Source organism: Rhamphochromis longiceps, linkage group LG23 (assembly GCF_057381845.1).
Source record: "Rhamphochromis longiceps isolate RC_006_pf linkage group LG23, R_longiceps_female_GT1.1, whole genome shotgun sequence".
Classification (NCBI taxonomy): Eukaryota; Metazoa; Chordata; class Actinopteri; order Cichliformes; family Cichlidae; genus Rhamphochromis; species Rhamphochromis longiceps.
The window spans coordinates 30,156,759-30,278,127 of NC_140578.1; the positions used below are offsets into that span (position 1 = coordinate 30,156,759).

The window sequence follows — 121,369 nt, forward strand, 5'->3', positions numbered from 1 at the left end:
TGGGATCTTTGGTTTTGTTGTCAGCCACCGGAGACCTTCTGATCAATTAATAAATGATTCAGTGAGGTCAAATTCCCTTCACAGCCCAAAGAAAACAGACGACACCATTGTAAGCATCTTGGTGAATTTTATATAGCTGGTTATCGCTCTCTTTATAAAAGATTTCTTGGGTGGTGCCACAGAATCATGCTGATAGAGCCCTTCTTCACATATTGATCTCTATTTAGTAATTCTGTGCTCACATGATGAAGAGGGGAAAGCAATGACTGGAATGTGGAGTTTGGTTGAGCAGATTCCGACACATAAAGCAAACTGCATGCAGGCACTTGCCAGCATGTGCCTGCATGCATGCGTGCGCATCTAATCCTTCAAAAGGCTGGCAGTGACTGGCCCAAAAATCGGATGTTTTCTCATTCGAGCGTTTCCCAGACACACCTCTCTTTGCCTCCTCCTCCTGCCTTTTCTCCACTTCTATATACCGTCTGTCTGCCTGACATCCCCATAATTTACTTTATAGTTGTCGGTAAAGGGGGAAAGTGGAAAAAAAGATTTCAGAATATAGAAAAAGATAAAAGCTCCTTCTGCTGTTCCTCTCTCCTTCTTCTCCTCCTCCTCCTCCTCCTGCTGCTCCGTGACACACATGCCCACAGCCTTGGGGCAGTATAGTTAAGGAGGTATGTAAAGTTTGTCTTTTTTTAGGACCTGTAAGGGACAAAACCAGAGTTGGTCAGGAAAAAAAAGTGAAAGCCAGAGTGAAGAAAAGGCAAAGATGGAACCTGAGAGGGGTAAAAAATGTCAGAAAAGGCTGTGAGCTGCAGGTGTGAGAGCTTCATATGTGCCTCTCACACACACAGACTAGTCCTGACAAAGAAATAGTGCTCATGGGGGTGAAGAGAAATCGACAGGAACTGGGGGCAGCTGAGATAAACCAGAGAGAGAGAGGCAGCAAAGGTATTAGGAGCTCATAAAAAGGCACTTAGAGCTGCAGTTAGGAAACTCACATTCATCACTCCCAGGTGAGCGAACATGCGCATTTTTTTCTTCCCCACCAGCAGCTGCTCCCGTTACCAGGAATTACAGAGACAGAATGACAAAAGATGTCACGATAACAACTGTGTGAGAAACAGAAGAGTGATGGGGAATGTGGGAGGATAATCTGATTTTAAAAAGTGACAGTTCAGCGTGTTATGTGTCTGAGAGAATCAAATTATAGAACCCACAGCAGCGGGGGGGAAACAGTCTGTCCAGTGAATTTAAATCTTAAAATAAAGAAGATGATGGCATCTGCTAAGGGAAAATGTGCCAGTGCCCAGGCGCTGCATAGCCTGCAATTTCTGGGCTGGGTGGCGGGGGTCAGTATAATCAGCTGTACAAACCATGTCTCTCAAATCCTTTACCCCGCCCATTAAATACAAGCCATTCTTGTTTGTCTCATTCACTCCAGCAGGACGCCTGCGAACAGGACGCATGTTCACTCTGTTTGGACTGGAACTTAAAACGACTGACTCTTTCCTTTCTTTTTTTTTCTCTTCTATTTTTTTTTTCAGGGCAGGATTTTAAATAAGCCACTTTCTATTGTTTCAACTCCCTTTGATGCTTTTCTAAGGATCACACACCCTGACAGAAAAGTTGGGACTGATTCAGAAAGCAGGAGGGGGGAAATCCAGAGAGACAGACAGACAGAGCTGTGCCCTGAAGCTTTCTGGGGAAGAAAGAGGAGACAGATAAAGAGTCAGAAATAATCTGAGGGAGAGAGAGAGAGAGAGAGAGAGAGAGGAGGGAGGGAAGAGCACAGCTGTTGTGCAAAGACGAGGAAAAAAATACAGATAAAAAAGGCGAGGAGGTACACAAGTGTGAAGGGCGAGGAAAGGAGACTGACAAGGACGACCAAGGCTGGAGAGAGGAAAAAGGGAGATAAATGCGAGAGTCAGCAAACAAAAAAGGGCCAGAGACCGAGGAGTAGGTCCAGGCCAAGGCCAAGAAAGATATAAAGAGGAGACAAAGTGAAGACAAAACTGAGACAAACAGCGACTAACAGACACCTGACATCACGGCCAACGGCAAGAATGGAAGAGCAGCGAGACGACAGGAGAGGCTAGAGAGAGAGAGCGTGCACGAGAACGAGCTGTGGTTTGACACGAGGAAGAGGAGTAGATTTCCTCATCATGATTTATTCAGCTGATTTCCCAAATTTAACCAACCTGTGCCAGAAGAGCAACTTCGTCCCAGGATAGAATGAAGAGAGGAGCTGAGAGATACCTATAAAATCTGCGGAAACCTCTTTCCTTATCCTCCACCTTCCTCTCCTCCTTCCTGGCTTTCTCTTTACATCAAGCTTTAAATCCGCCAACTTCCTCTTCCTCTGTCCTGACATCTCCTCTCCTTCCCCCCCTTCTCTCTATATCCTCACTATGTGGATACCAGCTGTGCTCCTATGGATGCTTAATATCAGCAATTTGTGCTCAGGACAAGACTATACAGACTATTACCAATCTGGAGACATGGGCACACAGGTAAGTATTTACACTTCACACCTCACAACATGATAATTATGTTAGTTTTTCTTACAATCGATTCCATAACGATGAACATTTTAGAGAAAAAGCTGAATGAACAAAGAATTGTAGATGCTTCCATGGATGGCACACAGATGTTATAGAAATAGTATTAAAGAACCATTAACCTATGTGCTTGATACGTAGACACAGACAGCAGATTGCCCAACTGTTGAGATTGTCCTCTGCACCGTCAGCACTGAAACATTATATGTGAGAATACGTTTTGTAAGGATTGCGTTATTTAAGCTGTATTTACTTAGGCAATCTCACAGATGTAATCTTTTTTACACAAGCAACATTTCCAACAATCACAGTGGTTTACACAATGGAGTCATCATAAAATCAATAAAATCCACATGGGGTATATAAACCTAACAACTTCCAGTTGTTCATTTTAAACTTGATTAAGCTTGATAGCATGTCCTTAATAAAAAATAAAAAATAAAAAAAAACACACAGCTAACCTGATGCCTTCCAACCAACAGTGACTTTTTGGGACATGTAACTTTTGCAGAACTTCAACTAGCTATTGTTGTAGCTGTCTCATATATGTCATCAAATTGTGAATATTAAATCTTCCAGCAATTGTTTTGCTCCTTCATGATGTGTTTTCACACTATAAGCTATTTAACAAAATGCAAGGAGCTCAGTGATGCCTTGCTTTAGCCTGAATTTTGTTATTGTGCAGAGTAGGAACATTACAGATAAGTAATGCAGTGAAAACCAAACATTTTGTCTAAATGGAGTTTGGAATAAGCTTTCAATAATGGCATCATGAGCATAACAATGGCCATTAAAATGTTCAACTGGAAAATAAATACAATTATGTTTTAGGGGAAAAACACAGTGTTCATTCTTGTGGTACACTGGCATACTTCAATAGCATAAAATACATACAGTCAAATGAAAAATAAAGTGCATAAGTGCTTTAAACCCAACATTCACACTAAAAAGGATATAGTGGGGCCACTTGGGGTTCAATATCTTGCCCAAAGATACTTTGACACGCAAGGATGCACACCTGAACCACCGGAGATTAAGCCACTGACCTTCTGAGATGAAAACCCACTCTACCTCTTGAGCCACAGTCATCCCATTAATAATAATTATGTTATGTTTGTCACTATGTCACAATCCTGGGACGTCACAGGAAATTCAACTTGAGCATGGTGGCGGAAGAGTTATGATTTGTGCTTATTTTGCAGACACAGGACCTGGATACCTTCCAGTCATTTAGTCAACCATGTATTCCTCTGTATACCAAAGTATTCTGCAGTTGAATGTGAATCTGTCCAACAGCCAAAGCTTGGTTTTAGTGGTCAAACAAACTGAATCATGTAAGACAGACCTTCCCAAAGTGTGGGGCCCGCCCCCTAAGGGGGGCGCAGAGCCATTGCAGGGGGGGGGGGGGGGGGGGGGGTGGTATGCCAGGGGGGGGGGACAATGCTCGGACACTGCTAGCACCACACAAACGCAAAGCAGGAGATAAAGCATAGCTGAATATGTTTCCAAACCAACTTCATTCTAAGCCAAAGACTAGAAAATATGGTGAAGCATATTTTTCCCTTTGGGTTCACCTGCACAAGTGCCAAGGTAGGTCTCTGCTGCATGATTGGTTTTCCCTTTTACCCTAACTCACAAACACTTGTTGTAATGATTAATTACTCCTGACATTTTGGAGATGTTAGCTCTTTATACAGTAAAGTTACAGTGGGATACAGATAATATGAGGCTGATCCTGCCACAATTTGTTCCCCCTGTCTAAATCACGGACAAACAGTATCCTACAGCTGTTTATGTTTTTAAACCCATTTTGCACAGAGAGGCATTTTTTGAAAAATGTATTGATAGTAATGTTGAATATTATTACACAGGAAAAAAACAACTGCATGTAAAATAATTACACCGTGATGCCTCTGCCTTTCTAAATAGAGGGACAGTAACTTCATGTGTAAAACCTGAAGATAGAAACAAAATACTGTTAATCTGACTATCTGCCATTCTGCAATTCATCTCATGTAAACAATAACGTGGCACAGCGTGATGTTGTGTGACAAACTCTGTATTGCTCGTCCACACGTAAACGCAAAAAGGGAGTTTTAAAAAATCTCAGTTTTCGGTGATTTGGAACGCCGTTTACGTGTGGACGAAACAGCTGCGTTTTCCAAAACACCCGTGTAGGTGTGGACGTAGCGTAAAAGAGTTAGTAGTGTATTTCCTTACTACCTGTAATTTATTGCAGATTACTCATATTTGCTTAATTGTTTACTAAACAAAGGGGGGCCAAGCAAAAAAAGTTTGGGAACCATTGATGTAAGAGGACAATGAGCCCAAATAGAGCAGTGACTATAATAAAATGGCTAAAAATAAATTAAAATAAAATAAAAACAATAAAATGCTTTAGTCCAGTTAAAGTCCAGGCCTCAACCTAAAAAAAATTGTGTGGGAGATGAAGCAAGTAGCGTAAAAACAAATGTCCACAAACCTCAATATATGGGGCACTATAAAGAGAATTCCTCCACAAAAATGCATGTGATTGATAGTCATAGAGAAAACAATTGCTTCCAGTTACTGCTGGCAAAGTTTCTTCTACAAGCTACTGAGGTTCGACTCCACTGAACGGCTACCCTGAGGTACCCCTGAGCAAGGTGCCGTCCCTACACGCTGCTCCCCGGGCGCTGCATTGGTGGCTGCCCACTGCTTCACTGGGTGAATGGGTTAAATGCAGAGGAACTATTTCCCTATGGGGACTAACACGCACACTTTACTTTACTTTACTTTACTGAGTCATGGAATATATTTAGTTTCCCACCAGATTGTATCATGTGAATCAAATTTGGTAGATTTATCAGAACCTAAAGAAAGTGGCATCATTTTTGTATACTATGTAAACAAAAAAAAGTGTAATGCACTTAAGATTAAAGAAAACACCATCTTCTTAGGTGCTTGAATGCAAATGCATACTCCAAAACTAACAGTAGTCAAGTGCAAACAGTTTTTCTTTCAGTGAAAACTTAAAACATGAAGATTCCTCACCATAGAGCTGGCTGCACACAAGATGGTATCATCCGCATAGAAGTGAACATTTGATGTTCCTTTGTAAAATGTTTAGATTGTGTGATATTATCAGATAATTTATATTGTATAACAATATAACTATTATATTTAATTAATAAGTTATATTGTAATATAACTTATTAATGTATAACATTAACAGCTGGGGGCCAAGTATTGATCCCTGTGGGACACCTAAATCCTTCAAAAGCTTAAAACACAAATTATAAGAAACTTTAAGAACCAGTTATAAGAAGAATCCTTGCAGCCTCTAGAAAGCAACTTATTAATAAATCATACAAATAGTATGATCACAGAAACATGGAGTAGATTTCTAAATATAGAGGTTATCATTTGCTTTTCATTACACAAAATTAGAAGATATGCATTTATATAATGCATTTGTTTTACACAACTTTTTTGTTTTGTTTTGTAAAGCAACTGCTTGTTTCTGTGATGTTATTAAGTTATGACTAAAGAAAGAAAAAAACAAAAGTCAGCATGGTTTTGAAAGTTTACCTGACAACAAAGGCTGTTTACGAGCCAGCCAGGAAATGGTTCGGTGTTTGGTTTCCTGCTCTAGGAAAGTAGACCTCATTTAGTGGAAGCTGCTCGGTGCATAAGTGAAAAACTTCAGACTTATCAAAAACATCTATGACAACAATGAGTCATAGTGCTTTTCACGCTTAAGATAGAGGACTTGTTTTTCTTCTGAGCACTTTTTCCATACGTGTATGTATCTTTTTTAAACTCTGTTTAAGTCACAATAACTTCAGACTTAATGTGGTTGTAATACTACTACTACTACTACTACTACTACTACTACTACAGCTACTAACAACAACAGCAATAATAATAAGAGTGAGAAATGAATGGGTGTGTGCACATGTGTGTGTCTATATGCCAGCAATGCCTGATGTTAGACACAATGGATGCAAGATCAGTCAATTATGACTTCACGGTCCCTTAGCGATTACCTCATGTTATGTGATCAACTAACAATGCAAGAGAGGAGGAAGAGCAGGAGAAAAAGGGCAAAATGAGAGAGAAGAGTCTGTCATCTGCTCTGTAATGAGAAGTACAGCGCTAAACAATTCTACAGTAAATATACCACAAACTTTTCTTTCTACTGGTTTTAAATAGCAACCTAGGTTGGTCAAAAGATTAATAGGAAATCAAAAGATCCTTGAATTAATTCCGTACAAACAGGGCAAGTATGTTCTTTTCTGTTCTGCTGAAGTTGATCAACTATATTTTTAGAAATGCACTCAGCTCTATTTTATAGTTTATAAATGTGCAAAATGGCTGTCAGATAGATTTATATCACCTGACAGCTATTTCCATCCAAAACAAAAGTTACACGTGTGGCACAGCTCAGGGGATGACGGAGTGCAAAGGAGTCTCATGTGTAAAAACAGCTGTCTACAGGCCTTTAGAGACTGGGGAGAAACACAGACAAACAACTGTCTGAAAGAACATTAAAAAAGTTGCTGGGATTAAAGGTTCTGGGTTCACTGAGGTGGAAACAAGACCAGTGTTGGTTCTTTTAACTTAGGTATCTCAAAAGCAGATATGGTCTAAAAACAGCATCTCTTATTTCCAGTAGTGGCACCATGAAGTTGTCATGGATCATCAAGCTGGAGCTTCGTGTATACAGATTTTTATGCAGTTTTGTTTTTACACTAAATTCAGAATTCCATATTTATAGTAACAGGTGGACATAAAAAACTGCTATGAAGGGGAGGTTAATAATGACAGTAAAGTATGTTGATATTTGTTAAGACGGATGGAGGGAAATGAAAAAGGAGGGGGGAGGCAGACAGAAAGAGATAAATGGAAATAGTGATAACACTGCAGAGATCCAGTTTCTGTTTAGGCAGTGCCAGCTGTGCCAGTCTGCTCTCTCTCAGCCTGGGAAATTAAACAACCCACCCATGTTCCCAGGAAGACTTCAAATGTGACACTCAAAGACCAACTCCCTGCTGACATTTAGTCAGATAATACAGCAGCGTCTATTAGTCCGTTAATCTCTCATCTTTCATCTACTCTATTAAAACAGAAGAGAGTCGTTTATCATGATGGCGGGAAAATCATTAAGGGAATGACTCACAGCTGGAAGGGTTTATAGAGTGATATCTGCTTTAAACTGATTTACTGTATGGATCTCATCCACCACATTGAATAATCTCCATTACGTTTGTCTATTTAAGGAGGCCCAGTGTTGTCCTAGAGTAAACTCCAAAAGCTCTTACATAGGAGGCTTCAATGGAAGCTGACCTGTTATGCTCATTTCCAGCTCTGTCTTTTGTTTTTAGATTATAGTAGAGTAACTCTGGATGATTCATACAGTACTACGCAAAACCATTGAGTCACCCCTCAATTCTTTATATTTTCCTTCTAAGCAGCCAGACTTTCTTGTAGTTTTTTTAAAGTGCCATTGAGCTATAGTTATCCAGGATTTCTGAAGTTCTTTCAAAGTTTTTCTTTGGACATTGGCTGCTTTTTCACTTATTGTCTGTGTACCTGCTAATTTTCAGATGAATGTTTTTTGTTTGTTAAGCCAGTTGAGACTGACCTATGAATCATTCAAGCATAAAAAGGCTCCTAACTGAAGGGATTAAGCAGTGTTTTGTCTGCACATAAAAGACAACTTAGCAAAGAACCACTTTTAAATTGTATCTTTAGGCACTTTATTACCAGCAGCTGTCACAAAAACACAAAACTTGTTCTCATTTTTGTAGCCAAATCTATGAAAAATGCCAAAGATGACACAGTTTGACAGGCATAAAATGGCTCTTTAGCACGATGTGCAATGTCTTGAAACAACTAGGGGAAACTATACAAGTGGAGGAAAAAAGAAGTGCCAGGCTTAAAACCTATCTACAGCAGATGAACCATATCTGAAAGTCATGTCCTTAAGAAATATGAAGGAAAGCAATCAAAGACCTGACACAGGACCTAAGAGATGCATCTGGACCTTCAGTTGATCCATCTTCTGTTCACTGAAGCTTCATCAGAAATAATCTCAGTGGAAGGGTGGCTGTCAAGAAGGCTTAAGGTGGAGAAACAGGGAGGAAAGGCTTAGGTATGCCACATTATACAAGAACTGGAGTGAAAACAGGGGGCAACACATGTGGTGGAGTGATGAATCCAAATGTTAAAGGTTTCATTCAAATCATAACTGATATGTTGGAGGTTAGGAGAGAGGTAGGACGGTGAGTGCCCATCTATAAAACACGGTGGAGCCTCTGTCATGGTTTTGCTGCATTTCAACCACTTGTTTTGGGGACTATCAAAATTGATGGAATCTTGTATGCAAAAAAAGTGCCATCAGATTTAGATCCACCATGCAATACCTTAATTTTTCAGCAAGACAATGAAAAACCCACTCCCAGTGCAGTAAAACCATACCTGGATACATAAAACACACAGTGGAACACTATCAGTTATGGATTGGCCTCCCCAGAGCCCGGACCTCAACACTGTTGAAGCAGTGTGGGATCATGTTGACAGAGAACAGAACAAAAGGCAGAAACATCCAAAGAAGAGCTTTGGATGTCTTTCAAGAAGCCAGGAGAACTATTCCTGAAGACTACTTATAGAAATTAGAAGAGTGTGCCTTTATTATTCAACACACTCTGAACTCTCTTAAGTTCAGACTGTGTTGAAGAATAAAGGTGGTCATACTAAATATTGACTTTCAAGCTTGTTAGAATTGCACAAACTCTGTTGTTATTTCAATAAATCGCTGCACCTATTTCCCAATTTCCTAGCAAAATACAAAGAAATGAAGGTGACTCAAGACTTTTACATAGTGCTATATATACTGTGTATTTATTTGTAGACTTATGTATACCCTATGTGTATTCTCAAATTAAGTTTTCCTGCTTTGGATTTTTTTTCTTTTTTTTTTTGTCATTAAAAAATAGCAGTGTGTGCAGGTGAAGAGAGGACATGCATGCTCTTAACTAACAGTAGCCAAAAACAACATGTTACAACACATTGGCAGCTGAGGTATTCACTGTTTACCCAGAACAAACCAGCAAACTCCATGCTGTAAATTCCACTGTATCAAACCATTTTTCACCAAAAATACACAACTAAATCGTTCTGAAGCCAAACTATAAAAAGAGTGTTTTTAAATAATTTCTATTTTATTACACAACCAAAACACCCTCTTAGCTGCAAGATTTGTGACGTTTGTTTATCATCTTTTAGGTTCATTTTCTGTCTACATAACTCTTTTTACTCTTTGTGCTGACTACATATGTAAAAAGTATAATTTCTCTATTCTTCTTTCCCCCCCATGCTCTGTTCCAGTCAAATGACCAGCTCAGTTTGGAGACAATAAAAAGTGTGGATGACCTTCTACAGTTCCTATACCCTGAATACAGTGTGATTCAGCAGTGCCTAAAGAAGAGGTCATGGCACAGCTCTTCATCCCCCTCTTCATCATCTTTATCCACATCTTCAATGAGCCCTTTACTCAACGCTAACAATCAGGACATGTGGGTTCCGATGAGGGAGGAGGCTCTTTACAAAGTTGATGACACTTGGCGAGGTAAACACTGATGGCTTGCACAGAGGTAGTCTGTTTATTATTATTTCTTCAGAATCATTAGATTTGTGGAAGTCAAGACAGTGTTATTGCTGCTAATGTCAGCCTTTCAATCACAGCAGTCTGAAATACTTGAACAGACTGGCAAAGTGGAAAAAATGTAGCAGTGACATAACCACACAATTGTGTTTTTTAAGGACTAACAGATGGATTTCATTGTACTGGAGACAGAAAAAGTAGCTGGTATTGCAGAGAATGAGCATTTCCTCTCCCTAAAACCTCTAATAAACAGAAAAACGAAGAAAGGGGGAAACAAACAGAATCTACCTATAAATTACCAGCATACAATGGAAATTACTGTTGTGTTCACTGAGCAGCTGTATGTCAAAAATGTGCTTCTGCAGAAACAAATTGTGGCGAGAATTATCCCAAATGTGGTTTCTGAATCCTCAGGTGGGTGTTTATACACTCATGTGGAAAAATATGTGAACAACAACACGGTAAATATTTCACTATCTCAAAAAAAAAAAAACCCACATGCAGAAGCAGTATGTAAAACCCTGAATACACCCTTACCGCTTCCATAAGAATTAAAAGGGGAAGTAGCAGCCAGGCACTGCTAATCAAGTGCACATGATTAACTGATCATCAGCAAGTGTGACCACCTCTAGAGAAAAGCTGAAATTTTGGAAGTTTGCTTATCTGCCGCATTCAGGTGTGTGTTCACACAATGCCAGGGAAGAAAGACATCAGCAATGATCTTTAGAGAGGCAATTGTTGCTACCCATCAGTCTGGAAAGGGATGCAAAGCCATTTCCAAACAATTTACAGTGAGAAAGATTACTCACCAGTGGAAAACATTCAAGACAGCCTCCACTCATCCAAAGAATTGATGCCTCAAGGTCAGACCATGCAATGCCTAGAGTGAAAAAAACACACCTCAGACTCTACAGGTCTCAGTTAGCATGTTCAATATTAAAGATAACGGCAGTACAATTATGTATGATGTGTTTGAAACTGTTTTAAGGAGAAGGCCTCTTCTCTCTGAAAAAACATGGCAGCATGGCTTAGGTTTGCAAAGTTGCATCTGAACAAATCAGAAGACTTCTGTGCTTTGGACAGACAAGACCAAAGTGATAGACAGAAAACCCAGCATATCAGCACAAACACCTCATACTGACTGTCAAGAACGGAGGTGGAGGTGTGATGGTTTAGGCTTGTTTTGCAGCCAAAGGACCTCGCACCCTGCAGTCACTGAGTCAACCATCAACTCCTCTGTAAAGTGTTCTAGAGTCAAATGTGAAGCCATTGTCCCACACCTAAAGCTTGGCCCAAACCAGATGATGTAAGGGGCAGTGATCCCCAAGCATAGCAGCAAGTCAACAACAGAATGACAGAGAAAGAAAATAATCAAGGCGTTGTAACGACCCAGTTAAAGTCCAGACCTCAGCTCCACTGAAATGCTGTGCTGGGAACTTAAGAGAGCTGAATTCCCGCAAACCTCAATGAAATGTAGCACCACTGTAAAGAAGCGTGGGTCCAAATTCCTCCATAATGATGTAACCGACTAATAAAGCCATACAGAATACCGTTGCTTGAAGTGAATGTTGCTAAAGGTGGATCTTTAAGCTATAAGCATCTCAGATTGTGTTTAAGTAATTTTAGAATTAAACTGAAGGTGTGGTTCAAAGATGTCTGGTGTGGCCTTCACAGAGGGGTGCAGTTCCTGTTGTCATGCATTGTTGGCTGTATTTTCAGTCATCCTGGAGGAGATCCAACGAACCTCGTGCCAGCCCAGAGAGGTGTGCATTGAAGTCGCTAAAGAATACCCAGAATCCACCAGTCAATTCTACCTCCCTCATTGTGTGGCACTGCATCGTTGCAGTGGATGCTGCAACAACGAAGCTTTTTACTGCACAAATACAAGTTACGCTCTTGTGAACAAGACGGTAAGCCATGCAAAGTCTCTATTTTACCTCCTTGTATCTAACATCTTGTTATGGTTGCCCTGAGAGGCCAAACAGACTGCAACTTAAGAAAACACCAGCAATAAGAAAAATGCTGCAAAAGCACACAAAACATAATGGAAATAGGAAAAACGACAACAGAAAAATAGGAAAAAACAAAACAGAAATAGGGAAAAACAACAAGGGAAATAGGAAAAAATATAAGGGAAGTGTTTCTGGGGGGACAATAACCATTGACGGACCAGTTCCAGGAACCCAAAACATGGTAGGCGTGTTTTATCATGATTCATATAATACTGATGACAGATTTTTGGGTTAATGGTTAGGTTAACACACTTACCTCTCATCTTTTCTTTCCTCACAAAACCGATAAATCCTCCACTTTTTTAAGTGTCTCCCAGCACAATACTTAACATATTTTGGTTCCTACAACTGGTCCGTCGGGTTATTGTCTCCCCAGAAACACTTCCTTTGTACTTTTGGAAATCAGCTTTTTTTTCCTATTTCTGTTTTAGTTTTTCCTATTTCCGTTGTCATTTTTCCTATTTTGTGTTTTGTGTGCTTTTGCAGCGTTTTTCTTATTGCTGGTGTTTTCTTAAGTTGCAGGCCGTTTGGCCTCTCAGGGCCACCGTATCTTGTACACTCTTCAGCGCTTGAATTATTTAACACTCTGCTCCAGATTTTATGCTCTTGCGCCACAAACTGCATCAGGAAAGAGGACAGAAACCAATCTGCCCATTTATGTAACCAGCTTGTCTGTATCACAACACACCCTTCTCCAGTGGGACAGCCTTTGGCTGCAAATGGACATGATGTTAAGACAATATACACAGTTGAGTCACGCACAGTTGCACAATCTTACAACAATTACATCAGCATCTAAACATCAGCAGTACTGCAGCAGAAGAACAGGAAAGAAAAGAACAAACACTAATTCCTTCCACAATGCAGATTTTTATGCACACATGCACGTCTAACTTTCTTCTTCCCACTCCTAGCTGATGGAACGATCCCAGTCCAGGTTGGATTACACTGCTGTCACGGTAACCTTCATCAACCACACTTCATGCGATTGCCTCCCCAAGCGGCCACTCCGCTCCATCATCAGACGAGCAGCAACAGATCGCCTGTGAGTTGGAGTGATAGGTGAAGAGTGACGTGTGGGTGCCTTTACAGCCATTCATGACTCACTCTTTTGTGTATCCATGCATTTATAATATAGCGTGAGTGCGTGTCTGTGTTTTGATAGGTGCTCTCCTCCTGAACGTGCCTGTGCCTCGGGCTTATGGGATCCAGCAAACTGTGTGTGCGTCTCTGCAGACACGATAAACTACCCTGAGAGAGAGGCAGGTAAGCATGCATGAGTCATGTTGGTCAAATTAGTCATTTTCTACTCATGCTGATGCATATTCAGTCTAGTCCATCAGTGGTTCTCAAGCATGTGGTTGACACCCACTATAGACAAAACTGACAATTACAGTTTTTCCACTGATGTGGCGCAGATGGCCAATCTAGAACTAGCTCCACCCTTTTGCACTGAAAAAAGACTAGCACCAGAGCCAAGGAGACCACTACCCCAACTTCTCCTAATGACGCAACATAATAATTGGTTCTGAATCCTCTTGAGCCCCTGGTACTCAAAAGGCACCAACACAGAATGGGATCTGCATTGGTACCAGAACTACAATGGTGGAAAAAGAGTCATAGAAGAGTAAACTTTTTGGCAAATGAAACCAAAGTGGTAAATCCAGTGAACAAGGCTGACTTATGTTCCAAATAAAGCCTTTAAATGAGGATGTCAAAGTTTGAGCGTCATTTTGATGACATGAAAAACAGAGATTAATTCATGGGTCAAAATCTCACTGCAGAGTTTGATATTTTTGTCTGACCCACCCTTTCTGCAGTACGGACTACGGAGCCCCGCAGGGGACATGGGAGGAAAAAAAATTAAGACGGACTTTTGCGAGATCTCGCAAAACTTTTGTGAGATCTCGCAAAACAAACTCGGGATCTCGCAAAACTTTTGTGAGATCTCGCAAAAGTTTTAGCCGCATTCTTCCCGTTAGCTCGAAGCTAACGGGAGGTCTAGACCTACTACAGCCGGGAGGAACACTGCTTTCCCGGCACATCGTGCCTCGACCTCCCGGTCGGCTTCGAGCCGGCGTCCGAAGAATGCGGCTAGTTTTGCGAGATCTCGCAAAAGTTTTGCGAGATCCCGAGATAGTTTTGCGAGATCTCGCAAAAGTCCGTCTCAATTTTTTTTCTCCCATGTCCCCTGTGGGGCTCCGTAATGGACAGCACGGACACTCCAACGTGTTAGAAATAGTGTTGTTTTTTTAAACTCAGGCATGTCCTTTAAACAAGACATGTCCTTTTAATTGGGTCACGGCTCTGAAGTGGAATGCACAATAGTACAAAAAACTTCCACTGAGCACGTTTTGGGATGTGAACCAAAAAAAAAAACTGAGTAACAACACCCAGATGATGATGATGATGGTGATGATGATGGCGTTTGGGTGGCAAATCTTTCCCTGAGGTACTGCCTATTCATTTGTAGCAGGAATGTTTTTGTGCCGTTTTACTTGTACAATCATGTAGTGAACTACAGTTCCTACCACTCTTTTTTACATTAAAGTAACCTCTCTTGACATATATTATTGTTTATCATTTTCATAGCTGTTCATCTGATCTATACTGAGAGGTCCGTCTTTGAACTATTGTTTCCACAGGCAACATTAGTATAAGTGTAAACCAAAAACTATTCTCTTCTTTGGATTTACCACAGGTATGTGTCCTAAGAAAAGAAAATGCCAGTCTCTCTGCAACTTAACCACAGTTCCTGTAGCTGCCTGCCAAACTGACGGCCATGAAAGCACTAAACTTTGGGAGGCTGCAAACATAATACTATCATGCTAACAGGCTGATGTTTAGCTGACATATCATGAAGTCAAATCTTAGTTCAAGGTACAGCTGCAGGGAATCTTTTGTACTGGACAGATTAAAATGTTGACCTGAATGTAATCAGGAGGCCATCAAAGGCATTAGATTTCATCCTCTGGGGAACTTGAACATCTAACCCTAACCCATATTTCATGACAATCCATCAAATGTCTGTATAGATGAGCTAGTTTTAGTTGCTCCCTTATTCGTAAGGGATCGCCACAGTGGGCAGTGCCAAACACCGGATGGCCTTCCTGAAACAACATTAAAGGAATCTGTTTCTCTTCCTGGGAAAATGCCAACCTCACAGTTACAGTGTTTCATCCTCTGGGGATCATGACTCTGCACAATATTTCATAAATCTGAAAAAGAAAAAAAACCCTGACAGAATACAATTTTTCACTTTTTTATGTTTTCCAGAAGTGCTGGACTCTGGCCTTCTGGCTCTCTGTGGGCCCAATCGGGTTCTGGAAGAGTCCACATGTGAATGCATCTGTCAAAATGGACTCACTGAAGCCAGCTGTGATCCAGGCTGGAAACTGGACCACAACACTTGTAAGCAAGGGTTTCATTTATTGTATTTAAATATGTTTTGGCTGCGTTGTGCAAAATGGTAATGTGCAGCTCTTGAGAATTAAGTTTTCCTCAAGCCTTTGGATTCACTGTGAGCAGTTTACAATAAATGCGCCATGAAGCCATCACTCTGACAGTAAATGAGCAAGCTCGAGAGACAAAAATACACAGATACAGGGAAGTTTGGGGAAGATAGCTTCATGCAAATGTCTTACAAGTAGAAACACGACCATCAAATACTTAGCCCGACAGTGCTGTCAGGCATGTGTGACACAATATATGATAAAGTTTCATTTTGATTCATAAAATCCTTCTCCCTCTTCGGTTTTCTCGGTGATCTTCTCTCAGGTGAATGCCAGTGCGAAGGTCAGGGCGAGGGGAAGTCATGCCCTGCTGGCCAGAGGTGGGATGATGATCTCTGCGGCTGTGTGTGCGCTGCAGAATGTCCCGGACATCAGCCTCTGAACCCAGATACTTGTCTGTGTCAGTGCAGAGAGAGTCATGAGTCGTGCATGCGGCAGGGCAAGAAGTTCAACCCAAACACCTGCAGGTAGGTGTAAAAAGCAGTCAGAAGTCCACTCCTGCTACTGGCTTTGAGCCAAAGTGGCTGTTTGGTTTGTTCATCTCAGGTATCCACACTGTGGGCGTCTGCCAACTAAACTCAAGAGAACCTTATCTGATCAAAGAAAATATTTAACCACAGACAAATTTAATTAAAGACATTAATTAGGTTTTTAATTATATCTGTTAATAGTTGATTGTTGTATTTAAAAAACCTGAATCCACCACTAATCACAGATGTCTTACACCTCCACTGGCATCAGACTACTTTCTGTTCTGTCACTGTCTCTATGTGACATAAAATACCCTCCTCTTGGTTTAAAATCACAATCCAACATGCAACCACCAATAAAGTGTACTTACGCACACTAAAAGCAGTATCCAAGTCTGGTTGCTATGCATGTGTCATCCAAACAATTCACTGGAATTAGTAATTCCTCTTCTTAGTTCCAATGTAAAAAGAAAAATCCCCAACTAAACACTTCCTCTGTATTATGTAAATGCACTGACTGACACATGTGGCTAAGAACACAAATCTCTGAAAGAGATTTAAAGGACACAAACATAAAACAATGAGGTGGGTTAAATAAACCAATCTGAGCCTTTAATGCCTGCTCCAAAAAAACAGAAATACACAAAGTTCAGTAAACTGGTTTAATCAATCTGATTGTTGTGTCAAAGTTGTTCCTGGATGCTGGTCCAGGATCAACATCAAAAGTGACCAGTCACAATATAGTTATGTTGTAGTTTTTAAACGTGGAAACGCTGTAACACCGCACACCAAATCGTAATCCTAACCCCATAACCCTAACCTAACCCTGTGGACTTTTTTCCAAGTTGCAAAACTATAACATGGCTGGTACATAACCAACACGAGGATATCAGACAGACCACACACACAGGGTTGATTAGTTACAGGTGAAAACAGCTGAACACAGGTGACAATAATAAAAGGAGGGAAAACAAATACTTGAAACACACAAAGAAGCCAACACACAGACAAAACAGAGAAGGACAAAGAAGTGAGGACAAAGGGGACAGTAACAAAGTGAACAGTATCAGCTAAATCCAAGCAGGGATCAGAAATCAAATTTAACCAGGAAATGGAGACCATGACAATATGTTTGTGCCAATGGAAATCATTTATCATTTATTCAAACCACAGCAGGAGGTGATCTCTTGGAGAGTGATTACAACAATCACTGAAAACATACAACTTGGCACTAACGACTGGTAAACTGGCTCAGTGTTTTAGAATTGCGGATATGGGAGTTTTATTTTGGAAAGAGTTTGCACACGGTGTAGATTTTCACTGTTGTGCTGCAATCTGAGTACAATATGTACACAGCCACTTCCATACTTGCTCCCTCAAACAGTGGCTTACACTGCGGGAGCTACTCCTGCACGTGATGCTTCCAATGGCTGGTGACCCACTGGGGTGCCATCACCCATGGAAAGAGTGAGAGCATTAAGAGAAACAACTCTCGATGGAGACGTCAAACATTCCACACAAACATCTCCCTCCATTTTCTTTTGCTCACATGTTTCCATGTGACCTTTTATGGACTTGAGGCATTCTAAATATTTGCGTGTGTTTTGCGTGCATGCCTCGGTTCCCACAGTTAGCATGCAAGGGATCAACCTTCCCCTGACCCGAGAGGCCTGCAGAGAGACAGAGAAGGAGACTGGGTGAACTTGATGACAGTGAGCAGAGCAACCATCAGAGCAGACAGAGACCAGCTCAGAGACAGATGGAGTGACAGGCACAAAGAAAACACAACCGCAGACCTCGGCTTTTACATTAGTGGCCTTCCATGTGGTAAAGTTCACGGATTTACGTGCAAGTGACCTTTAATGCCAGTTTTCTACATTTTCTGAGCTTAGGGGGGCTGAAATAAATTCACTCTTTGTGGAAAATTGTAGCCTCCATTTTAGCCACCTTTTGTCTATTCAGTCATTATTACTCATTTTTTTAATCTAAAATGATATGAAAGCATAAAATATCTATTCATCCATCCTGTTTATCTGGGTCCGGAACATGGGGGCAGCATAAGCAGAGACACCCATGACCTCCCTCAGCCTCCAGCTTTTCCGGGGAGGACACCAAGGCATTCCCAAGTCAGCCAAGAGATGTAATCTCCCCAGTGTATCCTGGTTCTGCCCCAGGGCCTCCTCTCAGGGGGCCATGCCCTGAATACCTCATTTAGGAGTTGCCTAGGAACTTAAAATTAAATTTAAAAAATTGTCTCTTCCTAGTTAAGTACACAGTAAATGTCTCCTGCAGAATCTCTAAAGTGTTTGCACACAAGTCAAATTAATTCAGATGCGCAAATAAAAACTAGAAGTTAAATTAACCAATCCTTAAGCTGCATTTAAGTTTTGGAATTTATTTTGCTGACATTTGCATTTTTTATGTTTGACAAAGGATAAGTAGTCATTTAGAACGGACTTTACAGGCATAGTTCACAAATAGCAAACTAATTCCACTTTTTTTTTGTAGTTTTTCTTTTCTTGCTCACTTTCTCACTTTCTTACTTACTTTTTTACTTAACCTTTAATGCCTAGTTTATCCTATTTCACATATGGGATTTTGAGACTTTACATCATTTTTCATCCCAGTATGTGGCACATCTTAAGCAATAACTTGCAGGAAAAACATGTCAGATGTAAATATAACAGAAATTAAAACTTAAACATACATACATAAATATTTTATTTAAAACATTTGCTATAAGGTCCAACAGACCCTCCATTTACCAAAAAGAAAAAAATAATTTTCTGGTAATTTCTTCATAGTTTGGGCTTTAAAAGGTTAAGTCTGATTTAACATCTGGTCGCAGGAGGTGGCTCACAAAGGACCGTACACCTACTGTGATTTTGAAGTGAGAGTTTTCAATCCCCCCCCCCCCCCCCCCCCTTCCCCCCGGAAAAGTACTCCCTCTTTTTTTCCTCACACACAGAGTCCTTTGATGCAAACAAAACTTGGATGAAGGTTTGCCCAAAAGGGATATGATGATCTGAATAATCAATAGTAAGCATGCCAAGACAAAAATAATCTCCTTTGTATTTCTCTTCTGTTCCTATCTTCCCACTCTCAACCTCACCCTTCTCAAAAATCTTTTTCTGGATGTTCTCATTTCATTTCCCCCTTTGTCTTCTTTTCCTGCTTTCATTTCTTTTCTTTATCTTATTTTCCTTTTCTATTATTTTTTACACTACCTCTTGATCCCCTCTGTTTCTCTTGATCTGTCCCTTCCTGTCTCTAGTTGTTACAGGTTGCCATGCAGAAACCCCAGACGCATGTGCCAGGATGGATTTTACTACAGCCGCCTAGTGTGTCAATGTATCCCCAACCACCTGAGGTCTGAGTGGAATTAAGAAACCAAAGGCAGGAGCAGGACTGCATACCTCCCATTTATTGGGCTGTTTAGTCTGGAAACAAAAGGTCAGAAAGGTGAGAATGTCTCTAGTCAAAAGGGCAGGAAGTGGACCTACATATTTACATGTGATGACTTACAACAGACTGCAAGTACCACTGCAAGAAGCAGTGTTGCTTCTCTATCAACAAAAGGAGGATTAGAGCGCTTCCCTGATCAAAAAGACCAAAGCAGCCGGCCACACAGAGTGAAAAGCAGTCAAAAGGAGCCCAATGTGGAGAGGCATCTGACTCTCTGGGACTGTTGTCTTCTTAACATTGTTTAGAACATGATCCCAGCTGGAAACAACCGATTAAACCCAGAGACTAGCTAAAAGTACAACAGTGAACATGGACCAATCAGACTGAGCCAGCATTCATCCTTGCGACGTGTTCGAGCAAGAAATCCAGCCACCAACCTGCAGTAGAGGCACCGCTCACACTTGCGTGAAATGGAAAGTGGAATAAGATAATAACAGAGTAGACTCTGTGCTTTTTGAAAAAATAAAAAAAGCTTCAGCCAACTTCAAACTTTGGCATCCCTGAGAGACGAGATACTTGAGGGGCTGAGGGAAATACTTGGGATGCGACTGAACGGTCCCTGGGGCCTTATAGTCATACTTTACTTTGAAGAAAGGGTTTTGTTTTTTTTAATTAGACTGATGATAAAACTGTATTTTATATGAAAAAAAGCTCTAGTGCTGTTTCAGTAGAGGTTACATACCAGACCCTGTTAAATCAAATGATAACTGAAACACTCCCAACTGTTATTATATTTACCAGTTAATACTTGCCTCTACTGCAGCGCTGCTTTTTGAAGATTTCTCTCATGCATGGTTGAATCCAGTCGTGACTGAAGTTAACATTTGGGTACAGTTCTGGGTGTTCTACTAATTTAACTTCACATGCTCCAAATAATGTTATTTGTACATATTTAAATTTTGTCATATTTAAAAAAGTGATTTGTAACATTCTGTATTTAAGTCACTCATAACTAAATATTGTTGTAGAACAAAACAATTTACATGTCTTTTTACTTTTTTCTACCCTGCAAAATATTCTTTCTAATAGGTTATTTTGACACATAGAATGCTCTTTTAAAAACAACATATATTTATTGCATTGTGGTAATTATTGCAGTTTTGAGCTATATAGATATAGAGAACTTTATCATGCTTTAATATTTAAAAGTAGTTCTGAAGTAGAGATTTAAAGCCCTGTCTGTCTAATATGTCTGTGCTGTAGATGTGCTAATTTAATCATTTTTTTGGTTTGCTTTTAAATTAAAACAAATTTTTCTAAAGCCAAGGAAATACAGTAGGTATAATATGTATTTTATTGCACAATGTTCTGCTACATTGCTTTCCATTTTCTGCATCTAAATATACATAAATATAATACATATATACTATAATAATTGACAAAATGAGTTGGAAGATTGTTACTGGTGCCTTTAAAAGCCATAATGCATGAAAAATGCATTATTTAGTTACACAGACACCTGTGGGGGAAATTTGACTATTTATGTGGTCTCTCATTTCTTCTTCTCCCTCCTCTTCAGCCTTCTCACTCTTACTATGTCTGGGTTAAAGACAACAAACAGTATTAAGTCATGGAAAACAAAGATATCGGCTTTCTGTCTGGCCTTCGTGACCGTCAGCCTCTTAAATGGGCTCAGGACTTGTGTGTCTGATTTCTCCATCTGTCTACATTATTATCTGATTGCGGTGATTAACAGTAGTTACTAACATTAAACACAGAAAGCCTCAGCTACATAAATGCAGGAATTTGTACAGTTTTCACAATTTTGAAAACTGGAAACCATGGACATCACTATCTAGTCCGTCTAGATATCTCTGACATGACCAATTCAATTCAATACATTTCACTTCATTTGAATTCAATTCAGTTTATTTAATGGCAAATCACAACATCAGTGGTCTAAAGGCACTTTGTACTATAAGGTAAAGACCCCACAATAATACAAAGAAAAACAACCCTCAACAGTCATATGACCTCTTATGAGGACTGCTTTGGCGACAGTGGGAAGGAAAAACTCCCTTGTAACATGAAGGAACCTCTGGCGGAACCAGACTCAGGGAGGGCGGCCATCAGCAATGAGTTGGGGAAAGACAGGACAAAGACATGCTGTGGAAGACAGCCAGAGATTAATAATAACTAATGACTAATTGCAGAGTGGTGTATAAACACATAGTGAACGAAAAGAAAAAAGTGAGTGAGGAAGAAACACTTAGTGCATCATGTGAAGCTCCCAGCAGTCTAGACCTACTACAGCACAACTAAGAGACTATTCAGGGTCACCTGATGCAGCTTCATTTTTCTTTTGTCCATCTGTTATCAAAGTTTATGAATGCTTTGACTCTTATGAACTCTTCTCTTCAGAGCTGGGTTGGATGATAACATGCCTACCTCCTTAATGCATTTTTTCTTTGATCATCACTGCCATAGTCTTTACTGGTAACATATATACCCTTAATCAAGGCTTTATTGCCCACTGACCCGCAGTGGAATAGAACACCCCCCCCCCCCGACTTACACACACAACATACCCTTAATGGTCCCATAATCTCGCAGATAGATTTTTGGTTTTGCATTGAGAGTCCTTTTGAATCCAAATTCCAACGCTGGGAGTCTTCTTGAGATGTTTGACTCCTTAATTGGCAAATTGCCACTTTATTAGGAGCAACTATCCAACTACTTGTTAACACAAACCTCTAAGTGGCCAGTCACAACAACTGAAAGCCATGTCGATGGTCAAGATGCCTGCTGAAAGATGAAAGGTGATTTAAAGGACAATGTGGCACTGTTGTTGGTGCCAGGCTGTTGTTGATGTAACGGTTATAGGCAATATTGTCTTGATACACTTTGAGACCCTGATTATTGCTGCTGACCATGTCCGTTCCTTTATGACCACAGTGTACCAATCTTCTGATGGCTGCTTATAAAAGGATAACACATCATGTTGTCATTATCATCTCAAACTGGTTTCGTGAACATGACATTGAGTTCACTGTATCCCTACAGTTAGTAGTTACCAACAGAGCACCTCTGAGGAGTAGTAGAACAGGTGATTTACATCATGGATGTATTGTGTAACTCCATCATGTCAATATGGACCAAAACCTTTGAGGAATGTTTCCAGCTTGTTGAATATGTGCCATGAAGAATTAGGACAAATCCGAAGGCAGAAGTTCAACCCACTACTAGAAGGTTGTTGGCCCTGCGACAGACTGGCGACCTGTCCAGGGTGTACCCCGCCTCTCGCCCTATGACAGCTGGGATAGACTCCAGCGCCCCCCGCAACCCTGAAAAGGATAAGCGGAAGCGAATGGATGTATATAATTATTGTAGATGAGGGTCATATCACTATAAGCCAATATCTTACTAGGCTGTTCTGACCATGACAGTCTGCAATATGATTTATTGCATAGCCATGTTACGTACCACTCTGTAGAAACACACCTTTGAAACACATGAAAATATTTGAAACTTTAATATTAACATGGGCTTAAAGGCATGCAAAAAGGTAAAAATGATACTATAATTCCATTCAGGACATAATGTAATATTTTCTTTACCGTCTGTGTCATATTTTTATCCAGAGCAGTAAAGTATTTCATTTCATAATTATGGAGGAAGCAGTTCTTTCCTCTAATTTAAAGGCAATATGTCTCGCATATATTAGACCAGCAGAATCAACACGATTTGAAATAAGTTTTATTTTTTTTCTTCAAGAACAAAATATAAACCCAGCTCCAATATCCCCTTATATAATTAGCCATTGAAACTCTTCAAATATTTACAAAAGATAGAAAATAAAACAAATAAATATAACCTGCTGCTGCTTGAGAAAAGACTGGTTTGGCCTCCCAGTAACACTTTAAACTGTTTATTCCTGCCGCTTCTGTTTCTCTCTGAATAAAGAAATCAAAAATGTCTCTGTGGTTTAAAAAAAAAAAAAAAAAAAAAAAAAAAAAAAAAAAAAAATTACGATTACATGATTAAATAGAAGCCAGAGGGTCAGTTCCTGAACTGTCAGGGAATTACAAACAAACTATGATAAAGAACCAAATCCAACAATAAATTAGTGGGATACTGGCAAATTTTGGTGGGTCTCAGTTATTGCTTGGTTCAGTTTTCCAGATATGATTGAAAATGAAGCAATTTCTTTATATCATACAGTGTTAAAGAACACGAGCAGCTTTTTATGTTGCAAAAAGAGCAAAGAATATTGAATTCACTGCCAAAAGAAAACCAAAACATAAAACTTTTAACTGATTAAGAGATTGGTGAGCACTGACTCCTACTGGTTGCTCATGGTAAGGTCAAGCAGCTTAGACCTAATCAACCACATTTTTTAATAAGAAATACAATTAGTATTTAAACAAGAAATATTCAATAAAAACTTCTCAAAGAGGACTTTGATACCACAATCTTACAACTTTAGAGATTAGACTCTGTCTAAATTAGCATGTTAAATCAGCATGAACTTGCAAAGGATTCTTTCACTGTATATTCCCACCATTACCAGTCAAGGGTGGGACAAATTAACTGAGAAATTTTATGAGAAGAGTGCAAAAAGCAAATAATATTTTATGGCTTACTGTGAAAAATATGTATCCTTATTACAGCAACAGCCTTGTCAGTTTATTTGTTTTTTCACAGCTTTCAACAGCTTTCATTGTCTTTAACCCACAATGCTTAGCGTCCAAACCAGGTATAACAGCTGGAAAACAGCATGGCAATTCCAGAGCAGGCACTTCAGTATCTCTCCTTCTCACAAACTGACTGGGATTCAGTTCAGTAGCTGTTTGCACTGATTGGCTATTAGATCAGGCTGCTCTCGGGCCTTACTCTTTAGAAACACCCCACAGCAGAAATCCGGTAAGCCTTTCAGTTCTTGCTGTGCATCTCCAGATGCACGAGTCTTTGCACAGAGTAACAAGCAAGCCATTCAGAGTGCACTAATCTGCTGAGGTACAATCCATCCTTGGGCTCCATGTAGGTCCACAGGTGTTGTATCCCAAGCCTCAGTTCTTTTCACTTCAATTAAACACGATGCCTTAAAGTTACAAAGAGGAGGAAAGAACAGGAGAGAGAAAATTATGTTAGAATCATAAAATAATGTTATCCTACAACATCCTGGCCTTACAATAACTACATAAAGCACCATGCAGCTCTTTATAAAAAAACAAACAAAAAAACCCCCTCACAAACTTAAATCAGCCTTGGGAAAAAAGCCACTTAAATAAATACATACATACATATTAGGGCTGCAACAATACTCGTATCGATATTGAACCGTTCGATACAGTGCTTTCGGTTGGCAACTGCCTCAACGCTACCCGAACCTCTCCCACCCTCATTCAGATCTGGCGTTTGGAACCATCTTAGTTTTCATGTGACGCATTACCCTGAAGGTAATGGCGTCATGGACAAAACTAAAACAGTATGTCGGATGTGCCACGCACGTGTTGACGCCGTCCAGCCCCACGCACGGGGGCGATCCGTGTTAACTCGTTAACGGAGATTTGCAGCGTTATGGCATTAATGTCATTTTAACGAGATTAACACTGACAGCACTTGTGGGAACACAACGAATATGACTGCACATTTACGCCGACATCATCTTAGTGCAAAGACAAATGGAAGCAGACAAAAACAACAAGCACGCATGCTACACGCTTTACCCCGAGTCATTTAAACAGCCGTTATGGGGACCTGATATGTTTAATATGCTGCTGAGAGTATACCCCAGAAAAAGCGTATAGTATAGCTTTTATTTTGGAAAGAGCCATTTCTCTGTAATAAACTCTCTTTTCCAAAGATTTTTTAAAATTATTTTGTTGTTTCAGCAACATTAAATTTAAAAACTGTACTACTGAGTTAAAATATATATTTATAATTTTAATAAATGACAAATTAAAAAGGCATGAATATTTTTTTGTATCGAAAAAAATATCGAACCGAACCGTGAATTTTAATAATACTAAACATACAGAGGGCTGTTAAAAAATAAAAATAAAGTTTACCCAGGTCATTTTTCTTTAAGTCAGTTTACTAAAAGTGAGTGATAGTGTCAGCTGAACGCAAGAAAAGTCTTACGGCTCTGTCACTCTAATATATATAAATAAATTCACATATTTGAACTTTGGCATCAATAAAACACAAGAAACATTATTAGAACACACCTCACACCCACAGCACCTCTTTTCAATTATACCATTTAGATAGACAAACTCATTTGTTCTACTCTTTAAACACTTGTCTGTATGTGCAGCAGACTGTTATGACTATGCACAGACTGTTTATAAACTTCTGCACTGAAAAGCATGTTTCTCTTTCACCATTTTTTACTGATTTGGACCACTATGTATTGCATAAAAACTTAAGAGTATGATTTCCATCAGTAGCCAAGACAGCTTACTCACCCTCGTCATCGGAGTCAAATCCAAAGAGGTCTGAGCATTTCTGCAGCTGGCGATGACTCTGCAGTTCCTCGACACTGTTGAACGTGGCAAAACAGTTGGCACATCGTTGTCTCTGCACGGCTGATGTCAAACAGGCCTGCTCTAAATCGTTGCTCATCTGAGACACCAGGACAGACAACGCATCCTTCCTTCGTTTTGGCATGGTGATGTACTTCTCATCCAGGTATGCTGTAGGCGGCAGACGCATGTACGGCTTTTTGCTGTACTCTGCAAGAGTGTTCTTGCACACAGAGGCCTTTGTGTCTTCAGCGTCACCTGACATCTGTCCATTTGTTATCACAGAGTATCCAGGTCCATTATTTGTAGCCTGTGCCGTTTCTGCAGAAGGTTTCTCTCCATCACCCACTGGGCTCCCATCAGTCATCGCTTTGGCCTCAGCAAGCGGTTGCACTTCAGATTTAGACTTTGCAGGCTTCTTAGATCCTGACTGAGCCGCATTGTCTTTGCGATGTTTCTTCACTGTCTTTGCGTCATCTTTCTGAACACGCTTTCGCTTCTTATCTGCTTTACTGGGGTCTAGGGCTTTCTTTCTCTGGGATTTTTCCTTATTTGTTACCTTCGGCTTGCTTCCTTCAGGCGCAGCAGGTAGACAAGTCTTTTCATGTAGGATGTCACAAGTAGCAGCAGGTGTGGAGGAAACTGAGCTGTCTAATGGTGCAACTGAGTCTTCTTGCTTTCCTTTTCCCTCCTCGTCAACAGGAGCAGATTCTGCCGAGTCACCCTTTTGCTGAATGCATTTTGACTTTGCCGTCTTTTTCTCTTTAGACATTTTGCTGCGATCTGCTTTGACAGACTTTTTGTTCCCTCTTTTGTTAATATTTTTGTGCTTCTTATTTACATTGCCTGAGTGTGAAGAAGCAGTTCGAGTAGTCTTCCCTTCTTTTGTTGCTATTGATTTCTTTGACCTTTTCTCCCTTTTTAGTTTCTGCACTTTCTGTGGTGTGGGTTGAACACCTGAGCCGTTAGCTGGCACAGAGTCACAGGAGCCATTGTGTGTCGCATCTGTGTTTTTCACCTTCACCTTTCCCTCATCAGCAGAACTTTCTGCTGCTCTGGCCTCAACGTGTGGGACTTCCGATTTAGACTCAACAGTTTGTATTAAGGCTGGTTCTCTAGTCTGGGAATCCCTCCTGACAGTCTCCGTGTTGACTTCATCATTTACCATCTTGTGCTTCTTTTCCTTGTTCGAGTCTGAGGAAGCAGTCCTTGTTTTTTTGTCTTCTTTTATAACAAGTGATTTCTTTGATTTTTCCTCTGTTTTTAACTTGCGTGCCTTCTCAGTGGTGGGAGGTACGTTTAAGCAGGGAGCTGGGACAGAAAGCTCTGAGTCACTAGTAACCTTTTTAGTCAAGTCTTTGTTTTCCACCTTTACTTTTACTTCATCATCAGCAAAACCTTTTACTGCGGCTCCTTTGGCCTCGACTTGTGGGACAGCAGATTTGGATGTGGCATGGCTTTTTAAGGCAGGTTTTGGGTTTTTCTTCAAAGTCTCATTGTTGTTACTGTTTGCAATCTTCTTTGTCTTCTTGAGATCTGAAGGTGCAGAATGATTTTTAATTTTAACCCATCTTCTTAGTGACCTGTATTTTTTAATTCCAGAGTTGGTGATGCCTGATGGTTTTGAACTGTTAAATGATGAAGACTTTAGTTGGACATAATTCCTTCTGATCTCCTTGCCCACCAATTTCTTCAATTTGCTGGTTGACATGGCTCTACGTTCGCCTCCATCTTGGACCTGCTGACTTTTCTCTTTGTTTAGCTTGTTACTCTCCATTGCACTGACAGCTTTCTCTCGAAGCTGGGCAGGGCTCTTCTGAGCCTTGGCCATTGCAGTTTTTTCTTTCACCATTTCACCCTTTTGACCAGCGTTAATCTTTTCATCATCCATTGCATTATTTAACTTGGGTGGTCGACCTCTTTTTTTAGGACCTTTTGTGTTTACTTTGATTTGTTTTTTCTGCTTCGGGTTATGCCTCACTTTGCTGCTGTGTTTTAACAATGATGATGAGATAACTTTGTGAATTTTGGGAGCCATCAGGGCTGTACTTGTTACTTGCCCTTTTCTCAAATTATGCCTTAATCTATTACTTGAATCAGTAGGCTGTGCAGAGGTTTCCTTGTTGGAAAGACTCTTCAATACATTTGAATTCTTGCTCTCGTTTTTCTTTTTCAACTTCTGTTTTATCAAAGATGATCTGCTGATGGAGAGAGGAGCAGCTTTATCTTGTATTCTTACCAACAACTCTTGACTTGCCTGTTCTGGTAACTTTAGTGCAGTCTTCACACTCTCTGTCTTCTTTGCAGCGGTGAGACTATCTGGCAAACTCTGCTGCTGCCTCCCAGCTGATGCATCATCAAGTTTGTCGCCTGTTTGTGCATTTGTGTTTTTGTCTGAATTAGTAGATTTTGAAGCATAGTGTTCTCTTTCATGAAGGTTCAGTGCCCAAAGACAAATAAATAAATGAGAGCATCCAGGGAGGCAGCACACTGCCTGCAGTGGACTGTGCTTCCTGGCATGGCGTCTCATTTCCATTCCGCTTTTGAACCTGGCAGTACAACCCTGATGAAGGCAAGGATGCCTTGGACTCCATCTGTGTCTTTCAACATGATGTTGAAAATGTTCGAAACTCCATAAAACCCTCATGCAAATACTACATTTATTGTTTCCGACATGGAACGCCAGTTCTAAAGGTTTCAGCTCACCGTAGTGATCATCGAGTGCATGGTATAGAAGTGCAACACGGTTCTTTGAAATGTCAGTAAAAAAAGAGCATCCATCTGCGGGACAGCTAATTTTCTCTTGGGGCTCTGTATTTTTTTCTGTAACAACTTTCCAAATTTGTTTTGTAGCTTTCACCTTTAATTTATCTTCTGTGGAACAGGCCAACTTTTTGTTTGCTGCAGAAGAGCCTATATTTGCATCTTGTTCAAGTATCTGCATAGCTTCCACATCCTTTTTCTGTCTGTTAAATTCCTTCTTTTTGTCGATATGCCCATTTACTTTGTGAACAGGACTTTTACTATTAAGGTGCTTAGACGTGTTATGTTTCTCTTGTGAAGATGAACCATCCACAGGCTTGTCATTGGATCTTAATTTTCTGCTTTCAGGTGGTGGGCTTACTGATGTAGGACAGGCAGTTGATTTCCTTGGTCTCCCCTTACTCTGACTCCCAGAAGATGTGTTTGCCATCTTAGCTTTGGGTTTAAGTGTTGAGACTTCTTTGGTGTCAGGCACCCCATTTTCTTCAGCTTTAATCCTCTTTAGCTTCTCTATATGATCAGACAGGTGCATCATGGCCTGGAGGTCATCCGTGAATACTTTTCCACAGAACATGCACTCATCTTTACGATAATGGAACATTGCATGTGCCACAACACGAGTTCCCTTGAAATCCTTTTTGCAGAAGGTACAACAGTACTCCAACTTGGATTCCTCCGATTCTTGTGGCGTTTCCATAAGTTCGCTGTTCTCCCATGTATCTAAACTGCCATCCTGAGTTTGCACTGTCCCATCAACTTCCAAGGCCTCCTGTTCTTGTAAAGAGCAGCTGGAGGTAGTCCGTATATTTTGAGGATTTTTAGGTTTACTTCCAACTCTAGAGTCTTTGGAGGCACTATTGGTTGGAGTTCGCTCTTTTTCATTCTCCAGGTCTTGAGTAAGGTGCCCAGGGGGAAGATCAGTCACCATCTCTGTTACTAGTGTTAGCGAAGATATGTCACTTATACTGTCATGGTCTGTACATGAAGCCTCAATTTTGGTTAACTTCCTTAGAGCGGCTTCATTTCTTCCCCAACTTGAGTCACTTTTACAAGGCACATGTCCTCTTGAATCTTTAGGTGAAACCGTTGTGAGATCTATCACAGAAACATCGCTTTTGCCTTCTTCACTCTCGGTCTGGAAAGAGTTAAGTTCTTGTTCTCTATCTTGACACTGTGACTGTGCACGATCAGCATTCCTAGACTTGGAAGCAATCCCTTTATTGGAAACTGGGTGGACTTTGTCAGTAACTTTCTTTTTCCCTGATATTAAAGTCTGAGAAACTTCAGTTTTTGAGACATCTTTTGCTGTTGGAGCTTTGCCTAAAACCGTGGATTTCGAGGCAATAGTAACTTTCATTTCAACAGTGGGCTCTTCACAGGCCTCTTCTGCTGAAGCAATGGTGGAAACTTCGCGGATTTCATCTAAACGTGGAATTTCTGTTGATGCTGAAGACGCTGTGGTATCTCCCATTTCAGAAGCTGACTTCTCAGAGAGCTCTCTTACTGAAGATATCTTTCCTGAGACAGAAGTCTGAATTTCTCCAACTGAGGACCCTCTATGTTTAACTGCTGCTGCTGGAAAGCCAATTGTATCCTTTGTCTCAGTGGCAGGTTCTCCACAAAGCGGATCTTTTGGAGGGCTACCGTGCACAGATGACCGTGTGATTGTGGATACTGAGCTGTGAATATTCAGCCCATTTCCTTTTCCTTTTTGCCGCCTTGCATAACAATGCAACTGCTGGACAAATATGGATGGATCCCGTGCTCTGAGAATCACCTTGTTACGATGCACAGTCTTGACGAGTGGTGATGTTGCAGGAAGCTTCACAGTAGGTTTGTAAAGAAGCACTTGTGGGAACCCTCTCTTTCGGTTGCAAACATCTTCATTAAACGCACCCACAAGTTCATTGTCTGGTAGCGAAAGTTCCAGAATTACTTGTGGAGGAGAATCTGGTTTAGAACAATCCAAAGAAAACCCTTTCTGGTATTTAATGTCTTCACTTTCATTTAACTGAAGGTTCACTGAAGATTTGTGTTTGGCATGGTTCCTGATACGACCAGTTTCTGATCTGAGAGATGATCGATGGTGCTTGTCATGTTTTAACCCATGTCTTTTGACCTTCAGGGGAACGTTCTCTTCAAGAGTTCCCGAGTCTTCTAGGAGCCACTTTGGTTTTCTAATTCTCCGTTTTGGGAGATTCTTTTCAGACAACCGTGTAATGCGTCTATGTTGTTCGTAAGCTTGGCCTACACTGTCCCGTATTCTGTCTAGCTGCCAAAATGAGCGCCTCAAAGGTTCAGCAGATCTTTCTTTCAAAGGTCTTGACCCCTGGTTGCCCTTCTTCTTTGCACTGTGATCAACATTTACTGGTGTTTTTCCTGTGCCCATCCTTAGTCTTTTTGATGCAGCATTCGTATCCTCTTTATGATGCCGCTTTTTAGCTTCTGCCTGAAGTACACTTTTACTTCCTTTCTGACATGCCAACACACTTGATCGGAAAGCAGAGTCTTTGGTGCAGTAGTTTGAAATCCATTTGTCCTCCATGATTTCTTCAAGAGCAGCACTAACCACTTTCTCATTCATCAGCTTCAAACAGTTGGTCCTCAAAGCAATGAGGTTCCAAAACTCTGGATCAAAATACAGATCCTTCTTCAAGACCTGAGAAGAGAACAAAAGAATGAAGTCTTTTAGCACCATTTCTACACACATGGATAATTTTCTAATTACTACATCTGACACTGTGATTTAGAACTTTGTAGACTTGTATTTTAACCACTTAGCTATTTGCAAGCCATTCAACTACTGGAAGACAAGGATTTCTTCTTATAGCTAGCTTTTATGACAATAAATAGAAGTAGGAAGAAGAAACAGAATAGTGCAAATTTATCAGATACAGGAATATATTTATTTCCACAAGTGAAATGTCTATACTACTAAGACTTTACTTTTCTTAAAATAAACTTCAGTCTGTTAATATATACACACAAAAAAAAGATGCCCAACCTGTAGCGTTTCAAAGCGAACATTATTTCCAATAGAGCTGTACTCTGCATCGTACTCTTGATCAGGATGCATGTAAAGAAGGTAGACCATCTTGTAGGACTCAACAGTGCGCTCCAAGAAGAAGACGAGAAGAGCACACGCCCGGCATACCTCCAGATCATTGTGTAGCAGGCCGGCAATGGTTTTGTAGATTAGTGATTTCGTGAGGGTATCACAGGGAAGACAAGACTTCAGTGCATTAGCACAGAGCTCCACACAAAGCTGGATACCATCGTCTCCAACCTAATGAGATATAAACAAAGGAGTTAAATATTCATCTCCATGAATATATATATAATATTATTATAGTTAACGTGTTATTATATGGTCTAACTTCTTGCAGTATGGATCTGATGAACGGGAAGATCGAGTTGACATTAGTGGCAGACAGCATCAGCTGGCGAGTCTCCTCTAGAAGAACTTGCTTGGATGTGTTCAACCGAGTATGAAGTTTAGTCCACAAGAACACAAGATCACTGCAAAGGGGGGGAGAAAGAAGTAAAATCTGTTCTTGATAATAAGATGTAGGGATGTAAACATTGCATTAAAAATAACTCGCCTGCTGTAATATTTGTAGAACAGCCCTCACTTAGAATAAATTTGAAAAAGTTATTTGTTTATAATACTGTTTACTTACCACAAATAGTACATATCTCCCCTCCAGAGCTGCTGGGACAGAAAGGCTGTGATGAGAGCTAACAGTAACTCATCCGTTTCTTCAAACTCCAAGTTACAGATGATGTGCACTGCATTTTTACCATTAAGATCCGCAACCTAAAAAACATTGGAAAATGACTTCTAGTTCAGGCAAGTCTTAGTAAAGACGTATATAATACAAGCATGTCCACAGAGTAACTTTACACGGAAGGAAAAAGTATTTTATTACTGCACTCTACCCACCTCTTTATGTAGACAGTCATGCTGTGAAGTTTTGTAAAGCCACGTGAGGTAGACCTGGAGGAAGAACAAGTGTTGTCCTGTGTTGGGATGCCGAGCACAACACTTAGCCAGGGCCATAGCCTCAGCAATACGCTCACAGGATAAAAGGTAGCGCACGCGAAGCTCAAAGAACACCGGCAGCTGAGAGCTGATGTATCCATCCACTGAAGGAAAGCCAAGTCAGAACAGAGTTTTACTTTGTATGAGAACAACCAGTGATAACACAGTTTTATGTTAGATAACCTGCAGACAGCATTAAGAATTTACAATGGCCTCTGGAGGAGCAGAAGCCTAACTTTCCTCCATTCAGCAAATGAAATGGTTGATTTCTGACAGAACATGAGAAATTATTATTAATTAAGAAAAAAAAAACAAAGTATGGTATTATAAATTTTTCTTTTAATTTTTAAAAGACAGCTGATTAAAATTTAAAGGTAGCTGGTGTGTTACAGTTACTCCAGTATTAGCATTTCTACAAATAATAACTACATCACTGACCGTCATTCTGAGGTAAACTGGACTCGCTGAGGATTGCCTGTACGGTCGGGTTGGCCCAAGGCCCGCCGCCCTGAACCAAACCCTCCACCTGAAGTAAGTGAACATTCTGGTGCTTTGCAAGAGCCAAATAACATTCCTGGAGGAGAATAAAGAAAAAACACAAAAGTGTCTTAATTGCGCTATCGTGCCACAGAGTACATAAAAGATGGGACCACAAAATAACTTTTTAGGTACAGCAGCAAAGGTCTAGCCCAAATGATGGAGTGCCCTGACAACAAAATATGCAGTGAAATGAATGATAATGAACATAATCAGATTTGACAAACATGCATTCACTGTTCTATTGGGAAGATAATAAGCTCTTTATTCTCACCTGGAATGTATCAGTAAAGTGTTTCAGTGGCTCCTGATAGAAGTCGTTCTGGTCAAAGAAAAGCAGCAACTCAAAAACACTCCTGTGGAGAAATCAAAGGAATAAATGCTCATTTCCAAGCTACTTTAAAACTTAAATCTGGATATTCCGAGTAAACTAGCTATCTGTGTGGCTCTAAGGAACTCTGTTATTGAGGGACGTGATGAACTATAAAGGGTTGATGGATATATTTAGTAGGGGTGCAACGATACACAAAATTCACGGTTCGGTTCGGTTCGATACTTTGGTGTCACGGTTCGATATTTTAGCTCGCTAGCTTCTATCTAAATACAATATAGCATGTCCTGACTGCGGGGTTTTGGAAACAAATTAAAACGTACAGCTCTGCTATCACTTCCAGCATAAATGAAGACAGCAGTGACGTTTGTAGGGTTACTGAAGTTGGGCTAGCTGGTATATAATGATGTGCTACGTGACCGCTAGCGACACAGCTATGTTAGCATAATATAAACAAGCTAACTTTTTTTCCACTCGATAAAAGTTAACGTGAGTGTTCTCGGTGGTCAGGAACAAATGTAATCGCATGGCAGGATGCTGTAAAAGGACCAAACTTTAGCCAGGAGAACAACTGAGATAATCCATCCACAATACGAGGTTAGTCATTCATATACTGCTGCATGGGCTGGGCTGCAGTTACATCCTAAGGTTTTAAAAACTGAGCTTAAATAAATGATTAGCGGTAATAAAAGCCGAGGGAGGTCAACAGGGATCACTGACTGTTTTAGGAGCTTTTTGAGATTAAATAGAAGAAAATACATAACATTAAACATGTTAACAACACAAAAGCCATATTAAATGCAGACTACTTTAGACCCGGAAGTAGGATTCGTCGCGTCATCACTGAACAACCGGATTGTAGGAAGGAAAAATATATGTCAATGCTTTTGCATTCTTTTGGAAATGTAGCTGGGTAATTATGTCATTGGCATCGGTGAGCCACTGTCAATATGTGACATATTGAAATCGCGTTTGAATTTGCGCTTGTTTTTTTGCTTTCACTTTGCAATCGCGCGAACTGTGTATAGAGAGCGACAGCACTGATCTGTGAGTGATGATAATTTGCGCACCAATTCCTCTGACATCGTCTTATTAATTGTTAGCTTACTATGCAAACATGACAAGTGAAATCTCACGCAGCTTAAACATGTGAGAGGTTGATCGCGCAGAGAATCGCTGAGCTTATGTGAGTGCGTGTGTAAAAGCAGCAAGATATATATTTGACTACGATGACCTTCACAGACAGATATATAATTTAGTTCTGCTGAGCCAAATAAGACAGGTCAGGGTGAAGAAGTGACAGCCAAAGAAAAGCTTACCACAAAACGGAGAAGTTATGACAAATCAGACTATAAGGCAAAAAGAAAGTGCAGCTTTATGGTTTCATGGACAAAAGAATTTCTGACAAGCTAAATAACCAGGGCTGCACATAAGTGGTCCGCAGGTGCGCATTCGCTGTCAAAATAAAAAACACGCACAAGGGTTAGGGTTAAATTTAAAAACTGTACTTTTGAGTTAAAATATATATTTATAATTTTAATAAATGACAAATTAAAAATGCATGAACATTTTTTTTGTATCGAAAAAATATCGAACTGTGACACCAAAGTATCGAACCGAACCGAACCGTGAATTTTGTGTATCGTTGCACCCCTAGTATTTATGTACCGTAAGTACCACAAACAGTATAGATATCACGTAGGGTTGTCAGATTAGAGTCATTTATTTACAACACTATTTATACCAACAGTGCCATCTTTGCCTCTTCCAAATGACAACTTCACACAGGATTGCTGCAAACTTCAGTGCTGTGCCATTTCACATCATCCCTAATAACACCTAGGAATGCCATATCGTATATTGCTATAGCAATATCATGAATTTATCGTCTCCGTTATGCATAACAACAACACTAGCCCAGGCACGTTTGAGAGCAAGAGCTGCATGTCAATCTCCGATCATAATTCCGTACCTGAAAATTGAGTTTCTTCAACAACCTCCAACAAAGCACAAGTTCGCAAAATATGCAAGAAAACTGTTTCTGTGAAAACAACATATGTATTTTGTAGGGGTGCAACAATACTCTTACTGATATTGAACCATTCGATAAAGTGCTTTGGGTTCTGTACGCATATGTATCAAACAATACAAATTTTTGTTTACTTTATCAACTTTTCTTCTGATGATGCTGTCTGTGTTGAGCGCTCAGTGGATCTGCGTTCGACTACTCCGCCTAGCCTGCACTGTCGAGTGCAGATCCACTGAGCGCAGCGCAAGCTAGCAAGACAGAAGCTAATAGGGCTGGGTATCGTCACTGATTTCTAGAATCAATTCGATCCACGATTCGATTCAATTCGATTTGATTCAATTTCATTCGATTTGAATCTGGGAAATTTTGACAGTCAGAAATATTATAATTCAGATCAATACATTTGCATATTTTTGTATCTATAAAAAGGAAGCTGACACACACAAGACTTTATCAAATGTGTAAGCATCATAGCAGATGCCTTTGTGTCAAAGTAGCTGAAGATAAAACACAGAAAAACATGAAGGTGATTTTCCTGGCCTGGGATTTTATAAAAATATTCTGCAGTACATCAAAAACGAGAGAAAATCATTAATCAACTTATGAACATTACCTCTGATGTTACAGCGGTTTTATGGCTAAGCGTTTTGCATAATTTTAAAAAGTTTAAATTTTTTCAGTATTGAACAGCAGAAATTAGGTTTTCTTTTCGGAAGTATGTAAAAGGAAAAAAAACAGTGGCCGACAGCCTGTAAACACCGGTAGACTTGTGCGTAACAAGCAAGTGAATAATGCAGAAAAAAGATTTTAGACGGGAAACTGTTCTTGAAGTACAGAGAGAGAGAAAGCGCTGCATGAAGTGTGATTTTTATTGTGGTGGAAGCAAAACAGTAAAAGTCAGAGTGAATTCATGACGGTGTTTATGTGAAGCGTAGTTTGGATCTTCTTTTGCTGCTGGTTCAGTCAATAATGTTTGGAGAGAGATAAAAACTAACAGCTTTAGAATAAGCACAAAAAGGGCGTAAACACAAAGCGCGGACCCGCCGACAGATCAGAATCAGCGACCTGTCGGCTCTTTCAGCCCCGACCGTGTCCGTCCCGTCGGGTGAGAAAGGCGACATCTCACTGATTCTGATCTGCGGTCCGCGCTTTGTGTTTACGTCTTTGTGTAGAATCCGTGTTCCTGCTCTCATTCACTGTTTTAGCTGTTTGGTGGTTGTTGACATTTTGTGGGGTTTCACCTGAGGTTCTGGCATTTCGGGCAAAATAAATTCATATTAAAAAAATCGATTCCAGAAGCCAGAATCGATTTTAATCGATAAATCGATTATAAAAACCCACCCCTAGAAGCTAAGCTCGTTGCAACATGGCAACTGCCTCAACGCTACCCGAAATAGAACCTTCCCCACCCTCATTCAGATCTGGCGTTAGGAACTATCTTGGTTTTCATGTGAAGCTTGAAAACCAAGATAAGCCGCGTTATGGACAAAAGTAAAACAGTATGTCGGAAGTGCCACGCAATACTCAAATGGTGGGAACTAGAGTGTTAGTACAGTTTGCTCATTAACGTGTTGACGCAGTCCAGCACCACACATGGGGCGATCCGCGGTAACTTGTTAAGAGAGATTTGCGGCGTTATGGTGTTAATGTCATTTTAATGAGGTAAACGCTGACAGCACTAGAGGGAACACAACGAATATGACGGCACATTTACGCCGACATCATCCTAAATGGCCTGTATTTGTATAGTGCTTTACTAGTCCCTAAGGACCCCAAAGCGCTTTACACATCCAGTCATCCACCCACACATTCACACACTGGTGATGGCAAGCTACATTGTAGCCACAGCCACCCTGGGGCGCACTGACAGAGGCGAGGCTGCCGGACACTGGCGCCACCAGGCCCTCTGACCACCACCAGTAGGCAACGGGTGAAGTGTCTTGCCCAAGGACAAAACGACCGAGACTGTCCAAGCCGGGGCTCGAACCAGCAATCTTCCGATTACAAGGTGACCTCCCAACTCTTGAGCCACGATCGCCCAAAGACAAGTGGAAGCAGACAAAAACAACAAGCACGCATGCTACAAACTTTACCCGAGTCATTTAAACAGCCGTTAGGACATGATTCTCCTTATGGGGACCTGATATGTTTAATATGCTGCTGAGAAATATAGCCCAGAAGAAGCGTCTAGTATAGCTTTTATTTTGGAAAGAGCCACTTCTCTGTAATAAACTCTCTTTTCCAAAGATGAGTGATTTCTTGATCAGATAGATTTTTTTTTTATTATTTTGTTGTTTCAGCAACATTAAATTTAAAAACTGTACTTTTGAGTTAAAATATACATTTGTAATTTTAATAAATGACAAATTAAAAAGGCATGAACTTTTTTTGTATCGAAAAAATATCGAACCGTGACACCAAAGTATCAAACCGAACCGTGAATTTTGTGTATCGTTGCACCCCTAGTATTTTGCCACTTGAAGCAAAAATCAATAGACACACTATCGACTACAATCAGACTACAAAGGAGAAGATACTAGCAGAAGGTATGACCCAATGTAAACAGCTGACTCCAGAGCATCACTTGAGCACATGCTAGTTGCACTACATATGACAGGAAGAGCAAATGGAAAATGGAAGTTACTGATGCCGCTACATGGTGGAAAAGCAGGGCTCTAAGCAGCTGAGTGTAAGTGTTAAGGAGTTATTTTTATGCTTTTACTTAAAAACACTACCCAGGCTACGTTGTAGCTTACATTTGACTTGTGCTACTGAGCTGTAATACTGCTGCTGTCACCAAGTGGCAATAGAGTCACACTTCAAATTAGGCAGTGTGTCAACAATGGCAAGCTCATTGGAAGAGAAGGATGGAAATGGCCCTTCATTTACTTACACTTAAAAATGCCACCGCCTGCAAGCTGAGAGTAGCAATAAAACAATTTTTATATATCAGCTTTTTTTTTTTTCTATATTTCAAGAAATATAATTATTCTAATAATTTTCTTGAAATACTAGAGCTGTGCGATATGACCAAAACCTCATATCCCGATATAAGATATTTATCCTCCCAACAACGTGGGGGAAAGCCTGTTTTAACGTTTGAGTCTAAGGTTTATTTTGAGCACCTGACGGCTCTTTTTTTGCTTCTCATCCATAAACTCTCTCCATACCTTTTCACATGATTCTTGCATAGGTGGTAGACGAGGTTTGTCGTGTTTGAGTCTGAGGTGCGGACCGGTTTCCTGCATAATTCGCATAGTACAGTTTTCTGCTCTGTGTCACACTTTTCATAACCAAACCATGTCCATGCTACAGTGGTAGCCCCTCATTTAGAAATAAGGTCTTCGATTTGTTTTGATTGGTCCTTTTGTTTCTCATTATTTCAGTTTATTTTGAAAAATCTCAAAAGGACCTTCAGCTTTATTGTGAAAGGTTTATGTGGAAAATAAACAAGCAGACGGCGGAGCTACACGCTGGCTTTACCGTTGTTGTTGCTAACAACAATGCGTAAAAACAGTCGTTTATCCGTCTGTAGTGTGGTTATTTTCAATATAAGAGAAAGAGAGAACTTTAAGAAATTAATAGAGCCACTACAGTGACCATCAAAAAGAGGAAAAAATATTGCCGTAAACAGCAATATTTACGGCACCACGACACCACGAAGCAAACGATAGCGTAATATGAAACGATAGACGTTTTCATATCGTCACTTAATGTATATCATTATATCAAAGTGCCCTATGAAATACCACGATAACATTTGAGGCTCTGTTTCACACCCTTACTAGACAGGCAGGCACACAGCCCCTTCCCCTCACTAGCAGCTGAACACTTGGAACAGCAAACTGATACCCTGGTCTTAATAGGAACTTTGTGAGGTCAGTAAGGCTCCTATTTCAACAATACTGAAGTATTAAACAGTTATCCTAAATGTTAATTTGGCCTGTACACACATTAACCTTTGATTTTTAACTATTAGCAATTACCCATATTATTTGTCTGCCAAGCTATCATTAAGGAACTGGCTTATGGCTAATAATAAAACAGTAATATTAATGCTATCAGCACTTCCCATCTTTAACATTAACAGTGGTTGTTTAACGAGATAACAATTATTTATGTCTAAAAATGTTTCTCTTAAACTAGAAACTGAGAAAAGTCTATAGCAGCCAGACAGAAATGGCAGCGGTCCACCATCAATATTTGATCACTAGGAGAATAGGAAATGAGCAGGGCTCCAGCTACATGTGCACAAACCAGTGCTCTTCTAATCATTATTTAAAAACAACTATGCCTCTTAATTTTGTCTCTTTTCCTTCATTTGAAGATGGCACTGAGTTAATTTATAAGCTATTTAAGCAGGAGAAGAAAATATAATCAGAAGGACTGACTACTCCAAAACTAAAAAGAATTAATTAAAAACCAGAGGAAACAATCAAAAGATGAGGCTAATATTTATTGTGTATTTTAGAGCCATTTCAAACCTTTGAGTATGAAAGGAAGTGATTAGATTATATTTTTAATGACTCATGATCATGTATGACAATTCGCACTGTGTGAAACACACACACAGTGAAATTAGTCTGTCAAGTGCAGCAAACACTGCACCAGCAGACCACACGCCTGTGCAAAATGTGGTCACACACTGCTCAGGTCAAGTGCTTATTATGTCAGTTTAAGCCAATACAGCTGAGATCCAATGACAAATTTCTAGATACAAGTCATGCAGAGCTGCATTAGCACAAGCTGCTGTTAGCTTTCTTACTTTCCATCTTGGTTGTACTGATAAGACCAAAATCATGTCGTTCTTATCCCCATAACAGTGTATATCACAACATAGTGTATTTTCCGTAAATCAAGTCACTGGTTTATTTAATCACCAAATTGAAAGTACTATTTCTTTATTTTTTTACATTCAAATTAAATAATCAAAAATTTAATAAATTACAAGGTGCTATCCCTTAGTGACACAAACTAAATGACCCCACGCAGTCACGCAAAAGCCTCCTGAGGCCCCCCGGCTATCATTACTGGTCTTGTATGATCGTCAGGAAACTAGCCTGTCTACGAACATCGACTGAAGAGTGTGCAGTCTTAAATGACGCGCTCCATTAAGCTCATACAAGGATGTGCTGTTCGGTTCATCCACATATCTGTTGGCGCAACGTGGTATGCTACGTTGCAAATTTCCTCCAATACTTTGGTCTGACGCGTAATATAAACGAGGCAACTCTACTTGTGAGAAGTGTTTTCAGCTGGGCGTAGTGTCCCTGGAGTCGAGTACTCTGACCAATGTGTGAAAACATATATTTGGCCGCTAGTATATTTATGAGTCTTTATTATATGGCGTACTGCAGAGAAAAGCCTGTTCTAGAGTTTGCGTATGAGGTTTATTTTGAGCACCTGGCAGATCTTTTTTTCTTCTCATTTGTAAATTCTCCGTACTCTTTTACATGATTGTTGCATAGGTGGTAGAAGGGGATTGTTTCTGTGGTAGGGACGGGTTTTCTGCTCCGTGTCAGACTTTTCATAACCGCACCATGCCCATGCTACAGAGGCAGCTGTGTCGTTAATAAACAATTCAACTTTGTGTCCAACTATGTGTGTCTGGCTTTGTCTACATTACAAGCAAAACTATCCAGAAAAGAGGGATGTTTGGGAAACAAAGGTGCTGCTTTCCTCTGACTTATATAGTGCAAGTACGAGCTACAACAGCACTTATAAATAATCCAGACTACTTATAAGATAAGAAAACTTCAGCCTGGAAACAACCAAAAATCACAGCAAATCTGTGAGAGGTATTTAGATCAGCAAAGACTGAAAGCAACCTTTTTAGGTAGGACTGGGTACTTACAAAGCCAGGCTACTGAGTGTGCGGAGCACGTGATCACAGTTTGACGTGAAGAAGGATGAGGCTTGCGCAAAATAGCAGAGAGCAATCTCAAGGATCCTGAGCTGAGGCAGGAGCACCTGCCAGCGAGAGGCGTACTCCTCCACCAGCTGCAAAGACAAAAACAACATCTAAACAAAAGTACAATACAAAGTGCAATTGCACAGCATCTCTATGGATATGGCATTTTTAAAGGTTTTGAGTGCAAACGCAAGTACACTGCTGATGCTTCTAATCGCACTCGATTACAAAGATCTGTTTATATCATGTTATACTTTAGATCTGTGTGTTTTGGACAGCTACCTAGATTATTTTTACTTGAACATGTACTACAGGCCCATCACGAAACAATATCTGTTTACAGTTGACCTATGACATCCTAATCCTTATGTTGCCCTCTAATGGTGGAAATCCAGCTCATCTGCAGTGGAACGCAGTGAAGTGTTAACCCTCAGCCAGTGTTTAGTTTGGCCACAGGTGTCAAACTCCAGACCTCGAGGGCCAGTGTCCTGCAGGTTTTAGATGTTTCCTTCATCCAACACAGCTGATATAAATTGCTAAATTGCCTCCTCAATATGTCTTGAAGTTCTCCAGAGGCCTGGTAATGAACTGATCACTTGATTCAGGTGTGTTGACCTAGGGTGATATCTACAACCTGCAGGACACCGGCCCTCGAGGCCTGGAGTTTGACACCCCTGGTTTAGGCCCTCATCCAACTGCAACAATTAGTTCCCTACTAAGCTAAATGTAACCATGTTAGCAAAGCATGACAGCCCGAGTCTGGCACCTTCTTTATGAACAACAAACTCAATACCATGTGTGATATCATTTTAAAATATGTGGTGCAATAATTACTTCTCATTTTGTTATACTCCCAAGCTCTAGCACCCCAACTTCAGCTCCAAAGAAATCAAGTCAAATTACATATGCCTATGCGTCACGCGTTTAATGCTTACTTTTAAAGTTTGGATGGCTTACAGCTGGGATTTGTCAACAGGAAGTAGTACGCCTGGCTATTTCTAGTGTCAGTAATTGGGCAAACATGATTTTATCTCTCTGTTGTTAACAGTGCAGGGTTATTAGTTACTGCCATTCCAATGCGCTTTTGCATAAGATGCAACCACTGTGAGACCATTTAGTGATGGCAGGAATTATTTTCCCACTGCTGTGAAAGGTGGGCTGTAAAACAAACGCCCGACAGCACAGGATAACAAATATTAACCCAATTTCAGCGTATTCGCTGCCAAAACGTAGTGTAATCGTGCAAAATCCTGACCAGCGGGTAGTTAGTAAACATTCAGCGTACAACCATGCTAACTTGCAAGAAAATTCTGGGCTAGCTGGCTCATACGATTAGCAAAGTCAGCCTGAAATCATGCACTGTCACTAAATCACTGCTTAAGTGGCTCGCATGTTTTGCTAAAATCGTGTGTATGCGGGCTCGGATTACTTGACACGCTGTTTGTCACGCAAATATGCTTGTTTTTAAAGCGACTACTGCTAGTTAGCTAAATGATAACGGGCTTAGCCGCTAATGCTAGCCGTGTGTAACTAGTAGTTCTGGGGGAGGGGAGTCGGCTAACATATATGCTTATCTTTGACAACAAGCACGCCGCTAACTTCAGCTACGGCTCCATACCTTGCAAAAGTCAAAGCAGAACGCTTCGCTGTCGCCTCGGAGTTCATCGCTTGAGTAGCGGCTAAACAAAGTCTGCAATTGTTTTTCTAGACCCTCTAACTCGTACACACTGCTCTCCTCCGCCATACTGCCTGTCTAGCCTCGCTCGTAGCAGCCAGCACACAACACATACATCGCCACAGTCAACGACTTGCATTGACAGCGCTGATTGGATACCGGGAGCGTGAAGTGACGCGCTCATTTACTAGACCAGCACGCGCCGATGGGAGGGCGGGATGCCTATGACAACTTATAGATGCCCAGTTACGCTATCTTCCCGGTAATTACGGTGCTACCAGAACACCATTACATGCGCCACAAACCACATGGCGAACACAAACATGACTTAACATTTGCGTTCACGTCCCATTTATAAGCTTGGAAAAAATTATTGTGCATTTGAACTGGTCTAACTTAAGTTTTGCTCATATACAATTTTTTACACGTCATAAGATAAGATAGCATTTATTAGTCCCATTACTACTATACAACAATAGAAAAAATGTAAAATATACAAAGTAAAATAATTATAATTTCAATATACAATGATACAATTTGACATTTTTTAAAGATTAGTCAGAGGCGTGTGTAGAAGGGGGGCGTGAGGTGGCACAACCCCCCCCCCCCCCCCCACCCGAAATATGATTATTTCAGTATTTCTACACACTCCAGATTTTTCAGATGCAATTACTGTACTTTAAATTCCATACTATTTATTTTGAAGCTTTGGTTTTGCACATCAGTTGCATTATTATCACCCTGCTGAGCATTATGTAAATATTTAAAGTCAACAATGTACGGTGGCTGGGAAGTGCAAATCGCAACAAATTAAAAAACCGCAACAAATAAAAAACAAACCACAACAAATTACAAAAAGCCCACAACAAATTACAAAAAGCCCACAACAAAATACAAAAAGCCCACAACAAATTACAAAAAGCCCACAACAAAATACAAAAAGCCCACAACAAAATACAAAAAGCCCCCAACAAATTACAAAAAGCCCACAACAAATTACAAAAAGCCCACAACAAATTACAAAAAGCCCACAACAAATTAAAAATCCTTGACGGAAAGGGATTGTCTGAAATACCGGAAGTGACACAAGCGTGATGTCACGAGAGGGGGCGTGGTCAGGGTTTTTGGTTGAGGCGCCACATTTCTGGGCCGAACAAAGCGCTAGCGAAAGAGCGAAAGTACACGGATAACACCAGCTATGGTTCGTACTTGCTGTGCGGTCGGTTGTAAAGTTAGATCGCACGACCGGCAAGGGAATAAGGTTGAAAATGGTTTATCTTTTCATTCTTTCCCCACCTGGAAGCAACATGAGGCAGCTCATGTATCGGATGTTACCAAACGAAGGCGTCTAGCCTGGATAGCAGCTGTGAGACGAGCTGATATCCAGTTCTCTTCCATCTCCAAATATCTGTTGGTGCTCCAGACATTTTCATTCCCGTAAGTTCTAAATATGTTCATATCTTTATAGCCTATTAGTTTTATTTTCGATGCACTCTGAGGTCATAGAAAATTAGAAAAAAACATCCTACTGAGTGATTTTGCAGAACTACCTTCTATTTATAGAGTTACTAATTATTTGGCATTATTGCAGCAAACCAGCCCATGAAATGGATGAAACATCGTGACTGAGTTCCAGCGCTACACAAGGGACCTGCTTCAAACATACCACCATGCCAATCAGATTACTTCTTCCATGTGAGGGTGAAGAGGTGACCCTTCTGGATAAGATGGTGAAGGTTTGCTGCCGTTTTGGTGAACAGTGTGGTAGTAAAACCAGGGGAAAATGAAACTTGCTCCTGTTAAATATTCTTTAGTCTTGTGCTGTATAAATAGCGGTAATTTTTCAGAACATAAATTGAAGTAATTGATAGTAAATAAAGTAACGTTAGTAGTGGGTGATATCGTGTAAATGCTGTCATGATTTTGTGTAAACATTTTGTCCTTTATAAACTATGACATGGATTCTACATTGTAACTGATGTGATGTTCTGTAAGGTGGTTTTAATAAAAAAAAAAAAAAGAGCAAAACTTAGTTTGTTTCTTTATTCAACTTTTGAACAGTGGTACTCAGTCAGTACATATTCAGTAAATGCAAATTATTTACACGGCAGTGCACTTCAGGCATAAATCTAGACCCTTATATAAAACATTATGGGTCATTCCCACAACCCACAGCTTTACTGTGTTCCAGCAAAGATTCCAATAGCAGTGACAACTCCTCCACAGTAGCAGGTGGGATTTTTCTTTTTTGAGGACGGCTCCTTTTACCTGTCACTACAGATGGTCTGTTTATGTTTTGATTGAGAGCAGTTTTTGGTCAGCTGAAGAGGAGAAGTCCATCTTATGGCCAACCTCTGGCTGTATCTTGGTCATATTACCCAGAAAACCCCAGTATGCAGGTTCATCTGTAACAGTCCTTGTGCCACAGATCTGCACTGTTGCTTCTACATTAAACAAGAGCAGCGCCATGGATGCAGGTCTCCAGGACTCCGGCCATACAGGTGCAGTGGGCGGCTTCAACCTTCCCTGTGATGCTCACAATGACCCAATGCTGGTTCATTCAGTCTTTGAGAGTGCAGTACCTGAAACATACAAAGTTAATTTAAAGACAAGGACTCTAATGAGCCAAGGCCGACATAAATTTGTTTTATCTACTTTCAAATCCATTTTATCATAAATGTAACAAAGTATTTAGAAAGTTAGCACATACATGTAATTTTCCATTTTTTTATGTATCCATCTATAGAACGCTGCATGTTATATTCCAAATCTGCCTGTTCTCTTTCAGAAACCTGCCTTCAGAAAATGAACCTAAAGTATGTAATGCAAGGATGTCATCACTTTCAAGATGGAGAAAGCATAAAGTTTGACTTTAGGTGACAATTATGGACACGTAATATGATAAGGAGATTCTGCAGGTCATTAATCAATGTATTATAGTAAAAAATTTATTTTTTGTGACACAGGACACAAACATGGAAGCAAGATATATAATTAGGATTATTTATAATAAATATGAATAAATAATTGCAATTTCTTTAACCATTGAGAATAACTAAATCCTTCAGGACAATGTCACATCAATGCACTGAACTCACTATGGCTACGTTCACACTGCAGGTCTTAATGCTCAATTCCGATTTTTTTTTTTTTTTTTTTATTTAAATCTGATTTTGTGTCTGCTTGTTCACACTACAAATAAAATGTGACAGCAAACGCAGTCCTTTGTGAACCCTCAAAGTGGCCCGCATGCGCAAAAGAAGACGTCACACACAACGCGCTCTGTTTAGACCAAACAGCATTGTTTGACTGATGGCCCTTAATATAAAGACTTGTTTCAGACTTTACGTTGTCCAATTTTGCTTTAAGTTATTTTGTTATTTACATATGGCCTAATAATGATCCTTATTGTTGTTTTAGAGAGGAGCGGTGCTTCAAAGGATAGTTGCAGATTTATGTCAGAATCTGCAGATTATACAGTACAAATAAAATGTTCACGTTATCTTCCCAACAGTTTCACTAACATCTGCACGGGATGCACACGAAGCGCTCATGTGTTCTCAATGTCTTCTCCAGCGCTGATAATTGGCATATGTTTTGTGTCAGTGAAATAAAAGACGGATTTAATGCGTCATGACCATTCAAACAGCAGTTGCTTCCTAAAACATCAGATATGTATCGGATTAAGTACCACATACGAAAGTGACCCAGATCGGATTTGAAAATATCGGATTTGTGCTGTTTTTACACCGTCATACCATGATTGGATATGGGTCGCATACGGTCAAAAAAGTCGGATTTGATGCGTTTTCGCGTGCAGTGTAAACGTAGCCAGAGCCTCCACGTGTTCTCACTCTAATTTGCACCTCATGAATGAATTTATGATTGCACTAATTTGAATGTTCGGGAGGAAATCAAACGCATTTTACTCACAGTGCCCTACAAACGTCACTGCTGTTTAGTTTTCTGTCTTCATTTATGTTGGAAGTGATAGCAGAGTTGTACGTTTGAATTTGTTTCCAAAATCCCTCATTTAGATGGAAGCTAGCGAGCTAACTTCCTGCTAATTTCTAACTCTGTTAAATGTCATATATTCCGTTTCGTTTTCATGGATGCCTGGATGTTAAACTCAATTGTTACACATGGTAGAGCAGAACGCTGATAATTTTATTACAGATGAAAGACTTTAGACAGTTTTTCAACTCTCAGTAATGCCACAGTGATCCTGTGATTTATGGACCTGCAGCAGCGTTTGAGCCCATGCTAGTGACGTCAGACTTAAAGACCGGATAAAGAGTGATATGAACATATCTATAACTTACGGGAATGAAAATGTCTGGAGCACCAACAGATATTTGGAGATGGAAGAGAACTGGATATCAGCTCGTCTCACAGCTGCTATCCAGGCTAGACGCCTTCGTTTGGTAACATCCGATACATGAGCTGCCTCATGTTGCTTCCAGGTGGGGAAAGAATGAAAAGATAAACCATTTTCAACCTTATTCCCTTGCCGGTCGTGCGATCTAACTTTACAACCGACCGCACAGCAAGTACGAACCATAGCTGGTGTTATCCGTGTACTTTCGCTCTTTCGCTAGCGCTTTGTTCGGCCCAGAAATGTGGCGCCTCAACCAAAAACCCTGACCACGCCCCCTCTCATGACATCACGCTTGTGTCACTTCCGGTATTTCAGACAATCCCTTTCCGTCAAGGATTTTTAATTTGTTGTGGGCTTTTTGTAATTTGTTGTGGGCTTTTTGTATTTTGTTGTGGGCTTTTTGTAATTTGTTGTGGGCTTTTTGTAATTTGTTGTGGGCTTTTTGTATTTTGTTGTGGTTTGTTTTTTATTTGTTGCGGTTTTTTAATTTGTTGCGATTTGCACTTCCCAGCCACCGTAACAATGGCTGCAACATTAAATAGATATATACACACGTCAATTAATTAATAATTAGAATCTAGTAATGCAATGCATATGATTGTGAATATTGTCATTGGTTGGTTTTGACAGTGTATGTAAAGACCACCTAACACTACTGAAAAAAATCACACTTATGGCCACTTCAATAGGTACACTTGTTTAACTGCTTGATAATCCAAATATCTATTCGGCCAATCAAATGGCAGCAACTCAACATGTTTCTGCATGAGTAAACGTGCCTTGTTGATATCAACAATTATAGGAGAACAGCCAGACAGCTTCCAGCTGATACGAAAGCAACAGTAACTCAAATAACCACTTGTTATATGCAGAAGACCATCTCTGAAGCAGCAGAAGACCACACTGAGGCTACATGTCACACAGGCTCTCTAGATCTGGACAATGGAAGATTGTAAAAACATTGACTGTTCTTGGCAGTCTCAAATTTGTGAAATTCAGATGAAAGTATCAGAATTTGGTGTAAATAACAAAAACAGATCCATCCTACTTTGTGTGAATGGTTCAACCTGCTGTTAAGTGGTATAATGTCAGGGTGTGATGCTTTTAGTGCACTTTTGGTTCCTTGGTACCAACAGACCACTGTTCAAACATCGTCACAAAGCTGAAGTCATCTAAAACTACTTTCTTGAATATGAAAATGAGTTCATTGTACTCAAACTGCCTCCACAGTGATCCAGATCTCCATCCAATAGAGCAACTTCTTTGTAAGGCCAAGGAGGATGCCTACAGAAGTGGTGACAGGGCCCTGTACAAGCAAGCCAGGAACACACTGACCAAGGAGATCAAAGCAGCTAAAAGCATCTACTCCCAGAAACTGGAAGAACGGCTCTCAGCCACCGACCCTGCGTCAGTGTGGAGGGGCCTGCAGGAAATCACCAGCTACAGACGCGGCGTCTGTACTGCCTTTGATGCTACATTCTTTAGAGCTATGCTTGTAGCATTCTGCCTGTTAGCTTAGCACAACAACAACAACGAAAAGGCGCTCTCTCACCCAGGAAACACACAGTCGCAGAAAGAGAGAGAGAGCGTCGCCCTGTAACCATGGCAACCGTAACGCTGCCGCCTGGAACGAAAGAACGTAGCTGTCAAACAAAACCCAAACAGTCCTGACCCGCGACAAAATGAAACAGGAAAGTACCGCAGTGTTTATTTCAACAAAGTAACTGTATTCTGAATACCACCTTTTTAAACGGTAACTGTAACGGAATACAGTTACTCATATTTTGTATTCTAAATACGTAACGGCGGTACATGTATTCCGTTACTCCCCAACACTGCAGACGCCCCCCCACCCACTATTGAAGCAAAAAAAAAACCTGGCCAACGAGTTAAACACTTTCTATTGCAGGTTTGAGACGGACAGACTCCCACGCCCCACCCTCCCCTCCCCAGGGACATTGCTTCAGACATTGACCCCCAACACACCTTCCACCTCTCCCCCCTTCACCCTGCCCCTCCCCAATCAAGACTCAACGACCACCCCACCCTCCCCAATCCAGACTCAACGACCACCACCACCCTCTCCAACCCAGACTCAACGACCTCCCTCCTGCTTCAAACGCTCCACCATCATCCCTGTTCCCAAGAAACCCACCATCACAGGACTGAATGACTACAGACCTGTCGCCTTGACGTCTGTGGTCATGAAATCCTTCGAACGACTGGTGTTAGCCCATCTGAAAGACATTACAGGCCACCAGCTGGACCCTCTGCAGTTTGCCTACCGGGCAAACAGGTCGGTGGATGATGCAGTGAACATGGGGCTGCATTACATCCTGCAACACCTTGACCGCCCGGGAACTTATGCCAGGGTCCTGTTTGTGGACTTTAGTTCGGCTTTTAACACCATTGTGCCTGAACTTCTTTCCTCCAAACTCTCCCAGCTCAGCGTGTCACCAGCTACCTGTCAGTGGATCACCAGCTTCCTGACAGACAGAATGCAACAAGTGAGGCTGGGGGAGATCACCTCTGAAACCCGGTCCCTCAGGATTGGTGCCCCTCAAGGATGTGTCCTCTCACCACTACTGTTCTCCCTCTACACTAACGACTGCACCTCCAAGAACTCGGCTGTCAAACTCCTAAAGTTTGCAGATGACACCACTGTCATTGGCCTCATTCAAGATGGTGATGAGTCTGCATACCGGCAGGAAGTTGAGCGGCTGGTACTCTGGTGCAGTCAGCACAATCTGGAGCTGAACACTCTTAAGACTGTAGAGATGACAGTGGACTTCAGGAGACATCCCTCAACTCTGCTCCCCCTCACCATATCAGACAGCCCTGTGTCAACTCTGAAGACCTTCAAGTTCCTGGGTACAACCATCTCCCAGGACCTGAAGTGGGAGACCAACATCAACTCCATCCTCAAAAAGACCCAGCAGAGGATGTACTTCCTGAGACAACTGGGGAAGTACAGTCTTCCACAGGAGCTGCTGATCCAGTTCTACACTGCGGTCATTAAGTCTGTCCTGTGCTCCTCCATCACAGTCTGGTATGGAGCAGCCACTAAACAGGACAGGAGCAGATTGCAGCGGACTGTACGGGCAGCAGAAAGGATCATCGGCATGCCCCTGCCCTCCATCCAGGATCTGTACCTCTCAAGAACCAGGAAACGGGCAGGGAAAATCATCACAGACCCCTCACACCCTGGACACAGACTTTTTGATCTGCTGCCCTCTGGCAGACGGTACAGAAGCCTGCAGACCAGGACCACCCGACACAGGAATAGTTTCTTTCCCCTCGCCATCTCCCTTCTTAACAGTTGACCTGTCACACTGCTCCCACTGCCAGACTGCAGCTGCACCTTATGTACATTTTGTAGTATTCATTCCACCTCATTCATTTCTGTATTTTATGTATATAAGTTTAGATTTGTTATTTATAGTTGGTTTACACAGCTTTGTGTATGTATGTGTAATGTGTATATATAGACACGTGTGTGTGTGTGTGTGTGTGTGTGTGAGATTTACATTGCTGTGCTTGAGAGCCACCATCTAGCGGAACCAAATTCCCTGTATGTGTCTGCACATATACTTGGCCAATAAACACGATTCTGATTCTGAACTTTGGGATGTGGTGGAACAAGAGAGTCCAGTCATGGATGTACAGGTGAAAAATCTGTAGCAACTGTGTGGTGTCATCATGTCAACATGAACCAAAATCTCTGAGGAAAGTTTCCAACACCTTGCTGAATCTATGCTGTGAAGAATTAAGGCAGTTCTGAAGGCAAAGTAGGTACAACCTACCTAACCTCATTCCTAAGTTTCCCTAAGCATCTTTTTGTTTCTGAATATTTTTTTCCTCAAATTGTGACAAAGGGAAAAAAGAAGCCACACTGCTACAGAGTGTAATTTTTATTTAGCCTTATACATCCATTAAGGAAAAATGATGTCATAGAAAAATATTTTCTCCTAGACACTGCAAAGATTAAGTAGTCCAGACTACTTTACACTTGAATAACACCATGATTATATTCAGATTTCACATTACCTGACATGGATTATTCTGTGTACACACAATCATGAAATCAGCATACAGCGAGCAATAATGAAAATATAATATGCATATTTTACACATACACACAGCAACTCCCATAATAAATGAATTGAATGTGACTTTTGTATTCCTGTCTGGTATACAAAGCCAAAGTGATGATGTAATCATTTACTTTCCTCGCAGCCTCTCTTCAAGTCCGATACAAAACAATAAAAGTCTACACACTGTAACAAAACTTATAAAAGATTCGAGCACTACAGGCTTGAGCAATAATAACAACCCCCATCATAAGCTGACAGTAGAACAAAGTATTCTGCTTATTACACTTCAAGACTCAAGGTCAAACATACAAAAATGATTCAAAAAGAGAGAAATAAGAGCCAAACTCAAACCAAAACTTCTAAAAAACTTTCTGCCATCTTTAAGACACTAAACTAAATGTCAATGTGTTTGTCATTCTAAAGTAAGAAATGTAAAGGCTTGTAGTGTCTTTGCTTTTAATTCAGCTCATCGGTGGATTCTGACATGGAGCGCTCCTGCCTCTTCCGGGCTGTGACGAAGTTGAGCAGGTCGACAGCTGTCACCACCCCGAAAACCATCTGCTTTTTGCTATGAGAGCCATCAGTCAAGTCTGGTGGAGGACAAGGAGTAGAAAAGATAGTATCAGAGCAATTATTAGTCTAAAGGTTTTAACTCAACTATCAAAGTGTTGCAGTGCTTCCACTAAAAACTTTAAAAAAAAACCCAATAACAACAATAATAATAATAATAATAATAATAATAATAATAATAATAATAATAATAATAATAATTCCTACAACTGTAATGTAGGACTCTGGCCACTAGGGGGCAGTGGAACAAGCCAAGTGGGCTCTTTAAACTTTTCAATATTCTGTTGGAGTTGTCTCTTTAGCTGCCAAATGGACAGTCATGTCCCTTAGCCATTTGATGCTGAGGATCCAGTATGCAGCATGGTCACATACTATGGTCAGTATACGAATGTAAATGAGACACATGCAGTATTCTAAATATGCACGTGATATGTCAGTTAGGTTCAACATCAGCAATATTACACTTACACATGTGTATCAGCTGACACGTAACAGTAGCTGCCACCTTTCTGGAGTTTATTTATTGCTGTCAGAGCTCCATTTTACCAGCAACAGGGAGTGCTCATGCCAGAATGTGCAGTATGGGGTGGGGGGGGGGGGGGGGGGGGGGTGGGGGGAAGGAGAATAAATAAATGTAGCTGATCACACCACATTGTGCGCCTTACTCGCCATCTAAAGCTGATTACGATCAGTGGCAGGTATACTGTATTTTACAGTTCAACCTTTTTAAATTAATGCCTACTTGGTCTGTGTAACCACTCCGACAGCCATATGGGGATGATAAAAGTTGCACAGTGCAAGTTTGATTGATAGGTCTGTTTGTCCATCTTTGATCAATTTAAAGATGCAGAATTGGTTTTATTATGAAGCTGCTGTGCAGGAGGAAAAGAGGAAGACCACAGAAAAGATTGCTTATCCTATTTCACTACACCCTTCAAAGGGTTGGTGTGACAAAGGAGGATGTTAGGTGTAGGGCCACTTTTAATGGGTGCAGCCAAAGGAAAAAGATAAAGATTGAAGATTCCTTCTCAGCCTGCACATTTTGGATTTCAATACTGAAGAAAAAAAAAAGCCTGCTTAAATGTAACCTTGACAAAGCTTGCTGTTTGCTAAATTGTCTCTACTTGGACGGTCAAGGTCATCTAAAGCCTGCCCCCAGATTCTCACACTGAGCTTGTGCATCTATACTCAAGCAAGGAGCAGCAGGAAGCGGATATACTGAGCTCACAGAGCTGTTAAAAATGTGGTTCTTGCAAATACACAAACTCAATGTTTTTACACATTGAATCACTAACCCCTGGTCATAGTTTAAACGCACAGATTGTCAAGACTTATATCCACAGACAACAGCAGCTCAACCAGCCACAGCACAAACTTCTGGCAGTGTGTGTGCATTGCTGTACTCACATTGGATCTGTTCGTGTACCACCAGTGCGAAGTGGTCAATCTCCAAAATCGAGGACAACTTTCCCAAGTTGTCAGTCAGTGTGATCTGAATTAAAATAAGAGGATGTGCTGAAGATATAAAGATACATAGAAATATATAGATATATACACAGCTGTCACAACATCTGTCACAGTAAAACTTTCTGTATACACAAAGAAATGGAACAGAACATAACACAAATTTGTCTTTTTAGCACTAAAAACAAGTCTTATTTCAAACCCCAATTTTCTAGTTCAGCAAGTTTACAATCCTTTTTTTTCTCCCTACCTGGAGATCATCCTCAGCCAATCAGAATCAAAAGAGTAGTCTTTAAAATCCATTAAATTTCCAATCAAACTAACCTGTTTGAACTGCTTGTAAAGCACTTTGCTGACAGGATCTGACAAGTTGATCTTCCCTGCAAGGATCGAAGATAGCATGTTGCCTAGAGTCACCATGCCCAGGATCAATCTACACACAAAAACATAAACAAGAAGTGAAGTTAAAGGTTAGTCAAGGATAAGGTTTTCAGGGTCTAAAACACAGCTTCCAGGAATGTGTGAAGATCTAATATTCTGTGCTTTTCTGTTGTAAAGCTAATCTTTCTACCTATAGCACACCCACCCTGTGTCATCGACCACCGGCGCCTGGTCGAAGCCATTATGCTTGAGGATCTGGATGGTCTTTTGGCAGCTAACGGTAGGCAGGACAGTGAGCGGGGCAGACATGTTCAGGCACTGCAGCTTCAAGTTCCACCACCTGTGAGAACACGGCATGTTTAATGAGCGTACATAGAGAGAGACTTAAAAACTGGAGATTTGGTCTTTTTAAATGACACGCACCATGGTTTCTTCACCATGAGGTCCTCCTCCCTCAAAAAGCCCTTCTGGACCATCCACTTATCACTCAGGAACTTTGACCTTGAGGGGGGTAAAGAAGAAAAGATAAAGAAAAGACTGATCTGTGTTTACACAAAGAAAGCAAACAAATTGTCTGCATATATCTGAAGGACCTCTAGCACAAACATATATGGAAACTCACATGTAGTTGCGGATGGAGTCCGGCAGGATCACCACACAGCGCTGGCCCTCTTTCAGCTCCTTGGCGGCATGCACAGCTGCTGCCATGGCCGTCCCCGAGCTGCCTCCTGTTACAGGAAAAAGCAAAATGGTAAATGGCCTGTATTTGTATAGCGCTTTACTAGTCCATAAGGACCCCAAAGCGCTTTACATTGTAGCCACAACCACCCTGGAGCACACTGACAGAGGCGAGGCTGCTGGACACTGGCGCCACCGGGCCCTCTGACCACCACCAGCAGGGTCAAGCGTCTTGCCCAAGGACACAACAGCCAAGACTATCCAAGCCGGGGCTCGAACTGGCAACCTTCCTATCACAAGGAGAACTTCCAAGTCTTGAGCCACGATCGCCGGTAGGTTAGTTTGCCTTAATTGGCACCCAGGTACCCACAACATCTTCCTCATGAAGCTTTTCCCTGGGAGCAAAAGTATTCCTGGAGGCTTTGTGCTTCTTCTGTTGTCTTGTATGCCAGTCAGTAACCATTCACACCCACGTCCCCTCAAATAGGATGAATTCTGCCGTTTGTTTATAAGGAGCACCTTCCTGTGGTGATCTACTGGGCTCTGGAGGAGTTTCAGAGCTTTAGAAACTAACCAGAGTGAAACTATGAAAAACATTTTAGTTCCACCTCCTGCCTGTCCTGGTTGAAGCAAAGTCTCTTGTGACCATCAGTGGTAGGATAAATCAAAAAATGAATGAATCGAACCAATCAGCATAAAGCTCCATATTGTTTTTCAAGGCCAATCACAAGTCACTACCTCAGAACAGGCCCTGAAATAAGTGCTGTGTGTTGGCCACTAAAAAAATAAAAAACTAATAAGTCCCGGGGTAGAAGAGCCTACCTAAATCAGGAACCACAAAGACTTACCGCACAGCAGGCCTTCCTCTCTGATCAGCAAACGAGACATGTTGAAGGACTCCTCATCGTTGGACTTGTACCACGTATCGACCACCTGGAAATGTTGACGGGGGAAGAAAAAAAAAAAAGTAATATTAAACATACGACATTACCATGCTCACTTAGGAGCATTCATGAAAAGGAGATGGGATTATAGACGCCGCTTGAACCAACCGATCTGTCGAGGACGGTGGGGATGAAGTCGTACCCGATGCCCTCCACCTCGTACTGGGTCTTATCGGTCTTGTTAAGCTCCTCTGGCTCAGCCAGGATTGAACCTTCAGGATCAACACCAACAATCTGCGCACAAAACACACCATTCATAAGCCACAAGTAGCTCAGCAGATATTTATCTGAAAAAAGAGGAGAAACATAATCTCAAGAAAGAGCTTACTTTGATATTTGGGCATCTTTCCTTCAGCTTGCGGGCGATGCCTGTGATCGTCCCTCCTGTGCCTGCACCAGCCACCAGCATGTCCACCTTACCTGTCAGCAGAAACACAGAACCTTGTTGACTTGATTTCCAGTGAACTTCTAAAGTGAGTTTTAAGGAAAAAGCAATAATGCCGTTGAAGAAGTTTCTGTAAATTTTACAGCTCAGGATGCTCGTACCTTCACACTGCTCCAGGATCTCCTCGGCTGTGGTGTCGTAGTGAGCCAGGGGATTGCTCGGGTTGCGGTACTGGTCCAGGATGTGCGAGTTGGGGATCTCGTTCTTAAGGCGCCAGGCCACGCCCACGTGAGACTCTGGCGAATCAAAACGGGCGCTGGTGGGCGTACGTACGATCTCTGCTCCGAGTGCTCTCAAGACATCCACCTGTCGAGAACATCTGACAAATATTAACACTTGTACACGATGGCCTGACTGCAGTGAGAAACACCGACAGGAATTTGTTCTTTAAAACATTCAAGATTCATTAGAATTAATAGATATGCAGTAAGCTTGAAGAACAGTAGTCTTTTTAAAAGGGTACTAATGTTTTTATTTTAATGTAATTTAATGAAAGCTACTGTGGAAAAACAGCTTGAAAAAAAAGAATAAATTAATAAAATAAATTCATTAAAAAAAGAAATTAAAAAGGAATACTGAGCTTGTTGTAATGTTCAAAAAATTGAACAAAAAAAAGGAACAAATAATCAGAAAATATTATTAAAATCCCTTTAGAAACAAAACATAAGATATATGATTATTTAAAAAAACAAAAAAAAAACAAAAAAACAAGATAAGATATAATATAGACCTCAAACAAAAACTTTGAACATTTTGTACAAATGTACACTAGATTTATATTTTTGCACAGCTTTTAAAGATTGCATCATATGATGCAACAGCAATGCTAAAGCGTGACCTCTGCCTCTATAACAGGCTGCGATTTGCATACTTAGTCGCAACATCTTCAGGAAAAGCCCCTCTGAACAGAAACCGCACTTTTCTATCAGGAAATCATACCCTTCAATTTAGCTGTAGCAGTCTAGACATGTTTTACTCTGACAGAAAAAAAAACCTGCCATGTTTCTGTGAGTTGTGGTTTCTATATGACAGGAAATTCACCTTCTCCATGCTCATCTTCTCTGGCATGACAATGATGCAACGGTAGCCTTTCACTGCAGCAGCCAGAGCGAGTCCGATACCTTAAGGAACAAAAGAAAGAAGCAGATTTGAGTGGCATTATCAGCACAGGCTTTCGTGTATTTTTTCACACCAGCACAGGCGCATGCAGGGGATTACCAGTGTTTCCAGAGGTGGGCTCTATGATGGTGTCTCCTGGCTTGAGGATCCCGGCTCTCTCAGCGTCCTCCACCATCCGCAGACTGATTCTGTCCTTGACACTGCCGCCCGCATTGAAGAACTCGCACTTGGCCACTACACCAAAAAAAGTGTCACAATAACATATTAAAAATCACAGGAGCCAAATGAAACAATTAAGATACAATTGTGATCTGAAGAAACGCTCACACCCCAACCAGCGCTCACAAGTTTGCACAGTAACCAGGCAGACGTAACCAACTTCTGAATGTGTCTCGGCTTGAATGTGGTGTGACTCACATATTTCACATTTGAGTCCAAAGGCTTTGGGGATGTTGTTGATGCGTACCATGGGAGTGTCACCGATTTTGTTCAGGATGTTGGGGAGAATGGCTGGTGCAACAGTCCTGAGAGGAGAAGGGGAAAAAAAGAAGAAGAAACCTCAGCGAGATGATAAACAGAAGCGCCACGTCTGGCTGTGCAGATAGACTGGACGGTAATCACTTCTTTATCAGGCTAAGACTGTCTTTTATTGCTATCACTAGTGTGAGATAATAGCACCCATTTCCACTCACTTCACTGGTCTGAGAAGTCTAAACAACAACAAAAATAACAGCCTCTTTTTCAGAGCTTTAAACAAATAGTGTAACGCCTTTACGACAGTTTTTTTATTTGTAACAGCAGATCAATACAACAGTGCTGAGATGCAAGAAGCAGTGGATATCTGACTGGCACGCTGACCTTGAAACTTGAGTGTGGGGGGAGTCGGATTTTGAGGCTTCTAGGCTCCACGTGCAGCGGCTGGGAAGGTCGGGCCGGATCCATTTCCTTTCGGGAGAAGAGTTCTTTGTTTTGATCTGAATGTTTCTGGCTGCCTCCTGCGACTCCTCCTCCGTCTTCAGGTTCTCTCCGTTGCTGAAGCCGTGCAGCTTGCCAGCGTGTGGGCACACAGGGCTGTTGACTGTGGTCTCTTTGGATGAGGGAACTGATGGCATTGCTTAACTTAAGGGGAAAAAAAACAAAAAAAAAAACAACTGTAAAGTTATCCAATTATGTAACACACTGTTCTTACAGCATGTTCTGATAAGTTTTCCTGCATCATCAGTGACTTGGCTGACAGCCAGGAAATTAAATACTTTCATAATGTTGTTTTTGACTGACACAAGCAGTAGTCTCCTTCTCTGCAACCTGCATCAAAGGCATGATGCATTTCTCTATTATTAACTAAATAGCTCCAGTTTCTACTGCTCATTTGGGCTCAAAATATTCAACCCTGTGAGTTTATACCAAGGAGATGGGCTCAATCCTTCAATCACTTTCTTTGTGTGACCTCGATTACTTTTTAGAAAAGTTATCACCAATAGTTTCGACAACTGAGGTGTATCTTACAGAAATAACTATTAAAGTGCAGTTTAAACCCTCTGAGCAATAAAATCCAATGTGTCATGTTTGTAAGTGGAACAATTTCCAAATGAAGGAAATCCGACCATCCAAGAACCGCATGAATGCATGGTAATGCTAAAATTTGGATGGGTTTCTTGTTGGATATTTGGACAAGTTTGATGCACGATTTTATGGCAACCCAACTTAAAGTTGAGATACTTCAGTCACAAGTGCTGGACTGATTATCCACAGCTGTGGAACCAGCTTTGGGAAGGACCCTCTCTAATTTTAAATTCTGCCAGAGCTTTCTTCCTGTTAAGGAAGGAGTTTTTCTTCACCACTGTCACAAATTACGTGATCACGGGGTGTGTCTGACTGTTAGGGTTTCTCTCTATTATTGTAGCATCTTTACCGTACAATATAAAAGGGCTATTTTTATTGTAAATAAGATAACCTGAAAAAAATTCCAAGAGATGACAAATGTGAGCTAAAGGACAATCTGTTAAAGCTTACATTCAACTTCACCAATCAGCAAACACAGTGCAAAGCAAACACTGAACCACTCCTTTCTTTTATTAATGCTGAGTGACATCTGCACTGCTAAAACAAATCCACAGCTCATCTCCATCTACCACCGCTTTTCAGTCTAGTCTAGTTTAGCCTAGTCATGACGAGTGGCCAAATTCTGCCCTTATCAAAGCTACGTGAGAAAGCAAAAGTGGGAGTAAGCAAGGGGGGGTGGGGCTGATAAAACTTCAGTTAATATTTCATCATTTCTTCTCCACAGGAAAAAACAAAAGCTTCTTTTTAGGGGGTTGGTAAGCAGTATTGTTTTTATAAATCATAAGACTGATTGCTGTTCCCACATATCAAGATTTAGACACACAACACCGACAGGCACGCATCCGTTTTGAGGATCTACAGAAAAGAAAATTACTGCTTTTCTCATTGTTTGTAAATGTAGTTAATCTAAACCATAAAAAGATTTTGTAATCAGTTATAACTGGTTATAAATGCTACTAATGGCTAACCAAATGTTAAGCATTACCTTAAATCTGAGTCGGGTGTTTAAGAGTCTGATGAGATCAAAGGGAAGCTTTAAATCCAGTCTTTGATCATTAATTTGACAAATAAGCTGGGTAATTAAGCACGAGGTGAAATACCTGACATGAACTTCAGCAATAACTTTCCAGGAAGAGAGCTAAACCACTGAGTGGCAGTTTGGCTAAACTGGCAGGAACAAAAGAAAGATTAGCTGGAAAACAAGTTACAATTTTAAAATTTCACTTGTAAATACAAGACAAACCTCAGTCACAGTCACAGCCTCTGCAACATGATAATTTGCCATTTCATGTGACGGTTATATGACTCCAAACACGAGAGCAGTACAACAAGAGCTTCTCAAACTTTCAGTACATTTTAATCTTACTACTTTCTGTCACTGTGATAACTTTTTAAGACTTTAAATCAATCAGTCAATGAGTTAAACAACAAAACTACAGAACAGAATAAAGTAAGGTAAGTACCAGTTGCTAAGACTGCCACAGATTTACAAGCCCAACTTTTTCCTCTTACTACATCCTGTTGTTTCCCTCCCATCCCCCAGCTGCAATGGTAGCACATGAGGCTTCACTAACACACAGAGCACACACCGACAGGGCCAGCTGTTACAACGGGGCCCCTGTCTTTGACTGCAGAATGAGTTCAGACAATGTCCACAGGAGTGGACTAAACACATTTTCTTAAGCCTGCAGCTCCCTGCTCTACACGGAGTGGAGCTGGCTTTCACGCGCTTTTGTGGAATGTTGCCGTTACGATGATACATGCATTTGATCTGCTATCAAAATTTAAACAGAAGCACAAACCACCTACCCTACCTTTTCCTTACAACCACTGCTAGGCACACTGCTAATTACAGTAACACTTGCAACATCGATGCTGGCAAATGTGTGTGGTATGTGTCGGCCTTACAGGGTTTAACAGGGAAATATGATCCTCCTGGTGGAGGACACACACACACAAAACAAGTCTGAGCCAGGCTTGCAGGGCAAGAAAGACTTGAAAGAGGATTTGCCCAGCTTAAACTTAAGTTTGGTTTAATACACCATACTTCAGCCAAGAGTCCAATCCCTAATTAAAGGTCCCAGGCTAAAGAAACATAAAAAATCAGAGTTTGGCAACATCGGTCCACTCTAATGAAAAATCCCCCCTCATACGTTTATCTGCTTTAAAAAGGAAAAAAAGAAAAGAAAAAGGAAAGCACCAATGGTATGTTCACCACTCTTGGGAGTCCAGTGGTGACTATGACTTGCAGCATCCCTTTATGGTTTGCAGCATTTAATTGCTCTGGCAGCAACAAACACAACCGAAGTATCTGCTTGTTGGCAATACAACAGCACACTATAGATATCCACTGAGCCATCACAAATGATGTGCCAATGCGAATAGCAGTAATGATGGCCATAGAAAGGCCGTATAAAGGTTCACCCACATGCATAACCTTTAATAGGACAGTGTAGGTCGCAGGAAAATAGTTGTTTTTGCCTCTTTTAATAAAACAATTTAACGATAACACTGAAGGCTATCGAAGTAAAAAAAAAAAAGAAAAAAAGGAAAAAGGTTGTCACAATTTTCTGGGAAAAAAAGATTTAAGACAAAAAAAGGGGAAAAATCTCACTTGGCTGCATTGCTCAAAACGAACCAGAGCACGGAAACAGCATGATAGAAATAAACGCTGCGTCATTTGAAAATAATAGATGATGTGGCGGGATACAAAGGAGACAAACTACAAAAGGTAACCAAAAGGGGGGGAAAGCAAAAAAGCGATTAATTGTAAAAAAAAAATAAAAACAAAACCCCCCAGTAATGCTTACATAATTTAATATAATAAATATAGGACACCGCAGTGTGTATGCGAACACCTGAATTATAACACATCGGCTGGAAAAGGTCCAACAAAAGCCTGAACTGCGCAGCTACAATGTTGCATCAGAACTGAGGAGCTGGAGGCAGCTTTCTATCAGCCCATGGGAAAATATAAATTAATTTAATTCGAAAAAAAAAAGTGTTTAAATACGTCGGCTTCTCCTCGTTTCCATTCTCTGTGTCAGGCGGCTTTATTTTCACTCACCTGGAGATTTATCTTGAAATCTGCGAGAAAACTGTACTCCGGTACGACGAGCAGACGACTGCACAGCCTAGGGATCAACTTCCGACAAAGCAAGCCTTTAACGTGCCGACGCACGTGGACTAAACTGTATGGAGCGCAGAATTTTTAGGGAGACGCTCTTATTGGCTGCGGTGGGGGCGTCTGTTTGTGGGCTGTACGGAGATTTCTTTAAAAGGGGTTGAGGGGGAAAAAAACGCTGAGGTAAAGTAGTCCGTGGCACCTGTTTACTTTTTACTGACCAAACACACCCCCGCGCACGTAGACACCGCGTGTAACAACTTGAAAGCTTCTCATGAACGTCTTTTTTTCGCTAACATTTGAATTCAAGTAAGCAAGGGTTTAATAATCTATTTTTTTGACAACGTAACTAGACTTATAAATTCTCTTAAAAAAATACAAATAAAATACTTTTCAACTCCCAAGCAGCATTTAAAAGTACAACACATGTACTGTATTTGCATAGAAGTTTGATGTATTTGTACTTTATTGTAGTATTTGTATCTTTATAACTCCAGACTATGCACATTAAACTTAAACCATCTTAAGTGGATCTTAACCCACCATCTTAATTGCTCAATCAATACTATGACAAAATAAGTTTAGATTTGAGATCTATCTGGAGATAATTTTTTCTTACTTAATTTAGAGGGGGTTTTTTTCCCCTTCTTAAACTACCAGAATATTTATCACATCAAATTTAAGCGAAGTGTCAAAAAAGGGAACTAGTAAAAGAACAGGCTGATTAGTTAGCATTGCATCAGCCATTTACCAGAAAAAAAATGCAGCAACAGTTGTCCGCTGTTAGTGACTGTGTGAAGGAAAGTTTACAGTCTGACAGACTACGAAGGAGCTTTAAAATTAGTCTCTGGTTAGCAGCTTTGGTATAAAAATATAGCAGAGTAATAATAAATCATAATAAAATCCTTCCTAGAATAGGATTGAGTCTTGAAGAAAAGCGGTGCAGATGCAGTTACAAATCTGTTTTTTATTGAGAAAGCGGCACAAGCTTGTCTTAAAAAAAAGGGAATAAGAGAAAGAACACTTCCAACAATTCACAAAAAAACAAAAAACAAAATAACTGTCATCACTGTTGGGCTTTAGGGGGAGAATTTTGGTGGGTCCATCTCGTCTACTTTCAGAATCTTCCGGAGCGTTCTCGATCCCTCGACCTCCGCCTCTCGCGGTCCCGCCGTCGATCCCTGGAGCGGGAACGTCGTTCCCGGGAGCGCGAGCGTGAGCGGTGTCTGGTAAAGAAGAGAGCAAAAGATATTTATTTTCAAATTTAAAAGCCATACACAAAAGCAGTTGTCTTGCTCTCGGGCTTTACAGGACCTTTTCCTGCGGCGGCCGTACAGCTCCCTCCTCAGTTCCCTTGATATTGGTTTCAGATGCATGAAGTTGCAGAAGCCACCTCGGGTGCACTCTCTGTAAGTAAGCAAGTGTGTGAAGTTTGATTTCTATTGCACCTTTCTACATAAACATCACAAAGTGCTTCAAACAAAACACCAGAATATAAATTATCAAGTTCCAGTCACAGATCTCTCAGAAGGAGAGTGTTCCAGAAGCCCAAAACTGTCTCCTTTAGTTTTCGTAAAGAAGATGAGTTCCCAAGACACTCAGCCAGCAGGCTCTGATCACATGAACTCAGGGATCTAAAAGTTTGCTCATGTAAGCTGATGTTTGCCTATGAAAAGCTCTAGAAGTCAAACCCAGAATCTTAAAATGGACCCTGGATTCATCAGGGAGCTGGATCAGCAACTGTGTGATGTGAGAGTACGCCATTCTAGAGTTTCTGCATAAACAAGTGAACGATAAAGCCAGATGTGATGTAATAAATGCATGAATAACAGTCACCGGTTTAGAGTGTGAAACAATGTGACTTAGCTTGGCAGTATGTAACACAGGAAAACAGGATGTGAAGGGTTAACGTTGCTGGCCTTGCATTTTGTAGATCTGTGCCACGAGGAAAAGTTGGCTCATAGTCGCACATTCTGAGGAGCCCTGCCAACCCACCAAGCAGAACACCTAATCTTTATCTGCCTCCAGAGTTGAGGGAGAGCAAACAACCCCGTTGATCCAATGGAAAAAAAAAAAAAAAAAAAAAAATCACAGAGGGACTTGTAAAGGAAAAGATCGCAAAGACCCTATCACTGACCAAGGACAGAGTGTAACTACATGTGCACGCTTCTCCTTTGCTCTGTGCCATCATCGTGTCAGCTGATGCTGTCCTTTTAGTTAAATGTGATTGTTTTACACTCAGGGAGACAGGCCCATTACAGTTGCTTCGAGTGCTGCATCCTGAGGCTAGCATCCTTGATTGGTAGACAAGCATTGGCTCCAGGGTGAACAGTGAGGCTCTGTCATCTATCCATCAGCGGCAGGATGACACTGTCTACATTATCTTGTAGACTGTCTAAGTAAATGGCCTGGCCTGTATTTGTATATGCGCCTTCAAAATAAAACAAGACGCACACCAGCTAAGAAGTTGCAACACGCGTTTGCGTACATAAGATTTTCTGGAGGAGGACAGATTTGTTTAGAACTCTTAAAGAAGTCAAAGAAGCAGGCTCCTTTAAGCAATTACTTTGGTGTTCCTCCACCTCCAAAGAAATGTCAGGAGTCCAAAGCGCAAAAGGAGTGCGTATTCTTGGAAAAGTGGTTGCAGGAGGTGAGCTGGCTTCAAACAAATGATGAACGCACAGCGATGTGGTGCAGAATATGCCGTGAAAATCCCACTCTAGTGGACAACTTCTTATCTAGTGCGCGTTTTTTATTTTGACAGCGCACCTGCAGACCACTTATGTGCACCCCTGTATATAACCTTTCAAGCATTAAAGAGGCCGATAGTGCCAGCATTAACAGCAAACTAATGTGACACTGTGAGCATACGATGTTACACATAGTACAAAGTGACAAAATTCTCTTAAATGCACATGCAGTATTTGTTTTAAGAAAGTTTAACCTCTACTCCTTTTTTTACTCACTACAGCCCCGCCCCTCCAGTTCTGCCAGAGGTTTCTTCCTGTTAAAAGGGAGTTTTCCCTCCCACGTTCACCAAATGCTTACTCATAGAGGTTGTCCAATTGTAGAGGTTTTCTTGTATTATCATAGGGTTTTTATCTTACAATATGAAGCATCTTGGGGCAACTGTTGTTGTGGTTTGGCTCTAGATAAAAAACTTTTTTTTCCCTTCCTATAGTCCAGCGGTCCCCAACCCCGGGGCCTCGGACCGGTACCGGTCCGTGAGTCGTTTGGTACCGGGCCGCGAGAGTTGAGGCTCAGGTGTGAAATGTTCAGGGTTTTTATCGGTTTTGAGCGTTATTTTGTTATCGTTTACTTGGTTTTCCTGGGTCTTTTCACATGTGTTATGAATACATTTTCTTTCTTTCGGTACCGGTACTAATTTTATTTTGTTGTAAAGGCCAGTCCGTGAAAATATTGTCGGGCATAAACCGGTCCGTGGCGCTAAAAAGGTTGGAGACCGCTGCTATAGTCTATTAGTCAGCTGGTTAATTAAATACAGTAAAATGCTTTCATTAAACACTAACACGTTTTCTCACAATACTCACCCCATTTCATACTGACGGCAGCAGGCTTCCCTGAAGTCAGTGACTGGGGAGAGTTCTGCGTGGATGGGCTGGCCATTGAACCAGCGGTTGTTAAGGTCCATAACGGCTTTCTCTGCATCCTCCTCGTGACGAAACTACACCCAAAAGACACACACATACTTAGGAAATTACTGGTTTAAGCTCATCATAACAATTCAACCCCGTTTAAATAAACCAAGATCCTAAAACAGACCTTAACATAGACATTGCCGACGAGGTGGTCGCCTAAGTTATCACAGACGTTCATCTCCTCCACTTCTCCATACTTCTCCTCCATCTCTGTGAACACCTCCTGTGTTGGATATTGGGGGGGGGGGGGCACAATCGAAACCTGTCAAACCAGTTCTATTCTTATATTGCACCTCTTATAACCAGGAAAACCTACCACACAAACTAACCAAAGTACAAAGCGGCGGTAATGTAAAAACTGTGTAGTAAATAATATGTAGTAGTAAGTAATGCTATTATTGTGGAGTCATGCTGAGTGGCTTTTAATCAGTGAGTAATAAGTTATATAACAACTAAGAAGGATTATTAACCTTTACAAACAATCATCTCTACAACACATATTATAAAAACTGTTTTTAAATCTCATATTCAAAACCTATGAACATGATAAACTCACAATCAGTTTTTATTGGGTTATTAGTTAGCCAAATACCAGCCCCTCTAAACCAATAAAAGATCCTTGCTTCATGAATACACTGTCAATAACACCTTGCCCCAGTTGCTCTTTTTGGCTGAAATATGCAGATAACACATTCATGACGTCCAACAGTGCCACACGTGGGACACAAAGGAGAAACAAAAGTTCACTCACCTCAAAGAACTCATCGTAGTGCTCCTGCATTTCCACATCGCTGACGGCACCTAAAAAACGCCCAAAAAGGGACAGTCATGTCAAAGCTAGACAGACACTGGTGGTTAAAAACTCAGACCATGTTAAGCAACATCAAATCTTGCTAAACCCTGTTAATAATATAAAGTAAAGATTCTGAAGGAGATGCTACACAAACTGTCTTTAACAAGAAAACCCTTTAGTCTTCTCCAGGTTGGTGGATTTACTTTAAAATGACTTTTCTTGCAGTGTTTTGCCACCTTTACAGAACTGTTCACTGAGTACACAGGGATCCTAACATTAAATATGCATTTTAATGACAAACCCCTGACTAAGTCGGGGGCATCACTAGTAGAAGCCAGCTTCAGTAATGCAGAAGCAATCACTGTGCACTCAGTATGAAAACATTAAGTGTAGAAAACCCAGAAACAGTACTTTAATTATAGCTTTTTGGTTTAATCACATCTTGAAAATGAAGGAAGTGAAAGAAAAGCTGCTCTTTGCACATCAGTGCATGACACTGACTGGGCTAATTGGAGTTTAGGCCTGGAAAACATGCAAAACAGCATGAGGCCCAAAAACTCTGTGTGTGTGTGTGTGTGTACAGAGGACACAATTCTATACTTGACCAAATTTGATGTGGGGAGGTGTGGTATAATGAATTAAGTGCAGTCAGTGCTGGAGGGTCCTGCGGATGAAGGGAGAACTTACAGTGTAAGCATCAGCAGACTGGGCAGTTTTCAAGGTTATGAAGGTAAATGTTCAAGAGGGAAATGGTCTGAAATACAAAACGTAAACTGCTGTGATATAAATCCAACCGAATACAGAGCTGGGGAGGAAAACAATGTTATTAGATAATTTCTGTTGTGAAATTGCTCCTGCTGATCATGTGATGGTTACACCCGTTTGCACAATCTCAAAAAAATAAATAAAAAAATAAAAAATAGACCACTCCGCTGTTTTTCCCCTTAATATAGCAGATCTGTGGTACAAGAAGGCAAGACTGCACAATCACGCTGTATAATGTAGCTTTTGAATATTTTAGCTCATCATGAAAAGGCTGTAATATTAATAAAGGTCTAAAAGAACACTGCTTGACTCAAAGTTTAATTTTGGAGGTAACAGATCATCAATCACACCTGTTTAGTCTCTTAAAGTGTTTCTGAGTTGATTCATTAGATGAAAACTCTGCTTAAAGATTCATTCATTCATTAAAGATTCACCTCAAAATAATGGATAATCTGAACTTGTTCTTTAAAACATTTATAGCCTCACTTGGATTTTTCTTTGAAGTGGATCTATTATTAAAATTAAATTTTATTTATATAGCCCCCAATCATTACAACAGATTGCTTCAAAGTGCTTTATATTGTAAGGTGAAGACCCTACAATAAAAAAAACAGAAAATAACCCCAACAATCATACGACCCCCTATGAGCAAGCACTTTGGCGACAGTGGGAAGGAAAAACTCCCTTTTAACAGGAAGAAACCTCCGGCAGAACCAGGCTCAGGGAGGGGCGGCAATCTGCTGCAACCGGTTGGGGATGAGCGAGTGAAGACGGGACAAAGACACGCTGTGGAAGAGAGCCAGAGATTAATAATAACTAATAATTAAATGCAGAGGTGTATAAACACATAGGGAGTGAAAAAAGAAGAAGAAGAAATACTCAATGCATCATGGGAATCCCCCAGCAGCCTAGACCTATTGCAGTATAACTCAGGAAGGATTCAGGGTCACCTGATCCAGCCCTAACCAAATGACTTATCAAAAAGGAAAGTAGAGATACTGTCTGTCACACGATTCCAAACTGGAAGCTGAAGGCTCTGCCTCCCATTCTACTTCTAAATCCACCACAAGTAAAGCTGGGCGATATGAGATTTTTTCATATCACGATATGTTTTTTTCATTTCAGGCGATAACGATATCTATCACGATATAAGCCAAATAACTATATTTGTAAGATTTAAATGTGCTGTTGCTCACAAGTAAAATGTGAAATAATCAGCAGCTTGTTTTTATTTAAATATTTATTTCCCATAATAAGTTCAACAGGGTAGATGTACTTAAGGAACATGAGACTTTTTCAGATAAATAAAGGCAAATATTGCAAACTACACAAAAGGCAGCCGCTAAAGCGTTTAAGTTTCAAAACAGAACAAACGAAACAGACTACTAAATTGTCAATTCCACTTAGAAACAAAATATTAATTCTAAAAATAAATCTTAGTTTGTTTTACAGAAGAACAGACAAAACTGACTAACTTTTGTCAATATCAAATAAACTGAGAACTAAAAGGAAATTCTCAATCTCTCCTTGTTGTATAGCTTAGCTTTTCAAACTGTTTTAACAGTTACTTTAGTCTGACAAAAGCCGAATGACGAATTAGCGCTTCCAGTCAGAGACTGAGGCTACGTCCACACGTACACGGGTATTTTTGAAAACGGAGATTTTCCGTTTTCGTTTTAAAAAAGAATCCCGTCCACACATAAAGGCAGAAATGAAGGAAAACGCTGCTATGAACATGCCAAAGCAGCAGGTGGCGCTAGATTCCTAACCGTGCAGAAATGTTGGCCAATCAGAAGTCTAGAAGCCTCGGTGGGAAAAAGTAAACAAAGCTGGGGCATAGAAGCAGAACCGAGTCGTATGTGTGGACGGACAGTAACTGTGTGTATATGTAAGCATTTAAACACTGCAGAGAGTAGAATTAACAGTATTGTAGAAATTCATTTCACCGAAACAATAACGTGGCGCACAGTGTGACGCATGCACCAGTTTATTGTATTTCCAGACTTGCTTTCGGCACAATTTACAGTGCACGCTACTCTGTTTTTTGTCAGACTTGAAATAGCCGAAGTACCTTCACACTACGGAACTTCTATGGCTCTTCCGTTCGACAATCTCTCTGGCGTTGGAACCATCATCTGTTTTCTCTTCGGTCACGCTCGGTTGATTTTTCTAGTCGGCACACTCTCCACTTCCTCCATTACGCGCTGGCTCCATTACCCGCTGGCTGCTTCCCAAACAAACACACGTGCGGCTTGGCACTTGTGCTGTACGTAACAAGTCACGCGACGTGACGCTACGGCTGTGATTGGTTCGGCTCTGCGCTACTTAATTTAGATTGGCTGACCTTTTTTTTTTTTATTTTTTTTTTTTTAAGAGGACAAGAGCGGCGAGGTCTATCGCGATAGCTTAATTTCTCTATCGAGTAAAAGTTATATCGCGATACATATCGTTATCATTCTATCGCCCAGCTCTAACCACAAGTACCCATTATGCTCACTTGAAGCTCCAAATTTTTAATTTTTGGTTCCTACTAGGGTAGTTCTGCGTGATTCATGCTTTGGCACAAAAGCCCATTTCACCATCTTTCTACATCTATCTGATTTGGCTCCTGTTGCCCTCTCTTTAAGCAAACTGTTCTGATCAGCTTCCTCTCATAACGAGAGCAGCAGGTGGGAGGCGTTTCTATACCCATCTCTCTATGACATCATACAGAACCAAGAGTATAAAAAAACTCTCAGAATCTGAGCATTCAGAGTAGTCTGAAGGCACACAGGCACTACTTGTCCATATGCTCACACGTTCACATTATCTGAAACTTTGGACAACATTTAAAAGTACATATATAACAGACTATAAGAAAAAGCATAATAGCTCCACTTCAAGTACTACAAATTTCTATTTGTTTTTTTAATTTATCAAGTACAGAGTAGCTGTGTATTAAAAGACAGTCTATCAACATTAAACCAAATACAGGCCTGTCAAAGCTAGCTGGATGTGTAGTTTGAACACAGAGCCCAAAGACAAATAGACAAGCTAATTCTCAATCCACAGGCAGCCTATGACTCCATTACCAACCTACCTGCATGAGAGGGTCTGCTTCAGCTCTGCCAGACTGGGCTCGACATATTTACTGATCTCATTTCTTCCATAATCAGCACAGTTTGTAAGCACTGTTTGCTTTAGTGTCACTGGTCAGACGGTTGTTTACTGCATTCTGAGTTACGTGAAAGCAGAGGCATCAGAAGCAGGTGTTCATGCTTTTTTGTTTGTTTGTATTAGGCGAGTGGTTCCCAAACTTTTTCTGCAGGGCCTCCATCAGTAGATAAAAACATTTTTCAAGGCCACCCCTCACATGCAATCTTATACACACTTTTTTCTCACAAACTCCAAACAGCTTTTTAGTGATCAATACAGAAATACAATTTAAGCATGTGAACCTAAAGAAAAATAACAAATAAGAAGCAACAAGTACTCAGGAAGCACAAACCTCCACCAAGGCAGCAATTTAAAAACTGCCTACGTAATTTAAAAAGTTTGAACTTGTTTTGACTGAACAACAAAGTGCAGACTTTTGTTATTCTCCCTGTTGAAACCCATTTTAATATACTGCACATTATTTTGAGTATAACCATGTTTATTTATTTTTTAATGTGGAATAATTTACTCGACTATATTTTTATGGTTTTCCATTAGGTGGTAGTGCCTGTTAGGAGGTACTTTTTTTTTTTTTTAAGTGGCAGACGTTGTTGTGTTTGAGATGGCTGATGACAGAATCCGTAGGGAGCTCGAGGTTTGCTTTGTGTCACGTGCAAACAACGTCATGGGAGTTTCGAGCCGCGTTACTAAAACGATGTCGATGTCTATGTCTATGTTAAGGTGGTCCTCAGTTTTAATGTAAAACAGCTGAAACCAAGTTCAGCAGGTGCTAGTGGAAAAGAGGCATAGCATTATACGACACAGTGGTCCATTTTCATTACACACTGTGGTGAAGCAGAGACTGAGATATGCCTCAGTATATTTTGTGGTCTTTTTGGCAGTTGTACTGTCCACGCTTTGCTTCAGAGACCCATGTGTCATTTTATTCAGCACTGCTGGACCATTACTCTCATAACTGTGCCTTCCTAGTTTGGGAACCACAGGGTTAGATATTACACATCAACTGTGTTGGGGTTCGTGGGAGATAATGGGGTCCGAACAAGTTCTCCAGTGAAGAAGGCTGAAGCAGTCCCTTGGATGTGCTTTTATATTGGACCAGTGCTTTTAGGAAACAGAGCAAGAAAACGTTGCTGATGAAAGTTTCACTTACAGCGAGAAGCGTCGGCTGTCTGCGCACTGTTCTGAGGATTGCGGTAGATGTTCTGAATCAAGATGGTCTGTGGAGAAAACAAGAAAAAGTGCATCTGGTGAGCCAGGAGTGTCAGGTTTTCAACCTTTTCTGGTAACAAAGACTTCAGTTTGAGCCTGTCAGTAATATCATGCTTTAGCACATTTAAAAGAAAAAGAAATGTGATAAGTGTGACATATTAGGGTCAATGTAAAACTACACTGGAATGTAGGCTGGCCGTGTGTTTGCGGCAAGTTTGCCATGTCTTCCCCACTCTCTACATTTTAGCCCACACTCACAGTAACCTCAGTTAACCTACCTCACGCAACTTCACATACTTCACATAACATAAAGCACCAACTTTTTCCCAATTTCAAAACACAGGTTACTGAATACCACACACACAAAAAAAAAAACAAATGAAAAAAAAAAAACCCCACACTGAAAATGATCAACAAGAAGTCAGTGACACATTAAGGCAAAGACAAACAAAGCACATGAGTTTGGAATAACATGAACAGGACAATGACCAGAACACTTTTCTCACATTTACACCCACCCACAGAATGAAAATCACTAGAACCAGGACAAGTTCTCTTGTAAAAGAGATCAAATATACTCACGCATGGGATACATTTAACAGGAAAATTCACAGACACTTTTTAGGGTAACAGACTCATTGCTTTATGCATGCAGACCAATTGTGCTTATGAGCGTAGCCACTTCTAAAGGCTCATTTTGAGCCAAGAAAAACCCTCACTTTTTACACACACCATGCAAACCTAACATAACTTTAAAACCACAAAGACTTTGAGCGCATATGAGCAATTTTATGCTCTTGTGTCTAAATCCTTCAGGGCCACGGCATGCAACTCATTAAGTCAAGAGGGCAAACTGCAGGTCTTAATGTTCAATTCCGATTTTTTGATCAAATCCGTTTTTTTTGTCTGCTATTCACACTACAAATAAAATGTGACAGCAAACGCGCTCTAGTGTGAACACTCAAAGCGGCCTACATGCGCAAAAGAAGACGTCACACACAACACGCTCTGTTTAGACCCAGACCAAACAGTGTTGTTCGACTGATGGCCCTTAATATAAACACTTGTTTCAGACTTTACGTTTCCCAGTTTTGCTTTAAGTTATAAAGTTATTTTGTTATTTACATATGGCCTGATAATTATCCTTATTGCTGTTTTAGAGAGGAGCAGTGCTTCAAAGTATAGTTGTCTGTCAGAATCTGCAGATTATACAGTACAAATAAAATGTTCACGTTTCTCCAACGTTGTCTTCCCAGCAGTTTCACTGGATGGCCAGGAAGCGTTCACGATGTCTTCTCGGGCACTGATAATTGGTGTCTGTCTTGTGTCAGTGACGTAAAAGACGGATTTAATGCGACATGACCATTCAAACAGCAGTCGCTTTCTAAAACATCAGATATGTATCGGATTCAGTACTACATACAAAAGTGACCCAGATCGGATTTGAAAATATCGGATTTGTGCTGTTAACACTGTCACACCATGATCGGATATGGGTCGCATAGGGTCAAAAAAGTCAGATTTGATGCGCTTTCGCCTGCAGTGTGAACATAGCCTAAGTGGGTCAGGAGGTACACTGGGTTATCAGTGTACTGCAGGGCTGAGGGTTCGTGGTCGACCTCATGCAATAAAGTCATCAATTTAAAAAGGTACTTTGCTGGGATACCCACCTGGCTGAAGGTTGGTTTGTTGTGCAATCTCGAACAGCGGTCTCCATGTCTGCAAGCTCCAATTTTAAAGTAGAAGGAACAATTGACCCTGAAAAAAGAAGAAAAATCATTATCACACATATTTAGAATCTGACCTTGGGTGTTGCTAAGGTGTACGAATGTTGACATATTAACAGAACTAATGAAAAAGCAGAATGCAACTACCCTGTTTGTTCTGAACCATCAGTGATGGGTCTTAAACCGTTTATAGACAAAACCTAATACGGAGCGTAGAGATATAACCTTTATAAGCAATAGACAATAACTGTTTTATTACAGATGCAACATACAATAACAGTAGCTGCACTACAGTAACACAACCACACCCATAACACTGCACAGAAACAGCACAATGCTGCACACTCCGACTGGTAAGATAACGAATGAAATGACTGTGATAAATACAAAGGTTTGGTTGAAGGTTTGTTAACATCTGAGGCTGGTTTTAAAGACCATAAAGCCAACAAAGTTAGAAAATGAGACTAACTACGCTTCACAACCCGATAACTTGTTGTAGATGCTCTAGTCCTGCAGGTGCTGTCGCTGCCAGACCAGGCCTGACGTCTGGCTAAGTCCACAAAACACAGACGCTTCCTTGCAAAACAGAAAGACCAGATTTACATAGCCTGTCTAAAATGGGAGGGAGGGGTGCATTACAGAATGAAATCCAAAAGTATCAGGGCCATGACCGTCAGGTCCTTGGGAGTCATAGTTATACAAGAAGTTGGAACTTCATCCACTCCCAGAGGAAGTCAGGGCAAAACCCAGTCAGGAAACGAAAGTCTGTGTCTGCTTCATTTAGGACATGTGAAATGTCAGAGTAGTGCAGACACCAGGTGCAGAGGTGTTATGCGTTTTACATTTAATACATACTCGAAAAGATGTGGGAAGAAAAAAAAGGTACCAAAAAACTTCCAAAACATATATTTTGCATTTCTTTTAACTATTAAAAAGCATTTTAATCAACTCATAGCTCTCTGTGAAATTGGTTGATTGTATACAAATGATAATCTTAATATAATGATGCAATATGGACTAAACTTACTATATAAACTGCTTAGGTTACCAGGGTTATCAACAACTATAATGAATTTGGGAATTATACTTTATGACCCATAAATCTGTTGAAATTATATATATATTATGTGTAGCAGCTTATGTCAAAACCAGCATCTACAATATGTGTACATTGTTGTTTGTAAATACAGTTTTCTAAACAATTTTCAGTTGTTGTTTTTTAATTATTTGGGACAAGTCACGCATTCCTGTAAATAAGAGATCATCAAACAGCAACACTAATAGTACCTGTAACGGATTACTTTGTCTTATACAATGAATGTGTAAGAAGAACAATAAATACATGTTACTCATTTGTTTGGTGTATAGGAACAACTTTTTTTCACCATCATTACCACCAAGTCACGTCTTTTTCATATAAGACTGAAGCAATGAAGCACTGCGGGGCTCACTACTAGTACTGAAAGACATCAGTCGCATAGTAGACCGTGTGAACATTACAGCTACGGCTGGCCTACTTACTGATCTTTCATTAACGCGATACTTGATCAAAGTTTGTCCGGGAATTAAATTACATTGATTCTAGCCTCTTAATACGCACAGTACAAATGGATGTACGTTTCTGGCTCTGCTTGGGTATCTCAACCACTGTTGTGTTTCACCCGTACGAAACCAAAGATCCTACTTGTGGAAATCATCACATCAGTACATAAACGTATAGCTAACTTAAAGCTACTTTTAAGACTTCAGCAGGCACATAGTGGAAGATGCTTTCTGCTGCACTCCACCGGTGGGGCGGAACAATACAAGCCAGACAGGTACTCTGCTAATCAGCTTCTTAACTGAGCGGGCCACGCGTTAGCGGTTTCTTCTTCTCTTTGAAAATTTCTTTAACATACACTTAACATACACTCCAGTTGTGCACGCACAAACTGGAAACATTTAAAACAACTGAATGTTTTGGCGCAAACTAACAGCACGCAAAGGCTGCAAAGTAGCCAGGGCATGAGTTTCATTCAAAGCGTTAGCTTAACGTTAGCTTCCTCCTGCTAAGGTTAGCTTGACTGGGACATGCAGCTGAGCTGTGGGTACAAAATAAGCCCCACCGCCGGCAAAATAGAACCACTGCAAGTACACTTTACATAAAAGCGATATCTTATACGAATTTAAGAACGAATAATATTTAAAACTGACTGAAAACTGTTCAAAACTTACTTGTCTTTCTCTGTACCGAAAATGGATGCCAGGTACTCCGCCATTTTCGGGTCGTCGGAAACGTCCTCGTTACGTCATTACGTAAAGAGTGGGCGCTTGCGTATGGTTTTCATCCTGTACTTAGCCGTACCGCCGGCTGACAGCGCTGTTGTTTCAGAAATTAGTTCCCTCCTCGGGTGAACAGCGCTGTGCCATTTTTTTAATTTTCTCGAATAGCATGAAAATTCCCCTTTGATTAAGTAGTTTTACGTTATTCCCCACCAAAATGAGGACTAGTTTCCAGATATAGAATTGGAAAAAATTAAGCAAATTTATTTCCAGTTGGGACGCAGCATTACAAAGTAGGCTATTAGAATTATACTTTTACTTATAAAACAGCCAGATTATTTTTTTTAAGTGGATAGCTACTTTTCCACATGCTGGTGGCCAAAGCTGAGAGATATGGGCAAAAGAAAAAAAGCTCAGTGTACTTTTAAGTATAGGTGAAGCTCCCAACCACAGTATATTTCTATTCAAAAGATAAAAAAGCAACCCTGACATCTTTGGGGTGATTTATATCTTCAGAAACCTCCCAGAGGACTCCATTAAAACCCAACTGAAGGTGATTGACTGACAGATAAGGGGTCCACGGGTTGATGGTCTTACCAAAACAGCAACCACACACACATGTCAACAGAGTGGGCATTAAAGCCACAAAGTCCCCATCTCCTCTTCAGAGCAATGTACACCCTCCGCTCAAACCACAGTGCTCTGCACAAGGTCGCACAAGTTTGCAGGAGAGGCAGACGGCAACTTAAAAGGAAAGGAGAGGGGAAAGGAAGTCAGCTTAAAGAAGGTAAACCACACACTCTACCCAGAAGTGATGATGAAGGTGCACAGGTTCACAGAGCGAAACAAGACTCTGAAATGAAAAGTGTGCGCGAGAGAGGGCTCATGTGGGAACCCCCTGTTTTTGAGATATTTCACTGAATTTGACTTGCAAGATTTGCAGAAGCAAGACCACCCACTGGTGTACACACCCCAGCTTCAATCACACAGAGGGTGGGAGAGAGACAGAGATAAGGGGAAAGGAGTGAGCAGAAAGAGGAAGGAGCAAGTTTCATATCAGTGTTTCTCTTTTGGGTTTATCACATAATAATGCGCTTGGAGGAACATTACTGCCTTGGGCTGGCTGTTACTGGACAATGACGGGAGCTTTTCTCAGCATCATGAGGGCTAATCGATGCTGGACCATCCTCCATGTGTCCATCTTGGTTGGGCTGCTCCTCACCTTAAATGCTCAGAGTAAGTTGATGTTTTTGTACAGATCGTGTTGTGCCGTCTCAGTATTTGTGGAATATTTGCTTTCTTCTCTTCTCAGGCAGTCAGGCTGAGAAGTAAAGTGTTTGCGATCGTACTGGAAATGATCTGATAAAAGCTGTTGGCCTGATATTTTTAAAGGTTGTGACCCGGAAAGTGCCACATCCACATATGATGTAACTTTTGAGTGAAAAGTGGCTGCCAGTCGTGCAGCTTTAAAAAAAGATCAGAGGCAGAATTCAGTTAGATCTCAAAATCTCAAACTCAAACTATCAGTGGTATCAGATATCGAAGGCAGATTCTGCCATAAATGGCACAGCCTGCCTTTAAACATCTGCAGAGCTTTCTGTTTCAGATGCTAAAACTTTTGCTTCTGTTCTCCCAGAGCAGCAGGGTTTCTTACGTGTGGGAGCTTGATGGAAATAATTTGCACAGGAGGAAAAGATCATATATATTAAAAAGAAATTCTCAGAGCTCAATTAATCGCCTACTTTATGTTCCTTGTGCTTTTTTATGTGTGTGATGGTTTGGATCAGGGGAGATACTAGCTCCGTGTAATTTCCTGTTTTTAATTTCTCATGGGAAACGTAAGATGCACGTGACTTTATTCACAGCCAGTATAGTGACATACGCAAATGAGCGCACTCCTTTAATATAACTAAAATATTAAAAGTGAAGTGTCAGGTATTTAATCTTGTGTGTGCCGTCATTAAAAAGAAACACAGTTGAAAATTAGGAAGCAAAAAGTATAACATCAGTGAATCAGACATAATAGAGCTGCTGTAATTTTTAGTTATGAATAAGGTTAAAAAGACTGTGTGGACTGGGAGAGGCTGTGTTTGTGGGTCTGTGTCAAAAGGAATTGACCACACAAGTAAGAAATGAAACTGTGCAACTTCCTAGAGAGGACACAAGATGTACAGCAGTGGTTTTAATGGAGTAGGAAGAGCAATGTTGTCCAAAACCAAAGGTCAACAATGGTCTAGACAAACAGAAAGACACACAACAAAAAGACTGGAGTGGGCGAGACATGAAGTGACAAATAAACTGCTCATAAAACACAAAATAGCTTCGCCCAACGCTGATAAAAAGAATGCTGATGAATGGCTTCAAAATCTTTAGTTAAATGAAATCAAAATATTTCTGTGGCTCAGATTAAATCTGTTGTGTTTTACGTGGATCTGGTCAGGCCCGCTACAGACACCGCACAGTGTGAGGCGTCAGAATGGGCAGATATCAGGCTTCGTAAGAATAAAGGGTGTGGTGTAGATAATTAAATACATTTGTTTACGTGGCAGTATTTCTTATAAAAATACTAAGAGACTCCTGTTCACAAGAATATTGCTCAGAGAGGGATTTTCCCTCATGACAATGATCACAAACATACTGTAGTAAATACACAAGAGGAGAAACAATGATAACACAGACATGGTCACCTGTTGCGATGATGCAATACTCGTCTGGGCCCAATGAAGCCTCACATCCCTGTAAAATTTCTGTTTCAAAAAATGTTTAAAAAGTATCAATGGTCTTAATCACATATTTAAAAAAATTGACAATCTAAATATCCCCTCACAGTAATGCTTATTAAAACACCTTTTTCTACAGATTACTTGCTATAGTCACTCTGGTCTACTACAAGGTGTCTTTAAATGTGGTCTAAAGGTGATACAGTTGTCAGTGCTAATATTAATAGTAATCATGAAGGTGGGACCTAAATATTTGTCTGCCATAATGCTGGACTCTGCCTAAACACACGCCTGCTAAAAGATTTTTTTATGGTGAATGTTAAACGACAGAAACACTGTGGGACAGCAGCAGCTAAAAGTAATGTTTTTATAAATTGCAATTACAGGTTTATATGGACTTCACTTAAAGCATAACTATTATTATCAAATTCTTGTCTCGGTAAAAATGTCTAATAATTAATTCAAAAAAATTCACAGGCATTCTTAAACTGCTCTGAAGCTTCTGGGTTCAAATTCTCCCTCTTAACATAATATTCTTTGGTAAAACTTGAAAAGCAAAATCATCTCTTAAAGGTTTTCTACAGGACAGTTATGATAGGTGCTGTCCTGAAAACTCAGAAGTTTAAACTTCCAGTTTTTCTGTCATATGATAAACAGCTCCGGGACACATGCTGGTGGATCTTGTAGTGAGACTGTGAGCTCAGTATTTAAGAGCAGTGGAATATCTGACAGTAAAAGGTATACATTAAATTAATACACGTGGCTTTAGGTTTCCCTTTGTGTTAGGACGGGTTCACTCACAGTTTGCTGAACTGCTGGAGTTCATGCAAATTACTTTTCCACTCATTATCAAATAAATGTCACTGAGTGATTTTTCTTTTTAATCTTTTTTTTTTTCATTCTTACTGTTTGTCATACCTCATGTTTACTTCTTTGATCTTATTGTTGCAATATGATGGATATGTTTATATATTTATTAGTCTTCAATTAAACAGTCTTTATATAAATGTATTGTCTAAACACCTTTGATCAGTCTCTTGTGTAATATATTGCTTTATGTTCTCAATTAAATTAAAATTAACATCAAACATTTCTTAATTTCTAATTGTTCTTCTTTATGTGTTTGGTATAATTTCTCTTCTGCAGGTGACTCTGACTGTTCTACAGAAATTAGAGTACGTCGCAACACAGTTTATAATGCATCAGCTGGACAACAACTTTGGATTAATTGCCCAGTATTTTTTTGCAATGATTCACCAACAACAGTCACCTGGTATAAAGTTGAGGAAGCTATTGTCCCCGTCAATGTCAGCGGTGACAGTCACATTAAAACAGATTTGAAACCTTTAAACAAATCAGTATGGATCTTCTATTTGATCTTCCAGAACATTCTCAGACATGACTCTGGTCAGTATCAGTGTCAAGGTGGAGGGAGTATGGGTCATGCCATCACTGTCAATGTCTATGGTGAGTGTGGATTTTTCACCAATTATAATTCTCTAAGAAACCTTCACTCAGACCTCAGACAGCTTCTCTGTTGTTTTTTTTTTTTACAGATCATGCTGAAATTACCACTATTACACAGAATAATCTCACAGGTAAGAAAGGTTTTATATAATGTGTGTTGTTGTAGCTTTATTGAATCCAAACTGACTGAAACCTGTTTTTCTTGCAGTCAGCACGACTGCTCCTGACAATACAGAAACCTTGTTGCCGTACGTGTACTCTGCTGCTGGGATCGCCACATTCGTCATCATAGTCATAATCATATCTGTCATATCAATGCGAGGCTGTAAAGGTGAGCTGTTCTCTCGCCTTTTCAAAATAAAACATCACCAGATGTACTGAATACTAAACATGTAAACTGTCCATCCTGCAGGGAAGCCAAAGAAAGACAGTCAAGCTGAAAATCAGGTAAGATATAAAATATTTCAAGCTTATCACATTTTTTCCATCAATAATTTTAACTCGAACATTTTTGGATGTTTCCAGTACATGCAGATCCCCATGGTGGAGCGACCTCTTCCTCAACCCAGCTTGGAGCCCTCACAGAGAGGAAGCCCCTATGCTGCACCATCTCGGAGATCTACCAAGAGGAAAACTCCACCAAGGCAGCCCAATGAGTTTAGATTATCAAGAGATAATGAGCAGGCTTATGGGCCGAGTCATGTGGGCAGAGAGAGACAGAGGAACACCGTGGAGGAGGAGAGCGGCTCTGTTGTGTATGCTGCTCTTAACCACGAGCTGCCTCAGCGGGTTAATCGGCCACGGATGGAGGTGGAAGAGACCTCAGAGTACGCAGCCATCCGTTTGGCATAAAGACTAAGAACTGCTTGACTAAATCACACTAGAGGACAACTGATGAATATCTGAAGCTGGTGTAACTCCACCAGAGGAGACCTGAAGGACAGTTAGAAGGGAATGCAGAGACTCGAAGTAAAGAGTGTGGATACCAAAAACACAACTCATCACTTCTGTAAAAACTGCTCTTTGATCTTTGAGTTATACCGCACAGACCATCACACCTTGTTTACCTGAGATCCTGAAGACTTGTTAATAATTTAAATAGCAGAATCAGCACCCTCACATTTTGGTCAATATTTAAAAGCCTACAAGCTTTCATAAGTGTTTTTACTCTCGCTGATTATGCCTCTGCTCAGTTTGGGATTTAGCAGAGTTATGCTGAGATTCTTCACCAGATGTCATGTCACTTACAATGGGTACACTAACAAGAGCTGTGTTAGAGCATGTTTGATATATATGGGCACAATGTCTCAGCACAGACAATACCACCCAGTGTACCTAGCAAATTACACCTACAACGTCAATCAACCATAAAATACAACCTGTGCCAAGCAAACTGCAAAGAGTATGGTCTGAGCACACACATCACATTGTGTTTAGATTTAAAGCTGTTAGGGATTCTAACACCAAAGCTGTTGCCTCAAATGGTGCTTAATAGAAGCATTTTGTGTCATGTGGCATCATAAGCAGTCATCTCCAGGGCTGAAAAATGACAGAGGTGCCAAAAACTGCAGTTCCTCAAATGTCCACTTGAGGTTGACTACAAAAGTCAATCCTTGTAGTTAAAATGTCCAAGTTTACACCAGGAATAACATAGCAGCATGTCAAAAAGTAAAGGCTTGAAAATAATACCAAACTAGCTGGTAATATCAGTCAGCATTACTTATTTCTGTAGGTTACTCCTGTGCAGAGATGGGCAGTAACGCGTTACTTGTTACTTGTAACGCGTTACTGTAATCGATTACTTTTTTCAGGTACTTTTTGGCAATAGTAATCCCTTACTTTACGTAAGGGATTACTATTGCAAAAACGGTAATTAGATCACCGTTACTTTCCCGTAGGAACGCTGCGTTACTGCGTTACTAAAACCGTGATTTTTTTGCGAGAATGTCTCATGACAGTGACGTAAGCGAGTGCAACATTCGTGAAAACAGCTGTGTGCAGATCAACAATGGATAATATATTGAGTGCAGGAGAGAGTATGAGCGTGCAGCGTTTAAAGCGTGGAAGTACTGACCTTATTTTGAGTTTGATTCCATAAAAAGTGACAAAAATATTAGTGTCCGTTGTGTGTGGGAACAAAACTTCTTTTTACAGCGAAACACCCCCCCCCCCCAAACTTCTAAGCAAGCACCGAGTGCGCTACGACATAATGGGAAACTCACAGAGAAACTCACGGATTCTTCAACTGACCGCCTGCGGCACACCTGCACCAGGGCAAACCTCCGCCTACGCCACTCCTGCTATACAGGTGAAAATATAGCAACAGGACCGCAAGTCTTTGATTTTATTTATTTTCTGCCGTGTTTTACTTGCATCTATTTGAAGGAGTGAGTGTAAACAAAAATATATTTTATTTTATGTGCTGGAATGTGTAGAAAATAGGTTTAAATGTTAAACAAATTTCTTCCAGTCAGAGAATGTTGCATATAATTAAAGTTTTGCTTGATGCATAAAGTTAAAAGGTTAAAACTAATAAACCAAGTTTTTAAAAAGAGACTTTTCCATTTGATTACATTTTGTATGATGGATTATGCAGAAAAAGTAGAATTGGACTGAAAGATCTATTGCTTTCCATACTTTATCACCTATTCAGGTTGTAAATCGTGTTTTTTAAAAGTAACTAAGTAACTAAGTAATTAATTACTTTTGAAAATAAGTAATCAGTAAAGTAACGGGATTACTTTTTTGGGGAAGTAATCCGTAATTAGTTACTGATTACATTTTTCAAGTAACTTGACCAACACTGCTCCTGTGTGCTGCAGCTCCAGTGCTGTGTCAGAATGATGTAAAACAACAGCACTGTTCCTGTTAGCATGTCAGTTCATTAGCAGGAATGTGCACATTGTAGTGAATTTTAGTTCAATTCTATATACACGATCATCCTGCCATTATTCCTCATTAGTTTACCAAATATTTATTAACATGCTACTAAAATTAGGTTCCCACTGTTTTTGTGTTACAGTAAAAATTGTTGAAAATATATCTGCGCTGGGATATTAATGCATCATTTTAAAATACTAAAAATGTAGATTTGTGACCAGATCTGTAAAGATGTACAACTTCTGCAGGGATGTGGGTTAAGAGCCATATACAGGTATAGCAAACTCAGGGAGAGAGAGATGATCATTGTTCTGAGGATTATTGTCACTGTATTTGTGTGCATGACACATGAGTAAACTGTCCTCTAAGACAGAGGTGTCACAGAAGCTGTAGTCAGGTTAAGTCGTAGTACAAAACAAATTTTTGGAGATTTTTATGATTGTGTGTATTGATTTGAATGTTTGTTTGTTTTTTGTCATGCACTCACTGTGATGTTCTTCTGTTGCACATCCATGACTTGAATTAACTCTTGAGAAACTTACCTATGATAACAGTAATGGTTATCTGTCTGTATCATATCAGCTATCCACTGACTTTCTGACTACATGAATGACTAATGAGCTATTGTACTTATTGTGATTCTTTTGGGAATAGAAATGTAATATTAATCATTTTGTGCAAGTAAAAACTATAATATTTTCTCCATATCTGTTAGATTTAAAAAAAAGATTATAATGATTCATTCTCATCCTGTTTTTCCTGTAAAGAAATGAATTTAAAAAATCTACGCTTTTGTTTTAATCTGATTAATACCCAAAGTTTCAAGTGGTATATATAGACTGAGTGTTTCTGCCTTCAAACCATAAACTCTGGTACTCTGGTAACTCTGGTATGCATCCGAAGACACTCCTAATCAGAAGCAGGAAGTAAAGTCAACCACATATCATGCACTGTCACATGCAGAGCACATACAGTTTTTACACAAGTTCACAGCTGGTTCCTTAAATGTCTGCCATGAAACATTACTCTGTTAGGTTAGCTGGATTACACAGATGGATTACGTGGCAGAAACACACACGGACGCAGAATAGTTTGTGATGCAAGTTTTTATATACACGAGTAAGGGGGAATATTTACAAGGGAAAGGGCTATATACAGTGATAAATAAAAATGTGCCAGCAGGAAAACACCGAGGCGATGAGATGGAGCCGAAGCATACAGGTAGGTAGCAGACGCACCGGAGCTACCTGACAACAGGGAACAAAACAGGGTTTATGGCATACCGTTGATAGCCGAACGTTAAACACAAGTGGACGGAGAGAGTTGGAGAGCTTACTTGACCACCCCAAACCACAGCCGCTGCGGTGATTGCCGCCTGATGGTACGTAGCACTCCGTCGCGGATCCAGAATAGCCAACACAAAATCCTAGGTAGGCGGGCAGGCGATGGAACAGGCTAAGACAAAGAAAAGTAGGCGAAACGTGGATCCTTTAAAACATACAGCTCCACAGCGTAAAATCAACAGATGCAGCCTGTGCTAACTCGTTACCACTTGTGACAGCGATAATACTCCGACACCAGACGTCCGTGACTCTGCTCCCTAAAAGCGCTCACTGATGACGTCCGATGCGTCGCAGGTGTGTTGGAATGCCATCAAGCCCCGCCTCGCCTACCTATAACCAAAAGGAAAACAAAACCCAAACAACAACAGTACACCTACCCACCACCTCCTAACAGTATCCCCCCCTCAAGGAACGCCATCCGGCGGTCCTCCAGGCTTGTCAGGATGCCTCCTGTAAAAATCCACAATAAGCGCTGGGTCCACAATGAAGGCCCTCGAGACCCAGGAGCGCTCCTCCGGGCCATACCCCTCCCAGTCCACCAGAAACTGGAAACCTCGGCCACGACGGCGCACATCCAGCAGCCGCCGGACTGAATAGACAGGACCCCCGTCCACCACCCGGGCGGGCGGAGGAGGTTCCACGGGTGGGCACAGCGGGCTGTGAGAGACTGGCTGCAGTTGAGAAACATGGAACGTAGGATGAATCCTCATAGAAGCCGGTAATTGCAGCCTCACAGAAACAGGATTGATGATGCGTTGGATGGTGAAAGGACCCAGGAAGCGAGGGGCAAGCTTCCTGGCCACGCACTTCAAAGGAACATTCGCAGAGGACAGCCAAACCTGTTGGCCCACGGTGTATTGAGGCGCAGGCGTTCTCCTCCGATCAGCAGCCCGGCGAGTCTGAGACACGGTCCGGAGCAGCGCCGCCTTGGTCCGGCGCCAAATCCTCCGACTGCGACGTAGATGATCCCGCACAGCCGGAACCGCAATCTCCGCCTCCTGAGAAGGAAACAACGGCGGCTGATATCCCAGACAGACCTCAAACGGAGAAAACCCCGTAGCTGCCGAGGTGAGCGAGTTATAAGCATACTCAATCCAAGCAAGCGGGGTCAGAGGAGGCCACACAGCGCAAGGCGGACTCCAGCTGCTGATTGGCCCTTTCAGTCTGTCCATTAGACTGTGGGTGATAGCCCGAGGAAAGGCTCACCCCCACTCCTAACGCGGTACAAAAAGCCTTCCACACCCGAGAAACAAACTGAGGCCCCCGGTCCAACACAATGTCCAAAGGAAGTCCATGTAACCGAAAAACATGATCCACGAGCACGCGAGCAGTCTCCAGGGCAGAAGGAAGTTTAGACAGAGGGACAAAATGCGCCGCCTTGGAGAACCTGTCCACAATGGTGAGGATCACCGAGTGACCAGCGGAACGCGGCAACCCGGTAACAAAGTCAACTGCAATATGCGACCAAGGTCGACCAGGGACAGGCAGGGGATGCAGCAACCCGGGAGGGGCCAGGTGACGGCTCTTATTGCGCGCACAAGTGTCACAGGCCAGCACATACTCGCGGGCATCCCTCGCCAAAGCGGGCCACCAAAAGGAGCGCCGTAGCAGGGAAACCGTACGACGCACGCCAGGATGACAAGCAAAACGAGACGTGTGCACCCAGTGCAAGACACGCGCGCGCACGGCCGCCGGAACAAACAGTTTACCCTGCGGGCCCGAACCCGGGTCCGGATCCTGCCGCTGTGCCTGGGGCACCAAGCTCTCGATCTCCCATGTCACGGCCCCCACCACGCAAGACGAGGGGATGATCGGAACCACCCCCGTAGACTCAGACGCGGGGGAAAACTGACGGGACAAAGCGTCCGGCTTAACATTGCGAGAACCTGGGCGAAACGAGATCGTAAAATGGAACCGGCTAAAAAAAAAAACAGCTGCCACCTGGCCTGCCTGGAGTTAAGCCGCTTCGCACTCCGAATATAAGAGAGGTTCCTATGGTCCGTCCAAACCACAAACGGCTGTTCCGCCCCCTCCAACCAGTGACGCCACTCCTCCAAAGCCAGCTTAACCGCCAGCAGCTCACGATTACCCACGTCATAGTTCCGCTCAGCCGGAGAAAACCGCCGCGAAAAAAATGCGCACGGATGGAGACGGCCATCATCGGACGAGCGCTGCGACAACACCGCCCCCGCACCCACATCAGAAGCATCCACCTCCACCATAAACTGTCTGGCACCATCCGGGTGGGCGAGAACGGGCGCGGAACAAAACAACTCCTTCAACCGAGCAAACGCCTGCTCGGCCTCAGGAGACCAACAGAAAACTCGAGCCGAGGACGTAAGCCGGGTGAGCGGAAGGGTGATCTGACTGAAGTTCTTAATAAATCGGCGATAAAAATTAGCAAACCCCAAAAACCTCTGCAGGTGTTTGCGCGAGGAAGGAGTCGGCCAATCAGCAATCGCCCTGATTTTGCCAGGATCCGGCCCCACCCGCCCCTTAGCAAAGACATAGCCCAGGAACGACACAGAATGAGCATGAAACTCACACTTCTCCGCTTTCACAAAAAGTTTGTTTTCCAGGAGGCGCTGCAAAACGCTGCGCACCTGCTGAACATGGTCCTCAAACGACCGCGAAAAAACAAGGATGTCATCCAAATAAACGAACACACACCGATTCAAAAAGTCCCGAAGCACATCATTAATCAACGCCTGAAACACTGCCGGCGCATTCGTCAGACCAAAAGGCATTACCAAGTATTCGTAATGACCACGGTGAGTGTTAAAGGCCGACTTCCACTCATCTCCCTGGCGCATGCGCACCAGATGGTACGCATTGCGAAGGTCCAGCTTCGTAAAAATGACCGCGTCCTGTAAAGGTTCAAAAGCAGAAGAGATCAGGGGAAGAGGATATTAGTTCTTCACAGTAATGTCATTAAGACCCCAAAAATCAATGCAGGGTCGGAGAGATCCATCCTTCTTATCCACAAAGAAAAAACCCGCCGCCAACGGCGAAGACGATGGACGAATCAGGCCCGCCTCCAGTGACTCCGTAATATACCTCTCCATGGCTGCCTTCTCTGGACCAGAGAGGTTATACAGCCGGCTGGTGGGCAAAGGAGCTCCAGGTAACAGTTCAATGCCACAATCATAAGGGCGATGGGGGGGAAGCGAGAGCGCACAGCGTTTACTGAAAACCGCCCCCAGATCATGATATTGTTCAGGTACAGACGAAAGATCCACCTCCTCGGGCGCCAGCTTAGACGAGCAGACAGGCGAAGGCGGAAGAGCAGACTGTAAACAGTGAGACAAGCAGTGGCTACTCCAACTCTCAATGCGACGGGAGGACCAATTGATATGAGGATTATGACGCTCGAACCACGGATAACCTAAAACGATGGGAGACTCCGGGGAGGAAAAAACAAAAAAACGAAGAACCTCACGATGATTACCAGAAAGAATCAACGAAACCGGTTCAGTCTCATGAGTGACGGAGGGCAGCAACTGACCGGTGAGAGCCACAACAGAGACGGGAACCCGCAAGGGTATAGTCTTAATCCCGAGGCGCCTCGTGAGACCGCCGTCAATAAAATTCTGCTCAGCGCCAGAATCCAAAAGCGCGTTAGTAGAGAAAGCGCCAGACGCGGCATTAACGACAGCAGGAAGTTGCATGCGGGGAATTTGGGAAAGAGAGGAAGTGCCACCCACCAGTACCCCCACAGTTACTGGTGGGCACCGCCTTTTGACCGCAACGGGCAGGTGGACACAAAATGGCCCGACTGGCCACAATACAAACACAACCGTCCCTCAAACCGCCTCCGACGCTCCTCCAGCGTCAGCCGTGTACGACCCAACTGCATAGGCTCCTCAGCGGCAGACGCCGGAGGAGACCGTGCGCGGGCCGGACCGGGAGGAGGAGGACGGAATATTGTGCGCACCGCGGCGCGCTCAGCACTTCCAGCACAGACCCGGCCACCCCTCTCCCTCTCACGCTCGCGAAGGCGATTATCGATACGAATAGCCAGATTAACTAGAGCCTCGAAACTCTCCGGTTCGTCACGAGTGGCGAGCTCATCCTTCATGCGATCGTCCAATCCAATGACGAAAGCCCCGCGCAACGCGTCCTCACCCCACCCCGTCTCCGCGGCTTTAACCCGGAAATCAATAGAAAACTCCGCCACCGACCGGCCCCCTTGGCGGAGCCCGTGCAGTTGCCGCGCGGCCTCGTCCGAGCGCAGGGGGTGGTGAAAATCCTGAACAAACTGCTCATACGTGACAGTCTCCACGGGATGCAAAGCGAGATAAGCCTCGGCCCAGTCCAAAGCACGATCACGAAGGGCACCGATAACATGAGAAATCTTAACAGCATCATTGGAAAACGCTTGGGGATAACGCTGAAAAAGCAGAGAAACCTGAATCAAAAAACCCCCGCAACGGCCCAACTCTCCCGTAAAAGGCACCAGAGCCGGGGGAGCGGGGTCACGAACAGAGCCCACACTCAGTGAGGCAGACGGTATGGGCGGGGGAGCAGGAACAACGGGAGCAGTAGGAGGAACTAGCCGAGCCAAAGTCTCTTGAATGGCCGACAGGGTCTCATTAACTCGGCCTGCCCATTGCTCGGACGCCGCCAACTGCCGAGACAAACTAGACAAAGACTCCTCGTGTTTCTGGAGTAAATCGCCGGACGCGGGACCTGTGTGTTCTGCCGAATCCATCAAAAATGGTCGGAGTATTCTGTTAGGTTAGCTGGATTACACAGATGGATTACGTGGCAGAAACACACACGGACGCAGAATAGTTTGTGATGCAAGTTTTTATATACACGAGTAAGGGGGAATATTTACAAGGGAAAGGGCTATATACAGTGATAAATAAAAATGTGCCAGCAGGAAAACACCGAGCCGATGAGATGGAGCCGAAGCATACAGGTAGGTAGCAGACGCACCGGAGCTACCTGACAACAGGGAACAAAACAGGGTTTATGGCATACCGTTGATAGCCGAACGTTAAACACAAGTGGACAGAGAGAGTTGGAGAGCTTACTTGACCACCCCAAACCACAGCCGCTGCGGTGATCGCCGCCTGATGGTACGTAGCACTCCGTCGCGGATCCAGAATAGCCAACACAAAATCCTAGGTAGGCGGGCAGGCGATGGAACAGGCTAAGACAAAGAAAAGTAGGCGAAACGTGGATCCTTTAAAACATACAGCTCCACAGCGTAAAATCAACAGATGCAGCCTGTGCTAACTCGTTACCACTTGTGACAGCGATAATACTCCGACACCAGACGTCCGTGACTCTGCTCCCTAAAAGCGCTCACTGATGACGTCCGATGCGTCGCAGGTGTGTTGGAATGCCATCAAGCCCCGCCTCGCCTACCTATAACCAAAAGGAAAACAAAACCCAAACAACAACAGTACACCTACCCACCACCTCCTAACATACTTGTGCAGGACCATCCTTTATTCGCTGATCTTCACAGTCCTCATCCTCACTTCAGATGCTGAGATTAAGTGATTCTTATTCATTTTAAATGCTCTATTTCAGTCTGAACCAGAGGTGTGGACTCGAGTCACATGACTTGGACTCGAGTCAGACTCGAGTCATTAATTTTATGACTTTAGACTTGACTTGAAAAAATGTTCTAAGACTTGTGACTTGACTTGGACTTTTACACCAATGACCTGGGACTTGAATTGGACTTGAACCGGTTTACTTGAAAAGACTTGATATTTTACCCCAAATATAAAATTTAACATGCATATTATATAGAGATTGAAAATGTGACGTCATTCACGGGTAGAACCGCAAAGGATTCTGGGAACTCGTGGCAAGCGGTACTAGCGCACGCAGGCTTTCAATTGAAATCAGTCACACAGCGATAAAAAGAAACACAAAAATGTCAAGAAGCTGTTGTATTATTAACTGCAATAGCCGGTCACATGACAGCCACGAGAAGCTGACGGGTAAAGAGATCGGTTGTTATCGGATTACGTCGTTGAAGAGAAATTGTTCGAGCCATGTTTCCGAAGTAACAAAGAGGCGACTGGATTGCAGCCATTCAAAGACCAAATATAACGTCCCAGAACACTCCAGCTCACAGGTTAGTCTGCTCCAAGCATTTACACGAAGGTCAGTGTTTTTTAGTAGTTAATGCGTCATTTTCATAACATAATTAGTGATATAGGTTACAAGCAAGTCTGGCGCTGAACAGAAATTGTCGCGCTATGCTCCTTTATTTATTGTGCATAAATAGTGAATTGTCCTGACACAATATTGCGTTTCGCTTCTGTTATTATGGTACATTGACAAAAACATATACTTTTATTCACAGGATAAAACAGTTGTTTTGTATCACTAATTGCCCAGTACGATTACAGCATACAGTCTTATTGTCACTGCTACATTTCTGTGATGCTACCAGAAATTATTTCCACTACTAATTGATTACCATTGAGCTCAAAGGTCCTATTAATAAACGGTTAACGAATGTGTATTTATGACGACGATTTGTGAGACTGGTAAACTTATGATACGTACGATGGTCTTTACTTTCTACACGGTGCATTTCAAGGTCCTGCACCCATCCGTCGGTAAACTGTACCTGGGCTTGTTGCAGTGACCTGAAGTTACTAAACTTCATGAGTGTATGCACTCACTCCAAGAAGCGTATGATTATAAATATGCATATAAATATGCTAAGATGAGATAGCTGACTTCATCTAACTAGCAAATGTTGTCCAGGCTACGTTGGTGATACAGTTTTTTTTTTAATGTGTATGATATTTTTGTCATGCGATTTTAAAGCCGGTCCTACAACCGCATCCAAGAATAACATGCAGCTTATCTCAGAACTGTCGGTGAAAATTATTCTTGGAGCTAGGTTTAATTGAGCTGCATTTTAAAGAGGTGCAATTTCACAATTTGTGTATATTTTCTAAGTTCACTATTTTGTCATGTGTTGAGAAAAACACAGATTTTAAAATTACATGGTCTAATATTTACATTTAGCATAACTGCAACATTATTTTTTCATTTTTTTTTTTAAAGACTCGAAAGGACTTGAAATTCAAAGTTTCAGACTTGTGACTTGACTCGGACTTTTACACCAGTGACTTGAGACTCGACTCTGACTTGCCTGACATTACTTGAGACTTGACTTGAGACTTGAGGATAAAGACTTGAGACTTACTTGAGACTTGCAAAACAATGACTTGGTCCCACCTCTGGTCTGAACACGTCTTTGTTTCTCTGTTCACGGCTGAGTTTAAATATTTTTGCTGTTACAGTTCAAACATTGTGGAAATCAGCTGTAAAAGGTTTAAAATATCCTTTACCTTTTGCTATACACAATAATCCAAAGCAGGCAACTAATATTTTTTCATAGTAATTTACAGGTTATGCTGAAAGGCTTGACCGCGCAGCCTTCAAACCTTCCGCCTTCAAAGAAAGCCTCAACATGAAGGACAAAACAAGACGCAGTGAAATGGTCTTTGATGCTATGCTGGAGATTTTCGTTGAGTTCATACATGTGGACGATCTTTAGAGGTTTTCTGGATATGTTAGTATTACTAAAACAATACCATCCACTTACTATGCTAATCTTGAATCAATATAATTTTTTTCTATAACTTTTCTGTCATTACAGAATCTCACGAAATGTCACAGTGTAGCTGTTTCACCTCATATTTAGCTTCTTTTTTTGAACATTGTGATCCAATCATAAAGACACCCAGCCTCTAATATTTAAAAATTTGAACACTAGTTAAGATTACTTTAGTAATTTTGGTAAATGGGGTGCACAGTCATTTCTAATCTGTAGCTAACAACATTAAAGGAAAACTGAAAATTCATCAGATCTCAATGGGAAATATGTGGACTGGGTAACGTGTTAGGAATGAAAGGATGCCACATTGTGTAATGAAGATGATGATTATCGACCTACAAAGGCCGAATTCAAAGACAGATTGAAAATCCAATTAAAAAACCATTTGCTTCAGACCTAGTCCATTTTAGCAAACTGTCACTGCAGCAACTCAAAATGGTACTCAGCAGTTTGTGTGACCCCCACGTGCTTGTATGCATACCGGACAGTGCTGAGGGTGAAGCTGCTCTCATCTGTCAAAAACACAGGTCACCAGTGGTGGACCGGCTTATACTCATATTATCACAGAAAAAAATCTCACAGCTATTTTTTAAACTCCTCTGAAGCTTCTGATTTTATGTTCTGCCTCTCAAATGGAACAAAGTGAAAAGCAAAATCATCTCTTAAAGGTTTTCTACAGGACAGTTATGATAGGTGCTGTCCTGAAAACACAGAAGTTTAAACTTCCAGTTTTTCTGTCATATGATAAACGGCTCCGGGACACCTGCTGGTGGATCTTGTAGTGAGACCGTGAGCTCAGTATTTAAGAGCAGTGGAATATCTGACAGTAAAAGGTAGACATGAATTTAATACACATGGCTTTAGGTTCCCCTTTGTGTTAGGACGGGTTCACTCACAGTTTGCTGAACTGCTGGAGTTCATGCAAATTACTTTTCCACTGAACATCAAATAAATGTCACAAAGTGATTTTTCTTTTTAATCTTTTTTTTCCCCCATTCTTACTGTTTGTCATACCTCATGTTTACTTCTATTTTGATCTTATTGTTGCAATATGATGGATATGTTTATATATTTATTAGTCTTCAATTAAACAGTCTTTATATACATGTATTGTCTAAACACCTTTGATCAGTCTCTTGTGTAATATATTGCTTTATGTTCTAATTAAATTAAAATTAACATCAAACATTTCTTAATTTCTAATTGTTCTTCTTTATGTGTTTGGTATAATTTCTCTTCTGCAGGTGACTCTGACTGTTCTACAACACAGTTTATAATGCATCAGCTGGACATCAACTTAGGATTAATTGCCCAGTATTTTTTTGCAATGATTCACCAACAACAGTCACCTGGTATAAAGTTGAGGAAGCTATTGTCCCCGTCAATGTCAGCGGAGACAGTCACATTAAAACAGAGTGGAAACCTTTAAACAAATCAGTATGGATCTTCTATTTGATGTTCCAGAACATTCTCAGACATGACTCTGGTCAGTATCAGTGTCAAATGGAGGGAATATGGGTCATCCCATCACTGTCAATGTCTATGGTGAGTGTGGATTTTTCACTAATTATACTTCTCTAAGAAACCTTCACTCACACTGAACGGTGGACTTTTTCTGAATCTCATGATATTTTTGTGTTGTTCAGACCTCAGACAGCTTCTCTGTTTTGTTTTTTTTTACAGATCATGCTGAAATTACCACTATTACACAGAATAATGTCAGAGGTAAGAAAGATTTTATATAATTTGTGTTTTTGTAGCTTTATTAAATCCAAACTGACTGAAACCTGTTTTTCTTGCAGTCAGCACGACTTCTGCTCCTGAAAATACAGAAACCTTGTTGCTGTACGTGTACTCTGCTGCTGGGATCGCCACATTCGTCATCATAGTCATAATCATATCTGTCATATCAATGCGAGGCTGTAAAGGTGAGCTGTTCTCTCGCCTCTTCAAAATAAAACATCACCAGACATACTGAATACTAAACATGTAAACTGTCCATCCTGCAGGGAAGCCAAAGAAAGACAGTCAAGCTGAAAATCAGGTAAGATATAAAATATTTCAAGCTTATCACATTTTTTCATCAATAGTTTTCCCCACAAACATTTTTGGATGTTTACAGCAGGTGGAGATCCCCATGGTGGATCAGTTCTTTTCAAAAGTAATCTTTGAGCACTTGGAAAGAGGAGGCCCCTCTGCTCTGCAATCTCGGAGATGTAACAAGGGAAGAACACCATCAATGCAACACATTGAGATGACATTATCAAGAGATAATGAGAAGGCATATTGACCAATCCGCGTGGGCAGAGAGACAGAGGAACAGATCTGTTGTGTATGCTGCTCTCAACCACGAGCTGTACAATTAGCAGGTGATGCAAAGATTCTCTTGAAGTGCAAAATACAACCTGTAAACCATAAGCAGTCATCTCCAGGGCTGAAAAAAGATGTCCAAGTGCCAAAGCCTGCAGATCCTTAAATGTTTACTTGAGGCTGTGTCCAAAAGCCAGTCCTTATAGATAAAATGATGATACAAGAGAATGCTTCTGTTTTTTTGGCTAATTTCCCAGTTTATTTCATTAGCTTGTCATGATCCTGGAGTTTTCGATCCAGCCTTTTCAGTTTTTCTATTTTCATTTTCTGTTATTTTTAATTTTTCTGTCTGACTCTTGTTGTAGTCGTATTTTGGTTTTGTATCTGTATTAGTTATTGTCAAAGGAGCTTGCAAAGAAAAGCGTCTGGACTTCTTTAAGTTACTTGAAGACGTTTCACCTCTCATCCGAGAAGCTTCTTCAGTTCTGAAGAAGGGTTAGGGTTAGGGTTAGTTCTGAAGAAGCTTCTTGGATGAGAGGTGAAACGTCTTCAAGTAACTTAAAGAAGTCCAGACGCTTTTCTTTGCAAGCTCCTTTGACTACGATGACCTGGATGACTGAGAACCTTCACACACAGCAAAATCTCCAGTGTTAAATTAACACTGGAGAGTGTCTATATGGGCCCACACCTCTGAGTGTTAAACACTGTTGAGTGTTAAATTAACACTTTTGACAGTGTTATATGTTTAAAAGTAACCTAGTCAGTTTTGAAGATTAACAATGGCTAACACTGATCAGTGCTGATTTTCTAACACTGGAATATTTCTAACATTTTGAGTTATTTTCCAGTGTTAGAAAATCAGCACTGCTGTGCAGATGTATTAGTTATTCTTTGTTGTAGTTTTTTTTAAATCAGTAGCCTCAGGTCTTTTTGCTTGTAGTTTCTGTCTTCTGTCCATGGTTTTAGCTTGTTTGTATTCTCTTGCATATTTCAGGTTTTGTTCGTCCCCATGTTTGCCCGTATCTTGTTTATTCTCCTTTACAGTGTTAGATGTTCCTTTAATTTGCTGGTCTTGCATGTGTTGTGTTCAGTTTTGCTTTTGACTCTGTTCAACTGTCTCCACTTCCCCTAATTGCCCTTCTTTGTATATAAAGCTGCTGTCTTCTCTTGTCCTTTGTCAGTGTCTGTTCTATCCTGGTATTGCTAGCCTTAGTATGTTTTCTAGATTCTGGTTTCATTAAGTTTATTGTTTTCATTTTTATTATTTTGTACTTGTTTTAAGTTTTGTACAGCTCACAATAAATGACTTGCTTTCAGTTCCATTCAGTCTGCCTCTTCACTCCTAACATTAAACTCCTTGAAACAGCTTTTGGATAAGTTTCTTTTAAATCTTATTAAGGGTTAACGTGTGTGCTGTTTTTTAATGTTTAGCTTTCAGCTTCAGCAGCAGACACTCTAAGGTAGGGGTCTCCAACCTTTTTCCCCTCTGAGAGCTACTCATCCTTTCAAATGTTTCATTTCAACACAAACCAACCGAATAAGCTTGTTTTTCCTGAACATTTACAAAAATGTTGGTATCCACAACTTAAAAGTTGCATTAACATCACAAAAATATTTAGTTCACTTGCAAGTGCATGTTTTATGTCTGTATACACTACAAAGAAATGTATCTCGCACTACTAAATTAAAACAATGCTGTCAAAACAAAACAATGCAATTACAAATACACAGATATTATTTATTCAATTATGATTTCGTTACATGTGCTTGTTTCATTTCTCAAAAGCATTCACACTAAATATGTTTTTATCTTTGCCTTGTATCTGTAGGTTCAGGCGGTTAATTTTCTCTCTCAGTCACATCTGTCAGGAAACCAAGATCAAGCAGCAACTCAGGTAATATCAGATAATAGTGTGGTATCCTCCTTCCTCACTTCCATAAAAGCCTCGGTTTCACCGATCAATGAAAGAAAGCATTTCAGTATCTAACCCGACTTAACCGTCTAATTCTGTGTGGAGGAGGAGATCCCTATACTTGGCAGAGCGTTCCTCCAGGAACAACTTGAAGCTTTGGTGTTGCTTTGCCTTTGCTCGAATGGAGCTGATGACATTAACATTATTAACAACAGGCAGCATGACATGGTCAAATTCCATCATTTATGGGCATAGAGCCTGTTGGTAAGTGATGCAATGATAGTTTAGAAACTTAAGAAAGTCCGGGTCCAATTAAATCCTGAGTCACAGCAGGTGCTCCATCAGTTTTCACAGACACCAGGTTTTCAACAGGGATCTTTTTTTTCCTACAAAGTAGTCCTTCAGTGGTTGTAAATATCTGCTCCTCTACTTGTAGTTTTCAGTGGAAGTAAAAAAGTCACCAAACATCATCTGAATGAAAACAGCCAGCTGGGCTGTATCACTGGAGTCGACAGACTCAGCACACTGAATTTAAAATGATTTGCGCCTCTGCACGTCCAATTCCGGCAGTTTTAATGCATCTGCAGACAGTGCAGACATACTCCTTGCCAGTCACCTAATAACGTTTCAGCCATGCAGTCATAGTTTCCTTTACAATCCTGCCATCAGTGAAGGGCTTTTAGTGCTTCATTGAGTGATTTGCCACTTTCAACAAGGCCTCTGTCGCGGCATTGACCTTCTTCGTACTGCCCATCAAAACTGACTCATCAAGTTTGACAGCATTGCAACTGTTTGACACCTAATTGTCAAATAATCATTTGATAGAAAAACTATGAATTTGATTCCTCGTACATATAAGTTGGTTTGATGATTGACCAATCAAATTTGACTACACAAGTTTTGAAATGTATTTGAAAAGGAACAACATGTTGGAGGCTCCTGCTCTAAGAAGTATGCTGTCCAGATTTTCCAGAAAGTTCCTTTTATTTTAAGAATGTTTTTTTAAGTTAGCTAAAGGTACCATGCTATCTAGTGTCACAGGGATAAGCATTTTACTAATCAAGCTAGCCTAACTAAATGAGCTAGTCTGCCTAATCCTGTGAACTGAATATGGTCACACTCTGTTAAAAATACATAAATAAACAAACAAACAAACAACAAAACGGCACCTTTCAAAAAGTCAAGAATTCAAAACAACAGACCTCAAACCTGTGGGTGAGATCACAATGGCCAGTGTAGCTAGAGATGAAGATGTAAGGTGATTGTTGCCAACAAATGCAAAAGACTGAGACGTGAAAGAAGTATTTATATAGATGCACCACCTGCATGAAGGACTTTTAAAATGCATAAGTATAGAGTTAGCCAGAAATTAGCAAAAATAATAACACTCTGACAGAAAAAGACAGTCTCTTGATTTGTGTTTTTCTCTTGCAAATGGACTTTCTTACTAAAGGTTTTATCTCAGTGTGTTTTTCCTGTGTGCTGCTCCAATGTTGCCAGTGTTAGGTATATACTGGGTGCACCAGCCTCAAAAGCACAAACTTTAACACCAGTATGCATCTAAAGACCCCTGTAATCAGAAGCAGGAAGTGAAGTCAACCACATACAATGTACTGTCACATACAGAGCACAAACAGGTTTTAACCACGTAGACAGCTGGTTACTTAAATGTCTGCCATGAAACATTACTTGTGCAGGACCATCCTTTATTTGCTGATCTTCACAGTCCTCATCCTCACTCCGGATGCTCAGAGTAAGTGATTCTTATTCATTTTAAATAGCTCCATTTCAGTCTGAACACGTCTGCTTCTCTGTTCACGGCTGAGTTTAAAAATTTTACTGTTACAGATCGAAAATTGTGGAAATCAGCTGTAAAAGGTTTAAAATATCCTTTATCTTTTGCTATACACAAAAACCCAAAGCAGGCATCTAGTAGTTTTTATAGTAATTGAAAAGGACACGTTGAAAGGCTTGACCGCGCAGCCTTCAAACCTTCCGCCTTCAAAGAAAGCCTCAACATGAAGGACAAAACAAGACACTGTAAAATGGTCTTTGATGCTATGCTGGAGATTTTAGTTGAGTTCACACATGTGGACGATCTTTAGAGGTTTTCTGGATGTTTTAATATTCATCCATCCATCTATTCGCTTCTGCTTATCCCTTTTCAGGGTTGCGGGGGCTGGAACCCTGCCGACCTGGGGCGAGAGGCAGGGTGCACCCTGGACAGGTTGCCAGACTGCCGCAGGGCTAACACAGACACAGGCAACAATTTGCATTCACATTCACACCCGCTTTTAATAAAATACATTTTTAATTACTAGAACAATACCATCCACTTACTGTACCAATCTTGAATCAATATAAAATCTGAATATTTTTTCCTCAACTTTTCTGACATAACAGAAACTCATTAAACGTCACAATGCAGCTGTTTCACCTCATATTTAGTCTCTTTTTGTACATTTTGAGCGAATCATAAAAATACCCAGCCTTTAACGTTCAGAAATTTGAACATGAAACTTGTTTTAAAAGAAAGAATTGGTTCCAACTCAGACCCCAGAGCAGCAAAGTGTCAAACCACAGATGCGCCACAGATGACTTGCTTCCCTGAATTTACTGTGTGGTGGACACAAACCTGTGAAACATTTTCTGTGCACTAGTTAAGATTGGAGTGCATAGTCATTTCTAAACTATACAGCTAAAAACAAATTAAAGGAAAACTTTGAAAATGCAACAAATCTCAATGGGGAAAACTATGGACTGGGTAGTGTGTTAGGAATAACAAGGATGCCACATTTTGTACTGGAGATGAAAATTATCGACCTACAAAGGCTGAATTCAAAGTCAGACAAAAATTATGACTTCAGGCTAGTCCATTTTGGCAAACTGTTACTGTAGCAACTCAAAATAGTGCTTAGCGGTTTGTGTGACCCCCACCCCCCACATGTTTGAATGTATGCCAGACACCATCGGGGCATGCTCCTGAGGAAGGAATGGTGTCCTGGGGATCTGCACCCAGATCTGGACCAGGCCATCACTGAGTCCCTGGACAGTCTTAGGTGCAACCTGGTGGTGTAAGATGGACTGAAACATAATGTTACACAGGTGTTCTGTTGGATTTATGTCAGGTTGGTGTGGAGGCCAGTCAGTGGTGCAAATTCTTTCATCCTCTCATGTGCAAACTCTCGCCACATAAGGCCGGGTACTGTTGTTGACTAGGAGGAACCCAGGACCCACTGCACCAGTGTAGAATCTGATAGTGGGTGCAAGAATTTAACTCCCAGATTTAGTCATCGTTCCTTCCACCACTGACCCTCCACCAAACCATCTGTGAAAAACACAGGACATCAGTGGTGGACCTGCCTATACTGATATTCTCACAGGAAAAATCTCACAGCTCTTTTTTAAACTACTGTGAATCCTCAGGGTTTATCTTATTCTTCTCAACATAAAATTATTTGGTACAAAATGAAAAGCAAATGATTTCTTAAAGGTTTTCTAGAGGACAGTAATGATACGTGCTGTCACAGAAGTTTAAACTTCCAGTTTTTCTGTCATATGATAAACGGCTCCGTGACACCTGCTGGTGGATCTTGTAGTGAGAGTGTGAGCTCAGTTTTTAAGAGCAGTGACATTAAATTAATACACATGGCTTTAGGTTTCCCTTTGTGTTAGGATGGGTTCACTCACAGTTTGCTGAACTGCTGGAGTTCATGCAAATTACTTTTCCTGTCACAGTTCTGGGTCATTTTGACCCAACATTTTCTTTTTCTTATATTTTGGTGTTTTTTTCTGTACTAGGATTTATGTTCTGATTCTTTAGTTGTGCTGTGTTCACTATCATTATTCTAGATTTAGTTCAGTCTGCATCATTGTTACTTGTTTCTTGTTTTACATTGAAAGTCCATGACTTATGTCAGTGAATTCACTTTTACGTCTCTTTGTCTCGTTTGCCCTAATTCCTCCCAGCTGTGTCTCCCTCCTGTTTCCCATTCCCTGATTACTCCCCTGGGTATATAAGCCCTGTGTTTTCCTTTACTCTTTGTCATGTCATCAATGTTGCTACCCTCTAGCTGCTGTGTGATTGGCTCCTGTTTAGGTTCTCTGTTCCAATTCAGTCCGTAGAGTTTTGGATTTTGTTTTGGTGAGTTTAATTGATTGAGAGTTTTTTCCAGCAAAAAAGCTGGGTTTTGAATTTAAGTCCCGTCTCCAAGAGTCCTGCATTTTTGGTCCACCACTCCTGCTGCCTGCCTGCCACACAGCCTGTCATGACATCATCAAATAAATGTCACCCAGTGACACTTTTTATTCTAGATTTTTTTTTTCCATTTTTGATGTCTGTCATACCTCATGTTTACTTCTCTTTTGATCTTATTGTTGCAAATTATACTTTTTCTTTCTTTTGTACAGTGAGTATTCATTATACTTTTAATATCTTTCTAGAAAGGTTATAGGAATGTGCACAATTTTTATTTCTGTTTATATATTTATTTGTTTTGTCCAATTAAACAGTCTTTATATAAATGTATTGTCTAAACACCTTTGATCAGTCTCTTGTGTAATATATTGTTTTATGTTCTTAATTAAATTAAAATTAACATCAAACGTTTCTTAATTTCTAATTGTTCTTCTTCATGTGTTTGGTATAATTTCTCTTCTGCAGGTGACTCTGACTGTTCTACAGAAATTAGAGTACGTCGCAACACAGTTTATAATGCATCAGCTGGACAACAACTTTGGATTAATTGCCCAGTATTTTTTTGCAATGATTCACCAACAACAGTCACCTGGTATAAAAAAGTTGAGGAAGCTATTGTCCCCGTCAATGTCAGCGGAGACAGTCACATTAAAACAGATTTGAAACCTTTAAACAAATCAGTATGGATCTTCTATTTGATCTTCCAGAACATTCTCAGACATGACTCTGGTCAGTATCAGTGTCAAGGTGGAGGGAGTATGGGTCATGCCATCACTGTCAATGTCTATGGTGAGTGTGGATTTTTCACCAATTATAATTCTCTAAGAAACCTTCACTCACACTGAACGGTGGACTTTTTCTGAATCTCATGATATTTTTGTGTTGTTCAGACCTCAGACAGCTTCTCTGTTGTTGTTTTTTTTACAGATCATGCTGAAATTACCACTATTACACAGAATAATCTCACAGGTAAGAAAGATTTTATATAATGCCATCATGCCATCACTGTCAATGTCTACGGTGAGTGTGGATTCTTCTCTAAGAAACCTTCACTCACACTGCACAGTGGTCTTTTTCAGTCTCATGATATTTTTTGTGCTGTTCGGACCTCAGACAGCGACTCTGTTTTGTTTTTACAAATCATGCTGAAATTACTGTTACACAGAATAATGTCAGAGGTAAGAAAGGTTTTACGTTAAGTGTGTGTTGTTGTAGCTGTATTAAATCCAAACTGACTGAAAACTGTTTTTCTTTCAGTCAGCACAACTTCTGCTCCTGACAACACAGAAGGCTTGTTGCTCTATGTGTACATATCACGTACAGCAACAAGCTATCCACTCACTTTCCGATTACATGAATGACTAATGAGCTCTTGAAATTTTTGTGGTTCATTTGGAAATGCAAAATGTAAAATTAATTGTTTTTGCGATTAAAAAAACATTAAATATTCTCCATATCTGTTAGGTTTAAAATATTATAACAAATTATTCTCATTCTGTGTTTCTTCTAAAGCAATGAAAAAAACAAACAAACAACTTTTGTTTTAATCTCATCAATGCCCAAAGTTTCAAGTGGTAGATATATACTGAGTGTATCAGCCTCCAAAACACAAACTCTAACACTATTAACAAAGACGCCTGTAATCAGAAACAGGAAGTGATGAAGTCAGCCAGATACCATGCACTGTCTCTACAGAGCACATACAGGCTTTACACATGTAGGCAGCTGGTTTACTACAGTGGGGCAAAAAAGTATTTAGTCAGCCACCGATTGTGCAAGTTCCCCCACTTAAAATGATGACAGAGGTCAGTAATTTGCACCAGAGGTACACTTCAACTGTGAGAGACAGAATGTGAAAAAAATATCCATGAATCCACATGGTAGGATTTGTAAATTAGGGTGGAAAATAAGTATTTGGTCACCTCAAACAAGGAAAATCTCTGGCTCTCACAGACCTGTAACGTCTTCTGTAAGAAGCTTTTCTGTCCCCCACTCGTTACCTGTATGAATGGCACCTGTTTGAACTCATCATCTGTATAAAAGACACCTGTCCACAGCCTCAAACAGTCAGACTCCAAACTCCGCCATGGCCAAGACCAAAGAGCTTTCGAAGGACACCAGGAAAAGTATTGTAGACCTGCACCAGACTGGGAAGAGTGAATCTACAATAGGCAAGCAGCTTGGTGTGAAAAAATCAACTGTGGGAGCAATCATCAGAAAATGGAAGACATACAAGACCACTGATAATCTCCCTCGATCTGGGGCTCCACGCAAGATCTCATCCCGTGGGGTCAAAATGATCATGAGAACGGTGAGCAAAGATCCCAGAACCACACGGGGGGACCTGGTGAATAACCTGCAGAGAGCTGGGACCAAAGTAACAAAGGTCACCATCAGTAACACACTACAACGGCAGGGAATCAAATCCCGCAGTGCCAGACGTGTTCTGCTGCTGAAGCCAGTGCATGTCCAGGCCCGTCTGAAGTTTGCCAGAGAGCACATGGATGATACAGCAGAGGATTGGGAGAATGTCATGTGGTCAGATGAAACCAAAGTAGAACTTTTTGGTATAAACTCAACTCGTCGTGTTTGGAGGAAGAAGAATACTGAGTTGCATCCCAAGAACACCATACCTACTGTGAAGCATGGGGGTGGAAACATCATGCTATGGGGCTGTTTTTCTGCCAAGGGGACAGGACGACTGATCCGTGTTAAGGACAGAATGAATGGGGCCATGTATCGTGAGATTTTGAGCCAAAATCTTGTCTTAATGTTGGTTTAAAATGGAGCACTGTAACAAAAAATAATTTCCCCCAGGGATCAATAAAGTATTCTGATTCTGATTCTGAAAACCTCCTTCCATCAGTGAGAACTTTGAAGATGAAACGAGGCTGGGTCTTCCAACATGACAATGATCCAAAACACACCGCCCGGGCAACAAAGGAGTGGCTCCGTAAGAAGCATTTGAAAGTCCTGGAGTGGCCTAGCCAGTCTCCAGACCTCAACCCCATAGAAAATCTGTGGCGGGAGTTGAAAGTCCGTGTTGCTCGGCGACAGCCCCAAAAAATCACTGCTCTCGAGAAGATCTGCATGGAGGAATGGGCCAAAATACCAGCTACTGTGTGTGCAAACCTGGTAAAGACCTATAGTAAACGTTTGACCTCTGTTATTGCCAACAAAGGTTATGTTACAAAGTATTGAGTTGTATTTTTGTTATTGACCAAATACTTATTTTCCACCCTGATTTACGAATAAATTCTTTACAAATCCTACCATGTGGATTCATGGATTTTTTTTTTCACATTCTGTCTCTCACAGTTGAAGTGTACCTCTGGTGCAAATTACTGACCTCTGTCATCATTTTAGGTGGGGGAACTTGCACAATCGGTGGCTGACTAAATACTTTTTTGCCCCACTGTAAGTGTCTGCTATGAAACATTACTCATGCAGGACCATTCTCTATTTGCTGATCTTCACAATCCTCATCCTCACTCTGGATGCTCAGAGTAAGTGATCCTTATTGTCTTTAAATGTCTCCATTGCAGTCTGAACAGGCTGTTGTTTCTCTATTCATGGCTGAGTTTAATATTTTTACTGTTACCGAACATTTAAAAACTGGTACATAGTTTGAAGTTTCCACTTTTAACACAAAAATAGAGACTCGGGGTTGTCTTGGGTTGACATGGCATCTTCTTGCTATGTCATCTTAAATTGGTCATGTGATTGGTTTACAGTTTACAGACTACTTTATTCTTCCTCAGCCAGGCAGTAGCACTTGTACAATTGTTTCGCCCCTCTAGCTCCTGGTAAGACAAAGATAGCTTCACCCATCCGTGTGTTGAAAAAAATCCAGACTGCATTTTCTGCTAGTAATGATAATGGCCTTGTAACGATAGAAATAATAATTAGTTAGATTACTTGTTACTGAAAAAAGTAATGGTGTTAGTAATGCCAATACTTTTAACACCATTATTCCCATCACTGATTGTAGCACTGTGATGTTTGGTGGATATTACCCAATATGTGTGGCTGTAACTGCAGCCATCACACCACAGATGACTTACTTACGTGAATTTACTGCTTGGCGGACACCAGTGCAGCATGCACTACAAAGACCGAATTCAAAGTCAGACAAAAATTATGACTTCAGGCTAGTCCATTTTGGAAAACTGTTACTGTAGCAACTCAAAATAGTGCTCAGCAGTGTGTGTGACCCCCCACAATGGCAGAATAATCTCCACAGACTCTCATTTACATCTGTCACATGTGCTCAGGGTGAAACTGCTCTCACTGGTGAAAAACAGAGGGCGCCAGTGGTGGACCGAACTACATTGATATTCTCACAGCAAACATCTGACAGCTATTTTTTAAACTGCTTCTGGGTGAAAAGCAAAATCATCTCTTAAAGGTTTTCTTTTTACAGGAGAAAGTGTGAGCTCAGTATTTAAGAGCAGTGGAATATCTGACAGTAAAAGGGAGACATGAAATTAATACACGTGGCTTTAGGTTTCCCTTTGTGTTAGGACGGGTTCACTCACAGTTTGCTGAACTGCTGGAGTTCATGCAAATTACTTTTCCCCTGAACAGTGGACTTTTTCTGAATCTCATGATATTTTTCTGTTGTTCAGATCTCAGACAGCTTCCCTGTTTTGTTTTTACAGATCATGGTGAAATTACCACTGTTACACAGAATAATCTCACAGGTAAGAAAGGTTTTATATAATTTGTGTTGTTGTAGCTTTATTAAATCCAAACTGACTGAAACCTGTTTTTCTTGCAGTCAGCACGACTTCTGTTCCTGACAATACAGAAACCTTGTTGCTGTACGTGTACTCTGCTGCTGGGATCACCACATTCGTCATCATAGTCATAATCATATCTGTCATATCAATGCGAGGCTGTAAAGGTGAGCTGTTCTCTCTCCTCTTCAAAATAAAACATCACCAGACGTACTGAACATGTAAACTGTCCATCCTGCAGGGAAGCCAAAGAAAGACAGTCAAGTTGAAAATCAGGTAAGATATAAAATATTTCAAGCTTATCACATTTTTCCATCAATAATGTTAACCCACAAACATTTTTGAATGTTTAAAGCAGATGGAGATCCCCATGGTGGATCAATTCTTTTCAAAAGTCATCTTCAAGCACTTGGAAAGAGGAAAGAGGAAGACCCTCTGCTCTGCGATCTCGGAGATGTAACAAGGACACCATCATCGTAACTCAATGAGCTGACATTATCAAGATATGATGAACAGGCATATTGACCAAGGAGGGCAATATGCCTGCTCGAGGAGGAGAGCAGCTATGTTGTGTTTGCTGCTCCCAACCACAAGCTGTACAATTAGCAGGTGATGCAAAGATTTACTTGAAGTATAAAATACAACCTGTAAACCATAAGCAGTCATCTCCAGGGCTGAAAAATGATGTCCAAGTGCCAAAGCCTGCAATTCTTTAAATGTCCACTTGAGGCGGTCTCAAAGTTTACAGCAGAAATAAACATGGTTACAGGATGGTACAAGAAAATGGTTTTGGTCTCTGTGGCTAATTTCCCAGTTTATTTCATTAGCTTGTCAGAATCCTGGAGTTTTCGATCCAGCCTTTTCAGTTTTTCTACTTTCAATTTCTGTCATTTTTATTTTTTCTGTCTGACTTCTAGTCACATAATTAAACAATTTTTTTTTTAAATCTCTATTAGTTATTTCTTGTTGATTTTGTTATATAGCCTAAGGCTTTTTTTCTTGAAGTTTCTGTCTTCTGTTCCTTATTTTAGTTTTTTTCGTCCCCATGTTTGTCCATATCTTGTTTATTCTCCATCATATTGTTAGATGTTCCTTTAATTACCTACTTCCTGTTTTATTTTGCTAGTCTTGCATGTGTTGTGTTCAGTTTTGCTTTTGACTTTGTTCAACTGTCTCATCCTCCCCATCTCCCCCCATCTGTCCACTTCCCCTAATTGCCCTTCTTTGCACATAAAGTTGCTCTCTCTCCTTGTCCTTTGTCAGTGTCTGTTCTATCCTACTATTGTTAGCCTTAGTATGTTTTCTAGTTTTTGGTTCATTGTCCATTTTTATTATTTTGTACTTGTTTTAAGTTTTGTACAACCTGCTTTCAGTCCACAATAAATGGCTTGCATTCAAATTCAAATTCAAATTTGATTTGTCACATACACAGTCATACACAGTACGATATGCAGTGAAATGCTTAGACAACTGCTCGTGACCTAAAGAAAAAAAGAAAAGGCTATGAATAAGATAGGAAATAAATATGAAAATTAAAAAGGGTAAATTTAACTAGGAAGGAATAAAGTAAAATATGAAAATAAAAGTTAAAAATGAAATAACTGTACAACACAAATTAGAATGAAGGGTAAATTTAACTGGGAAAGAATAAGATAAAAAATATAAATTAAAGTTGACAATAAAATAACTGTACAACAAAATACACAATACACAGTATAGAAATATATAAGAATGTATGAAGGAATATAAATATATATATACACAATAACAGCAGCCGTTACATTAAGTGTGCATCTGATTCACTCCTCATATTAAACACCTTGAAACAGCTGGATAAGTTTCTTTTAAATCTTATTAAGGGTTAACATGTGTGCTGGTTTTAATGGTTAGCTTTTAGCTTTACCAACAGATACTCTAAGGCAGGGATCCCCAACCCCCCCGAGAGCTACTCATGCTTTCTAATATTTCATACCTAATTTCAACTCAAACAACCCAAAAAGCTTGTTTGTCCTGAATATTTACAAAATGATGTTGTCCACAACTAACATTTTGCATTAACACATCAAAAAAATATTTAGTTCACTTGCAAGTGTCAGGGCTGACTGAATGGACTCCTATGAAGACTTGGAATCAAAGCAGAAAACAGTCTTTATCTACACAAAGCACCATGTGAACTATATACAACGTGAGGGGACAGACAGGGCTCCAGGGATCCCCAGCAGATGGAGGGAAGAAACACACTCTCCACACTTGCTCTTTGATCCTCACTCCATTCACTCCACACGCTCCACTTCCTCGCTCAGTCGCTCCATTTCCGCACTCCGAATCTCCTCACGCAAACTGGCTTCACTCCAAAGACACAAGCGCAGTCATTCAGGAAACACAGGAGCAGGTCCAGGGAAATGAGAGAATTACCGCTAAGAACACCAGGGAACTCACTAAGCTGGGTTTCACTAACCAGGGGCGAATCTAAAGAAATTTTCTTAGGGTGGCATGAGAATGGCATGGAAATCAAATGGGGTGGCAAAATCAAAGCCTTTTTAAAAACACATATGCAGGTGTTACATATGGTTAAAATGACTAAAATCCAGTAAATATACACGTTTCATATAAATATAGTCTATAACTTAATTATTTCTGTAGCCCACATAATTAAACACTTTAGTTAAATAACACATTTGAATGCTGATTTAATCTACTGTATAGCCTGTATAATAAATAAATATGTAGCCCAGTAACTATAAAATCCAGAAAGCTACAAACCACGGGGTGGTTCATTTACAAACACAAGTCTAATTTAAGTTGAACTGTTTTTTGTTAGAAAAAAATCTAATTGTTACATGCTTAAATTTACACTGTCGTGAACAAAAGGTTAAACCTAGTTTTTCATGATTTGTTGGGTTACCCCTCTGAGGTCCAAAATATAATTGGCCTTTTTTGACTACTTTTAACCTAGTGCTAGTAGCCCTGTTGCTAATGAGAGTCAGTAACGGTCCAGTGATGAGACCGTAGACTGCCAGGTAATGAGCCTCAGGTGTGTGATTACAGCCAGGTGCGTAGGCCAATGGCGGGAGCCTGAGATGAGCTCTGCCCAGGCAGTCAGGAGACAGAGGAATAGGGAGGAAGAGTGAGAGCAGGAACAAAATCAAAACAAAAAAACATGTAGCCTCACTGAGTCAGCTGGGTAGACACAGGGACACTGCACCAAGTGCATGTTGTATGTCTGTATACACTGCAAAGACATGTATCTCACACTAAATTAAAACAGTGCAGATACAAAGATATTACTTATTCATTCATATCCCTGTTTCACTTCTCAAGAGTTTCTTTTTTTTTAATCTCTGCCTTGTAACTGTAGGTTACAACTGTCAGGGAAGCAAGATCAAGAAGCAACCCTTCATCAGATTATAGTGTGGTATCCTCCTCCCTCATTTTCCAGATGAATGAAAGAAAGCACTTTGGTATCTTACCTCGACTTAACCATCTGACTTCAGTATAGAGGAGGACATCCCCATACTCGGCAGAGCGTTCCTCCAGTAACAACCTGAAGCTTCGGTGTTGCTTTGCCTTTGCCCGAATGGAGCTGATGACATTAACATTATTAACAACAGGCAGCACGACATGGTCAAATTCCATAACTTTTGGGCATACCCATATGGAAAAGAAATAGTAAAAACTTATATGTGATTACTCATTAAAGTGGCCACTTTCATGAGTAAATCATATAAGGCTTACATGATTTACTCATGAAAGTAAAGTACTTTCATGAGTAAATCACTCATGAAAGTACTTTACTTTCATATATTGTTTTAGTAAGTATCCAAAACATACAAGTTTCATTATATAATTTTTCAAGGGATTTTATATCTGTTTTCATACTTATATGCTTTTCATACAAGTTTCACCCAAGACAGATACAAACTTTATAAGATTTATATATATCTTTTCCATATGGGTATAGCCTGTTGGTAAGTGATGCAATGACAGTTTAGAAACTAAACTCCTGAGTAACAACCTGCCACAGCAGTTGTCACAGACACAAGCTTTTCAACAGGCATTTTTTCTTTGTTTTGCAAAGTAGTCTTTCAGTAATTGTAAATATCTGCTGCTCTGCCTGTAGTTTTCAGTTGAAGTAAAAAAGTCACCAAACACCATCTGATTGACAACAGCCAGCTGACTCCGCACACTGAATTAAAAATGATTTGCACCTATGCATGTCCAATTCCAGCTGTTATAATGCATCTGCAGACATTGCAGACATTCTCCTTGCCACAATATTTGCACCAAGTACACTGGCAATAGCAGACAAAATTTCTTTAGTACTTTTACGGTCACTGGATAACGGCTACGTCTAATGCGTTTTCCTTTGAAAACGCTTTGTTTTCTCTCTTCGGTTTGGCCTCCCGTCCACACTGCGATGGCGTTTTCCCCAAGGAAAAACACAGCGTTTTGAAAATGCTTTCAAAAACACATAGATTTCAAAACGGAGCTGTCCCGTCGCAGTGTGGACAATCAAAAAGGCAGACTTTCTAAAATGTTGACACATTTTAGTCATGTGATGCAGTCATGTGACCAATTAAACACAGAGGGCATTGTACAGCAGTTGTTTTGATTGCTCTCAATTCTGACAGCCCTACAAAAAGATTAATATCAGTTTGTACATGCTCCAGATAGCTTTTCTTCAAATTCTTTAATTCTCACTCGCTTTTGCTCATGTGTAGGACTTGAACGTAAGCGTTTTGGGCCCTTTCAATGTGGACGCACAACTCTGTGAAAACGACTGAATGTGGACGCGGAGCATTTTCAGATGAAAACGCCGTTTTCAAATCTATCCAGGCTAGTGTGGACATAGCTAACATTTCATAGCCTCTTTTACAATCCTGCCATTTGTTAAAATATGTTCATTTAGTCATGAGCTGCTGTAACATGAAACAAGTGGCTGAATTGGCACCTCAACATACACTCAAGTTCTTTAAAAACTTGCTAATGAACTACTAATTTTATTCAGGTGTGTGGCAGCAGGGACCCATGGAAAAGTTTCAGGACACCGGCCCCCGAGGACCTGACTTTGACACCTGTGCTCTACGCCCTAGTTCAGTTGACAGATGTATTTACATAGATGCGCCACCTGCATGAAGGACTTCTAAAATGCATTAATAAATAGGTTTTGCAGGAGGTTAAAAAATATTATCCACGCTAATAGAAGACATTCTGTTGAATTGTTGATTTGCTAAAATGCTTGTGTGTTTTTTCTTTTGCAAATTGTTGTTATTTCCAAAATTTTGTATCGGCCTTATTCCTGTGTGCTGCAGAGCTCCAGTGTTGCTACAAAATGATGTTAAACAGCTGCACAATTGTTCTGTTGGCATGTTAGTTCATTACCAAGAATGTGGGTGCTGTTATTTTCAGCCAATGCTATGCACACAATCATCCTGCCATTAATGCTCACTGGTTTATCAAATGTTTATTAACCTGCTACTAAAATTAGTCTCAGTGGTGTCAGTGCACATCCATGACATCCGTACTGTTGTGAAACCACACCTCTGATAACAGTTATCGTTTAATGTCTTACACACTGTCTGTACCATATCAGCTATCCACTCACTTTCCAACTACATTAATGTAGTTGCAAAGGTCAAGGCCAGAGATCACCTGGCCTGGAAATGCATTGTTGACCAAGATGGAAACCCTACGGTACACACAGCAATGTATTGGCTTTGTGGACAACCTCTCCTGTCAACCGCTGGCTAGGGACAAAAGAAAGAAGAAAGAACTACATTGTTGACTGATGAGCTCCTGTAGTTTTAGTGATTCATTTGGAAGTTTAGGATGTAATATTAGTCATTTTGTGCAATTAAATAATACTGATTTTTCTAGATCATGATAATGAATTATTCTCATACTGTGTTCGTGTAAAGCACTAAAGTAAAAAAAAACAAACCTGAAAAATACACCAAGGTGTGTTGGTGCTGTGGTAGGTACATACTGGGTGTAACACTATTATGCATCCGAAGACCCCTGTAATCAGAAACAGGAAGTGAAGTCAACCATATATCATGCACTGTCACATACAGAGCACATACAGGTTTTACACAAGTACACAGCTGGTTCCTTAAATGTCTGCCATGAAACATTACTTGTGCTGGACCATCCTCTATTTGCTGATCTTCCCAGTCCTCATTATCACTCCGGATGCTCAGAGTAAGTGATTCTTACTAACTTTAAATGGCTCTATTTCAGTCTGAACCCTACTGAGTTTAATATTTGCACTGTTACAGGTGCAAAATGCAGAAAACAGCTACAAAATTGTAAATATCCTTTACTGTTTACCTTAAATGTTAATTCAGTGCACGCGTCTAGTATTTTTTTTATAGTATTCTTAAGGTGCACCAAAAGGCTTGACCGTGCAGCGCTCACACCCTCTGTCTACCAAAAGCCTCAACACGAAGGACAAAACGCTGTGAAATGGTCTTTGATGCTATGATGTAGATTTTAGCTCAACATGTGAATGATTTTTAGACTTTTTCCAGATATGTTAATAGTAGCAACAACAATACCACAATACTGTGCCAATCTTGAATCAATATAAATCTGAATTTAAAAAAAAAAACTTTTTTGAAAATGATGATGATTCTTTTAACAAATCTGTACTGAAGGACTGGACTCATTAAAGGAAACTTATATTTAACCACTTTGTGAACATTTAGTTCCAAATCCTAAAAACAGTCAGACTCTAATATTCCAAAGTTTAAAAGGCTTAAATCTGTTTGTTTCTTTTTTTTTTTTTAAAGAATTTGTTTCAGTCAATTCAGAGCAGCAACGTGCTCAAACCATAAATACACCACAGACTGACTTTCTAACCTGATTGTACTGTTTAGTGACACAGGTGCAGCATGGAAACCTATAAAGCTTTTTCTGTGATCTAATTCAGATAGATTTAGAAAAACTTAATTTAGGTAAATATATGCTCAGTCTTTCCTAATCTATATTTTGTTGTTCTTGTTTCTGCAGGTGATGACTCTGACTGTTCTACAGAAATTAGAGTACGTCACAACACAGTTCATAATGCCTCACTTGGACATCAACTTAGGATTAATTGCACAGTTATTTTTTGCAGTGATTCACTACCAACAGTAACCTGGTATAAACTTGAGAAAACAGATGTCCCCGTCAATGTCAGCAGTGACAATCACATTAAAACAGAGTGGAAACCTTTAAACAAGTCAGCAAGGATCTTCTATTTGATCTTCCAAAACATTCTCAGAAGTGACTCTGGTCAGTATCAGTGTCATGGTGGAGGGAGTATGAGTCATGCAATCACTGTCAATGTCCACGGTGAGTGATCCTTTATACATATCAAGACTAAATGATGACTACATGATTTTATTTTTTCCTGCTACAGAATAATTCATTCAACATCCCTCATTAATTCTCAGATAATCTGATTTATGATATGATTTCTGAAAAACAAACAGCTCAAATCTTTTTCAGATAATGTGAAGCTCACCACAGCTTTGTGGACAACTTTGGCACCAGGGCCCTATTTCAGGAAGCCGGTTTAGAAAACTCAGAGTGAAAAACGATACTCAGGGTTGAGTAACCCCGAACTGTCCAACTCGGAATATTCGGTTTCAGAAAGGCTGATAACAATTAGTTCAATCAACGCGGAGTTGCTTTAACCCCAAATTAAGCGCACGCACGAGGATACATAAAGCCCTGATTAGTGGAGCACAGATTAAGCGAGTCACCATGGAGACGGAGGGAAAGAAGGCGCGGTCAATGTATTTTACAGCGCTTGAGGCCGAAATTCTGATGGCAGTATATAGAAAAAAAGTAACACAGCCTCAGCTGCAAAAGAAAGGGAGCATGCATGGCAAAACATAGCCGACAGAGTCAATGCGTGAGTGTTAATTTAAACATTGATCTAGGGATTTCCACCCATTTAACACGTTATTTTATTATATTTTATTTTTTATTTCATACATTTTATTTTGTGATGTGATGTGAGCGCAGGTGCAACCCAACAGGCCCCAAACGTTCCTGGCAGCAAGTAAAAATTAAATATAAAAATATAGTCCAAACAGGTATGGTGTAATTGTATTATGAGCCATAGTGCTTGGTCTGTTTGTCCGATGTAAATCAATTGCAGTTAGAGGCTACATTAATTTCCCCTCTGTAAGCACTTATTGAAATTATCTGAGCATTACAAGTACATATTTGCTTACTCTGTATGCTCAAATGTGACCCATTATGGCCACTAGAAAAAAAGCGGAGGCCCGAAAAACAGGTGGGGGTCCTCCACCACCACCACTCACAGAGCCTGGCCACTTGGCTTCCACATTTGTGATAATGTTGGCAGCATCACATATGATCTTCACAGTGCAGAGAACATAAATTAGCATCCATTACTAATAATGAAATAATTTGTTAGTTTGAAATGCTACAGGGAACTATGTACCTGTACATTAATGCTGTGGAAAGACTTCCTGTTCACATAGAATCCTTCATTTACTGAAGGAGCAATGATTGGAATGTGAGTGCCATCTATACAGCCAATCACGCCTGGGAACCGTGAAAATAAATGTAAAATTTAAGTAGTAGTCCAAGTATCACCACATCATGAATTAAGTTTTGTTCATCCTGCTACCTGCAATTTTGTGGCATCCCTCTTTGATAAATCTTGTGGGTCTATGACCGGGGAACACCACAAACGAGTACAGGAGACGTTTCAGTGCAACTGTAACATTCCTGACTGCCCGACAGACGGTAGCCTTGGAAACGTGCTCAGCGTCACCAATATTATACAGAAAGCTCCCGTTTGCAAAAAAACGAAGTGCAATACAAATAATATGTACAGAACTGAGAGGATGTCCACGATGTGTCACATGAGCAATATTAGGCCTGAGGATGTTATTCAAATAAATTGTAGATTGTGCTGAAAAACGGTAACGTTCACACAGGAAATCATCAGGAAATGATAAAATGTCCAAACGCGCTCTGATCACTCTCTCCCGGCGGAGAGCTCTGCGGAGAATTTGGGCTTCAACATCTACTGGCTCTTCAAGGAAGGGACACGCCATGTCTGACACTTCCTACAGTCAGGTTTCCGACAAAGAGGCGGAGAACGTCAGGGTTAGTTGAAGTAAACCTGCTAGGGGGCAGGTTAGCTTCACGGAGTGTGTCGTCATAACTCACTCAGAATTAATCTAAACTCGCTTTGTGAAACCGAAAACCCAGAGTTTTCGTTAACTCAAGGTATACTTACTCAGAGTTTGCACTAAACCGGCTTCCTGAAATAGGGCCCAGGTAAGAGACTTCCGTTTACCGTTTTGTTTGCCTTGTTTTGCGAACATTATGTTTCCCACACTAATTTTTATATCACTGCTTCTTTGATGCTACATCAATCGTCCTCTGATTTCTTGCAGTGAATACAACTTCTGCTGACACTTTCTGGCCAGTCATATACCGTGTTGTTGGGAGTGTGGTATTTGTCACCGTAGTAATATTAATATGTGTTACATCGAAGCAAGGTTGCAAAGGTGAGATGTTTGGGTTTGTACATAGAGGAACTGGTTGTGTTGCTGAAAGGATAAAGTTTAAACCGAAAAATAGTAAAAAAAAACCAAAACAAAACCCCCCCCAATTAATTAATTAATTAATTAAAATTGCACATAAAGTTAATACTTATGTCATGCTATGCACATTCACTATCATGATCCTGAGAAGATGAACTGACTTCCTTTCATCTGTGTTATCCAGGAAAACCGAGGAAGACAACAAAACCAAGTCAGGAGCTCTACACTCATATCTATGACAACGATGTATGATGACGATCCTCATGTCTGAAATGCTCTAAAATCAGTCTGTAAAGCTCAATTTATTATAATCAGCATATTTTACTGATGTGTGAGCTAAGCCTTGCTACAATTTCTTATTTAAATCTACTGGTGTCTCACTGGTGTGTGTTACCGTGTACCCAGTTTAGCATTTTTTGAATTCCTGTAAATCAAATCAAACTGTAGAAGTGAAATTTCCTACTTGAGAAACCACTATTGTTTAGTCTGCAAAGACTGCGGGTGCATGTGTGTGTGCGTAAGTGTGCATGTGTGTACGTGCGTGTGTGTGGTGTATGACACATTGGAAAGGTAATAGTTTTGCTTCCTGTACAGGTAACAGTTTTGCACACATCCTGTGCAAACAGGACCTTTGACTGTATTTATGATTGAATTAGTGTGTTTGCATCGCTGCTCTCTGTCGTTGATGATTAAAGAAGCTTTTCTTCTTTGTTATTTGAGTGTCTTTGCATTTGGGAGCAGGAAGTAGAATTGAACCACACACCACATGAGCATATGTGAAGACAACGGCTCCAATGGTTTTACAGAAAAAGAAAAGGAAGATGTAACTCATAAAGTTAGCCTTCCACTCATTATCCCACAGCTGTTATTGCACTAAGAAAACTAAATTTTACTTCAAAAGTTACTTGTTAAATAACAACATAACAAAATACTTTGATGTGTCTAAAATAAACCACACTACAACACGTTGCACAATGGCTGCAATGCATTAGCTCATAGTTTGGAAAGTTTCCATTATAACCAGATGGTGATATTGTCGCAGCATCGCTCTATTGTGACAAACTAACCAAACCGCAATGAGACACTTGTGCAACATTGCAGCAATGTAATAAAACAGTAATACGATGTATTTTACAGATTGCACCCATAATTTTCTATCACAGTTGGGGTAATGGTGTAATAATAACTGTGAAACATTTTAAAAAGTTGATGAAATATATTTAGAACATTCTTTTGTAACAATACAGCAATGCTCAGGTCCAGTGTTTTTGAGCATAGAATATCAAGCATCAGAATAAGGAATGTTACTACCATGTTGCACCAACCCAGTGGTTCCCAAACTTTTTTTGCTAGGCCCCCCTTTGTTTTACAAGAAAAATGTTCGCCCCCCCCCCCCCGCACGGGCACAAACACAAACACATCCTCCAACCACACACACCCCTATTTTGCTCCATTGCAGTTTATTTCACACCTCAAACATTTAGTAAACAATTAAGCAAATACAAGTAATCTGCAATAAATTACAGGTAGTAATAAAATGAAATACTAACTCTTTTACGCTACGTCCGCACCTACACGGGTATTTTTGAAAACGCAGCTGTTTCATCCACATGTAAACAGCGTTTTGAATCAACGAAAATTGACATTTTTTAAAAACTGTTTACATGAGATGAATTGCAGAATGGCAGATAGAGACAAAATACTGTTAATCTGACTATCTTCAAGTTTTACACGCTTACATACACACACGCAGTTACTGTCCCTCCATTTAGAAAGACAGAGGTGTCACGGTGTAATTATTTTACGTGTAGTTATTTTTTCCCCGTGTAATAATATTCAACATTGCTGTCAATACATTTTTCCAAGAATGCCTCTCTGTGCAAAATGGGTTTAAAAACATAAACAGCTGTAGGATACTGTTTGTCCATGATTTGAACCGGGGGACAAATTTGCATCCCACTGTAACTTTACTGTATAAAGAGCTAACATCTCCAAAATGTCAGGAGTAGTTAGTCATTATGAGAAGTGTTTGTGAACTAAAAATCAAGAATGTGGGATACTGTTTGCCCGTGATTTGAAGAGCCCAGCGCGTGCTCCCGATGCAGGGAAAACCAATTATGCAGGGGAGACCTACCTTGGCACTTGTGCAGGTGAAATCAAAGGGAAGATATGCTTCTTCCCTAGGTCTGCACTAGTGATGGGATTTCCAGCTCTTTTTAGAGATCCGGCTCGGCTCACTAAAAAGAGCCGGTTCTTTCGGCTCCGAACCGGATCTTCAGGCTGTTTTGTTGCTTTAATTAATTTATCATTAACAATAATATAAAATTATGCAGAAAAGGAATTACTAATGTAAAAAAAGTGGTTTTATTTATATGTTTATATATGGCCCCTAGAGACAAAGCACGTACAAACTCTAAAGCATATACAAACTCCAAAACACATTTCTAGCGTTAGCTGAACTTCCAAAACAGAGCTACCCAGATCACTTAAATTACACAATTGAAAGCATGTGTGTATTGTTTGTGTATTTATAGACAAGCACTCATATTTATTCAAATAATTTTTAAAAAAAGTTCATTTACCCGTTACTACCACACACCAAATCCGGTTGTTGATACTTCCTGGCTTGTGTAGCCACTAGGTAACAAAAGCTCAACACTGCGCCCTAGCATCCTGGAGCACTTCTGTTGTCTTTTGTACGTGCTTCTGAGTTTTTACGTGTTTTGGAGTTTGTACGTGCTTTGTCTCTAAGGGCCACCATAAATATAATTTATTTATTCACTCCACATAAAATGTAATAAATAAATCTTATAATACAAAAAACAACTATTTACATTTTAAACTTTTAACTATTTAAATTTTCAGCTTTTTCCTTTTAAACAAATAATGTGAAACAACACAAAACACTGCAAACCACAACACAATTAAATATAAATTTAAATATTAAAACAAAAAGAAGATGCACATTCTCTGTCATATGGGCCTGCATGATTTCTGAATCCTTTATCATTTGCAACTGAAAATAGTGGATGATTACTATACTTTTCTAATGTGACGTTGTTGTCCCTCGCTCTCTTTCTCTCTGGCTCTGTTCCTGTGCTACTGCGAGTGTAACTAACGCCCCTTCCCCCCTCTGGCCTGCGCAAAGTATAGGCCGCGTGTGTGGAGTTTAGCGGAAAAAAGGGCGAGAGAGAGGGTGAGAGAAAGAAAAAAAAACCTCACAGCCGGCTGGCGTTGTTCACTTCAAAGAGTCGGCTCTAAGAGCCATTTCGTTCGCAAACGACCCATCACTAGTCTGCACAAACCAAACTTTGTAGGAAACAAAAATTGTTACTAGTATAATTTGCAGGCTAATAGTAAAGCCATTATCACAGAATGCTATGTGTGATAGTTAGTGCAGCTTATGAAAGATGGCTATTTTAAAAAGCAGAAACCTTGGCTAAATGTTTGGGCCTAGTTTCAGATACTACACTCAACAAAAATATAAACGCAACACCTTTGTTACTGCTCCCATTCCCCATGGGATGGACGTAGAGACCTAAAATTCATTCCAGATACACAATATAACCATCCCTCCCAAACAGTGGTCACAAATCAGTCCAAATGTGTGGTAGTGGGCACATCTGCTATATTGAGATAATCCATCCCACCTCACAGGTGTGCCACATCAGGATGCTGATCTGACATCATGAGTAGTGCACAGGTGTACCTCAGACTGCCCACAACAAAAGGCCACCCTGGAATGTGCAGTTTTTTGTGCTATTGGGGGTCTGGGGACCCAGAACCGGTCAGTATCTGGTGTGAACACCATTTGCCTCATGCAGTGCAACACATCGTCGCTATACTCCAGAGAAAACCCACACAGGCACACTGAGCACACTTAAACTCTACATTGAAATGCCCCAGTTGACCAGATAGCATCCTTTCTGTGGGACAGCAGTGCCAACCACCGCACCACAGAGCAGCCTTTTCAAGCCATTATTAGTTTGACTTACATGTTTTTGTTTCCGATGCATGCTACATGCTGGTTCTTGCTAATTAACCTGAAATATACTCTCAAGTTATAATCCTAAATTGAGAATCATAAACAGTTTGGACTTTGGAAGGTGGGGATTGAGAGCATGTGATTTTTATGTCATATTTTTCACTTTCCGTTGTCTGGATTACTCACAGCATGTGCAGAATCACATGCTTGGCGCAGTCAATGAAACCTCGCCCCCCTATTTTTTAACTTTGGCTCATCCAAAGATGTGACGTACTTTCTTACACCTTGAATGCAGGAAGTGACACCTTTCACTTCAGACTGAAACCAGCTACAGACGCTTATAAAAAAATGAACCAAGAAATTCTCTTGAGTCTCCCATATTTACGTTACCTTGAGTCTGGAACAGGAACCATTTCTAAACTGACGTTCACAGACAATAAAAAAGGGCAATTTCTCACCAGTTAAATGGTGTTAGAATTTAAATCATGCACAGTACAGAAGAGTACAGAGAATTAGCATTGAAAAAGAAGAACAAAGTTTTTCAGTCATGCAGAATCCACGATGCAAACGCAATCTCACGGATATTAAGAAAATGTTGTTCTTAGTCACATGCTTTGACACTGATGATACCCAGCCTGCAGCAACATTACATTCATGCTTGTAAATGACACATGTATATAAATAACACTAAAAGGAAAGCGCTTGAGTTTAGGCTTTGAAATTCTAATTTGTGGCTTTAACCACAGTGCTTATCTGATAAAGATTATATAATCGACACCAACATTGGCAAAAAAAGCAGTTTGCAGCTGTTTTAAAGCTACAAAAAGTGTAAGATTTATTTTTAAATGTGGACAAAATGGCCTCTAATAACTACTTTATAGTGAGCAGAGGGTACTGCAGAGGTAGACGGGGTCAGACTGACAGTGGAGGCCTTCATGGAGTATGTGGCACCTGTAGGACGTTGTGGTTTCATAGGTACTAAAAGTTGACGTGCCTTGCTGCAAAATCTGGCACAGACACACAAGCACATACTCACAAACATCCCACCTTAGATAACACATCGCCCACCGGCCACCATGTGACACATTCAGAGCACCCCGTTGCCTCTTTGGGGGAATAAACATGGAAGTGTGATTGTATGTGAAATTGTATACTGTATGAGGGGCAGATATAACAGAGGTAGGGAAACTGAGCCCCCCCCCCAAAAAAAAAGTGTACTTGAAGTTGGACAGATGTGTGGGTTACGTCTTTGACTTTTAAATCAAGTTAGACAAGGTCGCCCTCTAGTGGCAGAACAGTAAACCTCTGTTTCGCACTTAGCAGCCAGCTGGCCTGATGATATCTTATTTCTGCCACGCTGTAGTTGAATAAATAAATCCTTAAAATATTCTAAAATGAAGTTGAGCAATGAGTAAAATAATTTCTTGTTAGTGGTCCAGTGCTTTTATTGTAAAATATACAAGAAAAGGACATTGTTTCCGCCAGATAAGCCTGTATAACAATCTTGTTTGGTATAACAGTCAATGTTTTCAGTCAAATTATTTGCTTTAATAACAGCGGGGTCACTGATAACACTGAAAATATATAGTGAGCTACTTGGAATTTTTTTCCTGTCATTGTTACTGTGGAAACTAAACAAAAATCGTTAGATGCTTCACCTCAGGAAGAAACATAAATAAACCAAAAACATAAACAAACAAAAAAAGAAGATAAAAACAGTATTATAAAAAGACAAGAAAAAAACGAGAAAAAACCCCCAGAAAAATTAGCAGAAGACATTGTTTTTGTTTTCATAACATATGCAAGTCACATGTAAAGACAGTTTTAATAATAATAACAATTTATGTAGTCCTGTGAAAAACTGCGTACATCCTTACTGCTTCCACTGGAATTAAGAGGGTAAGTAGCAGTGAGGTGCTGGTAATCAAATGTATTTGATTAACTGATCAGCTAATTAAGTATGAGCACCTCTATAAAAACAGAAGATCTGAAGCTTTTTTTTTTTGCAAATTATGCCACAGTTTTTTACATGGATGACTCTACAATCCCCTTACCTCAGATTGAAACTGAAAAAATCTAAGAGCTACCCCACAGACTCTACAGGCCTCAGTTAGCATGCTAAATGCTCAACACAGTTCAGGAAGAAGACTGAACGTGTATGGCTTGATTGGAGGGGTTTCTGGGACAGTGCCTCTTCTCACTAAAAAGGACATGGCAACATGGTTTAGGTTTGCAAAGTTGCATCTGAAAGAACCACGAGATATCTGGAACAATGTCCTTTGGACAAATAAGAGCAAAGTACAGATGTTTTGTTATAATGCATAGCTCCAAGTTTGCAAAAATCAAACTCAGTATATCAGCACAAACACCCCCAGCACGGTGGTGGAGAGGTGATGATTTGGGGTTATTCCTGTTGCCACAGGACTTGGGCGCCCTGAGCTGACCTCCTCTATAGACCAAAGTGTTTTAGACTTAGATGTGAGGCTGTCTGTCTGAGAGCTAAAGCCTGGCACAGCCAGGAAAATGATCCTAAGCACAGCAGCAAATCTAAATCAGAATGGCTGAAAAAGAAAACAAATGCCTGCAAATGTAAACGAACTGAAGCAACGTTGTACAGAAGACTGAGCAAAAATTCCTCCATAATGATACGAGAGACAGAAAAAGCCAAACACACCAATTCAAGTTGTTGTTGCTTAAGGTGGTTCCACAGACTACTGAATCATACTGTCTGCTTAGCTTTTCCCAGGACTGCATAGAGTCTTATGAAAAAGACTGTAGATGTTGAAAATAGTGTGATTATTTTAGGCATCCATTGTGTTGTAATACCTGACTTGTACTTAAAGAACTGCATGGCGACACTCCTTCAGCTGCTCCACTTTCCT

At 40.6% G+C, this 121,369-nt stretch overlaps 6 protein-coding genes, 2 long non-coding RNA genes and 1 pseudogene across 10 annotated transcripts; 5 read left to right on the forward strand and 4 right to left on the reverse strand.

Moving 5' to 3' along the window:
• The first annotated feature begins 1,420 nt into the window (after positions 1 to 1,420).
• LOC146642359 (vascular endothelial growth factor C-like) lies at positions 1,421 to 22,148 on the forward strand. 2 transcript variants are annotated; one of them, XR_014909529.1, is made up of 8 exons: positions 1,421 to 2,513; positions 9,933 to 10,173; positions 11,929 to 12,119; positions 13,136 to 13,266; positions 13,387 to 13,483; positions 15,498 to 15,632; positions 15,999 to 16,200; positions 19,478 to 22,148. XR_014909529.1 is itself a non-coding variant. In XM_085397262.1 (8 exons), the coding sequence occupies exons 1-8, from the start codon at positions 2,412 to 2,414 to the stop codon at positions 19,587 to 19,589; spliced, it is 1,215 nt and encodes a 404-aa protein (XP_085253388.1). In that variant the 5' UTR covers positions 1,422 to 2,411; the 3' UTR covers positions 19,590 to 21,038. The 2 variants fall into 2 exon arrangements, 1 of the variants encoding a protein (XP_085253388.1); XM_085397262.1 differs by having other exon boundaries at positions 1,422 to 2,513; positions 13,387 to 13,487; positions 19,478 to 21,038.
• Positions 22,149 to 23,613: 1,465 nt separating this feature from the next.
• Positions 23,614 to 43,544, reverse strand: LOC146642360 (uncharacterized). Its single transcript, XM_085397261.1, has 10 exons — positions 43,367 to 43,544; positions 41,692 to 41,837; positions 33,752 to 33,833; positions 33,379 to 33,514; positions 32,842 to 33,044; positions 32,579 to 32,715; positions 32,276 to 32,417; positions 31,903 to 32,184; positions 26,079 to 31,557; positions 23,614 to 24,709 (listed from the first exon to the last, which is right to left on the reverse strand). The coding sequence occupies exons 1-10, from the start codon at positions 43,490 to 43,492 to the stop codon at positions 24,693 to 24,695; spliced, it is 6,750 nt and encodes a 2,249-aa protein (XP_085253387.1). The 5' UTR covers positions 43,493 to 43,544; the 3' UTR covers positions 23,614 to 24,692.
• A 319-nt stretch (positions 43,545 to 43,863) lies between these two features.
• LOC146642361 (uncharacterized) lies at positions 43,864 to 45,451 on the forward strand. The gene is made up of 2 exons (XR_014909687.1): positions 43,864 to 44,860; positions 45,015 to 45,451. It is a non-coding gene; the product is annotated as an uncharacterized LOC146642361 (long non-coding RNA).
• Position 45,452: 1 nt separating this feature from the next.
• LOC146642362 (uncharacterized) lies at positions 45,453 to 48,415 on the reverse strand. The gene is made up of 2 exons (XR_014909686.1): positions 47,746 to 48,415; positions 45,453 to 46,005 (listed from the first exon to the last, which is right to left on the reverse strand). It is a non-coding gene; the product is annotated as an uncharacterized LOC146642362 (long non-coding RNA).
• Positions 48,416 to 51,697: 3,282 nt separating this feature from the next.
• LOC146642363 (cystathionine beta-synthase-like protein) lies at positions 51,698 to 62,336 on the reverse strand. Of its 2 annotated transcripts, none has more exons than XM_085399385.1 (15): positions 62,127 to 62,336; positions 58,355 to 58,615; positions 57,914 to 58,020; positions 57,596 to 57,730; positions 57,419 to 57,498; positions 56,479 to 56,683; positions 56,261 to 56,400; positions 56,041 to 56,166; positions 55,837 to 55,921; positions 54,933 to 55,038; positions 54,734 to 54,811; positions 54,516 to 54,650; positions 54,254 to 54,362; positions 53,873 to 53,957; positions 51,698 to 52,485 (listed from the first exon to the last, which is right to left on the reverse strand). In XM_085399385.1, the coding sequence occupies exons 2-15, from the start codon at positions 58,606 to 58,608 to the stop codon at positions 52,352 to 52,354; spliced, it is 1,779 nt and encodes a 592-aa protein (XP_085255511.1). In that variant the 5' UTR covers positions 58,609 to 58,615; positions 62,127 to 62,336; the 3' UTR covers positions 51,698 to 52,351. The 2 variants fall into 2 exon arrangements, with proteins under 2 accessions (XP_085255511.1, XP_085255512.1); XM_085399386.1 differs by having other exon boundaries at positions 56,261 to 56,352; positions 62,127 to 62,329.
• Positions 62,337 to 63,130: 794 nt separating this feature from the next.
• LOC146642364 (splicing factor U2AF 35 kDa subunit-like) lies at positions 63,131 to 75,803 on the reverse strand. The gene is made up of 8 exons (XM_085399388.1): positions 75,707 to 75,803; positions 73,436 to 73,523; positions 71,707 to 71,773; positions 66,594 to 66,643; positions 65,967 to 66,065; positions 65,735 to 65,868; positions 63,498 to 63,590; positions 63,131 to 63,409 (listed from the first exon to the last, which is right to left on the reverse strand). The coding sequence occupies exons 1-8, from the start codon at positions 75,748 to 75,750 to the stop codon at positions 63,301 to 63,303; spliced, it is 684 nt and encodes a 227-aa protein (XP_085255514.1). The 5' UTR covers positions 75,751 to 75,803; the 3' UTR covers positions 63,131 to 63,300.
• A 342-nt stretch (positions 75,804 to 76,145) lies between these two features.
• LOC146642365 (B- and T-lymphocyte attenuator-like) lies at positions 76,146 to 83,433 on the forward strand. The gene is made up of 6 exons (XM_085399387.1): positions 76,146 to 76,990; positions 79,621 to 79,941; positions 80,031 to 80,072; positions 80,150 to 80,272; positions 80,354 to 80,388; positions 80,467 to 83,433. Exons 1-6 carry the CDS (start codon positions 76,891 to 76,893, stop codon positions 80,791 to 80,793), a joined length of 948 nt encoding a protein of 315 aa, XP_085255513.1. The 5' UTR covers positions 76,146 to 76,890; the 3' UTR covers positions 80,794 to 83,433.
• Positions 83,434 to 93,024: 9,591 nt separating this feature from the next.
• Positions 93,025 to 94,222, forward strand: LOC146642366 (B- and T-lymphocyte attenuator-like; annotated as a pseudogene).
• Positions 94,223 to 97,635: 3,413 nt separating this feature from the next.
• LOC146642367 (B- and T-lymphocyte attenuator-like) lies at positions 97,636 to 105,387 on the forward strand. The gene is made up of 6 exons (XM_085397385.1): positions 97,636 to 97,743; positions 100,654 to 100,977; positions 101,116 to 101,157; positions 104,969 to 105,094; positions 105,169 to 105,203; positions 105,283 to 105,387. Exons 1-6 carry the CDS (start codon positions 97,659 to 97,661, stop codon positions 105,385 to 105,387), a joined length of 717 nt encoding a protein of 238 aa, XP_085253511.1. The 5' UTR covers positions 97,636 to 97,658.
• The last annotated feature ends 15,982 nt before the right edge of the window (positions 105,388 to 121,369 follow it).

Coding starts and splice junctions, on each gene's coding strand:
- LOC146642359 (XM_085397262.1), top strand. CDS start 2,412: ATGTGGATACCAGCTGTGCTCCTATGGATGCTTAATATCAGCAATTTG. Junction 2,514..9,932: donor CTGGAGACATGGGCACACAG/GTAAGTATTTAC, acceptor GCTCTGTTCCAG/TCAAATGACCAGCTCAGTTT. Junction 10,174..11,928: donor AGTTGATGACACTTGGCGAG/GTAAACACTGAT, acceptor CTGTATTTTCAG/TCATCCTGGAGGAGATCCAA.
- LOC146642360 (XM_085397261.1), bottom strand. CDS start 43,492: ATGGCGGAGGAGAGCAGTGTGTACGAGTTAGAGGGTCTAGAAAAACAA. Junction 33,515..33,751: donor ACTTTACTGATACATTCCAG/GTGAGAATAAAG, acceptor ATTCTCCTCCAG/GAATGTTATTTGGCTCTTGC. Junction 31,558..31,902: donor TTCGCTTTGAAACGCTACAG/GTTGGGCATCTT, acceptor TTCTCTTCTCAG/GTCTTGAAGAAGGATCTGTA.
- LOC146642363 (XM_085399385.1), bottom strand. CDS start 58,608: ATGCCATCAGTTCCCTCATCCAAAGAGACCACAGTCAACAGCCCTGTG. Junction 54,363..54,515: donor CCGGTGGTCGATGACACAGG/GTGGGTGTGCTA, acceptor TTTTGTGTGTAG/ATTGATCCTGGGCATGGTGA. Junction 52,486..53,872: donor GGTACACGAACAGATCCAAT/GTGAGTACAGCA, acceptor GTCCTCCACCAG/ACTTGACTGATGGCTCTCAT.
- LOC146642364 (XM_085399388.1), bottom strand. CDS start 75,750: ATGGCGGAGTACCTGGCATCCATTTTCGGTACAGAGAAAGACAA. Junction 73,524..75,706: donor TTCGGTACAGAGAAAGACAA/GTAAGTTTTGAA, acceptor TTCTTTTTTCAG/GGTCAATTGTTCCTTCTACT. Junction 71,774..73,435: donor ACAAACCAACCTTCAGCCAG/GTGGGTATCCCA, acceptor TTTTCTCCACAG/ACCATCTTGATTCAGAACAT.
- LOC146642365 (XM_085399387.1), top strand. CDS start 76,891: ATGACGGGAGCTTTTCTCAGCATCATGAGGGCTAATCGATGCTGGACC. Junction 80,273..80,353: donor ATCAATGCGAGGCTGTAAAG/GTGAGCTGTTCT, acceptor TCCATCCTGCAG/GGAAGCCAAAGAAAGACAGT. Junction 80,389..80,466: donor ACAGTCAAGCTGAAAATCAG/GTAAGATATAAA, acceptor GGATGTTTCCAG/TACATGCAGATCCCCATGGT.
- LOC146642367 (XM_085397385.1), top strand. CDS start 97,659: ATGTCTGCCATGAAACATTACTTGTGCAGGACCATCCTTTATTTGCTG. Junction 97,744..100,653: donor CCTCACTCCGGATGCTCAGA/GTAAGTGATTCT, acceptor TCTCTTCTGCAG/GTGACTCTGACTGTTCTACA. Junction 100,978..101,115: donor CATCACTGTCAATGTCTATG/GTGAGTGTGGAT, acceptor TTTTTTTTACAG/ATCATGCTGAAATTACCACT.